Raw genomic sequence first — 144,179 nt, 5'->3', positions numbered from 1 at the left:
GGAAGAGTTGGATACAGCGCCAGATGATGGCGCTTCTATGAAAGCGCCATTTTCTGGGGTGGCTGCGGACTGCAATTTGCAGCAGAGGCGCCCAGAAACCTCGGGCTAACCTGTGCTACGGATTCCAATCCCCAGCTGCCTAGTTGTACCTGGCTGGACACAAAAATGGGGCGAAGCCCACGTCATTTGTTTTTTAATTATTTCATGAAATAAGTGAAATAATTAAAAAAAACGGGCTTCCCTATATTTTTGGTTCCCAGCCGGGTACAAATAGGCAACTGGGGGTTGGAGGCAGCCCGTGGCTGCCTGCTGTACCTGGCTAGCATACAAAAATATGGCGAAGCCCACGTCATTTTTTTGGTGGGCAAAAAACATCTGCATACAGTCCTGGATGGAGTATGCTGAGCCTTGTAGTTCTGCAGCTGCTGTCTGCTCTTCTCCATGCAGACAGACAGCAGCTGCAGAACTACAAAGCTCAGCATACTCCATCCAGGACTGTATGCAGAAGTTTTTTGCCCCCTGAAAAAATTATGTGGGCTTCGCCATATTTTTGTATGTGAGCCAGGTACAGCAGGCAGGTACGGCTGCCCCCAACCCCCAGTTGCCTATTTGTACCCGGCTGGGAACCAAAAATAAAGGGAAGCCCTTTTTTTATTATTTCATGAATTTCATGAAATAATTAGAAAACAAATGACGTAGGCTTCGCCCCATTTTTGTGTCCAGCCAGGTACAACTATGCAGCTGGGTATTGGAATCCGCAGCACAGGTTGGCCTGAGCTTTCTGGGCCCCCATGCTGCGAGTTGCAGTCCGCAGCCGCCTCAGAAAATGGCACTTTCATAGAAGCGCCATCTTCTGGCGCTGTATCCAACTCTTCCAGCACCTGCCTGTTATACCTGGCTAGCATACAAAAATATGGCGAAGCTCACGTCCTTTTTTTGTAGTTTTTTGGCAAAAAAAATAAAAAATGCTTCCCTGGATTTTCCATTGCCAGTGAAGGTAACACCAAGCAGTGGGGGTTAGCAGCCAGTAGCTGCTTGGATTACCCTTAGCTAGCAATACAAAAAATGCAGCGGGAGCCCATATATATTTTTTTTAATTATTTATTTAAATAATTAAAAACAAAATGGGCTTCCCTGTATTTTGATTGCTGGACATCACAGTACTGTAAAAATAAATCTTTAAAAAAATGACGTAGCGCTCCGTGGTATTTTTGATTTTCAGCGCAGATAAAGCAGACAGCTATGGGTTGCCACCCCCATCTGCCTGCCGTTACCTTGGTTGGCAATCAAAATACAGGGAAGCCCATTAATTTTTTCTATTTAAAAAATAGTTAAACAAAAATGATGTTGGGTCCCCCCATTTTTGATAGCCAGCTAGGGTAAAGCAGATGGCTGTAGCCTGAAAACCACAGCTGGCAGCTTTACCGTGGTTGGGGATCCAATGTGGAGGTCCCCTCAGGCTCTTCTTTATAATTATTTTATAAATATTAATAATTACACAAAAAAAGTAGGGTCCCGCCCAAATTGGATCACCAGCCAAGGTAAAGCGGACAGCTGTGGTCTGGTATTCTCAGGGTGGGAAGGTCCATAGTTATTGGGCCTTCACAGCCTAAAAATAGCAGGCCGCAGGCACCCCAGACGTGGCGCATCCACTAGATGCGCCAATCCTGGCGCTTCACCCCAGCTCATCCCGTGCCCTGGTGCAGTGGCAAACGGGGTAATAAATCGAGTTGATACTAGCTGTAAAGTCACCTGAGATCAAGCCCAGCAGTTTGTGATGTCATAGCGTCTATTAGATACCCAACATCATAAACTGTCAGTACTAACTAAAAAAAATCGACAAAAGAAATTTATTTGAAAAAACAGTCCCCAAAACATTCCCTCTTTCACCAATTTATTGTAAGAAAAAAAATAAAGGGGTCCCACGACGACTCTGCACCGTCTATAATATGGGGGGTTACACTCAGGGAACGTATCCCCAATTTTCTAGGAGTGCAGACCCTTCATGTGAGGAGTGTGGGTGCAATGAATCTGCACTCACTCTCCCCGAGTCCACAGCAGCAGAGTCCATGTAGTAATGGTTGCTACCAAAGCTGCAATGCCCTGCTCATGAGGTAAGGGCATGCCTAATCAGGAGAACTATTCTACATTTCCAAATATTGGTATTTGCTGATATTATTGCTATTCCACCTACTATATATTGGGATAGGATCTTGGAGATGGAATACCCCTTTAAGTCCAGTTATCCAGCTGAATGAATACTTAACAACAGAGCTCGCTATTTAGATGTGTTTTCTTGTGGCGTATAACGGACTCTCATGTTTGGTAGTCGTTCAGCAGGGAAACTATAAAAGCAAATCCCTCCATTTGGAAATGTAGTATATAGCTCTCCTGATCAATTATGTTCCTTACCTCATGAGCATGGCATTGCAGTAATAATAATAATTTATTCATTTATATAGCGTTATTAATTCCATAGCACTGTATGTCTTTGGAGTGTGGGAGGAAACCGGAGTACCTGGAGGAAACCCACGCAAACACGGGGATAACATACAAACTCCTTGCAGATGGTGTCCTTGGTGGGAATTGAACCCAGGACCTCAGTGCTGCAAGACTGCAGTGCTAACCACTGAGCCACCGTGCCGCCCATTTAGCTTACAGATGCATAACCACCACTCACTGTGTCTGAACACAGGAAGCTGAGCTGACAGCCGCTCTGTGCATGCGGCAGCATCTATTGTGAAGGAGAGGGCTGTGGGGGTATCGACGCTGCACAGGTACCGTGGGACACCGGGGAACACCGGTGGGTTTATAGGGGGTGACCTGGCAGGGCCTGGGGAGGAGTTTTCTGTCGCATGTGTCATGGCACATGCGACAGAAATCAGAGGAGTAGGGTGAATGCGGCCAGCACGCTGCTGTGCGCGCGGCCATCTTGGATTTCTGGAAGGGCATCGGGGGGGCACTTTGGCGACACCGGGGGACCGGAGGGGACCGGGGAGGAGATTTATCATGTTTGTTCATGCCAGATGGGAGATAAATAATTTTTTACCGACACTGTCATTTACTGTAACGTGATCATCGGTATACGGTGTATATCTGTGATCACGTGAGCGGGGACCGGAAAAACCGTCCTGAATCATGATCTCCAGGGTCTCAGCTAGCCCTGAAACCCCAGAGATTTTCTGACGCTGCGGGGCGTTATTCACTTATTTCTGCCTACTGTCTATAAACGGCAGATCAGAATAAGGCTACATTAACACGACCGATCCATTTTTGTGGTCTGCAAAAAACAGTCCATTTTTTTTCACGGGTGCATCCGTGTGGCATCCGTTTCCGTTCCGTAGATGGTCCATATGTCATCTGTTTGTCATCCGTGTGCCTTCCGTTTTTTTTGTGTACTGCAAAAAAACTGGAGGGAAAATACATAAATTTACCCAGGATCCATAGCTTCAACCTACATGAGACAGTCACATGTTCACTCCAGTGCCATTTTCTACTGCTTTTCACAGCGTAGAGCGCTCTGGTGATTTTCTTGTGCTTGTACACTTCATATCAGTCTTTTCTGTCATTATAATGGCAGAAAGACACATAATGTCCCACTCTCCTGCATTTTGTAATTTTGCACCCTTTGGTGCCGTTCACGTGGCACTAAGGGGTGCTTAGCTTTGTATTTAGCCAAAAAAATGAAAAAAAAAAATGACGTGGGGTTTCCCCTATTTTTGTAGCCAGATAGGGTAAAGCAGATGCCTGCAGACCACAGCTGGCAGCCTACCTTGGCTGGTAATCCAAAATTGAGGGCACCCCACGCTGTTATTTTAAATTAAATAAATAATTTAAAAAAAAAAAAACACGTAGGGGTCCCCCCAAAATTGGATCACCAGCCAAGGTAAAGCAGACAGCTGGGGTCTGATATTCTCAGACTAGGGAGATCCATGGTTATTGGACTCTCCCCAGCCTAAAAATAGCAGGCCGCAGCCGCCCCAGAAGTGGTGCATCCATGCCAATCCTGGTGCTTCACCCCAGCTCATCCCGTGCCCTGGTGCGGTGGCAAACGGAGTAATATATGGGGTTAATACCAGATGTGTAATGTCACCTGGCATCAAGCCCTGGGGTTGGTGAGGTCAGGCGTCTATCAGATACCCGACATCACCAACCCACTCAGTAATAAAAAAAAAATAGACAAACACATTTTTATTTGAAAAAACACTCCCCAATGCATTCCCTCTTTAACCAATTTATTAGAAAGAAAAACAAATCCAGGTCTGGTGTAATCCAAGGGGTTGCCATGACGATCCACACTGTCCCAGTCAATGAAGAGCAGGATGTTCCCCATTGGCTGGGAGAGCAGTGCAGTGACCTGAGCTAACATCAATGGGTCAGCCCAGGTCACTGCAGGGGATGACAAGTGCTGCTGTCAGCGAGGTACATTACCTGCGCTGATCTCCTGCATTGCTGACAGCACCTGCCACTGAGTTCAATGACCTTCATAGCCAAGTATCACGAGAGGCCCGTGACGTCACCGCTAGTCAGTCTCGGGTCAGAAGCGAGAGAAGGTGATGTGACAAGCCGCGGCCATGGAGGACAGTGACAGCGCTGAGGTCGGGACTTCATCACCGCAGGAAAGTCGAGCGGGACCATGTGTGCAGAGTGCCAGGTGGGCGGAGCCTAGTGGGGTAATGTGTGCAGAGTGCCAGGTGGGCGGAGCCTAGCGGGGTAGTGTGTGCAGAGTGCCAGGTGGGCGGAGCATAGCGTGACCATGTGTGCAGAGTGCTAGGTGGGCGGAGCCTAGTGGGGTAATGTGTGCAGAGTGCCAGGTGGGCGGAGCCTAGCGGGACCATGTGTGCAGAGTGCCAGGTGGGCAGAGCTTAGCGGGGTAATGTGTGCAGAGTGCCAGGTGGGCGGAGCCTAGCGAGCACCATGTGTCCAGAGTGCCAGGTGGGCGGAGCCTAGTGTGGTAATGTGTGCAGAGTGCCAGGTGGGCGGAGCCTAGCGGGACCATGTGTGCAGAGTGCCAGGTGGGCGGAGCCTAGTGGGGTAATGTGTGCAGAGTGCCAGGTGGGCGTAGCCTAGTGGGACCATGTGTGCAGAGTGTCAGGTGGGCGGAGCCTAGCGGGACCATGTGTGCAGAGTGTCAGGTGGGCAGAGCCTAGCGGGACCATGTGTGCAGAGTGTCAGGTGGGCAGAGCCTAGCGGGACCATGTGTGCAGAGTGCCAGGTGGGTGGAGCCTAGCGGGACCATGTGTGCAGAGTGCCAGGTGGGTGGAGCCTAGCGGGGTAATGTGTGCAGAGTGCCAGGTGGGTGGAGCCTAGCGGGACCATGTGTGCAGAGTGCCAGGTGGGCGGAGCCTAGCGGGACCATGTGTGCAGTGCCAGGTGTGCGGAGCCTAGAGGACCATGTGTGCAGAGTGTCATGTGGGCAGAGCCTAGCGGGACCATGTGTGCAGAGTGCCAGGTAGGCGGAGCCATGTGTGCTGGCGGTGGAGTGCGAAGTGGGTGGAGCCTAGCGGGGTCATGTGGCGCTGAGGACGTCAGTGTCGTGGACTGCATGGCTGGGGACAGGTGAGTGTGAATGTGTGTGTATGTATGTGTACATGCCGCGTGCAGGAGGGGGAGGAGCGAGCTGAGCGGGGAAGTGTCGGCTTCCTGCACACGTAACTAGGATAATTATCGGGTTACTAACCAAAGCGCTTTGCTTGGATACCCGATGTTTATCTTGGTTACCAGCTTCTGGCAGGCTGCCAGCGATGGCTCCTGCACACTGTAGCTGTAAAAAGCCCTGCTTTGTGCTGCTAGAACCGTTCTAGAACGTAACTAGAACTATCGAACTTTAGCAAAAAGCTCGAGTTCTAGTTCGATCTAGAACAACCCCCAAAATCACTCGAACCGCGAACTGGAGAACCGCGATCCGCGCTCAACTCTAATGAGGACCCTTGACGTTGGGTTGCGAGAATCTGTATTTTGGCCAATATACGAATATATATATACGTATATATATATATATATATATATATATAATATGCAAAAAGGAAGGGAGCCAGCACTGCCTATGAGTGGCATGCAACAATGAGAAAGTAAAAAGTGTAAAATTCACAAATTCATTCCTACTGTGACAGTTCAATGAGATTTTTGGCAAATAATTGATCAATGATTTGAGCCCCCCTGCCCCGTCACGGCAAATCTCTATAAGGGGTTTCCCTACACTATATTTATAATTTATATACGTACCCTAAGGTCTCGTGTAATGCGCAGGACCATGTATGAACATCACCTACCTGAGAAGTGTCAGAACCGCTCCCATGCTGCAAGGGCTGACAACCGGGTAAAAGGGCAGTCCAGGTGCCAGCGCATGTGGCAGGACCACACTCACCAGCACAATATCAGAACTGACCCCCACAGTGCCAGACCAGCAAACATGGATGAAGGGTGGAACAGCCCCAGGCAGGTGGTGCTTAAGTAATAAATGCCTATGGAACAGGAGGCGGTGGCTGTGTGTGAACAGGAACCAACATAAATTTTGATGGTAACAGAAGGAATTTGCAAACCACACTGGGTGTGCACGGCAAGGTGGCGGTCAACCACCGACCATCTAAACGCATTATTACTTAAGCACCACCTGCCTGGGGTTGTTCCGCCCTTCATCCATGTTTGCTGGTCTGGCACTGTGGGGGTCAGTTCTGACATTGTGCTGGTGTGTGTGGTTTAGCCACATGCGCTGGCACCCGGACTACCCTTTTACTCGCAGTTCTTCTTTGTTTGATGGCTTGTGACTATCCATCTTCCTCTTGATTACATTCAAGAGGTCTTCAATGGCGCATTGTCTTGCTGGAAAAATGAGTCCTCAGAGTTGGGGAACACTGCCTGAGTAGAAAGAAGCAACTGTTTTTCCAGAATAACCTTGTATGCAGCGCTATTCATACGTCCTTCGCAAAGTTTAATCTGCCCAATTCCAGCCTTGCTGAAGCGTCCCCAGATCATCACCGATTCTCCACCAAATTTCACAGTGGCTGCCTCTCCAGGTCTCTGTCTTACCTTTAGATGACCAGGTGTTGGGCAAAGCTGAAAATTAGGCTCATCAGAAAAGATTACCTTACTCCAGTCCTCTATGGTCCAATTTCTATGGTCTTTGGCAAACTTCCCCCTGGCTCTCCCTTGCTTCTCATTGCTTCTCATTGATGAAAGGTTTTTTTCTAGCTTTACATGACTTGAGCCCTAACCTCTAGGAGTCTGTTATGAACTGTTTGCCATTCCCTTTGTAGGTCACTTGATGAGTAACATTCGAATAAGATGACGGTCATCCCAGTCAGTGCAGAGTTGCTTTCGTCCTCTGCCGGTCTGTAGCTTTGTTGTTTCCAATGTCTGCTGCTTTACCTCATTGTAATGGACTCCCGTCTTAGAATTTTTTAGGATGGAGGCAACATGACGCTCACTGTATCCCTCTGCTAGTAAGCCAGAATTGATCCCTTCTTTTCCTCACTCAAAACTTTTCTTTTCAACTCCTGTGGCATGGTTAAAAGTTATTTTTTCATTTCTATTGCTTTTGGGATATTACTAGCACTTATTTTGCCATCCGGCTTGTCCTATTGCAAAAGGAATGTGAAGACCACAGTAGTGTTTTTTATACTTTCCCTTATTAGATAAGATTTGGTTCAGGTGATCACCTAATCAGAAGCACATTAAGTAGAATGATGTGTACTCTGGCTGGTATTCAACTGACACTGAAATGGAATGGCTGTCAGACACGTAGAGAAGCTGATTTTTTTATAACTGTGCAGTGATCTCTTAATTTTTGCCAGAGCTGTAAATGTATACATATATACATATATATACTGTGTGTGTGTGTGTGTGTGTGTGTGTGTGTGTGTGTGTGTGTGTGTGTGTGTGCGTGTGTGTGTGTATATATATATATATACATATATATATATATATATATATATATATATATATATATAATGTGTATATACTGTGTGTGTATATACTGTGTGTGTGTGTATATATATGTATATATATACACACAGTATATACTGTATACTGTATATACTGTATACACAGTATACTGTGTGTGTGTGTGTATATATATTGTGAGGCAGTGAAAGGGGTAATATTCGAAGACCACTATGTGTCCCCCAAAATGTGTCTGGAACCGTCTGAGTTTGCTGTAGCTATTACAGGGAGTATAGCACAAAGGGTAACAGGGAGACAGATCCCTCCTCCCAGTCCAGGTTTTATAGCAATCCTCATGTCCAGCATTTTGGTTTAAATCTTGCAGAGCACATCAGGGTGTGTCTCAGTTGAGAGCCAGGCTTGTGGAAGCAAACACATGCTGTGTGAGCTGAGCTGGCTCTGTGTGGAGTGAACACAGGCCAGGAGTGTGAGCCTAGGAGAACCTAAACAGATCCCTGCGGTTAACGGGGTCCTAAGGTAAAAAGACTTTTGATACAAAGGATTTGTCTATATGCACCGGCTGTGATCCGGAAGAGACTTTATTTGACTGTGGGAAATTGGATCTATTTATGCTGCAACAATAAATAGACTGTGGTGTAAACACGCTGCTGCCTCAGTGCCTCATGTTTTCGCCCAAGCAACGCTGCTACCGCACAATATATATATATATATATATATATACAGTTAGGTCCAGAAATATTTGGACAGTGACACAAGTTTTGTTATTTTAGCTGTTTACAAAAACATGTTCAGAAATACAATTATATATATAATATGGGCTGAAAGTGCACACTCCCAGCTCCAATATGAGTTTTCACATCCAAATCAGAGAAAGGGTTTAGGAATCATAGCTCTGTAATGCATAGCCTCCTCTTTTTCAAGGGACCAAAAGTAATTGGACAAGGGACTCTAAGGGCTGCAATTAACTCTGAAGGCATCTCCCTCATTAACCTGTAATCAATGAAGTAGTTAAAAGGTCTGGGGTTGACTACAGGTGTGTGGTTTTGCATTTGGAAGTTGTTGCTGTGACCAGACAACATGCGGTCTAAGGAACTCTCAATTGAGGTGAAGCAGAACATCCTGAGGCTGAAAAAAAAGAAAAAAATCCATCAGAGAGATAGCAGACATGCTTGGAGTAGCAAAATCAACAGTCGGGTACATTCTGAGAAAAAAGGAATTGACTGGTGAGCTTGGGAACTCAAAAAGGCCTGGGCGTCCACGGATGACAACAGTGGTGGATGATCGCCGCATACTTTCTTTGGTGAAGAAGAACCCGTTCACAACATCAACTGAAGTCCAGAACACTCTCAGTGAAGTAGGTGTATCTGTCTCTAAGTCAACAGTAAAGCGAAGACTCCATGAAAGTAAATACAAAGGGTTCACATCTAGATGCAAACCATTCATCAATTCCAAAAATAGACAGGCCAGAGTTAAATTTGCTGAAAAACACCTCATGATGCCAGCTCAGTTCTGGAAAATTATTCTATGGACAGATGAGACAAAGATCAACCTGTACCAGAATGATGGGAAGAAAAAAGTTTGGAGAAGAAAGGGAACGGCACATAACCCAAGGCACACCACATCCTCTGTAAAACATGATGGCATGGGCATGCATGGCTTTCAATGGCACTGGGTCACTTGTGTTTATTGATGACATAACAGCAGACAAGAGTAGCCGGATGAATTCTGAAGTGTACCGGGATATACTTTCAGCCCAGATTCAGCCAAATGCCGCAAAGTTGATCGGACGGCGCTTTATAGTACAGATGGACAATGACCCCAAGCATACAGCCAAAGCTACCCAGGAGTTCATGAGTGCAAAAAAGTGGAACATTCTGCAATGGCCAAGTCAATCACCAGATCTTAACCCAATTGAGCATGCATTTCACTTGCTCAAATCCAGACTTAAGACAGAAAGACCCACAAACAAGCAAGACCTGAAGGCTGCGGCTGTAAAGGCCTGGCAAAGCATTAAGAAGGAGGAAACCCAGCGTTTGGTGATGTCCATGGGTTCCAGACTTAAGGCAGTGATTGCCTCCAAAGGATTCGCAACAAAATATTGAAAATAAAAATATTTTGTTTGGGTTTGGTTTATTTGTCCAATTACTTTTGACCTCCTAAAATGTGGAGTGTTTGTAAAGAAATGTGTACAATTCCTACAATTTCTATCAGATATTTTTGTTCAAACCTTCAAATTAAACGTTACAATCGGCACTTGAATTCTGTTGTAGAGATTTCATTTCAAATCCAATGTGGTGGCATGCAGAGCCCAACTCGCGAAAATTGTGTCACTGTCCAAATATTTCTGGACCTAACTGTATATATATATATATATATATATATATATATATATATGTATATATATATATATATATATATATATATATATATATACACACAGTATAAGTATATGTATATTTATATATGTGTATATATATATATATATATATATATATATATATACACACACAGTATATGTATGTATATATTATATATATATATATATATATATACTGTGTGTATATAATATATACATACATATACTGTGTGTGTATATATATATATATATACATACATATACTGTGTGTGTGTGTATATATATATATATATATATATATATATATACATATATAAATATACATATACTTATGCTGTGTGTATATTATATATATATATATATATATATATATATATATATATATAATGTATATGTCTATATATATATATATATATATATATATATAATGATATGTAGCTCTGGGAAAAATTAAGCGAGCACTGCGCAGTTTTAAAAAAATCAGCTTCTCCAGATGTCTGACAGCTATTCCATTCGGGTGTCATTTGAATTCCAGCCAGAGTACACCTCATTCTATATACCATGTTTTTCCACAAATAAGCCCTCCTCCAAAAATAAGCCCTAGCAGGGATTTTCAGCATTTTCGGAGCAAGGCTTAAATATAAGCCCTCCCCGGAAAATAAGCCCTAGTCACTGATCAATAATGAAGTGTCCGTACAGCTAAAAAAGTTACAGATGCTGCAGATCACTTCATTATAGACAGTGGGCACCCCGTAATCATACTCCCCAGATGCCGAGCAGAAAACCTGCAGTGATCGCACACCCACGCACATCAGATCTCACACATACACAATCAGATCTCACACACAAACATCGGATCACACACATAAACATTGGATCGCACACACAATCAGATCACACACACAATCAGATCGCACACACAAACATCGGATCACACACAAAAACATCGAATCACACACACATCGGATCGCACACATACTCACCACATCCAGTGACACTAATTTCTGAGAATCCTGAGAGGTTGTGAAGTGGAGCGCAAGGACCTACCGAAACAGGACCTGTGGACAAACATGACTTCCTCCCATCATTCCCTACAGCCGGAAGCGCTGGATGTGATGTGTGTTGTGTGTGTGTGTGCTCTGTGATCTGCTGTGTGTGAATGTGTCAGCCAGAAGCAGGGGAGTATGGTGTGCAGCACCCACCGGAGATCACAGTAGAACCTGGGAGCCATGCAGACGTCCGGGTCTGATAAGTGTCTCCTGAGAAGTTGGGGGTCTGCTTTTTTGGGAGTAAACTTGCAACCAAACCATGTTTCTCCAAGAATAACACCTCCTCCAAATATAAGCCTTAGTGCTTTTTTGGGGAGGCAAAAAAAAATACAAGACAATGTCTTATTTTTGGAAAAACACAGTATATATATATATATACAGTTAGGTCCAGAAATATTTGGACAGTGACACAAGTTTTGTTATTTTAGCTGTTTACAAAAACATGTTCAGAAATACAATTATATATATAATATGGGCTGAAAGTGCACACTCCCAGCTGCAATATGAGAGTTTTCACATCCAAATCGGAGAAAGGGTTTAGGAATCATAGCTCTGTAATGCATAGCCTTCTCTTTTTAAAGGGACCAAAAGTAATTGGACAAGGGACTCTAAGGGCTGCAATTAACTCTGAAGGCATCTCCCTCGTTAACCTGTAATCAATGAAGTAGTTAAAAGGTCTGGGGTTGATTACAGGTGTGTGGTTATGCATTTGGAAGCTGTTGCTGTGACCAGACAACATGCGGTCTAAGGAACTTGCAATTGAGGTGAAGCAGAACATCCTGAGGCTGAAAAAAAAGAAAAAATCCATCAGAGAGATAGCAGACATGCTTGGAGTAGCAAAATCAACAGTCGGGTACATTCTGAGAAAAAAGGAATTGACTGGTGAGCTTGGGAACTCAAAAAGGCCTGGGCGTCCACGGATGACAACAGTGGTGGATGATCGCCGCATACTTTCTTTGGTGAAGAAGAACCCGTTCACAACATCAACTGAAGTCCAGAACACTCTCAGTGAAGTAGGTGTATCTGTCTCTAAGTCAACAGTAAAGAGAAGACTCCATGAAAGTAAATACAAAGGGTTCACATCTAGATGCAAACCATTCATCAATTCCAAAAATAGACAGGCCAGAGTTAAATTTGCTGAAAAACACCTCATGAAGCCAGCTCAGTTCTGGAAAAGTATTCTATGGACAGATGAGACAAAGATCAACCTGTACCAGAATGATGGGAAGAAAAAAGTTTGGAGAAGAAAGGGAACGGCTCATGATCCAAGGCACACTACATCCTCTGTAAAACATGGTGGAGGCAACGTGATGGCATGGGCATGCATGGCTTTCAATGGCACTGGGTCACTTGTGTTTATTGATGACATAACAGCAGACAAGAGTAGCCGGATGAATTCTGAAGTGTACCGGGATATACTTTCAGCCCAGATTCAGCCAAATGCCGCAAAGTTGATCGGATGGCACTTCATAGTACAGATGGACAATGACCCCAAGCATACAGCCAAAGCTACCCAGGAGTTCATGAGTGCAAAAAAGTGGAACATTCTGCAATGGCCAAGTCAATCACCAGATCTTAACCCAATTGAGCATGCATTTCACTTGCTCAAATCCAGACTTAAGACGGAAAGACCCACAAACAAGCAAGACCTGAAGGCTGCGGCTGTAAAGGCCTGGCAAAGCATTAAGAAGGAGGAAACCCAGCGTTTGGTGATGTCCATGGGTTCCAGACTTAAGGCAGTGATTGCCTCCAAAGGATTCGCAACAAAATATTGAAAATAAAAATATTTTGTTTGGGTTTGGTTTATTTGTCCAATTACTTTTGACCTCCTAAAATGTGGAGTGTTTGTAAAGAAATGTGTACAATTCCTACAATTTCTATCAGATATTTTTGTTCAAACCTTCAAATTAAACGTTACAATCTGCACTTGAATTCTGTTGTAGAGGTTTCATTTCAAATCCAATGAGGTGGCATGCAGAGCCCAGCTCGCGAAAATTGTCACTGTCCAAATATTTCTGGACCTAACTGTATATATATATATATATATATATATATATATATATATATAATACAGTAAGAGAGGAGAAGGAAAAACAATCAGGCGTCCAGTGTGTGAAAAGGTTTTTATTCATCAGGGCAAATGTGGCACCCTGGACAAGCCAGGTCGTCACAGGTACTACACCAACACACCCCACACCCCGGCTAGGCACACCGAAGCCAAACATAAATCCTTGTTGCCTTCCTCCAGGGGCTGATGTCCACACCAGGGGGTGGGCCAGGTGGTTGGTCCCGCGCCCACCAAGGAGTTCACAGTCCTGGAGGCGGGAAAAGTTAGCAGAATGGTTTAGAGAGTGAAGTGGTAGCAGAGGAGACTGACTGTGTCCGGGTGTGTGGCCCTGGCACCCAGCAAGGTTGGCAGACGGTGGTGACCGTCTGCAGGAGAGGCTGATTGGAGTGATTTGTACGGACCGGGGACAGGCGGTGGCCCGCCGGTACCGGATCGGGGAGTGAAGAGAAGCCAGCACCATTCGGCAGGGCCTACGGACCCTGACCAGGCTAGGAGTCGCCATAAAACCGGTCAAATCCGTTAGCGAAGGGAACCTCCGGGGTTTACCAGCAGTCAAGACCCGATTGAAGGCAACAGCTCACACCGTAGAGGGAAACACAGTCACCGCCAAGGCTACAGTTCCCAGGGCCAGAGCCTGCGGGCAAAAGGGGCTCCCTCAGCATCCATCCAAGCTGGGGAGCGGGTTACCGGTGGGAAGCCATTGGAACCGTAAACACAACACAGGTGCAGGGAAAGGCAGTCACCATCAACCTACCGGGAGGAGAGCAACCGCAGCCGCCTGTGGGACCCGTCCATCCAGCCGTTTGTTTGACCGGAGACTCTGTGTGAATTACTGGCTGAGTGAGTACCACCGTGCCGTGCAGCACAGCGCTACCCCCGCGACCCTGCACCTCACCAGGCCCCGTAACCCGCCTGGCATCCCTAAAACCCTCAATGGGCCCCGGGACAAGCAATCCCCCTACCCACGGAGGGGAGAACCAACATCCAAGCTGCTCCCTGTCATCGCTCCCGGGATCCCCGTCCAGAGCAGCGGTGGTGTCACAACTTCACCACAACCATGGGTGGCATCACGGACAATATCCCCAAACCACACACCAACCCCCCTTTTCACTCATGGGTGAGGAACGCCGCTCGAGTCCCCGGGATCCGGCCCACCGCTCGAGCCACCACCGAGCAGCAGCAGCACAGCCGGACTTGAGCAGTGGGTGATCGCAGCGTCCCCTCCTCCGCCCACGACACAAAGAGTGGACATACAGATAAAAGAATTTAAAAACAACAACCAGGAAGAGCCGGCAGTGTGACAATCAGAAATATAAATATAAATGCCTGACTGATACAAACAACATATATATACAATCACAATTTACCAATTGGTATATACAAGACTCAAGGTGGACATCAGTGAATTGATGGTATGGAAAAGCAGATGAAGGGTACATGATCCAGCATGGCTGCATAGATTAAGCTACTGAATATTATACTTATAATTGTACTTATAAATAATTATACTTATAAATCCAAAGTTACTATATACACTAATTGTTGGACTTACTATATTTTCTGTAATTGTAGCCAATCATGCAGCAATAGAAGGGTCTAAGCCCACACATATATTATATCCACTATTTCTTTAGTAACCAATGTGACTGGTATATCAATAATGGTTCTAGCAGAGTCAGGCACAAAACCACGTGGAACGATTAATATAGTCTGCTACATAAAAAGTGCAGAAAGGTCACCCTAAATTGATTTGGAGCAAGAGAGATTTCATATTTACCATAAGGTACCGATCAATGTAGCAATTAGCCCACTCCATAGTACCAGAAAAAGGTGAACTAGTGCATGGGCACTGTCAGATAGAATACTTACCACGTGTTGGCAAAAATTAGGAGGCAAACCACCGAAAATTCCGCCTACCCGACTGCCATTTCAGCAACCACCTTCGTCAGGGGGGGTGGAGTTATGCTACATAGCCGGCTCTAATAAAGGGGGCACACTCCAATCACCATCCGGCATCACCACACGTGACGCATGCAATGCCGCGTTAACCCGCAACGCCCGCCGAACACCGCGTCAAGAGCGGGTGACGTCAGATCACAGCACGCGATCCGACAGCACCTGCCCATATAGACACAGCAATCCAGAGGACGCCGCGTGCAAGGAGGAACGCATGCGTACAGATGATCCGCATGGAGATTGTGAGTTGCATGCAGAATATGTATGGAACCAGGAAAGTGTTGTAAAGAATATAAGTAAAAAAGCTACGGAGGGGCATATAAGCATGTGCTCATATATACAGTCATATGAAAAAGTTTGGGCACCCCTATTAATGTTAACCTTTTCTTTTATAACAATTTGGGTTTTTGCAGCAGCTATTTCAGTTTCATATATCTAATAACTGATGGACTGAGTAATATTTCTGAATTGAAATGAGGTTTATTTTACCAACAGAAAATGTGCAATCTGCATTTTAACTAAATTTGACAGGTGCATAAGTATGGGCACCTCAACATAAAAGTGACATTAATATTTTGTAGATCCTCATTTTGCAAAAATCACAGCCTCTAGTCGCTTTCTGTAGCTTTTAATGAGTTCCTGGATCCTGGATGAAAGTATTTTTGACCATTCCTGTTTACAAAACAATCCCAGTTCAGTTAAGTTTGATGGTCACCGAGCATGGACAGCCCGCTTCAAATCATCCCACAGATGTTCAATGATATTCAGGTCTGGGGACTGGGATGGCCATTCCAGAACATTGGAATTGTTCCTCTGCATGAATGCCTGAGTGAATTTGGAGCGGTGTTTTGGATCATTGTCTTGCTGAAATATCCATCCCCTGCGGAACTTCAACTTCGTCACTGATTCTTGCACATTATTGTCAAGAATCTGCTGATACTGAGTTGAATCCATGCGACCATCAACTTTAACAAGATTCCCGGTGTCGGCATTGGCCATACAGACCCAAAGCATGATGGAACCTCCACCAATTTTTATTGTGGGTAGAAAGTGCTTTTCTTGGAATGCCGTTTTTTTTTTTACTCCATGCATAACGCCTTTTTGTATGACCAAACAACTCCAATCTTTGTTTCATTAGTCCACAGGACCTTCTTCCAAAATGTATCTGGCTTGTCCAAATGTGCCTTTGCATACCTCAGGCGACTCTGTTTGTGGCGTGCTTGCAGAAATGGCATCTTTCGCATCACTCTATACAGCTTCTCCTTGTGCAAAGTGCGCTGTATTGTTGACCGATGCACAGTGACACCATCTGCAGCAAGATGATGCTGCAGGTCTTTGGAGGTGGTCTGTGGATTGTCCTTGACTGTTCTCACCATTCTTCTTCTCTGCCTTTCTGATATTTTTCTTGGCCTGCCACTTCTGGGCTTAACAAGAACTGTACCTGTGTCCTTCCATTTCCTTACTATGTTCCTCACAGTGGAAACTGACAGTTTTAATCTCTGAGACAACTTTTTGTATCCTTCCCCTGAACAACTGTGTTGAATAATCTTTGTTTTCAGATCATTTGAGAGTTGTTTTGAGGAGCCCATGATGCCACTCTTCATAGGAGATTCAAATAGGAGAACAACTTGCAAGTGGCCACCTTAAATACCTTTTCTCATGATTGGATAAACCTGCCTATGAAGTTAAAAGCTCAATGAGGTTACAAAACCAATTTAGTGCTTCAGTAAGTCAGTAAAAAGTAGTTAGGAGTGTTCAAAATAAGAAATTGATAAGGGTGCCCATACTTATGCACCTGTCAAATTTAGTTTAAATGCAGATTGCACATTTTCTGTTAGTACAATAAACCTCATTTCAATTCAGAAATATTACTGAGTCCATCAGTTATTAGATATATGAAACTGAAATAGCTGTTGCAAAAACCCAAATTGTTATAAAGAAAAAAGGTGGGAGACCATCATGGTGTCTGATACTTATATAGAGCGACTCAATGTCTCCAGTTACAAGGATGGTATTATCCCCAATGCAAAGGCCATCAACTTTCTTGAGGTCCCCAGTGTCTTTAAAAAAAGAGGGTAAACACTCAACAAGTGGTTGAAGATGATGGTCAATCCACTTGTTGACGTTCTCTAAATAGTTACCACAACCCGATATTATCGGCCTCCCAGGAGGATTCTCCATATTTTTGTGTACCTTCGACAGAAGATATAGGGTAGCGATGGTCAGTTCCAATACTTGCAATGCCGTAGCTAATTCTTTGGTGATAACATTGTCATCAATAGCCGCCCCAATAATATCTGCTAGTTGTTTCTTAAAAGACAGTAGGGGATAAAACGTCATTTTTTTTATAACAGATCTGATCGTGTAATTGACGAAAAGCCTCCCTTTCAAACAGTGGGGTCGGCCAGATGACAATATTACCACCTTTGTCAGCTGGTTTGATTATGTCTGGCATCTGTTGGATTTCCTTAAGCTGGGTTTACACACTGCAACATCGCAAACGACATCGCTGTAACGTCACCGGTTTTGTGACGTTACAGCGACCTCCCCAGCGACATTGCAGTGTGTGAAACCTATCAGCGACCTGGTCCCTGCTGTGAAGTTGTGATCGCTACAAATCGTTCAGGACCATTCCTAGGTCCTTTGTTTCCCGCTGTGCAGCATGCATCGCTAGCAAGTTTCAGTGTGTAAAGGGGACTTTACAGCGACTCTGCGGCTCTGTCTGTGTAGCGTCCTGATTAGCGGTCACCGGTGAAGGATTCACCGGTGACCGCTAATCCCCCGAGTGACTGAAGTGTCCCCCCCTCTCTCATACTCACCGATCCCCGATCACCGGCGCTGCACGGCGTTCACTCTGCTCCAGCGGCTTTTCCTTTTTTGAAAAAGCCGGCCGCTCATTAAACAATCTCGTATTCCCTGCTTTTCCCCGCCCACCGGCAAATGTGATTGGTTGCAGTGAGACACGCCCACACGCTGAGTGACAGGTGTCTCACTGCACCCAATCACAGCAGCCGGTGGGCGTGTCTATACTGTGCAGTAAAATAAATAAATAATTAAAAAATCCGGCGTGAGGTCCCCCCCAATTTTAATACCAGCCAGATAAAGCCATACGGCTAAAGGCTGGTATTCTCAGGATGGGGAGCTCCACGTTATGGGGAGCCCCCCAGCCTAACAATATCAGCCAGCAGCCGCCCAGAATTGCCGCATACATTAGATGCGACAGTTCTGGGACTGTACCGGCTCTTCCCGATTTGCCCTGGTGCGTTGGCAAATCGGGGTAATAAGGAGTTATTGGCAGCCCATAGCTGCCAATAAGTCCTAGATTAATCATGTCAGGCGTCTCCCCGAGATACCTTCCATGATTAATCTGTAAATTAGTTAAAAAACACACACCCGAAAAATCCTTTATTAGAAATAAAAAACACTAACAAATTCCCTCATTACCAATTTATTACCCACAACAAAGCCCTCCTTGTCCGGCGTAATCCACGGTCCTCCAGCGTCGCATCCAGCTCTGCTGCATGCAGGTGACAGGAGCAGCAGAAGACACAGCCGCTCCTGTCACCTGCATGCAGCTAATGAAGACAGCCGTGTGATCGGCTGAGCTGTCACTGAGGTTACCTGGATCCAGCGGTGGATGCAGCGGTGGCCGCGGGTAACCTCAGTGACAGTTCAGCTGATCGCGCTACTCACCGCCGCTCCGGTCACCTCCACGCAGCAAATGAGGTGAGTAGCGCGATCAGCTGAGCTGTCACTGAGGTTACCCGCGGCCACCGCTGAATCCACCGCTGGATCCAGGTAACCTCAGTGACAGCTCAGCCGATCACACGGCTCTCTTCATTAGCTGCGTGCAGGTGACAGGAGCGGCTGTGTCTTCTGCTGCTCCTGTCACCTGCATGCAGCAGAGCTGGATGCGACGCTGGAGGACCGTGGAGTACGCCGGACAAGGAGGGCTTTGTTGTGGGTAATAAATTGGTAATGAGGGAATGTGTTTGTGTTTTTAATTTCTAATAAAGGATTTTTTCGGGTGTGTGTGTTTATTTACTGTCACTTACAGATTAATCATGGAAGGAATCTCGGGGGGACGCCTGACATGATTAATCTAGGACTTATTGGAAGCTATTGGCTGCCAATAACTCCTTATTACCCCGATTTGCCAATGCACCAGGGCAAATCGGGAAGAGCCGGGTACAGTCCCAGAACTGTCGCATCTAATGTATGCGGCAATTCTGGGCGGCTGCTGACTGATATTGTTAGGCTGGGGGGCTCCCCATAACGTGGGGCTCCCCATCCTGAGAATACCAGCCTGCAGCCGTATGGCTTTATCTGGCTGGTATTAAAATAGGGGGAACCGCACGCCGGATTTTTTAATTATTTATTTATTTATTTTACTGCACAGTATAGACACGCCTGTGAAGATGTAATTTACCCTCTCACTGTATATGCTGTACAGATTCCTATTTCAAGCTGGGTTCATTGTCTTATTTGAACTACTTCTGTGTACATTTCTATTGTTGTAGGTAATCACCCCCCTAAAATGCAAGGTTTTATCCTCTTGAGGCACTTCCATCCCTGGGAGTAGGGGGAGGTGGGCCTAGAGTCCAACTAGTGTAAACTCTGCTTACCTGGGAGATTCAGGCAGAGTGAGCTGAAACTTGAAGGGAGCAGGAGCTCCAGCCTGTGTGGCTGTGGACACGGACGGAGCTAGGCCTGTGTGGCGGCCCGTGGGATTGTGTGGAACTCTTTGGACTACTGTAAGGACGATTGCTTTGTAATCCGGTCCGAGGATTGTCGGGAAGGGCCTCCGAATCTGTTTTACGTGGACTTATCGTGTGCTGTTCTTGCATTCCTGTTAATAAACCTGTTGGATCGTCCCTCGGCCTCGTCCATCCTTTGCTCTGTTGTACACCCCCGTCACAAACTGGTTGGCAGCGGCGGGATCAGAGCAGAAGAAATGGAGGACAACAGCCAATCGACGTCTGAAACCAGAACCTCAGGATACAGGAACTGGACTGTGGCGAGTCTACAAACAAAGGCCCGTGAATTAGGTGTCGGCTACAAAGGACTCTCTAAGGAGCAACTAATTGAGGCATTGGAACACGCTTGCCTGCAAGATGGCACCGAGGAACAATTTCCACAGCAAGGGGAGCAAAGACGGGAGCCGGAGGTGAATACCCAAAAAAGTCAATGGGTTGTGTGGTACAAGGAAAAGATGGCACTGTTTGGAGATGAGGCCACCATAGAAGATAAGAGGGAGGCCATGCGTGGAGCTGAAGAGAAGGAGCGCAGGATGGAGGAGATGGCATTGCTGGATAAGCAGCTCGCTGTGGAAGCCGCGAGAGGTTCCAGACAGACTGTAACCCCAGCACCCATCATGAGGGAACTTCCCAGAGTGTCCCGCAAAGACTTCAAGCAGTTTAATGAGGCTGCTGGTGACATTGAGGGCTTCTTCCAGGACTTTGAGCATCAGTGTCGATTAATGGAATACGCCGGGGAGAGGAAGTAACAGAGCGCAGGTGTTATGTTTGTAGGCATCCCGGGCATTTGCAGGCCTCATGCCCAGCCAGGCCATGGAGGAATCATCCTCAAACCCCTACAGCACCTTCAGGTGGGAGCCGGCCTCCAAGTTCCCCTACCCCTTACCCAAGAGGACGCCTTGGATGGAGGGAGACCCAGCTCAGATGCTATCAATGTGGACAGCCAGGGCATCGGCAAGTCTCCTGCCCAGCTGTTCAAATGAGGACTGATCCTGCGCCCAATCGGATTGTTAATTATTTACAGCCCAGCGCCATGGAGGAAGATGTGGCACCGCTATGTGAGGACTGGCCTAGTGACTCAGCCCATGTTGCACCACCAGGAGTTTACGGGGTGCGACCTGCAGTTATGACGACTTCTGCTCATCGAGGTAAGCACTTGCAGGAGGTTGTGCTGGATGGACAGAGACTTGTTGGATTTTGTGACTCGGGTGCTTTCCTCACACTGGCTGATCCCCGAGTGGTTCGGCCTGAGGCAATCCATAGAGGACCTGGGATTGTCATTGAACTGGCTGGTGGACAATGGAGGACTATTCCCACAGCCACTGTGGATCTGAGCTTTGGTTTTGGGGTCAGGCGATGTGTGGTTGGGGTGATGGGTGGTCTGCCTGCAGCTGTTCTCCTGGGCAATGATGTGGGAGAGCTACGATGCCAATTCGTGGCTGCATGAAGCCCCATGTAAGTAACGCTCTGCCTGTGTGTACTTAACCAGTGACCTGTAGAGGTCCCTAGTACGTACACAAGTTGGGAGGGGGAGGGATTGTGAAGATGTAATTTACCCTCTCACTGTATATGCTGTACAGATTCCTATTTCAAGCTGGGTTCATTGTCTTATTTGAACTACTTCTGTGTACATTTCTATTGTTGTAGGTAATCACCCCCCTAAAATGCAAGGTTATATCCTCTTGAGGCACTTCCATCCCTGGGAGTAGGGGGAGGTGGGCCTAGAGTCCAACTAGTGTAAACTCTGCTTACCTGGGAGATTCAGGCAGAGTGAGCTGAAACTTGAAGGGAGCAGGAGCTCCAGCCTGTGTGGCTGTGGACACGGACGGAGCTAGGCCTGTGTGGCGGCCCGTGGGATTGTGTGGAACTCTTTGGACTACTGTAAGGACGATTGCTTTGTAATCCGGTCCGAGGATTGTCGGGAAGGGCCCCCGAATCTGTTTTACGTGGACTTATCGTGTGCTGTTCTTGCATTCCTGTTAATAAACCTGTTGGATCGTCCCTCGGCCTCGTCCATCCTTTGCTCTGTTGTACACCCCCGTCACAACGCCCACCGGCTGCTGTGATTGGGTGCAGTGACACAGCTGTCACTCAGCGTGTGGGCGTGTCTCACTGCAACCAATCACATTTGCCGGTGGGCGGGGAAAGCAGGGAATACGAGATTGTTTAATGAGCGGCCGGCTTTTTCAAAAAAGGAAAAGCCGCCGGAGCAGTGTGAACGCCGTGCAGCGCCGGTGATCGGGGATCGGTGAGTATGAGAGAGGGGGGGAAATCCCCAGCAAATGAGGTGAGTAACGCGATCAGCTGAACTGTCACTGAGGTTACCCGCGGCCACTGCTGCATCCACCGCTGGATCCAGGTAACCTCAGTGACAGCTCAGCCGATCACACGGCTCTCTTCATTAGCTGCGTGTAGGTGACAGGAGCGGCTGTGTCTTCTGCTGCTCCTGTCACCTGCATGCAGCAGAGCTGGATGCGACGCTGGAGGACCGTGGATTACACCGGACAAGGAGGGCTTTGTTGTGGGTAATAAATTGGTAATGAGGGAATTTGTTAGTGTTTTTTATTTCTAATAAAGGATTTTTCGGGTGTGTGTTTTTTAACTGTAATTTACAGATTAATCATGGAAGGTATCTCGGGGTGACGCCTGACATGATTAATCTTGGACTTATTGGCAGCTATGGGCTGCCAATAACTCCTTATTAGAGTTGAGCGCGGTTCGAGGTTCGAGGTTCTCCAGTTCTAGGCTCGAGTGATTTTGGGGGCTGTTCGAGATCGAACTAGAACTCGAGCTTTTTGCAAAAGCTTGATAGTTCTAGATACGTTCGAGAACGGTTCTAGCAGCAAAAAGCAGGGCTTTTTACAGCTACAGTGTGCAGGAGCCATCGCTGGCAGCTTGCCAGAAGCTGGTAACCAAGATAAACATCGGGTATCCAACCAAAGCGCTTTGGTTAGTAACCCGATGTTTATCCTAGTTACGTGCAGGAAGCCCACACTTCCCCGCTCAGCTCGCTCCACCACCTCCTGCCCGTGGCATGTATTGTGTACACACACACACCACACTTCCCCGCTCAGCTCGCTCCGCCCCCTCCTGCCCGCGGCATGTATTGTGTACACACACACACACACACACACAGTCCCGCTCGGCTTACCTGCGGTGATGAAGTCCCGCCATCCCGACCTCAGCGCTGTCAATGTCCTCCATGGCCGCCGCTTGTCACATCACCTTCTCTGGCTTCCGACCCGAGACTGACTAGCGGTGACGTCACGGGCCTCTCGCGATACTTGGTGTGAAGGCGGCGGTCATTGAACTCAGTGACAGGGGCTGTCAGTGTGCTGGAGATCAGCGCAAGTAATGTACCTCGCTGACAGCAGCACTTGTCATGCCCTGCAGTGACCTGGGCTGACCCATTGATGTTAGCTCAGGTCACTGCACTGCTCTCCCAGCCAATGGGGAACATCCTGCTCTTCATTGACTGGGACAGTGTGGATCGTCATGCCAACCCCTTGGATTACACCAGACCTGGATTTGTTTTCATTCTAATAAATTGGTTAAAGAGGGAATGTTTTGGGGAGTGTTTTTTCAAATAAAAATGTGTTTGTCGTCTATTTTTTTTTATTACTGACTGGGTTGGTGATGTCGGGTATCTGATAGACGCCTGACCTCACCAACCCCAGGGCTTGATGCCAGGTGACATTACACATCTGGTATTAACCCCATATATTACCCCGTTTGCCACCGCACCAGGGCGCGGGATGAGCTGGGGCGAAGCACCAGGATTGGCGCATCTAATGGATGCGCCACTTCTGGGGCGGCTGCGGAATGCTATTTTTAGGCTGGGGAGAGTCCAATAACCATGGACCTCCCTAGTCTGAGAATATCAGGCCCCAGCTGTCTGCTTTACCTTGGCTGGTGATCCAATTTTGGGGACCCCTACGTGTTTTTTTAATTATTTATTCAATTTAAAATAACAGCGTGGGGTGCCCTCAGTTTTGGATTACCAGCCAAGGTGAGGTTGCCAGCTGTGGTCTGCAGGCTGCAGCCGTCTGCTTTACCCTAGCTGGCTACAAAACTAGGGGGAACCCTACGTCATTTTTTTTCATTTTTTTGGCTAAATACAAAGCTAAGCACCCCTTAGTGCCACATGAAAGGCACCAAAGGGTGCTCCAATTTTTCTCCACTTTTTCTCCATTTTTTCTCCACTTTTTCTACATTTTTTCTCCACTTTTTCTACATTTTTTTCTCCATTTTTTCTCCACTTTTTCTCCACTTTTTCTCCATTTTTTTCTCCACTTTGTCTCCCCTTTTTCTCCACTTTTTCTCCATTTTTTCTCCATTTTTTCTCCATTTTTTTCTCCACTTTTTCTCCACTTTTTCTCCATTTTTTTCTCCACTTTTTTCTCCACTTTTTCTCCACCTTTTCTCCACTTTTTCTCCACTTTTTCTCCACTTTTTCTCCACTTTTTCTCCACTTTTTCTCCATTTTTTTTCTCCACTTTTTCTCCACTTTTTTTCCATTTTTTTCTCCATTTTTTTCTCCACTTTTTCTCCACCTTTTCTCCACTTTTTCTCCACTTTTTCTCCACTTTTTCTCCACTTTTTCTCCACTTTTTCTCCATTTTTTTTCTCCATTTTTTTCTCCACTTTTTCTCCGTTCTTTTTCTATGGTCGGTCTACCCATTAGCTCTGCCATGCATACTGTAGCTCTACACCTACTGCACATGTTACTTTATGATTGACATCTCTTTCGTACCAGAGCTGTCTAAGCCTACTCTGACCCCATATTTGTCATTACTATATTGTCCTTGTACTGTATTATGACATTTGTATCATGTTTCATTTCTTGCTGTGTTGCAATTTTTTTGCTGCATCCCAATTGTACCATAACATTGTTCGAGTTTATGTTATTGTTCTCTCACTCTTATGTGTTACTGATTATTGTCATTTTTCATGATTACATGCAGATAAGTCCAATCTGACGAAGGCTCAGGCCGAAACGTCATTTGTAACTTGTTTTGGACAAAAACATATATGCTTATGAAAAAATTTTTTTTCTTAATACGGACCAATAAAGAGTGATTTTGCATTACTATCCGTTGTGACTTACTGACTTAGTCTGGGAGATTTAGAGTACCGAGGTTACTCACTAATTTTATCTATTATTACCTCTGAGCACCTATATACCAGTGAGCAGAGCTTCCTCTACAGTTGTTCTCCTGATTAGGCATGCCCTTACCTCATGAGCAGGGCATTGCAGCTTTGGTAGCAACCATTACGACATGGACTCTGCTGCTGTGGACCCGAGAAGAGTGAGTGCAGATTCATTGCACCTACACTCCTCACATGAAGGGTCCGCACTCCTAGAAAATGGGGGATACGTTCCCTGAGTGTCTCCCCCCCATATTCTAGACGGTCCAGAGTCGTCGTGGGACCCCTTTATTTTTTTTCTTACAATAAATTGGTGAAAGAGGAAATGTTTTGGGGACTGTTTTTTCAAATAAATTTCTTTTGTCGATTTTTTTTTTTTTTTTTGTTAGTACTGACAGTTTATGATGTTGAGTATCTAATAGACGCCATGACATCACAAGCTGCTGGGCTTGATCTCAGGTTACTTTACAGCTAGTATCAACCTGATTTATTACCCCGTTTGCCACTGCACCAGGGCACGGGATGAGCTGGGGTGAAGCGCCAGGATTGGCGCATCTAGTGGATGCGCCATGTCTGGGGTGCCTGCGGCCTGCTATTTTTAGGCTGTGAAGGCCCAATAACTATGGACCTTCCCACCCTGAGAATACCAGACCACAGCTGTCCGCTTTACCTTGGCTGGTGATCCAATTTGGGGGGGACCCTACTTTTATTGTGTAATTATTAATATTTATAAAATAATTATAAAAAAGAGCCTGAGGGGACCTCCACATTGGATCCCCAACCACGGTAAAGCTGCCAGCTGTGGTTTTCAGGCTACAGCCGTCTGCTTTACCCTAGCTGGCTATCAAAAATGGGGGGACCCAACGTCATTTTTTTTTTTAACTATTTTTTAAATAGAAAAAATTAATGGGCTTCCCTGTATTTTGATTGCCAACCAAGGTAACGGCAGGCAGATGGGGGTGGCAACCCATAGCTGTCTGCTTTATCTGCGCTGAGAATCAAAAATACCGTGGAGCGCTACGTCATTTTTTTAAAGATTTATTTTTACAGCACTGTGATGTCCAGCAATCAAAATACAGGGAAGCCCATTTTGTTTTTAGTTATTTAAATAAATAATTAAAAAAAATATATATGGGCTCCCGCTGCATTTTTTGTATTGCTAGCTAAGGGTAATCCAAGCAGCTACTGGCTGCTAACCCCCACTGCTTGGTGTTACCTTCACTGGCAATGGAAAATCCAGGGAAGCATTTATTATTTTTTTTTGCCAAAAAACTACAAAAAAAGGACGTGAGCTTCGCCATATTTTTGTATGCTAGCCAGGTCTAGCAGGCAGGTGCTGGAAGAGTTGGATACAGCGCCAGAAGATGGCGCTTCTATGAAAATGCCATTTTCTGAGGCGGCTGCAGACTGCAATTCGCAGCAGTGGGGCCCAGAAAGCTCAGGCCAACCTGTGCTGCGGATTCCAATCCCCAGCTGCCTAGTTGTACCTGGCTGGACACAAAAATGGGGCGAAGCCTACGTCATTTGTTTTCTAATTATTTCATAAAATTCATGAAATAATAAAAAAAGGGCTTCCCTTTATTTTTGGTTCCCAGCCGGGTACAAATAGGCAACTGGGGGTTGGGGGCAGCCGTACCTGCCTGCTGTACCTGGCTAGCATACAAAAATATGGCGAAGCCCACATAATTTTTTCAGGGGGCAAAAAACTTCTGCATACAGTCCTGGATGGAGTATGCTGAGCCTTGTAGTTCTGCAGCTGCTGTCTGTCTGTATGGAGAAGAGCAGACAGCAGCTGCAGAACTACAAGGCTCCGCATACTCCATCCAGGACTGTATGCAGAATTTTTTTGCCCACCAAAAAAATGACGTGGGCTTCGCCATATTTTTGTATGCTAGCCAGGTACAGCAGGCAGCCACGGGCTGCCTCCAACCCCCAGTTGCCTATTTGTACCCGGCTGGGAACCAAAAATATAGGGAAGCCCGTTTTTTTTTTAATTATTTCACTTATTTCATGAAATAATTAAAAAACAAATGACGTGGGCTTCGCCCCATTTTTGTGTCCAGCCGGGTACAACTAGGCAGCTGGGGATTGGAATCCGCAGCACAGGTTAGCCCGAGGTTTCTGGGCGCCTCTGCTGCGGATTTCAGTCCGCAGCCGTCCCAGAAAATGGCGCTCTCATAGAAGCGCCATCATCTGGCGCTGTATCCAACTCTTCCAACAGCCCTGGAGCCGGGTGGCTTGTTGGGTAATCATGAGTTAATACTGGCTTTGTTTTACTACCCAGTATTAAGCCAGAGATTCTTAATGTCAGGCACGTTTGACCCGGCCATTAAGAATCTCCAATAAAGGGTTAAAAAAACACCACACAGAGAAAAAATACTTTAATAGAAATAAATACACAGACACATTAGAGACTCCATCTTTATTACCCCCTGTCAGCCCTCCACGATCCATGATCTTCTATCTTCTTTCTTTCTAGTGTAGTAGTAGTGACGATTGTAGTGAGGATGAGGTGCACCAGCTCATCACTTGGGGCTGGGGAACCTCATCCTCACTACAATCCTCACTACAATCAGGAAGCAGCGTGCAGCCTTCACTCCGTGAGAGATCAGTGCTGCTGGCTGTCAGCGGTAACAGCGGTAACGCTGACAGACGCGTTACCATAGCAACGGTGCTCTCGGAGCCGCGGTTAGCGGTGACGTCACCGCTAACTGCGTTGCTATGGCAACGGTGATCTCCGTTAATGACCGGCTGTGTCAGCCGGTCCCGAACGGAACGGGGAGTCGACCGTGTGCTAGAGCATGTCGCCGGTACACGGCGATACACATATGTGCACCGTGTACCGGAGAGATGCACTCGCAGGTCCTACATGACGCATCATAGTCATGTGACCAGTCTGTAGCCAATGAGATAATAGCCACGTGACTGGTCACATGGCTATTTTGACGTCATGATAGGTCCTGCATCTCTGCTGGCAGTGCCGTCACCGGGAGGATTCAGCGATCATCGGATGGAATAGCGGCAGGAGACAGAGTGCAGAAGGGATCGCGAGGACCGGTAAGTGTTATGGCAATGTTTATTAACTGTTTGTGTACATTTATAATGCATTTTTATGTGTTTGTGATATCCTCCCATTATAGCCTATTGGCTCGAGTTCGGTTCGTCGAACGTTCGACGAACCGAACTCGAACGGGACCCCCGTTCGGCGAACCGACCTCGAGCCGAACCGCGACCGGTTCGCTCATCTCTAGTCATCATCACTTCTAATTTTGACAATACGAGGGTCATGTTGGAGGTAGGGCAGCAAGAAGGCACTCATGTGTCTTGCGCAGCCATGCGGACCAAGTCCACGCTGTGTTTGTGGCATAGAGGTGCTAACCGTTCTTTCTTCCTCTGACATCTCCCCCCAACCTCTTTCAACTGAAATTTGACCAAGGTCTCCCTCATCCGCTGAATCTTCCATGTCCATGGACAGTTCGTCCTCCATTTCTTCATGTTCTCCTGCACCTTCCTCAACATTTCGCCTGCTACCATGCGCCCTTGTTGATCCCTGTCCCCCATGGTCCCATGCCTGCCACGTTGGTGATGATGAACGTCTGGACCTTGGTGATGTTGTTGTGTCTTGCGCATATGAATCCTCCTGTAGTTCCTCCCCTTCCTGTTGTCCCACCCCCTGACTCCGAATAGTGTTTAGCGTGTGCTCCAGCATGTAAATGACTGGAATTGTCATGCTGATAATGGCATTGTCAGCGCTAAACATATTCGTCGCCATGTCGAAACTGTGCAGAAGGGTGCATAGGTCCTTGATCTGAGACCACTTCATCAAGGTGATCTGCCCCACCTCTGCATCTCATTGGCCCCGGCTATACGTCATGACGTATTGCACCAGGGCTCGGCGGTGCTGCCACAGTCGCTGTAACATGTGGAGAGTCGAATTCCAGCGTGTCGCCACATCGCATTTCAGGCGATGAACCGACAGGCCGAAAGACGTCTGGAGCGATGCAAGTCGCTCAGCAGCGGTGGCTGAACGGCGGAAGTGAGCAGACAGTTATCTTGCCCTGTTCAGAAGGCCATCTAGGCCGGGATAGTGTGTTAAAAATTGCTGGACAACAAGGTTCAACACGTGAGCCATACAAGGCATGTGTGTCACCTTGCAGCATTGTCGCACACGGCCTTACCAGGCTGCAGGTTGAGTGGAGACAACCATTTATTAAACTCAATCTCCAGAGCTGCCCACAACTCAGCCGCTGTGTGACTCCTATTTCCAAGACATGTCAAGCTAAAGACCTCCTGATGCCGTTGCGCTCTGCTGCCAGCATAGTAATGAGGGGTGCGTGATTCCTTCTGCGCAGTGAGAACGCTGGTGGCCTGACCAGGCAGGCTTGGGGCAGAGGTGGAGGACCCAGATGAGAAGGAGGAGGCAGAAGCAGTGGCGGAAATTGGACAGACAGAGGATTGACACACAAGTCGTGGGGACGGCAAGACTTGTGCAGCAGACCCTTCACCATCTATCACCATAGTTACCCAGTGCCCAGTCAGTGACATGTAACGTCCCTGTCCATGCTTACTGGTCCAAGTATCGGTGGTGAAATGCACCCGTTCACACACAGAGTTTCTCAAGGAAGCGGTGATGTTGTGTGCGACATGCTGGTGTAGCGCGGGCACACCTTTCTTAGAGAAGTAGTGGCGACTGGGCATCTGGTACTGGGGCACAGCGACAGACATAAGGTCTCTAAAATACTGTGTGTCCACCAGGCGGAAAGGCAGCTTTTCCGTAGCCAAGAGCTTACAGAGGGATAAAGTCAACCTCTTAGCTTTGTCATGGGTCGCAGGAAATGGCCTTTAATTTGTCCACATCTGAGGGACAGAGATCTGGCTGCTGTGTGTAGACGGTGTTGAGTAGGGTGTCCCTGGAAAAATGCAGCTTTGTGAGGAAAGTGCAGGCGTAGACATGATGTTGCCTTCATCCAACGTTGGTGCTATCGATGTCTGAGAGAGCTGTACACACGCACTTGTTTCCCCTTCCAAACCAACTGATGACCTACCAAGCAAACTGCCTGTTGCGGTTACAGTGGTGGAAGTTGTTCGTGGAAAACCAGGTGTGACAGCTGTCCCCACAGTCCTAGAAGATGAAGAGCGCGCGGATGCACTGGAAGGGGCAGGCAGTGGATGGTTCGCTCCGCTAGGCCGCACTGCAGCACGGTGAGCTTCCCACTGGGACATATGATATTTATTCATGTGACTATTCATGGAAGAAGTTGTCAAACTGCTGAGGTTTTGCCCTCTACTAACAGAATCACGACAAATTTTACATATCACATAAATTGGGCGATCTTTTGCTATGTCAAAAAAGGACCAGGTTAGGCAAGGCTTAGAGGGCATGCGACTTGCTGATCCACCCTGACTTGTGTTCAGAGGCAGAGTGGTGGCTGAGGATGCAGTTTTAGACGTGCTACCAGTACTCCGACTCTGTCCAGGAAGGCGCAAGGTAACTTCGTAGTCAGTTGCATCCTCCTCCACTGTCTCTGTTGACCTCCTCGAGGGCCTGACTGTGGGTTGACAGTAGGTGGGATCTAGAACTTCCTCATCAATTGTTGTGTTTGCACTCCCCTCACCCTCAGACCAAGCCTCTTCTTGCCCTGACCGAATATTTAAGTTGTCATCCCAATCTGGTATCTGCGTCTCATCGTCATCAGTATGTTCCTCATTGTCTATTACAACAGGTGTTTCAGTTTGTGAATAAGGGTCAACATTATGCTCAGAAACTTGGTCATCACGGCCTGAATCTGAGTCACAAAGGTTCTGGGCATCACTGCAGACCATTTCCTGGTCTGGACTCACTGTAGCTTGGGAGCAGACCTCTGATTCCCAGGCTATAGTGTGACTGAACAGCTCTGCAGACTCAGCCATTTCAGTTCCACCATACTGTGCAGGGCGGATGGAGACTTCAGAGCTGGGAGAAAGCAAGTGTGATTGGGATGACAACTCAGAGGACTGGTGTTTTTTGGATGCGGTAGTTGAGGTGGAGGAGAGGGCACTTGTTGGACCACTTGACATCCATTCAAGCATTTTCTTTTTTTGGCCATCATCTACCTTTGTTCCAGTTGTTCGTGTCCGTAAAAAAGGGAGCACATCGGATTGTCCACGGTAAGTAGTAGACATCTTACTTTTGCTGGAAGATGGTCTATCTTCAGCAGATGTTAATGGAGCTTTGCCACCTTCCCCACGGACAAACCCTTTTTTTCATTTTCCAACACGCCTCTTCCCCTTTCCACCAGCATCTGTCATTTTGCCACTCATTTTGATTGCGACAAGATTGTGCACTTAAAATGTGGTAGTAAAAATTGAGAGGTGGTGTAGATTGCAGCGGTTGTCTATCTTTATTAACAGCAGAATAAACAACAATAACTATCCCTGACAATGCAACTACTGCCCTTAAACTGGAAGCATAGTTTGCTAGTATAATGCCTTAGTAACAATGAGTTTGAGTGTGCAATGCAGAGGTGCTGCACATAGGTTTGCACCAGTGGGACACTAATGGAAGTCCAACAGCCTCTTTTAGGATGCCACTAAGTTTACTCAGTGTTTGCTAGTATAATGGCTTAGTAACAATGAGTTTGAGTGTGCAATGCAGAGGTGCTGCACATAGGTTTGCACCAATGGGACACTAATGGAAGTCCAACAGCCACTTTTAGGATGCCACTAAGTTTACTCAGTGTTTGCTATTATAATGGCTTAGTAACAATGAGTTTGAGTGTGCAATGCAGAGGTCTGCACATAGGTTTGCACCAGTGGGACACTAATGGAAGTCCAACAGCCACTTTTAGGATGCCACTAAGTTTACTCAGTGTTTGCTAGTATAATGGCTTAGTAACAATGAGTTTGAGTGTGCAATGCAGAGGTGCTGCACATAGGTTTGCACCAGTGGGACACTAATGGAAGTCCAACAGCCACTTTTAGGATGCCACTAAGTTTACTCAGTGTTTGCTAGTATAATGGCTTAATAACAATGAGTTTGAGTGTGCAAAGGGCAGGAGGGTACAGTGGCAGGGTTGTGGGTCTGGGTAGAGGAAAGGAAGCCTCCCTTTCTATCCCTCTTAATGGGGAAATGCAGCGAGGAAATCCCTGACCTTAGCTACACAGACACTGTCATCTTATGTAGCTGTTAAAATCTGTTTTCACGGACCTGACTGTCACCTATGGCTCTGACCCTGCCGGTATTAGCCCTTACAAGGACTAATAGAAACTTCTATCCCTATTCTGTATAACGCTGTGTATAGAGCGTACACAGCAGTATCGGAGGCAGGAGCTACGCCAGCGGTGACTGACACCAAGACGCAGAAGGCAGATAATGGCGTGCTGGAGGAAAATGTCCGTTTTTATAATGCATGGATATGTGACATGGACATCCTATCACACATGCCGTTGCTTCTCTGGCTAAAAGTCCACTTAGCTGTGTGTGTGTCTGGGATTGGCTGACATGCTGGCCCGCCCCACTACACGCGCGCGCTTAGGGAAGGAAGACAAGGAAAAAAAAAATGGGGATCGCCATTATCCAAACAGCAGTGATCTGAATGCGCTGTTCCCGCACACTATACGCTGAAATTTCATAATAGTGTGAGTCACAGAGTGACTGGGAGCACAGACATCACGAGAGGGGCTGGGGGCACAGACATCACAAGAAGGGCTGGGGACACAGATATCACAAGAGGGGCTGGGGTCACAGACCTCACAAGAGGTGCTGGAGGCACAGACATCACAAGAGAGGCTGGGGGCACAGACATCACAAGAAGGACTGGGGGCACAGACATCACGGGAGAGACACAGACATCACTGGAAGGACTGGGGGCACGGACAGCACTTTCAGAGCACAGATATTACTACTACGGTAGGGCCACGGACATCACTAAGGCAACACAACACTGGGGGTGATACACTGCATTGGGAGGGCACAGGGCACGGGGAGGCTGCACAGCACTGGGGGGGGCTGCACACAACACTTGCAGAGCCTTGACATCACTGGGGGGACACAAACCTGGGGTGATACACAACATGGGTGGGGGGGGACACAGCACTGGGGGGTGGTGCACAGAACTGAAGAGCCACAAAGCGCTGAACGGGCCACAGAGCGCAAAGAGGGCAGGCGCCGGACACTCAGCGCAGGAAGGCAGAGGGGCTGTCACACACAGAACTGCAGCCCCCTGGAATCTGCCCGGGGGCCACATAAAAGGTTCCCCACCCCTGAGCTAGAGCCTCTGCTCATTTACATAGGTTACACGGAAGTAATAAAACATATTTTTATACATTCATATTACACACTATTACAACACGGGGATGGATAAGGAGGGGTTACTAGGCCACACATCACCTTGCTACTAGGTTAGAACATATAAATTACCTGACAGGTTCCCTTTAAAAGTCAACTTTTGCCATTTTTATGCCAGTTTTAGCCATTTTTTGCAAAAATGTGCAGCGGAGGCAGGACATAGTGCGGAAAAGCCCGCCCAGAAAATTCTTAAATATTTATGCATAGTGGCATAAATTATACCAGAAATGTAATCCACCATCTGATGGAGTAATGTTTCTTGCAGTGATGCAAGGCACTTTTATGATGTACTGTACCTATTTCCCTAATTCATTAAGAATCGTGCACAGCTTGATGAATTTGGTGTATCTTTCTCCATCACTGCCTTCTTTCAGACTGGAATCCAAAACGCCATTGTTAATTATTAGGGCCCTTATTGTTTATTGACATTTTTGTGAACTTTCCTTTCATATACTTGCCTATCAGCTGAAATTATTATGTAAGTTAGTACCTATGCGGGATTTACTGGCTAATGAATTTTTGGGGTGTTTGCTCATTAACTGCTTTTTAGCTCAGCTCCATTAGAGCTGAATTGTGATCTGTGACTCCAACCTAGGTAGAGTAATTACAGGGGGTCCATGGTAGTCTGAGAAACTCTACTACTGTAGCTCTGCCTCCACAAATTATCAGCTTTATATCAGCAGGTTTCCACTAGCATTCCAGTAATTCAGCACAAGAGCAAAATAATGATTAAATATAGACTACCAAAACTACTATGCCAGAAAAGAGATTATATGTTGTGATTGACCGAATATATTCAGCACTCTTTGTTACTCTGACGAATATTAAGGTTTTCGGGATATTCATTATTTGTTGAGTATTTTGCTATTCAAGTAAAGAGTTTCAAGTAGTCCGCTCTCCTGATGTACAGCCACTAAACATGTGTGGATTGCCTACCAATCACAGTAATGCCGTAGCCATCTTTGCTACTAGCATTAATCTGATTGCCAGGCGCAATGAAAAAAAAAAGACTTGCGGTCCCCCTGCTATTTGTGATAACCAGCGCAGGTAAAGTAGACAGCTGTGGGCTGCAGCCCCCAGCTGTGTACTTTATTTTGGCTGATTATCAAAAATAGAGGCTTCCCCAGTACATTATTATTATTATTATTATTATTATTTAAATAAATAATAAAAAATGACAGATAAACCAGACAGCTGGGGACTGGTATTCTCAGGCTCAAAAGGTCTATAGCTATTGGGCCCTCCCAGACTAAAAATAGCAGCCCATAGCTGCCCCACAATTGGCTTCTTCACTAGATGCCCCAATTGTGGCTCTTTACCCGGCTGTAACACCTGCCTGGATCCACAGACTCAGACGGGCTGTAATGGACAGGATCGAGGGAAGCCACTCACCAAGCAGGATCCCCAGAACCCTGAAACTCTTTAACCCCTATTCAGGCATTTGGAATTACACAGGGCCCTGGAGTTCCCTACCTGTGGAAGGCAGCAGTGCAAGAGAATAGTCGACAGGCAGGGTCAAAGCAGGAATTGCAGAACAGGGATAGAATCGGTAGGCAAGGATGTAATCAGAAACAAGCAGAGGTCAAAACCGGATCAGGCAGCGAGGTACAAAAACAGCAGGCAGGAGAGGTAGTCAGAACACAAACAAAAGTCAGAACACCAGAATCACAAAACAAAACAGGAGCCAGAATATCAGAACTATCTCTGGCAGAGGTCAGAAGACAGGAGGGGAATTAAGAAGGGTGTGGTGTTTTCCCATTGGCTGTAGCTGAATGATGGCAACTTCAGCTGGAAGACACACACCACCTATAGTCAGCCAGTGGTACTGCAGATCCCAAGATAACCCAGCCCAGTGGATGACCAGAGCCTGCGCCCGCCGATGCCGCCGGCATCGACTCCTCTCCCATTACCAGCACCATCCATGGCAGGAACACGGCGTCGCCTGACAATCGGAGTAGAAGTCGTTGGAGCGGACTCCGGTGGTGACGTAACACCGGCTCATCCCAATTTGTCAGGTGTGGTGGTGTGGTGTGTAAAGTACTGTTTACCCCCTGTCTGATTTCTAATTCTTTTGCATGTTTGTCAATCTTAAATGTTTCAGATCACCATGCATATTTAACCCCATAGCGACGGCCTAACGTCTCAAGACTTATTCTGTTCCGACGTCTTGGGACGTCAGGCCGGAAAAAGCTTGTAGCGCCCCCCAGTGACGAAAAATCTCAGGGGTTTCAGCTACCGGAGGTAGCTGAGACCCCCAAGATTAGGAATCGGGGTTTTTTTTTTGGACCCCGATAATGTGATCGCCGGTATACACCGTATACCGACGTACACATAAAAAAAAAAAATGGCAAATAATACTGATTTCTTTCTCATCGGACATGATCAAACATGTCCGATGAGAAAGAAATATAATCCTTTAGTGCCCCCAAAGCCCCCGGTACCGGAGAAATCAACCCTCACCCCCCCCCACCCCCCACGGACATCCAAAATGGTGCCGCCGTGCGCCGAAAACTGCCGCCGCCGGCTCTGCATTCATTTCCCTCCGATCTGAAATGATCAAACATTTCAGATCGGAGGGAAATGTCCTCCCCCTGACCCCTCCTCTGGTCCACCGGAGCCCTCTGGTCACCGGAGCCCCCTCCGGTTCTCCAGAGCCACCCCCCCTCCCCCCTCCAGAGCGTGGAAGATGGCGGCGCGCAGCGCACAGCGCGCGGCCGCATTCATCCTGCTCTTTCTGCCGCATGTGACACGTCACATGCGGCAGAAAGGTGTCCCCAGGTCCTGCCGTCACCCCCCGTCACTCCCCCCCGCCCCAGCCCCCGCCCCCGGTCTTACTTTACCTGGCGGCTGTTTCTGCTCCGTCCCCGCGATCACTCCCTCTGGAAAGCTGGCGGCGCATGCGCAGACAGCGGCTGTCAGCTGGATCCCTGCAAGCAGGGACGCTGACGTCGCTGCTGCACAGGCTGCTCCACTGTGGACCGGGGGAGAGTGAGTGCAGTAATCTGCAGCCACACTCCTCACATGGAGAGACTGCTGTTCCAGAAAATGGGGGTACGTTCTGTGAGCGTACCCCTCATATTCTGGAATGAGGTTACTGCAGGTCACTCTGCCCTAGGTTGGACCGGGGCAGTGTGAGTGCAGTATTCTCAGATTACTGCACCCACACTGCTCATGAAGAGCTTGCTCTTCCAGAAAATGGGGGATATGTTCCCTGAACGTGCCCCCCATATTCTAGAAGGTCCAGAGTCGCCGAGGGACCTCCAAAATGGATTACAGCAACCAAAATTTATTTATTTTCAATAAATTGGTGAAAAAGGAATGTTTCGGGGAGTTTTTTTTTCAAATAAATTTTTTTTTTTGTCTTTATTTTTTTCTATTACTGACTGGGTTAGTGATGTCTGGTATCTGTTTAGATGCCGTGACATCACTAACCCCAGGGCTTGATGCCAGGTGACATTACAGCTGGTATCAACCCCGTATATTACCCCGTTTGCCACCGCACCAGGGCGCGGGATGAGCTGGAGCGAAGCGCCAGGATTGGCGCATCTAATGGATGCGCCACTTCTGGGGCGGCTGCGGCCTGCTATTTTTAGGCTGGGAAGAGTCCAATAACCATGGCTCTTCCCACCCTGAGAATACCAGACCCCAGCTGTCCGCTTCACCTTGTCTGGTGATCTAATTTGGGGGGGACCCCACGTTTGTTTTTTTTTTTGTTTTTTAAAAAAACGCCTGGGGAGCCCTCCAAATTGATCACCAGCCAAGGTGAAGCTGTCAGCTGTGGTTTGCAGGCTACAGCTGTCTGCTTTACCCTAGCTGGCTATCAAAAATAGGGACCCCACGTCGTTTATTTTAATTATTAATTTTTTGGGGGGCTAAATACAAGGCTAGGCACCCTTTAGTGCCACATGAAAGGCACTAAAGGGCGCCAGCTTAGAATATGCAGGGGGTGGGACATTATATATGTTTGACATCTATCCATTCATCCATTGTAGCATTTTACGCTGTGTGCCCACAATCAGGGTTTGCAGCGTTTTGGGCGCAGAGTGTTTTCCCTGCATCCATAGCGCTGCATTGTGCAGTAGAAGCACAGTGGAAGGATTTTTAGAAATCCTATGCCCAATGTGCTTCTTTTCTCCACAGCATAAACCGACCTGTGGTGCAGCTTCCCGAGCCTCCGCATGTCAATTTATGCTGCGGAGACAAGAGTGTTGTCTGCAGGTAGCATAGAGCTCCACAGCAGCCTGAACCCAAATCGTGGGCATGGGCAGCTGCGTTCTCCCGTGGACAACACTCACATCTCTGCAGGAAGGCTGACACTGTGTACTAGACGCCGTGTCGCTGAATCATGGCCACATAGCCTAAAAGCGAGAAATTTGTTGCTACAGCAACATTTTTGTGAAGTACCTGGGGATTCAAAATGCTTACTATACTCCTGAATAAAATCCAGTTTCCAAAATGGGGTCACTTGTGGGGGGTTTCTGCTGTATAGGTACCCAAGGGGCCCTGCTAATGTGACATGGTGCCAGCAATTTATTTCAACTTTTCCAGAATTCAAATGGTGCTCCTTCCATTCCAAGCCCTCCCATTTATCCAAACAGAGGTTTTTGGCCACATGTGGGGTATCCCTGTGCTCATAAGACATTGGATAACAACCTGTGGGGTCCATGGTTTGTTGTTGCCTCTTGAAAAAGTAAGAAATATGATGCTAAAGCAACATTTTTGTGAAAAAAATGAAAATTTTCAATATGGCAACCTAAGCTTATCAAATTCTGTGAAGTACTCTTGAATTCAAACTGCTCAATATACACCTAGATAAAAGCCTTGAGGTGTCTTGTTTCCAGAATGGGGTCACTTGTGGGAAACCTCCACTGTTTGGCACCTTACAAAATGCAACATAGCGTCCGCTAATGATTCCAGCCAATTGTGCAGTCAAATGGCGCTCCTTCCCTTCCGAGCCCTGCTGTGCACCCAAACAGTTGATTTTCATCACACATAAGGTATCAGCATACTCAGGAGAAATTGCACAATACATTTTATGCTGAATTTTTTCCTTTTACACTTGTAAAAAAAAAGCTACCTGGTTGAAGTAACAATTTTGTGGTAAAAATGTATTTTTTTTTTTTTCACAGCTCAACATTATAAACTTCTGTGAAGCACCTGAGGGTTCAGGGTACTCACCAAACATCTAGATAAATTCCTTCAGGGGTCTATTTTCCAAAATGTGGCCACATGTTTAGGAGCTTCACTGTATAGACACCTCAGGGGCTCTCCTAATGCAACATAGTGTCCGCTATTGATTCCAGACAATTTTGCAGTCGAATGGCGCTCCTTCCCTTCCGAGCCCTGTCATGCGCCCAAACAGTTGATTTCCACCACATATAAGGTATCGCCAAACTCAGGAGAAATTGCACAATAAATTTCATGGTGATTTTTTCCTGTTACCCTTGTGAAAAAAAAGCTACCTGGTTGAAATAACAATTTTGTGGTAAAATTTTATTTTTTTATTTTCATGGCTCAACGTTATAAAATTCTGTGACGCACCTGGGGGTTCAGGGTACTCACCAAACATCTAGATAAATTCCTTGAGGGGCCTAGTTTCCAAAATGGGGTCACTTGTGCGGTGTTTCTGCTGTTTAGGTACCTTAGGGGACCTCCAAATGCGACATGGTGCCCGCAATCTTTTTCAGCCAAATTTCCTTTCCAAAATTCAAATATTGCTCCTTTCGTTCCAAGCCCTCCCATTTGTCCAAACAAAGGTTTCAGACCACATGTGAGGTACCACCGCGCTCATAAAAAAGTGGGTAACAAACCTTGAGGTCAAATTTTTGGAATTACCTCTTGAAAAAGTGAGAAAATTGATGCTAAAGCAACATTTTTGAGAAAATTATTAAAATTTTCAATATGACAACGTAACGTTAACAAAATCTGTGAAGTACCTGTGGATCTAAAATGCTCACTATACCCCTAGATAGAAGCCTTGAGGGGTCTAGTTTCCAAAATAGCATCATTTGTGAGGGGTTTCTTCTGTTTAGGTACCTTAGCGGACCTGTAAATGCAACATGGTGCCCGCAATCTATTTCAGCCAAATTTGCTTTCCAAAATTCAAATATTTCTCCTTCTGTTCCGAGCCCTCCCATTTGTCCAAACAGAGGTTTCTGACCACATGTGGGGTATCGGCGCGCTCATAAGAAAGTGGGGAACAAGTTTTTTGGTCCATTTTGTTGTGTTATTTCTTCTAAAAGTGAATAAATTTGGGTTAGAGCAACATTTTTAGGTAAAATTTAATTTTTGCTTTTTTTCATTCCACATTGCTTTTGTTCATGTGAAGCACCTGAAGGGTTAATAAACTTCTTGAATGTGGTTTTGAGTACTTTGGGGGGTGCAGTTTTTAGAATGGTGTCACTTTTGGGTATTTTCTGTCATCTAGGCCTATTGAAGTCACTTCAAATGTGATGTGGTCCCTAATAAAATGGTTTTGTAAATTTTGATGTAAAAATGAGAAATCGCTGATAAACTTTGAACTCTTCTAACTTCCTAACAAAAAAAAATTTTGTTTCCAAAATTGTGCTGATGTAACGTAGACATGTGGGAAATGTTATTTATTAACTATTTTGTGTCACAGAAATCTCTGGTTTAACGGTATAAAAATTCAAAAGTTGAAAATTGCTAAATTTTCAAAATTTTTGCCAAAATTCAATTTTTTTCATAAATAAATGCAAAAAATATTGTCCTAAATTTGGTACCAACATGAATTCCAATATGTGACGAAAAAACAATCTCAAAATCAGCAGGATCCGTTGAAGCGTTCCAGAGTTATAACCTCATGAAGTGACACTGGTCAGAAGTGCAAAATTTGGTCTGGTCATTAAGGTGAAAATTAGCTCCGTCACTAAGGGGTTAAATATTAAACAAACATAATACAAGTAAACACAAAATGCAGTTTATAAATGAAGGTCTTTATTGTTAAGAGAAAAAGAAATTCAAACCTACAGGGCCCTGTGTGAACAAGTGTTTGCTCTCTAAGCCTATTAACTGGTTGGGCCACCCTTAGCATCAACAACTGCAATCAAACGTTTTTAATAACTGGCAATGAGTTGTTTACAACACTCTTGAGGAATTTTGTCCCACTCATCTTTGCAGAATTGTAATTCAGCCACATTGGGGGATTCCAAGCATGAACTGCCTTTTAAAGTCATACCACAGCATCTCAATGTGATTAAGGTCAGAAATTTTGAGTAGGCCATTTTGTTTTTCCTAAGCCATTCACAGGTGGACTTGCTGGTGTGTTTTAAATCATTGTCCTGCTGTATAACCGAAGAGTGCTAGACCTCAGAATTCACGATTCTATTTACCAGAGCAAGTCTTCCAGATCTTGAAGCAGCAAAACAGCCCTAGACCATTACACTACCACCACCTTATTTTACTGTTGGTATGATGTTCCTTTTCTGAAATGTTCTGTTACTTCTATGGCAAATGTAATGAGATATAAACCTTGCAAAAAGTTCAACTTTTGTTTTGTTAGTCCACAGAGTATTGTCCCAAAAGTCTTGGGGATCATCAAGATGTTTTCTGGCAACACATAGATAAGCCTTTATTTTCTTTTTGCTCAGCAGTGGTTTTCATCTTGGAACTCTGCCATGCAGGCCATTTTTGCCCAGTCAATTTCTTATGCAGGAGTCATGAAAACTGACTTTTGGATGTTATTGTGGGGTCTTTTGTGACCTAGAGTCGTTACTGCACTTTTAGGGTAATTTTTGCCACTCCTGGGAAGGTTCACCACTGTTCAATGTTTTTGCCATTTGTGGATAATGGCTCTCACTGTGGTTTGCTGGAGTCCCAAAGCTTTAGGCTTTAGAACCTTTTCCAGACTGACAGATCTCAGTTACTTTGTTTCTCATTTGTTCCTGAATTTATTTGGATTGCAGAATGATGTCTAGCTTTTGATAAGTATTCAAAACCACATTCATAATATTTCTTAACCCTTCTAGAGTTTCACAAGAAATAACACAGTGGAATGAACAATTACATTTTGTCACTAAATGTTACTTTAGCCTAAAATGTTTCATTTTCATAAGGATAACAGTCATAAATGTAGCTCACAGTTGTAATATTTCCCCTAAATATGATGATACCCCATATTTGGTCAGAAAGTAATGGTTGGGTACACAGCAGAGTTTGACTGGCTAGGAGCACTTCTTGCCTTTTGTAGCTCAATTTTGGCTGGAATAGATTGAGGATCCATTTCACATTTCAAGAGCCATTGACATTCCAAAACAGCAAAACACCCACAATTGATGACAGTTTAGAAATACACCTCTGTGTTTCAGTAACCATTTTGGAATCACAAGTGCTCTCAAAAGCTTATAACATGGAACGCAAAAATGAAAAGATTTGTTTTTTTCCATTAAGATGTTGCTTCCACCCAAAAAATTTGTTCACAATGGTAAAAAAGAGAAAATGGGCCATATACTTTGTTGTGCAATTTCTCTGAGTACGCCAATCCCCCTTGTCTCATCAGAATCTGTTGTTTGAATACATGGCAGCGCCCTTAAGGATAAGTGAGTAATTTAACTTTTGAATAGCAATTTTGGCTGGAATACATTGTGTCTGGTACTTTTACAGTTTGGGTTCACACATCCCTACCCCTGAGGTATAAAAAGCAACAGATATCCCCACAAGTGACCCCATTTTGAAACTTCATCCCTTCATGGAAATCCATCTAGTGGTGTAGGGAACATCTTGAATCCACAAGTGTTTCATAGAATTTTATAACAATTGGTGGTTACAATGAAATATGATCTTTTTTTCCATTAAAATGCTGCTTTAGCAATAAGCTTTCATTTTCACATGGGATAATTGGAGAACATAAACCCCATAGTTTATAAAATAAGATAGCAAATTTTGTAAAGCAGATTTTGCTATAATGATTAGTGGGTGCCATCCCCTGATTTGTCAGAACAGCTTAACTCCCTGAAAAGTGAACCATTTTAACAAGCTTCATCCCTCAAAGAATTCATCTAGGGCTGCAGCAGTCATGTTATTATTACTTGATTTTACTAGTTGATTTTTCGCATTTGTTTTGCAATTTGTCCTGAATATTACAAAATCCAATGTTTGGGTACACAACAGCGCTCAGGAGGGAAGAACACTGTTTAATGTTTAAAGTAGATTTTCCTTGTAGAGTTTGTGGGTACCATTTGCAGAGCCACTAAAGGTGTTAAAACATCAGAAACACCCCTCAAGTTACCCCATTTTGAAAAGTATACCGCTCTGGGAATTTAGATTTGGTTATATCGACTACTTTGACTTCTGGTGTTTTCCAGATAAAAACATGGTGTTGGTGTTGCAAAGTAAAAATTGCAAATATGCAAGTTTAATGCCAAATAAACTTTGGCTAGCATGTGCTTTTGAAAACACACACCCTTTAAATTTTTAAGTAGGTTCTCACCATTACTGTATTGCCAATCATCTGAACATTGACTGGGGCTACCATTTAGGGGTCCCCTTTAAAGATAGGCTAAAATTTATCCTATGCTTTCGGCTAAGCACTTGTGACGCCCTGGCAAAACCAGCCTTGGCTAGGAGGCAGACGGTGGTCTCCGTCAGCAGGAGACGGGAAGACGGCTCGGTGGAACCGAGGTGGACCGGGCCAGGGTTGTAGCCCGCCGGTACCAACACTGGGAATCAACCCGGAAACCGTAGCACAAAGGGTGGTACTCGGACCCTGAAGCAAGGAACCAGAACCTACTGAAACTGGTTAATCAACTGATTGAGGCCAGGACTAGAGGTCCTGTACCACCCAAAGTCCCTCATAGAAGACAACAGCCACCGATTAGGGATAAGAGGTCACCGCCAAGGCCCATAGATCCCACGGGCCAGCGTCTGCGGGCACGGCTCTTTAGGCCACATCAAGCCAGGAGCGGACTCCTACGTTTCAAACTGGGAAGTCTTTTCTACTTCAACAGTGCAGGAAAAGGATAGAGACCACCAGCCAGGTGGGGGATCCCGAACGCAACCGGCTGCGGCATCGGCCACCACCACTTCGGTTTACCAGAGACTTGTGTGTTTTACTAAAAGTGAGTACACTAGCACCCCCTGCGGTCGTCATTCCCCCTGCACCGGAGCCATCGGGTCCCGGGGCCATTATCCCTGCTCACGGAGGGGTTAACATCTTGCTGCATAACATCTCCTCCGAATGCCCCGAAACAGCAGCGGTGGTGTCCCACCTCGCCACACACCGTGGGTGGCGTCACAAACCTATTACGGCCTAGCCAGTATATCTACGTCTCCAATTTTATTCGGCGTGTCTGCGAGACCCCCGGGTCCGGAGACCCTCGAGCCACCACCCCTGAAGGCCCGGATTCGAGCAGCTGCTGGCACGGGGGCGGCACACACTAACATTGGGGTTTCCATCTAAATCTCCATAATACATGAGTTAGACAGAACCAGTAATTGTATTGAGACAGATAGAAACACTTCAGAATTTTTAGAGGTGCACTAAACTGTGGTCGATCATCCTTATGCCTAACATAACTGGACATACCAGTAAAGAAACTAGATGAAATCCAAATTAACTCATTCTGCCTCTTTACTGTAATTTTTTCCAGAGGGATTTCATCTCAATCATGTTTTATAGAGATTTAGGCGGGCTTTGCACACTACGACATCGCAGGCCGATGCTGCGATGCCGAGTGCGATAGTGCCCGCCCCCGTCGCAGCAGCGATATGTGGTGATAGCTGGCGTAGCGAAAGTTATCGCTACGCCAGCTTCACACACACACTCACCTGCCGTGCGACGTCCCTGTGGCCGGCGACCCGCCTCCTTGTTAAGGGGGCGGGTTGTGCGGCGTCACTGCGACGTCACACGGCAGGCGGCCAATCAGAGCGGAGGGGCGGAGATGAGCAGGATGTAAACATCCTGCCCACCTCCTTCCTTCCGCATATCCTACGGAAGCCGCAGTGAGGCCGGTAGGAGACGTTCCTCGCTCCTGCGACTTCACACACAGCGATGTGTGCTGCCGCAGGAGCGAGGAACAACATCGGACCATTGCGTCAGCGTAATTATGGATTACGCCGACGCTGTACCGATGATACGATTACGACGCTTTTGCGCTCGTTAATCGTATCATCCAGCCTTTACACACTGCGATGTCGCATGCGATGCCGGAAGTGCATCATTTTCAATTTGACCCCACCGACATCGCACCTGCGATGTCGCAGTGTGCAAAGTGCCCCTTAGATATACGTCCAATCGTAAGTGCTCCATGTAGAGCATAGGAAAAATGCAAACCGGTCCTTTCCTCAATTTTTGTGACGCTGAATAAATTAATAAAGTTAAATTCATGAATTGTTTTTATTTCAATTTTTTTTTACACCATTTATCATGCAGTATAAGTGATAAGACAATTTCATGCTTTATGTCAGTACTATTACATAGGTACCAGATTTATACGTTTTTTTTTGTTTTGCTTTTCACATAGTAAAAACATTTTTCCACAAAACATTGCTTTTTTGCAACGCTATGTTTTGAGAGCTATAACATGTTTATTATTCCACTAACAAAGCTGTATGGGGGGACTTGTTTTTTTGCAGAATGAAATGAAGTATTTATTTATACCACTTTGGAGTTCATAATATTTAATAATTGCTTTCTATTCCAATTTTTGGGAGCCCGAATGAACAAAAGATAACCATTGAAAAATTGTTTTTATTTATCTACCTTTTTACTGGCTAATATTTTTGGGGTGTATGTCAGCAGTGTAATGTTAGCTTGCATCCAGCACTGATGTAAGTAATGGACAGGCATTTATCAGATACACCCATTACTAACCCAGTAATCCATAAAAAAAACAAAGACACAGGAAAAAATAGTTTATTTGAATAAAGACTCCCCCCACACTATCCCTCATTTGCCAATCAAAAATGTTCCAACAAAGTTCTCATCAGAGCCGCTGCCTCAATGCTGCACTCAGCAAGACCCAGTAACTCTGATGAGCGTTGTCGTTACTACCCGGCGCCTGTGAGTAGCTGTACTTAACTGCTAATCACAGTCGCCAGAGCTGCATTTGAGGAATGTGGACTACGACATAGGAGCTTTGTGGGAACATTTTTGATAATAAATTGGGGTGCAAAGGATATTGTGGGGGAGTCTTTATTCAAATAAACTATTTTTTCCTGTGCGTGTGTAGTTTTATTTTTATTACCGGCTTAATAATGGGGGTATCTGATAGATATCTCTCCATTACTAACCCCTGGGCTTGATGACAGCTGACATTACACTGCTGATGTCAACCCCCTAAAAATATTACCCCGATTACCATGGTGTAGTGACAATCAAGAAATGCCAGGCAAAGCACCAGAATTGGCGCATCTAATGGATGTGTCAATTGTGGGGTGGCTGCGGTTGTTTTTTTAGGCTGGTAAGAGAGAAATAACCATTGACTTTCCCAGCCAGATAATTTCAGCCCCCAGCTGTCTGCTTTACCTTGGCTGGTTATCAAAAATGGTAGGGACCCCACTTTATTTTTTTAATTATTTATTTAGTTTCCAGCAGCGACTTGGGAATCAGAGCTGTGTCCAGGTGTCTTCCCCATGCTATTCCCATCCTATTTTAGAGCTGTTTCCATTCAGTTTAGAAATGTTTCTGTCCCCTGTACTTCCTGGGAGGTTATTCTGGAATAATGCTTGACTTTCCCATTGACTTCCATTATGATTGTTACTAGAGTCAAGCTTGTCTGAGTGTCCAACCTGCTCGATTCTAGTACCAAGCACTAGAGCATTTTAGTGCTCGCTCCTCACTAGAGATGAGCAAACCGGTCGTGGTTCAGCTCGAGTTCGGTTCGCCGAACGGAGGTCTCGTTCGAGTTCGGTTCGGCGAACCGCTCAAACCGCATAGGAAACAACGGGAGGCAATCACAAACACATAAAAACACCTAGAAAACATCAAAAGTGTCCAAAAGGTGACAAACAACTCACAACACAACACAAACACATAGGAAAGTGACAAGAACAAATTCTCATGCTTAAACAAAAGAGTGTTACAAGGAAAAGAGGATGAGACACAGATATAGGCATGGCATGCCCTTCTAAAATCATGTAAAACACCGCAAGGTGACTCCAAGCGGAGTCTCCCTTTTTTCCAAAAATTGGGCCACACAGACACCCACCCCTTCAGTGGCAGCACTTGTGCCCCAGTTGTACACTTCACAGGTAAATTTGCATCAAGCACATTCAAAATTACGCCATCCTTAACCGTTCCCAGGATGACCCCGGGGTAGGTAGCAAAGTCTTTCCTGATCCCAGCTCTGTTCATCTTGGATCATTTTTAAAAACACTTTAAGCAAGGGTTACTCCAAGCGGAGTTTCCCTTTTTTCCAAAAATTGGGCGACACAGACACCCACCCCTTCAGTGGCAGCACTTGTGCACCAGTTGTACACTTCACAGGTAGATTTGCATCAAGCACATTCAAAAATACACCATACTTAACCGTCCCCAGGATGACCCCGGGGTAGGTAGCAAAGTCTTTGCTGAACCATGAATTGTTCATCTTGGCTCCTTTTAAAAAACACAGCAAGCAAGGGTTACTCCAAGCGGAGTCTCCCTTTTTTCCAAAAATTTGGCCACACAGACACCCACCCCTTCAGTGGCAGCACTTGTGCCCCAGTTGTACACTTCACAGGTAGATTTGCATCAAGCACATTCCAAATCCACAAGCATTTACTCTCCCCAGGATGACACAGGGGTAGTAAATTCCTTGTGGATCCATGACTTGTATATTTTGATGAACGTTAGTCTGTCCACATTGTCACTGGACAGACGCGTGCGCTTATCTGTCAGCACACACCCATCAGCACTGAACACACGTTCAGAGACAACGCTGGCAGCTGGACACGACAAAATCTCAAAGGCGTAAGTTGAGAGCTCTGGCCATTTTTCAAGATTTGAAGCCCAAAATGAGCAAGGCTCCATTTGCAAAGTCATGGCATCGATGTTCATTTGGAGATACTCCTGTATCATCCTCTCCAGCTGTTGACTATGTGTCAGACTTGTTGTCTCTGGTGGCCTTGCAAAGGATGGTCTAAAAAAATTATGAAAAGATTCAATAAAATTGCTGTTACCAGCACCAGATACGGTGCTGCTGGTACGGGTAGACTGCTAAAGATGACGAGACCGTCCCATGTTTCTCAAGTTACAACTGGGAGATTCACTCCCTGCACCACGGTTGTTTGGTGGAAAAGCCGAGTTAAGATCGAGTAACAGCTTTTGCTGATACTCCTGCATACGTGCGTCCCTTTCTATGGTTGGAATTATGTCACAAAATTTGGACTTGTACCAGGGATCTAATAGTGTGGCAAACCAGTACTCATCATCACTTCTAATTTTGACAATACGAGGGTCATGTTGGAGGTAGTGCAGCAAGAAGGCGCTCATGTGTCTTGCGCAGCCATTCGCACCAAGTCCACGCTGTGTTTGTGGCATAGAGGTGCTAACCATTCTTTCTTCCTCTGACATCTCCCCCCAAACTCTTTCAACTGAAATTTAACCAAGGTCTCCCTCATCTGCTGAGTCTTCCATGTCCATGGACAGTTCGTCCTCCATTTCTTCATGTTCTACTGCACCTTCCTCAACATTTCGCCTGCTACCATGCACCCTTGTTGATCCCTGTCCCCCATGGTCCCATCCCTGCCGCCTTGGTGATGATGAACGTCTGGACCTTGGTGATGTTGTTGTCCCTTGCGCATATGAATCCTCCTGTACTTCCTCCCCTTCCTGTTGTCCCACTCCCTGACTCCGAATAGTGTTTAGCGTGTGCTCCAGCATGTAAATGACTGGAATTGTCATGCTGATAATGGCATTGAAAGCGCTAAACATATTCGTCGCCATGTCGAAACTGAGCAGAAGGGTGCATAGGTTCTTGATCTGAGACCACTCCATCAGGGTGATCTACCCCACCTCTGCATCTCGTTGGCCCAGGCTATACGTCATGACGTATTGCACCAGGGCTTGACGGTGCTGCCACAGTCGCTGTAACATGTAGAGAATCGAATTCCAGCGTGTCGGCACATTGCATTTCAGGCGATGAACCGGCAGGCCGAAATACTTCTGGAGCGATGCAAGTCGCTCAGCTGCGGTGGTTGAATGGCGGAAGTGAGCAGACAGTTTTCGTGCCCTGTTCAGAAGGCCATCTAGGCCGGGATAGTGTGTTAAAAATTGCTGGACAACAAGGTTCAACACGTGAGCCATACAAGGCATGTGTGTCACCTTGCCCAGGCGAAGGGCCGCACCCAGGTTTGCAGCATTGTCGCACACGGCCTTAGGCTAAGTTCACATTTCCGTTGATTTGTATCAGTCACATGCGTCGCTTGACGCATGTGACTGATGCGCTGTTCAACGCTGTACAACGGATGACAAAGAACAGAATTCTTTGTCGGATTCCGTTGTGTGCGGGGGGCGGAGTTCTGGGGCAGAGCCGAGCGGGGGGCGGGGCCAGGCGCTGAGGATGTCAGTGGAAGTGCTGCGGTCTGCATGGCTGGGGACAGGTGAGTGTATCTGTGAGTGAGTGAGTGTGTGTATGTGCATGTATGTATGTATGTATGTATGTATGTATGTATGTATGTGTGTGCACATGCAAAGTGCGGGAGGGGGCGGAGCCGAGCAGGGGGCGGGGCCAGACGAGGGTGTCAGTGCTTGTCTGCATGGCTGGGGACAGGTGTGTGTGTGTGTGTACATACATGTGCGGAGTGCGGGAGGGGGCGGGGCCGAGCGGGGAATTGTCGGCCTCCCTGCACACGTAACCAGCCTAAATATCGGGTAACAGCAAAGCACCCGATGTTTACCTTGGTTACCCGATATTTACCTTGGTTACGGGCCTACACCGCTTAGCGCTGGCTCCTTGCACCGTAACCAGGGTAAATATCGGGTAACCAACCAAAGCTGGTGACGTGTGCAGGGAGCCAGAGAGCATGCGCAGCGAAATCCGACGGATCTCGCTGCTCAAAAAACGTTACATGCTGCGTTCCTCCCGCCCGGCGGTCAGTCGTTCCACGACTGATCAGTCGGGCGGAGGGTGCAACGCAGCATCATCAGTCACAATCCGCTGCTCATACAAGTCTATGGGAGCAGCGGAATCCGCTAAACGGATTCCGCTGTTTACAAGAGCAGCGGATTGTGACTGATAGATTTTAGCGGAAATGTGAACTTAGCCTTACCAGGCAGCAGGTTGAGTGGAGACAACCATTTACCAAACTCAGTCTCCAGAGCTGCCCACAACTCAGCCGCTGTGTGACTCTTATTTCCAAGACATTTTAAGCTAATGACCGCCTGATGCCGTTGCGCTCTGCTGCCAGCATAGTAATGAGGGGTGCGTGATTCCTTCTGCGCAGTTAGAACGCTGGTGGCCTGACCAGGCAGGCTTGGGGCGGAGGTGGAGGACCCAGACGAGGTGGAGGAGGCAGAAGCAGTGGAGGAACTTGGACAGACAGAGGATTTACACACAAGTCGTGGGGACAGCAAGAGTTGTGCAGCAGACCCTTCACCATCTATCACCATAGTTACCCAGGGCCCAGTCAGCGACATGTAACGTCCCTGTCCATGCTTACTGGTCCAAGTATCGGTGGTGAAATGCACTCGTTCACACACAGAGTTTCTCAAGGAAGCGGTGATGTTGTGTGCGATATGCTGGTGTAGCGCAGGCACACCTTTCTTAGAGAAGTAGTGGCGACTGGGTATCTGGTACTGGGGCACAGCGACAGACATAAGGTCTCTAAAATCCTGTGTGTCCACCAGGCGGAAAGGCAGCATTTCGGTAGCCAAGAGCTTACAGACGGATAAAGTCAACCTCTTAGCTTTGTCATGGGTCGCAGGAAATGGCCTTTTATTTGTCCACATCTGAGGGACAGAGATCTGGCTGCTTTGTGTAGACGGTGGTGAATAGGGTGTCCCTGAAAAAATGCAGGTTTGTGAGGAAAGTGCAGGCATAGACATGATGTTGCCTTCATCCAACGTTGATGCTATCGATGTCTGAGAGAGCTGTACACACGCACTTGTTAACCCTTCCATACCAAATGATGACCTACCAAGCAAACTGCCTGTTGCGGTTACTGTGGTGGAAGTTGTGCGTGGAAAACCAGGTGTGACAGCTGTCCCCACAGTCCTAGAAGTTGAAGAGCGCGCAGATGCACTGGAAGGGGCAGGCAGTGGATGGTCCGTTCCGCTAGGCCGCATTGCAGCACGGTGAGCTTCCCACTGGGACATATGATATTTATTCATGTGACGATTCATGGAAGAAGTTGTCAAACTGCTGAGGTTTTGCCCTCTACTAACAGAATCCCAACAAATTTTCCATATCACATGATTTGGGCGATCTGTTGCTATGTCAAAAAAGGACCAGGCTAGGCAAGGCTTAGAGGGCATGCGACCTGCTGAGCCACCCCGACTAGTGCTCAGAGGCAGAGTGGTGGCTGAGGATGCAGTTGTAGACGTGCTACCAGTACTCCTCCTCTGTCCAGGTAGGCGCAAGGTAACTTCGTCATCAGTAGCATCCTCCTCCACCGCCTCTGTTGACTTCTTCGAGTGCCTGACTGTTGGTTGACAGTAGGTGGGATCTAGAAGTTCCTCATCAAGCGTTGTGTTTGCACTCCCCTCCCCCTCAGACCGAGCATCTTCCTGCCCTGAACGAATATTTAAGTTGTCATCCCAATCTGGTATCTGCGTCTCATCATCATCAGTATGTTCCTCATTGTCTATTACAACAGGTGTTTCAGTTTTTGAATAATGGTCAACATTATGCTCATAAACTTGGTCATCACGGCCTAAATCTGAGTTACAAAGCTTCTGGGCATCATTGCAGACCATTTCTTGGTCTGTACTCACTGTAGCTCGGGAGCAGACCTCTGATTCCCAGGCTATAGTGTGACTGAACAGCTCTGCAGACTCAGCCATCTCTGTTCCACCATACTGTGCAGGGCGGATGGAGACTTCAGAGCTGGGAGAAAGCAAGTGTGAATGGTCTTTTTTGGATGCGGTAGTTGAGGTGGCAGAGAGGGCACTTGTTGGACCACTTGAGATCCATTCAAGCATTTTCTTTTTTTGGCCATCATCTACCTTTGTTCCAGCTGTTTGTGTCCGTAAAAAAGGGAGCACATCGGATTGTCCATGGTAAGTAGTAGAAATCTTACTTTTGCTGGAAGATGGTCTTTCTTCAGCAGATGTTAATAGAGCTTTGCCACCTTCCCCACGGACAAACCCTTTTTCCCCTTTCCACCAGCATCTGTCATTTTGCCACTCATTTTGATTGCGACAAGATTGTGCACTTAAAATGTGGTAGTAAAAATTGAGAGGTGGTGTAGATTGCAGCAATGGTCTAGCTTTGTTCACAGCAGAATAAACAACAATAACTATCCCTGACAATGCAACTACGGCCCTTAAACTGGCAGCACAGTTTGCTATTAGAATGGCTTAGTAACAATGAGCTTGAGTGTGCAATGCAAAGGTGCTGCAAATAGCTTTGCACCAGTGGGACAATAATGAAGTCCTACAGCCACTTTTAGGATGCCACTAAGTTTCCTCAGTGTTTGCTAGTATAATGGCTTAGTAACAATGAGCTTGAGTGTGCAATGCAGAGGTGCTGCAAATAGATTTGCACTAGTGGGACACTAATGGAAGTCCAACAGCCACTTTTAGGATGCCACTAAATGAGCTTGAGTGTGCAAAGGGCAGGAGGGTACAGTGGCTGGGTTGTGGGTCAGTGTAGAGGAAAGGAAGCCTCACTTTCTATCCCTCCTAATGGTGAAATTCAGCAAGGAACTCCCTGACCTTAGCTACACAGACGCTCTTATCTGTAGCTGTTAAAACCTCTTTCCACGGACCTGACTGTCACCTATGGCTCTGAGCCTGCTGTTATTAGCCCTTACAAGGGCTGAAAGAAACTTCTATCCCTATTCTGTATAGCGCTGTGTGTAGAGCGTACACAGCAGTATCGGAGACAGGAGCTGCACCTGCGGTGACTGACACCCAGACGCATAAGGCAGATAATGGCGTCCAGATGGGCAGATGCCCGTATTTATAATGCAGGGACATGTGACATGGACATTCTATCACACATGCCGTTGCTTCTCTGGCTAAAAGTCCACTTAGCTGTGTGTGTGCCTGGGATTGGCTGACATGCTGGCCCACCCCACTACACGCGCGCTTAGGGAAGGAAGACAAGGAGAAAAAAAAAATGGCGATCACCATTATCCCAGCAGCAGTGATCTGAATGCGCAGTCCCCGTACACTATACGCTGAAATTTCATACCAGTGTGAGTCACAGAGTGACTTACACTATTACAGCGAAAAGCCAGCTAGTAATTAGCTTGGCTTTTTGCTGCTAGAACCTTTCCCGAACATAACTAGAACTATCGAGCTTTTAGCAAAAAGCTCGAGTTCTAGTTCGATCTAGAACAGCCCCCAAAATCACTCGAACCGCGAACTGGAGAACCACGAACCACGTACCGCGCTCAACTCTACTCCTCACTATCAAAAAGTAGTTACCAGAGCAAGCTATGGTCACAGCTGTTACATGTAGAGGCTGGCTCTGTGTGACTCTTGCAACTTTAAGGTATGGTGCAGGAGAAGCTCTTCAGCCAACTCCATAAACCAACACTATTTTGTCACACAACACTGGCAGATAGGTGATACGATGACTGGAGACCACTGGCAGACAGGTAACAGGATGACTGGAGACTGCTGACAGACAATTAGAAGAGTTACTGACCCCAGGCATAAGGCAGATGACTCTCAGGAGTAGCAGGGAAGTCTGAAAACCTCAGAAACCGCACAATACCTGAAGGCAGACACAAGACAGAAGGTAAAAGCACGCAAGGCAGGTCACTGACAGGATTCCAGAGTTCATAGAAGCCACAATGCAGCAACAAACAAACTCAGCTCAGTCATTCAGTGTTCAACTAACAGAATTAGTCTCCATCAGTGCCAGGGCATAGGTGTATAACATGTCAGTTTACTTGCAAAGCCTAATGTGAAGCGGAGCCCAAGGGCAGGAGAGTAACAGAATCACATACCATGCACACACTGCACCCATTTAATCACATACACTACACATACTACACCCATGCAAACACATATTGTTCAGAAACTGCACCCATTTAGTTCTATTCCACGCAGAAGCTGTCTCGCAGTTTGCTAATTTTTTTGTGTTATGTATATGAGACAGTTTTCTGTCAAAGTCCTTCCAGATAATACTTTCTACTGCTGCTGACTATTCAAATTTTTTGTTAGCAACCCTAAGTTGAAAATAAATAAAAATGCTGAATAACTAGTAATACTAAAATGCTTTTCCCTACAAAGTGCCGCCCCCTTCTTCCTGCCACCTTAGGTATGTGCCCTTATGTGCCTCGTTAGAAATGCAGAAATGACTGCAATATGGATAATAGGGAAATAGACATAAGCAAAGTTCAGTTTTTATTTTGTTATTTTTTTCCTTTATATTTTGCATATTTATCTTTAGTATAGTTTTCAAACCAAAGTTGTGAAGTTATTTAGCTATTTTATGATGTAAGATATGCTTAAAAATTAATGATATTTAACAATATAGCATAGTGATGGCAGGGCATTGTAATAACACAGGTATACTATAAACAATATAGTACAGACTCTTACCTAATTTTGCCTTTTATGTTGTACATATGGTACACTTTAGTATACACGTAATTGCTTTTGTTCATGGCAGCACATACTATGACAGATGCTCTTCCTGCTGTGCTTGGAAAATGAAGGGATATTTTTAGTTTATTTATGTATTTTTATGCACAAACCATTTTTCCTATTATGCAGCTACTGAAGATTTCTCTCTAATTTATAATTTTAGTCTCACGCTTTTTCATCCTTTGTGTATCTCTGTGCATGTGTTTACAGTGAAGTCTATTTGTCCTGGGACCTTATTTCAATTATCAAAACAGAATGCAGGCAGAGTACTTCATCATCTTTTTTTTCTCTGTAAATTACACAATCTGTTTCTTCTATGTTGCAAACAAAGACAGCTATTTAATAACTAGCTTTCCATATGAAAACAGAGTATTGACAGAGTCTAGAATGGATTGCTCAAATTGTAAAACTGACATGTACAAATGAGAAAATTAAGGCAGCAGTGGGGAAGTCTCAGCAAGTTAACTATTTTACTGCTCTACATGGATGCAATTGATAGTCAACAATTTAGTAAAAGAGTATACAATTTTTACAATCAGATTAAACAAATCATTACATTATTAATAAATCCCTAAACATGGATCTACTTATTAAAGGGAACCTTTCACTAGATTCATGCAGCCTGAACCAGAAGTTGTCTACATGAATGCTGGCAGATATAGTTATTCTGGAATACCATGTGTCATGAACTGGGCTGGGGAAGTCACTCAGGCGTCCCTCTGTTTGGTCCCAACTCTGTCAATCTGTGGCGAAACCACACCTCGCAGCCCCAACCTGACATCTCTAATACGTCGGGGCCACGCGAGATGACCTCATCACATCTGCCAAAATGCGACATTCCGCACCCCCAAGGGGTACGTAAGGTCCGCTTGGCACAATACAGCAATGACACCTTCTATCCCTGTGGGCACAGGGAGGCATGGGGAGTGGAACTGAATAGGCCACACAACCTCCGGTGCGGACCCAGCTTTCCCACAACCCCGACAGGCAGACGGGAACTTTTCACTAGCCCCAGTGGACAGAATTCTGCAGGTCCGGTACAGTGCAGTAGACTGCCACCAGTTCCTCGTTAGATATAGGCCTGATCTGTTAGCAGGACTATATCAGGCCAGAAACCAGCCCAGGTAGTGTGTAAAACTAAACCGAGCTCACAGATAGGGAATTTGGAATTGAGATAAAAGAAACAGCCCAAGATTAAATTATATATTTAATCGCCTTAAGAGCACACTAGATAATACACTATATACAAGATAGGATTTACAGAATATATATGTCAGAAGTACAGTTACAGATAAGACATGATTACAAACAGTTAAACAGATGGATCAATTACTTTGTTTGTTATGAATATGAATGGTAGTTGGCTTGCACAGGGGAGGCGCTGTAGAGCCGCAAGGTGCCTGGGACTTCTCCCATGTGTATTGCACAAGGCCACCCGGAGAAGAACGACAACAAGGTGTCTGCTCTTATTTTTAGGAACCTATGTTTCCCCCATGTCCCATCCCCCTTGTGACCTAAGGCTGGGTTGGCCATGGGTCGGTCTCCTTCCTTCCAGGGAAAATATGGATTTCAGTTTTCCCTCAAAACTCTGCCCCTGAGCGTCCCACACAGAAGATATGAATATTATATGTCCCACCAGGATCTTATCTATCCATAGATAGGAAATATGATATGTCTGTGGGCTACCTTCGGGGAGTTATTATTGAGGGCTCCGCACATCTTACAATTTTGGCAGAAATATGTGGTACGTGCATCATGCTGTCAGGAATCTGAAAATATGCCTATCTTATTTGTGGGATGGACACACTCTCCAATATTGTAACTCTTTCAACGGCTCCATTCCTACTAGCAAATGCTGACGTAATCCTTTGAGGCTCAGTCATAAAATTGCAGTTCTCCTCCTCCATCCTAAGTTGGACAATCCACTCTTCAGGAGGCATGCTGGTTTTCTTGGACTTTATGGAATTTTGACACGTGCACCATAGGCTGATTTCTGACAGAGCTGCAGGGGGTTGGGTGTATGTAACGTGACAGCTGACTGACCTTTGTCATATTCTAATAATATTTCTCAGAATAATCCTAACCCATGGCATTTCAGAGAAAATATAGTTTGAGAGATTGGCCAGAGACTATAGGGAGAGACCTGAGGAGGCGCTATGTAACCTTTGCTGTAGAACTAAATGGGAAACGTGAGCTGCATACCTGAGCCTTTTAATTCAATGCAGCTGATTAATATACAATATTAATAATATTAATTGTATTATTAATTTTAAACAATATTTCACAATGTTTTATAATGCTAAAATAGAATTATGAAATAGTGCTGAAAGGGTTTACCCTTCTTGGTCCTCGGGGCCTAGTTTGTTATAAAAAAGTAAAAGAAAATCATTGGACTCACCATTCTCAGGTCCAGTGCTTAGTCTCTGCTCCATGTGTCAGATATTGACTGCGGCGCCGAAGACACATCAACAGCATGGCAGCCAATCAGTCAGCTCAGTGGCTCTGCCTATATAGACGTAATGCGCCGATCAGAGCCACTGAGATCACTGATTGGCTATTGCTCTGTCAACATGACACCAACACCACGGCCAATAACAGACACTCAGAGACTCAGTGTTGGACCTGGGTATACTGAATAAAATGCCATTAGTTTTGGGGGTTTTTTTGTTTTTTTTTTTACAATTAATTGTGCCTGGGGACCAAGATTTTCTAAAAGACGATAACCCATTTTAGTTTATTTGTAATTTTGGCATATTATAATGTTGAGCCCAATATCTGCTGTCTTTGCTATGCTATTAAAGTGTGACATTGAAAATCAAATATGAAAGAAATTCCCATAAAGAGAATAACTAAAGTACTGGATGAATATGTATTAAGATTTGTTTTCTAGAATTATGTCTACAGTCCCTGACAAAAGTTCTGTCGGTTATCCATGTTATGTAAATAAAAGCTTATAACCTGACTTTAAATTCATCCATTGGTTTCATAAATTACTGTTTTGAAAGCTGAAACCCTCCCAAATTTGGTTTAGGCTTTGAAAATAAAGTTGCTGCAAAGCTGAAATATTGATCATATAATGAACACAGAAAGGTCAGATTTTGGCAAGACAAAAGTTTTGTTGCCTTGTCATATAATGCACCCAATCCTAGTTTACATCCTCACCTGTGCTCACTAAACGATTGGTTAATTAGTGGGTGTGTATAAAAAGAAAACCAGCACCCCAGACCTTCAGTTGAACTGCAACTTGACCTCTGACAACATGCCAAACATCCACCCTGCGACCAAAGCCTTGATTATCAAGAGGATGAAGACCAGATCCACTGCAGAGGTGGCTGGCACCTTTAATGTGTCTCCGTGTCAAGTACAAAGAATTAAAAAAAGATTTGAATAGACTGGAGATGTTTTTGACAAGCCCAGGTCTGGCAGACCCCGCAAGACAACTGCTCAGGAGGAACGTTTGTTAGTTAGAAAATCCAAAGCCAGCCCCTCTCCACTGCAGCAGAGCTCCAACGGGCCTGGTCACCTCAAGTCCCTGTGTCAACTAGAACAGTTTGTCTCGAAATGGCCTTCATGGTCGAATCAGTGCCCAGAAGCCAGCACTATACAAAAGGCAATTAAAAAAACATGTGGCATTTGCCAAGTCCCACAGCCTGCTAAACAGATGGATGCTGGAAAAGTGGCAGAAGCTGGATTTTCCTGATGAATCTTCAGTTGAATTACACCACAGCCGCCGCAAATACTGCAGGAGACCTACTGGATCCTGTATGGATCCAGAAAACAGTTATGTTTGGTGGTGGAAAGATCATGGTCTAGGGTTACATTCAGTATAGGGGTGTGCAAAACATTTGCAAGGTGGAAGGCAATATCAATAGCCTAAAATATCCAGAAGTATTTGCTACCTCTTACATTCCGAATTATAAAAGGGGTCAAATTCTATAGCAGGATGGTGCTCCATCTCATACATCCATCTCTACAACAAAGTTCCTGCTGGCAAAGAAGATCTCGGTTGTCAAGGACTGGCCAGCCCAGTCGCCAGACATGAACATCACTGAGCATGTTTGGGGTAGGATGAAAGAGGAAGCTTGGAACACAAAACCAAATAATCTAGATGAACTCTGGGAGGCATGAAAGACTGCATTCTTTGCTATTCCTGATGACTTCATCAATAAATTGTATGAATCATTGTTGAACCGCATGGATGCAGTCCTTCAAGCTCATGGAAGTCAAACAAAATATTAAATTTGGCTCTAATAGCACCACAACTTCATTCACCAAAGTTATGCAACATTTTTTTGTATTAGAAGTTAATTATTTGTTTGAATTTCACATTACTTTCTGTGGGCGACAAAACATTTGTCTTGCCAAAATCTGACCTTTCTGTGTTCACTAAATGATCAATATCTCAGCTTTGCAGCAACTTTATTTTCATAACCTAAACCAAATTTGGGAGGGTTTCAGCTTTCAAAGGAGTAATTTATAAAACTAATGGATGAATTTAAAGTCAGGTTATAAGCTTTATATACATAACATGGATAAGCGATGGAACGTTTGTCAGGGACTGTATTAAGCTATATGCGCACGTATATATAGACCTGCAGACTATATGCTATAGACCCACAGACCGGATCTGTGATTGGAAGCATCAGACAGGATATCACACAAGCTGGGGGCGCTGTCTGACTGCAACCAATCACAAACGTCGGTGGGCGGGGGAAGCAGTGAATATGCATTAGCCTAATGAGTGGCCCAGGAAGAAGAATGAACGGCTGCGGGAGCAGTGTACAGCCGCGCAGGTGACTCGGTCAGTAAGTTGTGCTTGGTTTAGAATTAACAAACGCGCCGAAAACATGGAAAAAGCGCACTAATAACGCACCATCATACAAGCATTTTTTTACATTTCCTGGCACTCTGGGACAAGGTGCAGTTTTGGTTGTAGTTTGGGTGCAGTTAAAACAACAGCATCCGCATATACCTTTATACATCAAAGTTTTGATAATAATTTGTGAAGAATAAATGTGAGTAAGGATTTATGTCAAGGAATGTATTATCTAAAGAGACTTTTGCATGAAGACATAATATTTTGGATGACCATGTACTGCTTTCATCATTATACAGTTTGAAGCCTAATATAGGTTTGAAAGTGGTTGGATACTAAAGGAACATTCTTCAAAAGGCCTTCAGCTGGTATGTTGACGCACTTACAGTTATATATTATTTTATACATTATTCCAGCTTTTAAATTGAAGGACACATGCTGTAATAACATTAAGCATATACACTTATACAGGAAATCTGCTGCTTTTATTTACGCATGCGTTGCCATATTCAGTCACTATTCAGTGCCTCCACAGAAGGGAAAGGAGTCAGGAACAGCTGAGGAAGTAGTCATGTTGTCTTCTTTCTATCAATGCTGAAATACTTACTTTATGACACCCTTACATGGGACTTTCCTTCAATTTCAGATTAAGAAAACTATGCTGTAAATTGGTCTTTATTGATCTAATAAATCATGCCCTATTATTTGAATAGATTGATAAATCTCTGTGGTTCTAGATATTAATACATACTCTGTGCTTCACTCTACCATCTTCTGGTGTACACATGTGCACTTCATGAATTCCAGTAAATTTACTTCTATTAGCATCATCCTTCCCTTCTCTTACATGTTATTTTTCCTTATATACACTAACACGCAGTGGGTTTTTTTTTATAAGGCTACATTAAGACATCTGTTTTTCACTTACCTGTTCCATAGCTCCCAACCTTTCCAGATCCAGCAGAACTGTCCCTATTTGAGGCCTCAGTTCTAAGTTCCTCTCACTCTCTTTGCCAGCTCCATAGCTTCTCCTCTCTCTGTAATTACATCAAATAAATTAACAATTGTCTTTTCTCACTGAGAATCAAACTTTAAACCTCCCTCTTGGGAGGGAGTAGCTCTAGCGCTGAGTCTCAGCTTACAGTGAGGAATCTAAGAGAATTTTGTATACTTGAGCTGTGTTGTAAGTATTGAACCCAGAAGCAGATTATACAGATACATAGAGTAGCTCTAGCGCGGAGTCTCAGCTTACAGTGAGGAATCTAAGAAAATTTTGTATACTTGAGCTGTGTTGTAAGTATTGAACCCAGAAGCAGATTATACAGATACATAGAGTAGCTCTAGCGCTGAGTCTCAGCTTACAGTGAGGAATCTAAGAGAATTTTGTATACTTGAGCTGTGTTGTAGGTATTGAACCCAGAAGCAGATTGTACAGATACATAGAGTTGCATATGTACATGTGTATTTCTATGTTAGTGTATTGTAGAGATGAAAAAAAAATCTGATTTTTTTTTGTTCCTATAAAATTACTAAAAATTAATGTTAAAAAATTCTAAAACTGTACTTTTGTCTTCTTTTTACTCTCCCCGAGACTTGAACCCATAAACTTTATAGTTAGAAAGAACTAAATCCACAAGTCACAAGCTGTGATGAGAGCATGGGGAGATTGTTCTATCCTTGAAGCTGCAGCGCAGCCTCTGACTCTGCTGGCAGATTATACTGTTACATAGAGATACATCTGCACATAAAAGTGTATTTCTATGTCCCTGTATAGTAGAGGGATAAAGAAAGAAATAGAATTTTTTTTTTTTCCTATAACATTACTAAAAAATTATTAAAATAACAATAGCGACATTTTTAATGTGGTTTTAAAAAAATACACTTCATAGAACATCGAATAACATGGACATATTTGGTGTCTCTGTCATTGTAATGGCGCGAACAACACAACAATTAGATTATTTATTGGTGAGTAATAAATGGTGTAAAAATGTAGTGTGATTGATAATTTTTCTATAGTAAATCCATAATAAATGTACTACAAATGTACCGCTAAGGTTGAGTTAATATGTAGCATAAATTCTGTGTTTTTTCTACTGCTTTGTTTCTGCACATTTTTTGCAGGTGTCTGTACCACACATGCATTAACAATCTGCTCTGATTATAATTGATCTATGGTTATTTTTTTTTAGTTGTGTTGTTTTCATGCTCCACATAAAAGCTTAAAGAAAAAAAAGCTCCAAAACCACACAGTACAACAGCATCTTTAAATACACAAAGGGAGAGAGATTTCATGAAATCACATCCACTTTGCTTGGATATTTAGATTGTGTTCACATGTAGTGTAATGTTTTTCTGTTGCTTTTTTGCATTTAAGGCCAGAGTCACACTTGCGAGTGCCTCGCGTGTAACTCGCGCGAGTCACTCATAGAATCACCTGGCACGGACTCACACTCTCCTGACAGGAGTGGGTTGGTTGCATGTATCTCTATGCAGATGACACGCTCCTGTCCGGAGGGTGTGCATCCGTGACGGGTGATGCAATGAGAGACTCGCGCGAGTTACACGCGAGGCATTCACAAGTGTGACTCCGGCCTTACTATCCAAGCAATGTGAATGTGATTTCTTGGAAACTTCACCCACTATTCAACTAAAGATGTGGCTCAACTGTGCAAGTGTATTGTGTGTAGTTTGATGATACCTGCAGAAAACAAAAAAAAACAACAGTATTTATGTAATATGTGAACATATCATTACAGACACAAAAAAGACAGATATAGTATATAGCACAGTCTACATCAAGGTAAGAAAGTTCTGGCTGCTATGACTATGAATTGATGAACAAAAAAAATAAATCCATAGGTCCCCATTAGAGAGGAGCATGATGCACAGATGACATCACCCCAACCTTAAATAATCAAAAGCCAAGCAGGCAACACCGAAAGGTAAGAGATTCGTGGGCCTCCCATCCAGCCCGTGACTCGGTCCACTCATCTCTAATGCCAGCCGTCCTTGATAAAGCAGGACAGTCCTGGATTTGGATATACGCCCAGCAATCATGGGCATCTGCTTAAAATCCCTCACTGCCTTTGCCCTTCTGACATAACCTCCTGCCAGGGTAGAAAGAAATAGTAAATGAGCATGGCATGGTATGTGGTAGATGTATGGTCAAAATTTACCGTGATGCACAGAGCCCGCCGCAAAATTTGTTCCTCTTTCTGTTCTTCAAAAGTTGGAAGGTATGCTATTCTATCTGTAGTTTTCATGGATAGAACACGTACCCATAATTAAAGCCGGCATCAGTAACCGGTCAAGTGCCAGGGCTGTGAACCACCAGGGGGGCCCACTCACTTTCAACAGTGGTGGTGACCAGTTCTGTGCCTCCAAGGCCTTGTTCTGGGGGCCGCAGTTCACAGGCTAATCAGAAAAAAGACTGACTGGAACACCTATGTGTGTGAATTAGGTACTAGCCTAAAAATACATGACTATAATACAGATAATAAGCTGCAGACTAACCACTTTAAAAATATAAACATGAAAAATGGCAAAGCATTACTGCTATAGGGATACTACGAACAATGAAAAATACATTTAGCTATCTGGAAAAATGAATATATGAAAATGGTATTGCAAAACTGCTATGAATATTTGAAAGTAGTAGAGATATTTAGTAAAGGTATTGATCAATGCAAATGATCACGAAACCAACAACAAGGTAATCTCTAATTTTTCGGGAACCTAACCTTAATGCCTCCATGTATTTTTAGGCTAGCACCTAATTCACACACATAGGTGTTCCAGTTAGACTTTTTTTCTGATTAGCATGTCGTTTCTTCTGAGAACCCAGAACTCCGCCCTATTACCATACTTTATTCATTATCCTATATAGCCAGAAGCCTATCTGCCCATACCTGCAGATTTTTAATAGCACATGGAGACATTAAGGTTAGGTTTTCAATGTTCATAGTATCCCTATAGCAGTAATGCTTTGCCATTTTTCATGTTTATATTTTTATAGTGGTTACTGTGCAGCTTATCTGTATTGCAGTTCACAGGCTGGCAGCCACACTTTCCTGGCTGCTGGTCTTTTAAACTTGCACCCAGCATTCACCGCTGAACGCTGCATGCACGTGTGTTAAAGTTCATCTGTGGGTGGAGATAACACACTATGTGCAGTGCTCCCATCCTACAAATGAAGAGAGAGAGGAGTCGCAGTGCAACACCAGGCAGCGTCATCCAGGCTCAGAGCAGTATGTCCCCCCCCCCCCGCCTCTCCCCTAAACTGTTTGAGCTCCCCAGAACTGTATGGGCCCAACAGAGCTGTATGCCCCCCTCAAGCTCTCTATGGGCCCCCCAAGAGTTGCATGTGTCCCCCCCCCAGAGCTGTATATGCCCCCAAGGCTGTATGTCCTCTCCTTGCACCGGTCAAATTTTGTTTAAATGCGGATTGCACATTTTCTATTAGTACAATAAACCTCATTTCAATCCAGAAATATTACTCAGTCCATAAGTTATTAGATATATGAAACTGAAATAGCTGTTGCAAAAACCCAAATTGTTATAAAGAAAAAAGGTTAACATTAATAGGGGTGCCCAAACTTTTTCATATGACTGTATATACTGTAGCCCCAGACTTTCCTATAATGTATATACTGTAACCCCCAACCTCCTCTGTGATGTATCTACTGTAGGCCCCAACATCTCCTGGGATGTATATATTGTAGACCTCAGCCTCCTCTGTGATGTAGCTACTGTAGCCCCCAGCCCCTTCATATGATGTATATACTGTAGCACCAGCCTCCCCTGTGATGTATATACTGTAGTTCCCAGCCCCTTCTGTGATGTATATTCTGTAGCCCCAGCACCTCCTGTGATGTACATACTGTAGCCCCCAGCACTCCTATGATGTATCTACTGTAGCCCCCAGCCTCTCCTGTGATGTATTATACTGTAGCCCCCAGCCCCTTCTGTGATGTATATACTGTAGCCTCCAGCCCCTCCTGTAATATATATACTGCAGCCCCCAGCATCCCGGTAATGTATATACTTTAGCCTCCAGACCTTTCTGTGATGTATATACTGTGGCTTCCAGTCCTTCCTGTAATGTATATACAGCAGTTGTATAAACAGCAGTCTCATTGTGCAGCCATGTCTTTTAAAGTGATGGCCATCAAGCCACATGCCCAGGAGGAGCTGGATATGGGACAAGCAGGGGAGGTGAGTGAAGCTTGTTGCTGATTTCCCCACTTTAAAAATCTTTCTAATGTATATGTGTGTGCATGTATGATGTGTATATTTGTATGTCAGCATATATGATTGTGTATAGATTTTTGCCTTTTTCTATGTATTTTTTGTGAATTTGTCTTCAAATATGTATATGTACATACGTGTGTACGTATGTACGTGTATGTGCATGTCTGCGTGTGCATGGGGTTCACTGAGACTCTTTCACCTGGGGTCCAGGGGCGTTCAAAGAAATCATGGGGCTCCATAGCAAAAGTCTGAATAGGGCCCCCCACCTGATAAAAAAGTACAATAAAATATTAACATAATAAACAGCGCACGTCTGGGGGGACATATGTGGCGCCCTGGCCTAGCCAGGTCGTCACAGATAACATCCAAACACCCCCCACCCCCATTAGACAGGGACATCAGCCAAACAAAAACCCTTGTTGCCTCCCTCCAGTGTCTGATGTCCACACCAGGTGGGGCAGAGCTAAGTAGTTGGCCCCACCCACCGAGGAGTTCACAGGCCTGGAAGCGGGAAAAGTGACAGAACAGTTTAGGAGTTTGAAGTGAGAGGAGTAAGCACTTGGGTGTCTGGGTTGTGGCCCAGGCACTGACAGCAAAATTGGCAGACGGTGGTGGCCGTCTGCAGGAGTGGTGGAGCAATGCGGAACCGTAGGACCGGGGACATGCGACGGCCCGCCGGTACCGACCGGGGAGCGAAGTGAAGCCAGCACACACAGGCAGGGCCATCGGACCCCGACCAAGATTGGAGCCGCCAACAATAGTCAGATCCGAATGTGACTGGAACCCCAGGGGTTTCACAACATCAAAAGTCCCGATTGAAGGCAACTGCCCACACCGTGAGGGTATACAGCTACCGCCTAAGGCTAGAGACCCAAGGGCCAGCGTCTGCGGGCAAACGGGCTCCTCCGGTACCCATACACCGGGGAGCGGACTACCGTTGGGAATCCATAGTAGTCAGAAAGAGAACATCAAGGTGCAGGGAAAGACAGCCGCCATCACCTGTCCGGGGAGAAGCACTGCAGCCAGCTGCGGGACCCATCCATCCAGCCGTTTGGTTTACCGAGGACTTTGTACCTTTCTTGCTGAGTGAGTACACCCGTGCCATCCGGCACCGCGCCGCGCTGTCCCTGCAACCCTGCACCTCACCAACCCTGCCTCCCCGTCACAACATCACCGGGCCCCGGGACCACCGACCCCTACCCACGGAGGGTGAAAACAACATCTCAGCTGCTCCCTACCATCGCTCCCAGGATCCCCGTCACCAGCAGCGGTGGTGCCCATCTTCACCACGGCCCGTGGGTGGCGTCATGGACTAAATCCCCCAAACCAACCACCCCTTTCACTCACGGGCGAGGAGCGCCGCTCGAGTCCCCGGATCTGGCCCACCGCTCGAGCCACCGAGCAGCCATCGCAGCAGCGCCGAACCCGAGCGTTAGAGAGCGCAGTGCAGGGGCGTCCTCCTCGCCCGCGACACATACAAGTTACTGGAGGGACATATAAGTTACTGAGGGATGGCATACAAGTTACTAGGGGCGTATAAACACATTATGAATTATTCTTTATTCTAGCCAGGCTCTACATCTACCAGTCCAGTAAGCAGACTATTACCGGGCGTGGATTCGTCTGCAGAGCACCAGTCTAGGCAGTGCTGTGCTCCTGTTTTGTGAATGTGTGCGTTGTGTCCATCTGAGTCTCTGCCAGGTGAAGACGCCATGCTGAGCCGCATGTGAGCAGTACAACCACCAATGCTGCCGCCCACCCGCCTGCCTCCAAAGCTCCTCTCTCTGGCTGTACGTCAGCCAGGGGCACAAGCAAGTTGAGCCAGAGAGAGGAGCAACAGAGCAGGAGCAGCTTCTGGGACACTGCAGTGTACACGACGCGGCAAATTTTGGCCTGGGGGGCAAACACAAAGCAGTGGCCCCTGATAAGTGACCTATACTTATTGGTTCTGATTCATTAAAAAGGTGGTCCAAAACTAAATTCTACTTTACCTCTTACCTGTTATAATCCAATCTTTTTTCTAATATACGTTAATGAAAAATTCCCTCACTACTCTGCTTTATTGTTTTACTACTTCCTCTCTGATGACACTTTATTTGAAACTCCCTAATGCCCCCTGGGATACTCAAATGTCATTAAGGGGCAGAGACTCTGGTTAATCTGCAGCCTCTGCCCTCTTGCTGAAACAAAGCATCATCAGTGACTTAGATGTCAGGGGCCGGGCTAATCCGTGTTTTACTTTGCATGCACCAGCTGTCAATTTCAACAGATGCTCAGTAGAATCTTGTCACTGTGCACTATTCTCAGTGCAAAATGAAAGTGCACTCCTTCGCCAGCTCTGTTCAGAAGTGACGTCACTTGCAGGAATGGCGCTTGTCTCTGCTTGTTCGTTCTTTACTTACCATGAACACTGACATTGCGGTCTGCTGAAAGCTTCTCACTTGTCGGTTTAGGGTATATGGTATGCACTCTGCCAGAGTGGGGGGGATTGAGGTGCTAGTGAGGGGACCGAGGTCCAGACTACAGTATATAAGAAACACTGCACTCTCATAGAGATAGGAAAGGAAAAAATATCAACAGATTTGTTTCTTTGCCAAAAACTTTTTTTCAAATTTTATTTGTAAAAAGACTGAGTGAAAGGGGACGTTTCGGCCCAAATGTAGGCCTTCTTCACGCCAATTTACACTGGAAAGAGGTGAAAATAAACAATAATCAATATTTTACATTATGATACAATATCAACATATAAACAAAAAACATACATATATACATATAAGGGGTTTAGGTTTCATGTCAACATTGAACATATGTGAAAGACAGTAACACATACCAGCAGTTTGTCATGGAGGTAGTCTCACAGAAAAAATTGAGAACAGCAACAATATGGTATGTATGAAAGATATAACATACCTCAGTTGGTTAAAAAATGATTTCTCAGGTTCTGTATGTGCAGAGAAAGAGAGGGGGGGGGCGTTTGTTCTAGAGGAACACCACTTAAATTTTTTTCTTTTTTATTGATAGTCACAGTGGACAAGTCCTATGGAAAAGGAGTATAAGTAAGAAGTGGTGTATGTATGTACATTTATAGTACAGCGCTATGGAAGTATTTTTACCTTGTTAGTATTTATGTAAAATTTCTCAAAGCAAGTAATCTGGGGCTGTTTTACACGGGTTACCATGAATATTTTTACTTGTGGTCCCTTAATAGAATTGAGAGTCTAAGGTTAGAAATATAGGAAATTCTGTCACTGAGTATTCACATAGTTTAAATGTATGTCAAAGATACCTTGAATGTTAGTATGGTCAATTCTGCAGGTGCTGGGGTATTATAGAAGTCCATGCAGGTTGTATCATCAAAGATAATCATAAAATATGAGTTCTACAAATAAAAGAGGGATAGGAATGACCATAGGTGGCTTATGACTATGTGGTAAGATTCTAGATGGCCTAGAGAGTAAAATACCTTGTTAGTGTTTTCATGGAATTCTACTGTGTCCTCGCTTGTGAACACCAAAAGCAGTTTTATGGCTTACAGACCCTTAGGAGTTAAAGGTAAGTGATCAGATGATCTGGGGATTATGTCTGTATATACCTCTCCCCACTGTGTCATATAGTGTTGTTACCTTGGGACTGTGGTGCACAACTAGAGTCACTTGTTGTAAAGGGTTATAAATACCACTATGGAACTTGCTATCTTCTGAAATAATGACAGTCACAGTTACAGTGGGTAGAATTCATGTTAAATTAAGGATAAACTCTCATGGAGTACTACATATTACCTGTACATTCTTTATTCAGTATAAGTGCATGGAAGTGGATAGTGGATTCCTCTAGAATAGAAGGAGGTAATATATGGTTACAAGGTGTAAGCAGAGGGATAATTTGCAGGGAGGATATAGTTTGTGACATACCTGATCGGCCGTCTTCCCAGACTGTGGCTAAATGCGGTGTGTCACCCGGTTTGCAGGCTATTTAGCACTGCAACCCGGAAGTAACGTAAGACGCCCGCGCATGTGCAGTAGCGATCTGCGCCTGTCTTAGGGAATGTAAGGTACCGTTCAGTGTGTGATAGAGGCGCCCGCGCATGCGCAGTGAGTGATTCTCTATACTTAGGCGAAAAACAGTTCTGGGAGGACGTACATTGTGGTTGTGAATGGTTGCCTGTGTTGCTGTTATACAGAGAGTAGCAGAGCGGTCAGATAGACTCAGGGAAGGAATAGGAGACGTTCATAAGGAGTTCTAGGAGATATATAGAGAGATTAGAAACATTCTTTTGAGAGATCATAACAGTAGTATAAGGTTGATATAGTACCTGTATACCTTGTAAAGCTGTAGGGGAAAAAAGCGCAATAGGGTCTTACCCGGTATGAGGGTAGAGAGATAGAAAGAGACACACTCACCTGGTAGGGTTGTGCCAGTCACAACACCCTATGGTCGCATGTGAGTGATTATAGTGGTTTAGCAGCGGCCCCGGGGAGCAGTTAATAAATAAATCAAATGGAATGAAACCGGTTTAAATGCCGCGCTAGAAACCACAGATGCTGTAGATAAAAAGATTTTCTTTATTTCATAATTCTACGCGTTTCAAAGGCATCTCCGCCTCCTTCTTCAGGAACAAAAATCATAATACAAATATGGCCAACAGAACCTATATATAGGGAAACAGGTAGCCATGTATGCACTCAGAAAGTGAACAGCCCATATGACTCAGAGCCGATGACTCAGAGCCACATGGAGAAGGGAAAAAAAAAAAAAAAGACACAATGAATCATCAAGAATGAACAGAAAGAAATCCTCTGTGAGAAAACATAAATATTTCCAAGGAGAACAATAAATAAACCAGTGAATTAAAAGATGAAAAAACATAAAATTTATTAAAGGGGAATGAATGTCTCGTTAGTGTTTTTGCACGTATAAAAAGACATGTCTAAATGTCAAAGGATCAGAAACGTTTATTTCTTTGGGACTTTAAAATTATTGTAGATACATATATATATATACATACACATATACATACATATACACATATATATATATATATACATATATATATATATACACATACATATATCTCACTAGATGGTGTCTTTAATAATAAGGGGTCGCTGGACTATTGATAGAAAAATTACTAGCACAAGAAACACACTTCGCTGTACAGTGGTTCCACAAGAAGAGGAAAAAGCTGCCAATGCGCATGCGTGGGAAAGGTGACAAGAGTTTAATAGACCCGAAGGTAATGAAAGTTCACAACCGTGGGAAAATATCTCCATACGCCTGCGCTAAGGAGGCAGAGAAAAAGGAGCGGTTACCTGCAAAGAGAAAGAGACTGCTAAGGCGCGTGCGTGATGAAAACTAGATACTGAAAGGTAGCAAAAGTTCATACCCGTGGGAACTAACCTTAGTGCGCCTACGTTAAGCAGTCAAAAAGGGAACTGCTTTATTTTGGTGATAAAACATGAGAAATAAATGTGAAAAATATATATAAGACTGTATAAAAAATGTGTGTAAGAAACGGGGGCTGGAGGAATTCAAGGGATCAATAAAAACGCGGTAGAAGCATATGTTAAAAATATTAAAAACATTTACCCATAAATATATGTAGGGCTACCATAGGAGATATTATATTATAAATAATAATAAAATATTAATAATAATGCTAATATAACAACACATGAATAGAATGAAAAGAATGGAGGGGAGAATATAAAAATATATCAATAAATATAAATATATGCATAAAAATATTATTTAGCAGTAGTCGGAATATTATTATAGGGAACCAGGAACAAATGGGATTGATAAACTGAGAGCAGCAGGAGATAAAAAATAAATAAATATAAATATATACATAAAAATATTTAGCAGTAGTCAGAATATTATTATAGGGAACCAGGAACAATTGGGATTGATATACTGAGAGCGGCAGGAGATGAAAACCAAATCAATAAAACAAATCAGTGACCTCATTCAGACCTAGAGGTTTCAGTGTATTTAGTTTATGGATCCAGAAAGTTTCCTTTCTGCTTAGGGTCTCCATTCTATTGGGGGCATCGATGGCTACCTGTTCTATAGGTGTAATGTTAAAAACCATCTCTTTATTATGCTTCAAAGCACAATGTTTAGAGAGACCGTTTAACATATAGCCTATTTTCACATTGTGCCTATGGGAATTCAGTCTGTTATGGAGGGATTGGCTAGTCCTCCCTACGTACTGCTTGCCACATACACAGTCCACCAGGTATATTACAAAGTCTGACTGGCATGTGAGCCGGCTTTTTATGGGGAAATTCTCTGAACCCCCCTGGGAGCAAAAGGTGGTCCTTTTATGACAAATGCTCTTACAGCACAGGCAGTTTTTAGATCCACATTTATAAGAGCCAGTTGCATAACCTATGCCCTTCTTCTTAGCCTGGGGTGCCCTCAATCTACTGGGGGCTAAAATATTTTTAATAGTCGGTGCCCTCCTAAAGGTGATCCCAGGGCGACTGGGTAGCGTGCCTTTGAGTATGGGGTCCCTTAATAAAATCCCCCAATGTCTAGAGAAAATATTCCTAATGATATTGTTATCACTGCTATATGTAGTGATGAAATTGATGGAAAAATCATTTTTTCTCTCAGCAACATCAATCCTTTCAGTATCCATAGGGGATGGAGCTTTTTTCGGCTTTAACAAATCTGTTTGCTTCAATTTGACTGTTTCCTGATAGGCCTTCTTCATCAATGATTTAGGGTAGTCCTTTTCTATAAAGCGATCCCTCAGTATCCCAACCTGTTCTCTAAAATCAGCATCCAGGGAGCAATTCCTCCTGATGCGCTTATACTGATTAATGGGGATGTTATGTAACCACTTAACATAATGTTCACTCTGGTTGTGGATATAACTATTAGCGTCCACCCTCTTAAAGAATGTTTTCGTGAGGATTTCGTGATCTTTATGAAATATAGTGAGATCTAGAAAATGTATCTCATTTTTATGTATAGTAGGTGCAAATTTCAGACCCCAATCATTATTATTTAAGTTGTCAAGGAAGGATTTTAAATCAGCATGGTCACTGTCCCAAATAAGGAACAAATCATCAATGAACCTCTTATAAATTATGATACCACTGTCATAAAGCCCATTTTCTATGTATAGTAGCTCAAAAACCCCCATGAATAAATTTGCATACGAGCATACAGCCTTAGAGCCCATAGCTGTGCCAAGGCGCTGATGATACAACCTGCCATCAAATGTAAAATAATTATTATTGAGGATAAAGCTCATTCCCTCCAACAGGAATTTTTTCTAAGAAAATTTTATTCTGCTATCACTTTCCAGAAAGTGTGATAAGCAGAACAACCCTAAGTGATGGTGGCTATTTGAATATAGGGACGCTAGATCTATAGTGAGGAAAGTGTAGGAGTCTTTCCATGGAATATTTTTTATAAAATCAATAAGATGGGCTGAATCCCTGAGGTGGCTTTTAAGTGCAAAAACATGTGGTTGCATTAGTTGGTCTATGTAGTGGGCCAAGTTAGCTGTCAGGGAGTCTATACCCTGGGGGGTTTGCCAAATCCTTATGTATCTTTGGCAGGTGGTAAAAAAAATGCCATGTTTGGGTCCTTGACTTGTAAGAATTTCTTTTCAGATGGAGTTAAAATATTCAGGTCTATTGCTTTTTGTATTAAAATTTTATAAGTTAAAACAGCTGATTCATAATCTTTTTTGCCTGCCACCTCATAGTACACCGGGTCAGATAATATTCTGTACGCCTCTCTTAGATAATCAACCCTATTTTGTATGACAATCCCCCCCCCTTGTCAGCTGCCCGTATAATGATATTAGAATTCTCCCTGAGGTTTTTTAGTGCTCTTCTTTCGCTATTTGTGAGGTTATGATTCAATCTCCTGCTGCTGCTCATGACCTCCTTTAGGTCTGTTAAAATTAGATCGCTAAAAGTTTTGATAAAATGCCCCTTACTCTCTGTGGGATAAAATCTAGATTTTGGTCTAACATTAGTATGACAAAAGGGAGTGGCTTCCTTTGTTGAGGTTAGGGCAACATCTCCTTTTAGTAGGAAATGCCTCTTCAAGGTGAGCTTCCTGATATAACGCTGAACATCCAAAAATGTATCAAATTCCCTAGATCTATTTTTTTTCCCCTCCTCCATGTGGCTCTGAGTCATCGGCTCTAAGTCATATGGGCTGTTCACTTTCTGAGTGCATACATGGCTACCTGTTTCCCTATATATAGGTTCTGTTGGCCATATTTGTATTATGATTTTTGTTCCTGAAGAAGGAGGCGGAGATGCCTTTGAAACGCGTAGAATTATGAAATAAAGAAAATCTTTTTAACTACAGCATCTGTGGTTTCTAGCGCGGCATTTAAACCAGTTTCATTCCATTTGATTTATTTATAGTACCTGTATAGGCATAGGGTTATATATATGAGAATAAAGCATAAGTGGTAGAACACATATCCTCATTGTTTAATGACAATACATTATAATATCTAGTTAGTCTTATGTGACTTTAATATTTATAAGAGGATATGACCTAGAAAAAAAGTTTGGTTAATGAAAACACAGTAAGGGTCCCAATATGCTAAACAGGAACATGACTATATCGATTAGACTATATAGAGGGTGTCGATTTATACATTACCAACTACCAGTGGGTGCACGATGGAAGAAGAAAAGGTGAAGTTGATATTTCTTAGGTTTTCTGGAAAGAATATCAAAATATGGTTAGTATAGTCCTAAGTACAACCTGTGAACTCGGGTAAAAATTATATTTATGTTAATGGCCAATCCATTTCTCTATTTAAACCTTTTGGTGTCAGAGTTTGCAATTTATGAATCCAAAAACGTTTCCATTTTTTTAGGAGCTCTATGTGGTTACCTCCACGTCTAGGTCTATGTACCTTCTCGATGACCTGATAGCGTAATTGCGCTACATTGTGCTTAGCCTAATGGAAATGATGGGGGATGGGGAGCCATAGTTTCTCGCATCTAATGGTAGATTTATGGCTTGCTATTCTATCACCCACATGTTGAATAGTCTCTCCTACATACAGAAGGTCACAAGGGCATTTGATTATATATATAACAAAGTTACTCTCACATGTGAAATATTCCTTGATTCGAAAACTTTTCCCCGATCTGGGGTGTGTAAAATGGTCACCCTTTATCACGTTAGAGCATGAAGGGCAACTGAGGCAGGGGAAAGTACCAGTGCATCTTGGTGCTAGAAGTGTTTGTGTGATACTCTTGTCGCTACCAATATCTGCCTTAACTAAAGAGTCTTTGATGTTTTGGGGTCTTCTTTTGCACATCAGTGGGGGAGTAGAAATGACCCTACCTCTGGATACGCTTTCTTGAGTAGTGGCCAATGGCGGTTAATTATATTGTAAATTTTTGGCATGGAAGGATGGTGAGTATGTACAAATGGTATCCTATCTAATGTTGTTTTGTCTTTTTCTGAGGGAATGGATGTTAATGCCTTTTCTTTCTCGGTTTTTAGTAAGGTTTCTGGGTAGTCTTGTTCAAGGAACCTTTGTGTCATCTCATCTAGTCTCAGATTTCTAGTGGTTTCGTCTGAGACTATTCTGGTAATCCTTTTAAATTGTGACCTAGGTAAACTGTTCCTAGTGGATTTTGGATGACAGCTAGTGTATAATAGCATGCAGTTACGGTCAGTAGGTTTCCGATAGAGGTCAGAAGATAGTTTACCTGTTGCATCTTTTTTTATGTATGTGTCGAGAAAATTAATTTCACTCTGGTGTTGATTGAGTGTGAATTTCAATTCCGGCCATACACTATTAATGTGACTGTCAAACGCCAAGAGGCTAGTAACATCCCCTTGCCAGATACAGAATATGTCATCGATATATCTGACCCATGTAAGGGTCAGTTCGTCGAGGGTAAGAGTATATGAACCGATTCTCAAAATAGTCCATAAACAAGTTTGCGTAGGCCGGGGCTACATTCGAGCCCATAGCGGTCCCGTGTCGCTGAATGTAGAAATCGTCCTTAAAAAGAAAATAATTCTCATTTAGGACTATTTCGAGTAGGCCCATCGTAAAGTCAATTGAATCCTGACTCAAACTATTTTTGTCCAGTGCCAGTTTAGTTGCTCTAGTGCCCTTATCATGTGAGATCGACGTATATAAGCTACTTACATCCCATGTACTTAAGAAACAAGATAGGACACCAAGGACCACCTTATACATCATAAGATATCATATGGTCACCCTCACAAGGCATATAGAAGACTAAGAGAACAAAGAGGGAATAGATGACCAATATCAGGGGTTTGAAAAGAAGTCAATTCAAACAGGATCAGTTCAAGTATACAAATCCAATCTTTATTACATATAAAAAGACAAGTTTAAAAACTTAGACAATGATCCAGAATAATAAATTACAGTTATAGACAGGAGTATAGAGAAGAAGTTCAGAGGAAAAGGCTGTTCAAGTCTGCGCCATTACCATGGGAAATCAAAAGTTCAGCCACAGCATGTGAAACTAACTGTTACAGTCCAAGTGGACAAACACATGCTGATTACTGGCAAAGACATAGTTACTTACCCATGATGCAGGCTACCCAGAACAACAGCCACCGCACCCCAACGCGTTTCGAAGTCTTTTTCAAGGGACTGCGACATGGTGTGTGGTCAGGGGGATCTATTTATATATGCCCAAAGAAGATGATAGGCCCAGCGTTTAATCAGGACGCATGCAGGGGCGGAAATCCGTCCAGGACGTCCTCATCGGGCCGCTCCCGGAAGTGACGCGGGCGTGACAGTGTCGTCACACTGCGCCCGCCTCATCCCGTTACGGAGGCCGTCTTACAGGAGGTTCGGGAGGGGACCGCACCGCGCATGCGTGCCACACGCGCGGCCATCTTTAATGTGGGCAATACAGAGGGCAAAGTTACGTCTGGAAACAAGAAGTTCGGAGGGGAGCCATACCACGCATGCGTGCAGCAGGTGCAGCCATCTCAGATAAGGGCACTGAAAAGGGCAGAATCGCGTCTAGCACCGCACAGAAAAAATGTTTTTTAATATATCACGCAAGTGGTAGGGGCAGGTATGGAGAACACTACCAAATAACAAGGATGTGTGCTGGAAGATGCAGAGACAAGATCTATATTCCCATCAAACTATACATAGTAGAGGGGAGCGAGGCAAAATTACAACCTCTGCTCCTACCAACACTGCAACAAACATACCCTTCATATCAGAATGGATGTGTATCATAGGGTATATCACCCAGGGTTTGCATCCAATCTATGTGTCAGTTACATAAAAGGAGGGAGAGAGAAAACAGGATAAAGTGATCCTACCGAACACATCCCACCTCAACCGTATCACATATTAATGCACCAAGATAAGAAACAAAACAAGGGGGGAGTCCAGCGTGACGGGACCCACGGCTCTAGTCCAAAAAATATATGGACAGAGTCGGAGGGCACAACAGGCCCGACTTCAATCAATAAACCCATCAGAATCCGTCTAAAATATATAAGAAGCATAGTGCATTAATTTTCCTAAAGATAGAAACTGATATTACCACATCCAATTATGATATTTTGTTAACAGTAGCTACATATAGAGACAGAGAATAAAAAAACAAATAAAAAAACAAATAAAAAAGATGGGTCCTGTGTGAAGAAAGCCCCGATCCACCTCCTATGTGGGAGCAGGATCGAAGGCCCACGGCAGGCAGGATCCAAGGTAACCAACACAATATATAGACAAGAGCATAGAAATAGATATTACTTCACAAAACATCCAATAAACAATTTGTCATCATTTATTCTGACGTAGAGTCCCCATATTTCATGCTTGAAGTCCGAACCGAACATCATATGTCCCCGACAGATGTAGCGAAAAGGCCAGAGGATATGAAGATCCCACTTGATCATAGATGAAAAAGGATACACTAACATTGAATAGAGAATAAAACCAAAATTAAAAACCCATACAGAAAACACACCATTAAAAGAACAGAGGAGAAAAGGTTATCAGCGCTAATACTCTTGTATGGAATTTATAGAAAAGGTGCAAAAGACAAATGCTCGTTGAGGCCACATGGTGCCATAGTTCCCAATGTGACGATCCAGCGGCATTCAAGTTTGGCCAATGCTTTCTTATAATTACCACCTCTTATTCCAAGTTGAAGCTTATCAATCCCCCGCACTTTCAAAGAAGCGGGGTTGCAAGCATGATGTAACTTAAAGTGTCGGGGGATGGTCTTGAGGGACCCGAGATCAGACACCTCCCTTGCAGCAACGATATCCCTGACATGTTCTCGCACCCGGACGCGGAATTGTCTGGATGTTAGTCCGACATAAGTCAGACCGCAACCGCATCCGGCCGCGTAGATCACGTACTCGGTGCTGCAATTAATGAAGTGCCTGATCTCAAATCTCCTCCTCCCATCTGCCGACAAAAAAGTTTTGGTCCTTTCAATGTTGCGGCATGATAGGCATGTCCCACAAGGGAAACATCCCCATCTTGGTGGTCCGACATTGAAAGGAAAAGAGGTTTTGGGGGCATAGTGGCTATGCACCAGATAGTCTTTTAAGTTCCGATTTTTCCGGGCTGTCAAAGCCGGGAAATTGGGAAGTACCGATCTTAATGACGGTTCGGTTTTCAAAATCGACCAATGTTTACCCAAAATTCTTCTAATGTCCTCCCATTGGTTATTATAAGTTGAGATGAACCGAATATTGGTGTCTTGTTGTTTTGTACTCTTTTTGCAAGAGAGAAGTTGATCTCTAGATGTAGTTTTAGCTCTACCATAGCCTCGTTTGATATCCCTAAGACTGTATCCCCTATCTCTAAAGCGATTTTTTAGATCCAGGGCTTGCTGTTCGAACAATTGATCTGATGAACAGACCCTCCGTGCACGTAAAAATTGCCCTGTCGGTATTGCCCTGATAGTAGATGGCAAATGTGCTGATGATGCGTGCAGGAGACTATTTACAGAGGTCTCTTTCCTAAAGATAGTAGTCTGGACTGTGCGATCGGGCAAGACCGTCACCCTAATATCCAAGAAATCCACTTCTACTGGGTCACACTTAAAGGTAAGTCTGAGATTTAAATCATTGCAATTCAGTGATGTAATGAATTCCTGTAGTTCAAGGTCAGTTCCCCTCCAGAAGATAAGAATGTCGTCGATATATCTATGCCAGCACTGCACTGGGGAAGCGGCGCAGGCCCCGTCACCGAGAACCTCCCTCTCCCATGCACCCAAAAAGAGGTTCGCGTATGACGGGGCGCACGCCACGCCCATTGCAGTGCCGCGCTTCTGGAGGAAGAACCGATCCTTGAACACAAAGAAATTGTGGGTAAGAATAAACTCCAACAATTCCAGGATCAAGTTCTGCATTTCGACATCCCAATTGCTCATCCGTAGGAAGCATCTCACAGCGGCCAAACCATCGCAGTGTCGGATACAGGAGTACAGGGTCTCCACATCAACTGTCACCAGCAACACACCACTATCCAAAGAGATACCATCAATCCTCCTCAGGACGTCCGAGGTGTCCCTGACAAAGGAGGGCAGCGTTTCAACTAATGGATGTAAATAGTAATCAATAAATTTACAGATACTATCGCATAGCCCTCCGATGCCAGAGACAATCGGACGCCCCGGAGGACAGGTAGGATTTTTATGTATCTTTGGTAATAGATAGAAAGTGGGCGTTACTGGGAATTTGGTGTGGAGACCCTCATATACTTTTTTGGTGATCACACCGCGTAGGAAGGCCGCCTCAAGAATGACTTCCAGTTCAGATTCAAACCTTTTCGTGGGATTTCCAGATAGGGGAGTATAGGTGTCATGGTCTCTTAACTGCCTGAAGGCCTCACGTTCATACATGTCCGTGGGCCAAATTACCACATTACCCCCCTTGTCCGCAGGTTTAATTACAATTCCCTCTAATGATTTTAACTCATCAATAGCTTTTTTATGCCTTAGGGGGAGATTATGACCACCTGTTGATCTCTTGAGATTACGGAGATCTTCCAAGACTAGTTTGATAAAAATATCAACCTGCGGACAAAGGGAGGAAGGCGGAAAGGCAGTGGAGCGTGGACAAATCGAGGTGGGAAATTTACCTGATGGGGTGTCAGCTGATTCCCTCTCAAGTTCCTTCAAGATTTTTAAAACTTCCAGGTCTTCAGGTGTTAGACCTTGGGTATCCACGTCATCTTTATTTGTTTTTTATTTGTTTTTTTATTCTCTGTCTCTATATGTAGCTACTGTTAACAAAATATCATAATTGGATGTGGTAATATCAGTTTCTATCTTTAGGAAAATTAATGCACTATGCTTCTTATATATTTTAGACGGATTCTGATGGGTTTATTGATTGAAGTCGGGCCTGTTGTGCCCTCCGACTCTGTCCATATATTTTTTGGACTGGAGCCGTGGGTCCCGTCACGCTGGACTCCCCCCTTGTTTTGTTTCTTATCTTGGTGCATTAATATGTGATACGGTTGAGGTGGGATGTGTTCGGTAGGATCACTTTATCCTGTTTTCTCTCTCCCTCCTTTTATGTAACTGACACATAGATTGGATGCAAACCCTGGGTGATATACCCTATGATACACATCCATTCTGATATGAAGGGTATGTTTGTTGCAGTGTTGGTAGGAGCAGAGGTTGTAATTTTGCCTCGCTCCCCTCTACTATGTATAGTTTGATGGGAATATAGATCTTGTCTCTGCATCTTCCAGCACACATCCTTGTTATTTGGTAGTGTTCTCCATACCTGCCCCTACCACTTGCGTGATATATTAAAAAACATTTTTTCTGTGCGGTGCTAGACGCGATTCTGCCCTTTTCAGTGCCCTTATCTGAGATGGCTGCACCTGCTGCACGCATGCGTGGTATGGCTCCCCTCCGAACTTCTTGTTTCCAGACGTAACTTTGCCCTCTGTATTGCCCACATTAAAGATGGCCGCGCGTGTGGCACGCATGCGCGGTGCGGTCCCCTCCCGAACCTCCTGTAAGACGGCCTCCGTAACGGGATGAGGCGGGCGCAGTGTGACGACACTGTCACGCCCGCGTCACTTCCGGGAGCGGCCCGATGAGGACGTCCTGGACGGATTTCCGCCCCTGCATGCGTCCTGATTAAACGCTGGGCCTATCATCTTCTTTGGGCATATATAAATAGATCCCCCTGACCACACACCATGTCGCAGTCCCTTGAAAAAGACTTCGAAACGCGTTGGGGTGCGGTGGCTGTTGTTCTGGGTAGCCTGCATCATGGGTAAGTAACTATGTCTTTGCCAGTAATCAGCATGTGTTTGTCCACTTGGACTGTAACAGTTAGTTTCACATGCTGTGGCTGAACTTTTGATTTCCCATGGTAATGGCGCAGACTTGAACAGCCTTTTCCTCTGAACTTCTTCTCTATACTCCTGTCTATAACTGTAATTTATTATTCTGGATCATTGTCTAAGTTTTTAAACTTGTCTTTTTATATGTAATAAAGATTGGATTTGTATACTTGAACTGATCCTGTTTGAATTGACTTCTTTTCAAACCCCTGATATTGGTCATCTATTCCCTCTTTGTTCTCTTAGTCTTCTGTATGCCTTGTGAGGGTGACCATATGATATCTTATGATGTATAAGGTGGTCCTTGGTGTCCTATCTTGTTTCTTAATTGTATCTCTGTGTTTATTCACAGCATTCTCCACAGGACACATGGACCACAAAGCGCGCGAAGAAGCGTGGCTAACAAAAATAAATCAGGTTTTTAGTGAGAGTTCAGAGTCTGTTTTTAATGTGGAAACAGAGGAGAATGTAAAAATGGTAGGCAGACTTAAACAATTGCTAAACCAAAAGACAAGACTTTGGTGGAACATGACATTCATGGAGCGATATATTCAGAGAGGCCTTATCCCAAGAGGATTACGGGTACAACTATTCCCCTCCTTTGATATAAAGGAAGATACCTTCAAAAAGGAATGGGAGGAGGCCTCCAATATATGCTCCATGACTTTCATGAAACTCCTAGTTGGCCATAATGCCAGCACACTGAAGGAAGTTGAACTAGAAATTAATACCATTCAAGGGAGACTTGTGGATTGTCTCCCCAAAGAAGAACTAGCATCCCTTAATGCAGATTTGGATAAAGAATTTTCCAAGTGGGAAAAAGAGATCACAGGAACGAAAACAAAGAAATATCAGAGAGACTTATCAGACTATAAAAATGGAACTGTGTATAGATGGAAGAGGACTATAAGGAGGAAAAATAAAAGTATGGGCTCACGATCTGGCTCCTTCTCATCCATGTCCTCTGCTGAAGAGGAGACTCCTACGGGTAGTGGCCTGAATGATCTCTTTGCAGAGAGATTGGGTATTCAGACGAGATCTAAGCATCAGGGGGAAAGGAACTACCAAACAAAGAGAAAACTAACCCCTCCACAATCAAAGGATAAAAAAAGCAAACAGGTACTGGAGGTCATTAATTTATCTAAACATAAATTAACTGAAATTCAGACTGATGTTTTAAGTCTTGGTCTTTCTTTTGCCCCTGATGCCGATTTCGATTTCTTCACAGTAACTAAAGATCTGCAACTATTTGCCAGAAAGCTAATTCTGTGTAAATTGCATTCTAAAGATGACGTGGATACCCAAGGTCTAACACCTGAAGACCTGGAAGTTTTAAAAATCTTGAAGGAACTTGAGAGGGAATCAGCTGACACCCCATCAGGTAAATTTCCCACCTCGATTTGTCCACGCTCCACTGCCTTTCCGCCTTCCTCCCTTTGTCCGCAGGTTGATATTTTTATCAAACTAGTCTTGGAAGATCTCCGTAATCTCAAGAGATCAACAGGTGGTCATAATCTCCCCCTAAGGCATAAAAAAGCTATTGATGAGTTAAAATCATTAGAGGGAATTGTAATTAAACCTGCGGACAAGGGGGGTAATGTGGTAATTTGGCCCACGGACATGTATGAACGTGAGGCCTTCAGGCAGTTAAGAGACCATGACACCTATACTCCCCTATCTGGAAATCCCACGAAAAGGTTTGAATCTGAACTGGAAGTCATTCTTGAGGCGGCCTTCCTACGCGGTGTGATCACCAAAAAAGTATATGAGGGTCTCCACACCAAATTCCCAGTAACGCCCACTTTCTATCTATTACCAAAGATACATAAAAATCCTACCTGTCCTCCGGGGCGTCCGATTGTTTCTGGCATCGGAGGGCTATGCGATAGTATCTGTAAATTTATTGATTACTATTTACATCCATTAGTTGAAACGCTGCCCTCCTTTGTCAGGGACACCTCGGACGTCCTGAGGAGGATTGATGGTATCTCTTTGGATAGTGGTGTGTTGCTGGTGACAGTTGATGTGGAGACCCTGTACTCCTGTATCCGACACTGCGATGGTTTGGCCGCTGTGAGATGCTTCCTACGGATGAGCAATTGGGATGTCGAAATGCAGAACTTGATCCTGGAATTGTTGGAGTTTATTCTTACCCACAATTTCTTTGTGTTCAAGGATCGGTTCTTCCTCCAGAAGCGCGGCACTGCAATGGGCGCGGCGTGCGCCCCGTCATACGCGAACCTCTTTTTGGGTGCATGGGAGAGGGAGGTTCTCGGTGACGGGGCCTGCGCCGCTTCCCCAGTGCAGTGCTGGCATAGATATATCGACGACATTCTTATCTTCTGGAGGGGAACTGACCTTGAACTACAGGAATTCATTACATCACTGAATTGCAATGATTTAAATCTCAGACTTACCTTTAAGTGTGACCCAGTAGAGGTGGATTTCTTGGATATTAGGGTGACGGTCTTGCCCGATCGCACAGTCCAGACTACTATCTTTAGGAAAGAGACCTCTGTAAATAGTCTCCTGCACGCATCATCAGCACATTTGCCATCTACTATCAGGGCAATACCGACAGGGCAATTTTTACGTGCACGGAGGGTCTGTTCATCAGATCAATTGTTCGAACAGCAAGCCCTGGATCTAAAAAATCGCTTTAGAGATAGGGGATACAGTCTTAGGGATATCAAACGAGGCTATGGTAGAGCTAAAACTACATCTAGAGATCAACTTCTCTCTTGCAAAAAGAGTACAAAACAACAAGACACCAATATTCGGTTCATCTCAACTTATAATAACCAATGGGAGGACATTAGAAGAATTTTGGGTAAACATTGGTCGATTTTGAAAACCGAACCGTCATTAAGATCGGTACTTCCCAATTTCCCGGCTTTGACAGCCCGGAAAAATCGGAACTTAAAAGACTATCTGGTGCATAGCCACTATGCCCCCAAAACCTCTTTTCCTTTCAATGTCGGACCACCAAGATGGGGATGTTTCCCTTGTGGGACATGCCTATCATGCCGCAACATTGAAAGGACCAAAACTTTTTTGTCGGCAGATGGGAGGAGGAGATTTGAGATCAGGCACTTCATTAATTGCAGCACCGAGTACGTGATCTACGCGGCCGGATGCGGTTGCGGTCTGACTTATGTCGGACTAACATCCAGACAATTCCGCGTCCGGGTGCGAGAACATGTCAGGGATATCGTTGCTGCAAGGGAGGTGTCTGATCTCGGGTCCCTCAAGACCATCCCCCGACACTTTAAGTTACATCATGCTTGCAACCCCGCTTCTTTGAAAGTGCGGGGGATTGATAAGCTTCAACTTGGAATAAGAGGTGGTAATTATAAGAAAGCATTGGCCAAACTTGAATGCCGCTGGATCGTCACATTGGGAACTATGGCACCATGTGGCCTCAACGAGCATTTGTCTTTTGCACCTTTTCTATAAATTCCATACAAGAGTATTAGCGCTGATAACCTTTTCTCCTCTGTTCTTTTAATGGTGTGTTTTCTGTATGGGTTTTTAATTTTGGTTTTATTCTCTATTCAATGTTAGTGTATCCTTTTTCATCTATGATCAAGTGGGATCTTCATATCCTCTGGCCTTTTCGCTACATCTGTCGGGGACATATGATGTTCGGTTCGGACTTCAAGCATGAAATATGGGGACTCTACGTCAGAATAAATGATGACAAATTGTTTATTGGATGTTTTGTGAAGTAATATCTATTTCTATGCTCTTGTCTATATATTGTGTTGGTTACCTTGGATCCTGCCTGCCGTGGGCCTTCGATCCTGCTCCCACATAGGAGGTGGATCGGGGCTTTCTTCACACAGGACCCATCTTTTTTATTTGTTTTTTTATTTGTTTTTTTATTCTCTGTCTCTATATGTAGCTACTGTTAACAAAATATCATAATTGGATGTGGTAATATCAGTTTCTATCTTTAGGAAAATTAATGCACTATGCTTCTTATATATTTTAGACGGATTCTGATGGGTTTATTGATTGAAGTCGGGCCTGTTGTGCCCTCCGACTCTGTCCATATATTTTTTGGACTAGAGCCGTGGGTCCCGTCACGCTGGACTCCCCCCTTGTTTTGTTTCTTATCTTGGTGCATTAATATGTGATACGGTTGAGGTGGGATGTGTTCGGTAGGATCACTTTATCCTGTTTTCTCTCTCCCTCCTTTTATGTAACTGACACATAGATTGGATGCAAACCCTGGGTGATATACCCTATGATACACATCCATTCTGATATGAAGGGTATGTTTGTTGCAGTGTTGGTAGGAGCAGAGGTTGTAATTTTGCCTCGCTCCCCTCTACTATGTATAGTTTGATGGGAATATAGATCTTGTCTCTGCATCTTCCAGCACACATCCTTGTTATTTGGTAGTGTTCTCCATACCTGCCCCTACCACTTGCGTGATATATTAAAAAACATTTTTTCTGTGCGGTGCTAGACGCGATTCTGCCCTTTTCAGTGCCCTTATCTGAGATGGCTGCACCTGCTGCACGCATGCGTGGTATGGCTCCCCTCCGAACTTCTTGTTTCCAGACGTAACTTTGCCCTCTGTATTGCCCACATTAAAGATGGCCGCGCGTGTGGCACGCATGCGCGGTGCGGTCCCCTCCCGAACCTCCTGTAAGACGGCCTCCGTAACGGGATGAGGCGGGCGCAGTGTGACGACACTGTCACGCCCGCGTCACTTCCGGGAGCGGCCCGATGAGGACGTCCTGGACGGATTTCCGCCCCTGCATGCGTCCTGATTAAACGCTGGGCCTATCATCTTCTTTGGGCATATATAAATAGATCCCCCTGACCACACACCATGTCGCAGTCCCTTGAAAAAGACTTCGAAACGCGTTGGGGTGCGGTGGCTGTTGTTCTGGGTAGCCTGCATCATGGGTAAGTAACTATGTCTTTGCCAGTAATCAGCATGTGTTTGTCCACTTGGACTGTAACAGTTAGTTTCACATGCTGTGGCTGAACTTTTGATTTCCCATGGTAATGGCGCAGACTTGAACAGCCTTTTCCTCTGAACTTCTTCTCTATACTCCTGTCTATAACTGTAATTTATTATTCTGGATCATTGTCTAAGTTTTTAAACTTGTCTTTTTATATGTAATAAAGATTGGATTTGTATACTTGAACTGATCCTGTTTGAATTGACTTCTTTTCAAACCCCTGATATTGGTCATCTATTCCCTCTTTGTTCTCTTAGTCTTTTACATCCCATGTACAAAGAAAACTGTTCGTGGGGGCTTTTTTAAGATCTCGAATTTTTTGTAAGAAGTTGTTAGTGTCCAATATGTAGGATCTGGTATTCTTAGTCAAGGGAGTGAGTACTTTTTCCAAATACATGGACAGAGGTGAAAGGATGGACTCTGTAGATGCCACAATAGGTCGGCCAGGGGGATTGTTGAGTGACTTATGGATTTTGGGCAATGTATAGAAAACGGGTGTTACAGGGTGTGATTTTGTTAGAAAAGTACGAGTTGTCTGGTCAATGGTACCTTTATCTTGGTAAATGGATAGAAAATTCTGAATTCTTTGTTGGATTCTAAAGATTGGGTCCGAGGTGATTTTCAGGTAGGTGGTGGTATCATTGAGTTGACGTCTTATCTCCTGAATGTAGTCTTGTGTGTTTTGAACTACAATGGCACCCCCTTTGTCAACAGCTTTCAAAGTTATCATTTTGTTATTCTTTAGTGAGGTTATAGCTAATTTCTCTAATGCATTGGTGTTATTCTGTGTTGGGTAAAAACCCAGTTCATGTTCGTGTATATTGACTTTTATATCTCGGTCAACCAAGGCTATGAAAGTCTCGACTGCATGATGTGTTTTTGGCGGCATATATTGGCTGGGATTACGTAGACCTAGTGTTTTAATACTAGTCTCGTTGGGAGGTAATTCAGGATTTTGGTTATGTAAGGGATTAATGCCAAAGTGAGTTTTAAGTCTGACTGACCTGTAAAATTTCTGCATGTCACTTTCCAATGTAAAAGCGTCCCATTTGGGTGTAGGGCAGAAAGTGAGGCCTTTGTTAAGTATGGGCAGTTCATTAGGAGCCAGAGTGTAATCAGAGATATTAATGACTAAATTGGGACCCTCACCTGTGATCTCAGTGTCATCCCCCAATCTCCGCCTCCACCTCCTCGACCTCCTCGTTGGTTTGGTTTTCTTTTTCCAAGTCCTAAAAAAGACGTTGAGTTTGGAAGGCTGCCACCGGATTCGCTTCCCGAAGAGGCTGAGTGGTTGTAGACCGGTTGTCTTCTCCATTGTCGTGTATCTGTTTGTCCATCGTTCCATCTATATACTCTGTTATGTAGGTAATCGTCTGTATCTCTTTGGAATTTTTCTCTTTCTCTGCACATACAGAACCTGAGAAATCATTTTTTCACCAACTGAGGTATGTTATATCTTTCATACATACCATATTGTTGCTGTTCTCAATTTTTTCTGTGAGACTACCTCCATGACAAACTGCTGGTATGTGTTACTGTCTTTCACATATGTTCAATGTTGACATGAAACCTAAACCCCTTATATGTATATATGTATGTTTTTTGTATATATGTTGATATTGTATCATAATGTAAAATATTGATTATTGTTTATTTTCACCTCTTTCCAGTGTAAATTGGCGTGAAGAAGGCCTACATTTGGGCCAAAATGTCCCCTTTCACTCAGTCTGTTTACAAATAAAATTTTAAAAAAAAAATTTGACAAAAAAACGAATCTGTTGATATTTTTTTTTTCCTATCTCTATGAGAGTGCAGTGTTTCTTATATACAGCTTCTCACTTGTAATCAGAGGCGGCGAGAGAGTGCACTGCCATTGTCCACTGGGAAGAATTCTACACAGTTACAAGATTCTACTGAGCATCCGTTGTAACTGACAGCCGACATATACTCAATAGAGCAGGGACTAGTTCAGCCCCTGATATGGACGTCACTAATAATATGGACGTCACTAATAACAATTAATTTCAGGGAGGGGGCAGAGGCTGCAACAGTGACTGCAGCCTCTGCCCCCTGATCATGACTTGTTTAAGCCTCCTACCATGCACTGGGATTTTCAAACCAAAGCAGCCAAAGTAACAGTGCCTGACGCTCGCTGAGCACCACAGTGGCTGACGCTCGCTGAGCACCGCAGTGGCTTACACTCGCTGAGCACCGCAGCGCCTGCAAACAGTGGAATGAGCCGCAGCCAACAAACCAAAGAACTCCAGAGTAAACAGTAATAAAAAATAGTCCTAGCAAGTGCCTCACAGTAATTACTGATACATTTACTGCCACCATGAAAATAATTCAATTATACAAATCTATAAATATCTACATTTCTTTTTAGTAATGCATCAGCAATATAGTCATACAATTACCAGATAACACATTCTATATAGTGTTGCTAAACAACACCTACCATATCAAAACCAATAATACTACTATACATTGCACAATAATGCCGCCACACCATGATCAAATATTATGACCACAGAGTCTGAATACAGCTACCATCCAGTTAATAAGCAGACCCCACTGCACCAAGACCAGTGGGTCCACACCACAAATCCTTCCAAAAAATCTGCAGTGTGTGAACTTGTGGTGATTTCTCTTCCGGAGGAAGGAGACGGATGTCTCTGAAACGCGTAGGAACTGTCAAATAAAAAGGAAATCTTTTAATTTACCCGCATCAGTGGTTTGTAGCGCAGCATAAACCCGGTCTTCTCTTCTTACCTGTGTAATACAAAATTCCTCTCCCGGGGCTGCAGCTAAACCACCGGGCACTCACAGGCTATCATAAGGAGTTGTGACTGGCACAACCTCACCAGGTGAGTGCTTCTTTGTCTTGTCTGTCTACCCTCATACCGGGTAAGACCCTATTGCGCTTTTCCCCCCCCTACAGTTTTACAGTACAGGGGTAACATGCAGTGATGTCACAGTACAGGGGTAACATGCAGTGATGTCACAGTACGGGGGTAACATGCAGTGCTGTCACAGTACAGGGGTAACATGCAGTACTGTCACAGTACAGGGGTAACATGCAGTGCTGTCACAGTACAGGGGTAACCTGCAGTGCTATCACAGTGCAGGGGTAACATGCAGTGTTGTCACAGTACAGGGTTAACATGTACTGATGTCACAGTACAGGGGTAACATGCAGTGCTGTCACACTACAGGGATAATATGCAGTGCTGTCACAATACAGGGGTAACATGCAGTGCTGTCACAGTACAGGGGTAACATGCAGTGCTGTCACAGTACAGGGGTAACATGCAGTGATGTCACAGTACAGGGGTAACATGCAGTGATGTCACAGTACAGGGGTAACATGCAGTGAGGTCACAGTACAGGAGTAACATGCAGTGCTGTCACAGTACAGGGGTAACATGCAGTACTGTCACAGTACAGGGGTAACATGCAGTACTGTCACAGTACAGGGGTAACATGCAGTGCTGTCACAGTACAGGGCTAACCTGCAGTGCTATCACAGTGCAGGGGTAACATGCAGTGTTGTCACAGTACAGGGTTAACATGTACTGATGTCACAGTACAGGGGTAACATGCAGTGCTGTCACACTACAGGGATAATATGCAGTGCTGTCACAATACAGGGGTAACATGCAGTGCTGTCACAGTACAGGGGTAACATGCAGTGCTGTCACAGTACAGGGGTAACATGCAGTGATGTCACAGTACAGGGGTAACATGCAGTGATGTCACAGTACAGGGGTAACATGCAGTGAGGTCACAGTACAGGAGTAACATGCAGTGATGTCACAGTACAGGGGTAACATGCAGTGATGTCACAGTACAGGGGTAACATGTAGTGATGTCACAGTACAGGGGTAACATGCAGTGATGTCACAGTACAGGGGTAACATGCAGTGTTGTCACAGTACAGGGGTAACATGTAGTGATTTCACAGTACGGAGATAGTGAACACAGGGATGTCACAGTACAGGGGTAACATACAGTGCTGTCACAGTACAGGGGTAACATGTAGTGATGTCACAGTACAGGGGTAACATGCAGTGATGTCACAGTACGGAGGTATTGAACACAGGGATGTCACAGTACAGGGGTAATGTAGTGATGTCACAGTACAGGGGTAACATGCAGTGATGCCACAGTGCAGAGGTAGTGAACACAGGGATGTCACAGCACAGGGTAGTTTCTGTAGTGTTACAGGCAGACATTTGTACATTATAATTGTTCTGGCATTCTCAGTCTGTGCTTTGGAAGACGAGTTGACAGACAGCTAAACTCTTTCCCATCAATGCATTGACTCGGACGCTGGGGGTCCTTTACAACTTTTATTAATGAGATCAGTGTAAAACTGCAAGAAATAAATGAAAATACTAGGTACAACATAAAACATATCTGAGTTACATAGCATTTCATTTGATACAGGACATGCAGGTTAAATGCACTACATGGCGAATGCATATTAGCTATAATGACAGGATAATACTTGTAGAACAGAGCAACTACATTATAATTTGATGAGCCCTAACCAGGGGATCATAACTCACCGACTGTGCTATGCAGAGGCAAACAAAAGGAGCAGAGATCTGGAGAGATGATCAGCATGCAAATGTCTGTGTCCATGTAACTAAAATGGCTGCTGAAGAAGAAGGGGCAGAGCCCATGCAAGGTCTGATGGATAACTACATAAGCCTTGGTAGGACAATTTTCATTGCACAGTAACCAGTGAAACATTAGATAAACAAGCTGCAGTAAGAAAACCTTGTCAACAGATGGCGCTGTTGGTTATCAGTTCACTGGACAGTATTAATGTCAATACTAAATATTATCTTATTACATAGCATAATAAAATAATTATATGCATTTCTATGAAGGCATGACAATAATGCTCACCTGTTCCTGTGCTGTGAGAGATATTACTGGCTCCCCTCTATACTGCACTTCCTGTGGGTCTGGCTGTGTTCAGATCATGTCCGCTGCTTTTCTTTCTGGTTCTTCTGCTCTCCGCTTCTCTTTGTGTGCTCTGCTCTCTGTTTACTGTGCTGATTCTACTCCTTCTGCCTTGCTGCTCTGCTCTGTTTTCTCTGCTCTCTGCTCATTATGCTCTCTCTGCTTCTGCTCTGTGTTTTTCATCTCTCAATCTCCCGCGCTTTCCTGAACAAGCTCCACCCTCTTTCCTGATTGACTGTCCTCCTCCTGGCATCTCTCACAGAGGCCACGCGGTGTGCAGTGTCTGCATATATCGATGTTGCAGCAGCCTGCAGCTATTTGAACAGTGCGGGCCCCCAGCGGCTACAATCAGCTGCTTGGTGACCTCCCCGGGGCAGCCCGCTGGTGCTGGGAAGTATGAAAGTGAGAAAATACATACAGTGGGCATCGGGGGCCGGGTCCCCTTCACGTCAGGGGCCCCATGGCAGTGGCGTGGTCTGCCTCTATTGACGGTACGCCACTGCCCACAAAAACCTGGAGCTGGCCTTGCTCATAATAGCCTATGGAACTGTTCACTTGTCTGTGTATTTTAGACAGCCTGTGTGAGACATATCTTTTTTTTATCAGTGTCATGGATAAAAATCATCCATACAAGTCTTTGAGGGAAAATCATGGAGAGCACAAGGATGGCTTCTGTGTGGTGTCCACAACTAATATTGCAATGAAAATGAGAAGCTTTGTAATTACTGATGGGAAAATGTAACACTGATGAAACTCAGATTAAAAATTCTGATGACACTCGGACTGTTTGTTTTTTTGTGCATGTGAAAAATCACGAATGTCTGACTGAGGCTGTAATCAGTTGTTTTCTACATGGAAGTCCTGATTCACCAGTCTTTGATCAAATTTATTCAACAGATTTAACTGGTGTGGGACAGTTTCATTGACTTTTTAATGGGATCTGATTGGGTTACATTAACGCTTCTGGAGTTCTGACAGCATAAATTACATTGCATTGTGTACCATTCTTACTGTCAAAACACTCAGAACCTCCAAGTCTTGACAGTAGATTGGAGATGAGCGAACCGGTTGTGGTTCGGCTCGAGTTCGGTTCGTCGAACGGAGGTCTCGTTCGAGTTCAGTTCGTCGAACGTTCGACGAACCGAACTCGAACCGCATAGGAAACAATGGCAGGCAATCACAAACACATAAAAACACCTAGAAAACACCCTCAAAGGTGTCCAAAAGGTGACAAACAACTCACAACACAACACAAACACATGGGAAAGTGACAAGGACATATACTCATGCGAAAACAAAAGAGCAGGACAAGGAAAAAGAGGAGGAGACACAGATATATGAGTATATGCAAGGAAACGTCAATGCCATTACTGTGCAACTTGAGCCCTGCTCATTTTAGGCTTCCAATCTGGATAAATTGCCTGAGTTTGCCACGTACGCCTTGGGGATCTTGTCGTGTCCTGCAGCCAGCGTTCTCTCGGAACCTGTCTTCAGTGCTGCTGGGGGTCTGCTGGCAGATAAGCACACGTGTCTGTCCACTGACAATGTGGACATGGCTCTCAGAGGACTTTTCTTCCCCTGGGTCAGCCAGGGGAGGCGAAAGGCACGCGTAGTTTTGAGAGTACTTCATGCCAAGCATCTTTTTCTTTTTCAAAAGGGGGGTCAACTGATGCCAGTCAAGTGGGGTGTGTGTGGCCCAATTAGTGGCAACGAGGGAGACTGTGGTTGGAGTCCCCTCGCTGTGTTTCTAAAAGAACCAAGATGAACAAGTCATGGCTCTCAGAGGACTTTTCTTCCCCTGGGTCATCCAGGGGAGGTGAAAGGCACGCGTATTTTTGAGAGTGCTTCATGCAAAGCATCTTTTTCTTTTTCAAAAGGGGGGTCAACTGATGCCAGTCAAGTGGGGTGTGTGTGGCCCAATTAGTGGCAACAAGGGAGACTGTGGTTGGAGTCCCCTCGCTGTGTTTGTAAAAGAACCAAGATGAACAAGTCATGGCTCTCAGAGGACTTTTCTTCCCCTGGGTGATTCAGGGGAGGTGAAAGGCACGCGTATTTTTGAGAGTGCTTCATGTCAAACATCTTTTTCTTTTTCAAAAGGGGGGTCAACTGATGCCAGTCAAGTGGGGTGTGTGTGACCCAATTAGTGGCAACGAGGGAGACTGTGGTTGGAGTCCCCTCGCTGTGTTTTACATGATTTTCGAAGGGCTTGACATGCCTAAGAGGTTGAGTTTCATCATCTGAAACTTGTTGGCAACAGAAAGGCTGCCTTTACACCCTTTTGAGACCGAGGATTTTCGAGACCTTATGCCCATTGCAGTGCCCCAAGAGCCGATGGCCAGTCGTCACTCCTCCAAGAAAGGCGTGCCCGCGCTACCACAGCAGGTCGCACATAACCTCACCGATTCCTTGAGAAACTCTGTGTGTGACAGGGTGCATTTCACCACAGATACTTGGACCAGTAAGCATGGACAGGGGAGTTACATGTTGCTGACTGGGCACTGGGTAACTATGGTGAGAGATGGAGAAGGGTTTGCTGTACAAGTCTTGCCGTCCCCACGACTTGTGTGTCAATCCTTCCTCTGTATGTACAAGTTCCTCCACTGCTTCTGCCTCCTCAACCTCGTGTGGGTCCTCCACCTCGGCCCAAACCCTGTGTGGTCAGGCCACCCTTCCTTGTAACTGTGCCCAAGGAATCCCACACACCTCCTTACTATGCTGGCAGCACAGCTCAACAGCATGATGCGGTCGACTCTTTACTTAGAAATGTCTGGGAAATGTGAGTCACACCGCTGAGGAGTTGTGGACGGTAAGCTCTGGAGAGTGAGACCGAGTTTCATCAATGGTTGTCTCCACTCAACCAGCAGCCAGGGAAGGTTGGGTGCGACAATGATGCAAACCAGTCTGCGACCCTTCTTCAGGGCACTGTGACACACATGCCTTGTATGGCTCACGTGTTGAACCTGGTTGTCCAGCAATTTTTAAAACACTATCCCGGCCTACAAGGCCTTATGCAGAGGGCACGGTGTAACGCCTGCCTTGATCGACACACTCAGATGGGCTGTAAAGGATAGACTAGAGGCAAGCCACTCACCAAGCTGGACACCCAGAACCCTGAAACCCTTTAACCCCTATACAGTGATTTGGAATTACACAGGGCCCAAGTTGATCAATACCTGTGGAAGGCTGCAGTTCCAGAGAATAGTAGTCATGCAGGGTCAAAAGCATTAATTGAGGAAGAGGAACAGAATGGGATGGCCAGGACTTAATCAGAAAACAAGCAGAGGTGAAATGCGGATCGGCCAACGAGGTACATAAACAGCAAGCAGGAAAAGTAGTCAGGTAACAAGCACACAAAATCATAAAACTGAACTGGGGGTAACAGTAACAAGAGGTTCATAGCTTTGTCTGGCAGCGGTCTGCAGACAGGAGGGGCCTAAAAAAGGGTGTGGTGTCTTCCCATTGGTTGTAGCTGAATGATGGTACTTCATCTGTGAGATACCCACCACCTACATTCAGCCTGTGGTTCTGTATCTGTCAAGGTAACGCAACCCAGTGGGTGACCATAACCTGCGTCCACCTGCGCCGCTGGCATCGACTCCTTTCCCATCATCAGCACTATGCACGAAAGGAACACGTTGTCACCTGGTGACCAGAGTACAAATTGATTGAGTGGACTACGTTGGTGACTTAACAGCCGTGTGCGGCAATGATGCAAACCTGTCTGCGGCCCTTCGGCAGGGCAAAATGACATACGTGCCTTGTATGTCTCACGTGTTGAATCTGATTCTCCAGCAATTTTTAAAATACCATCCCGGCCTACATGGCCTTGTGCAGCGGGCACGATGCTATGTGCTCACTTTCATCCTTCGCACCCAGCAGCTCAACAACTTTCATCGCTCCTGAAGTCTTAGGGTCTGGCGGTTAAACGCCGGAAATGCAATGTTCCGACACGCAGGAATTGGAATCTGCACATGTTGCAGCGTCTGTGGCAGCACCGCAGACCCCTGCTGAAATACGGTCTGACGTATACCCTCGGCTAACTTGATCCAGAGGTGGTGCAGATCACGCTGCTGGAGTGGTGTCAGATCAAGGACCTATGCACCCTTCTACACAGTTTACAAATGTCGACGAAGATGTTTAGCAATGGTGATGCCATTCTCAGCGTGACAATTCTGGTCATCTACAAGATGGAGCACACTGTAAGCATTATTCGGAGTCAGGTGTTGGTCCAAGAGGAAGGGGAGGAAGTACAGGAGGAGTCATATGCAGAAGGGATAATAAGATCTACAAGGTCCAGACGGTGAGCGACACCTAGGCGGCAGTCATGGTGGGGGAGAGGGATTAACAAGGGCGCATAGTATCAGCAAAAATTGTTGAGGAAGGTGCAGGAGCCCATGAAGAAATGGAGGACGAACTGGCGATGGGCATGGAAGACTCAGCAGATGAGTGAGAGCTTGCTCACATTTCGGTTGTGGGAGGTTGGGGGGAGAGGGCAGAGGAAGGAGGCACGATTCTCACCTCTCTGCCACCAACACACCAAGGACTTGGTCCTCCTGGATGCACAAGACACATGAGCGCCTTCTTGCTGCACTACCTACAACATGACCCTCGGATTGTACGAATTCGAAGTAATGCTAACTACTGGGTTGCCACACTGTTAGATCCCTGGTACAAGACAAAATTTGGTGAAATAATTCCTGCCATAGAAAGGGACGCACGTATACAGGAGTATCTGCAGAAGGTGGTACGAATTCTTAGATCTGCTTTTCCAGTAAACTCCAGTGCTGCACAGAGTGAATCTCAACGCTTTGTCATGGATAGGAGGAAATGGTCTTTTACTTGTCCACATCTGAGGGACCAAGGGCTGGCTGCTGTGCTGAGATGGCATTGAGTACGGTGTCCCTGCAGAGTTGCACTTTTGGTCATATACCACATGAGTTGAAAAAGGACAGATGCTGGTGGAAAGGGGAACAGTTGTGTTGGAAAGGGGAAAAAAGTTTCTGTCCGTGGGTTTGGTGGTTAAGCAAAAGTAACATTTGATGAAGAAACACCATCTGTTATGGTGGGACTGGCAGATTTGGATAAGGTGGTATATACTGTGTTACCGCTATATAACGAAAATTAATAAGAAAAGTCAGCAGTCAATGTCCACCGTGCTCCCAGATGGAAAAGGAGAGGTTGGCAACTGGAAGGTTAGGTGGAGGATACAGATCTGTGTGGCTATGAAACTAATAGTTGCCTGAACCGAGTTAGACGCCACTGGGATCTGGAGACTGGGAGCCCTGTTAGCGTCACAGGGTCCACATGCCCACCCAGCCCAGGAACTCCCTGTTAACATCACAGGGGCAATTGAGTACGCTGACCGTGTGCATTGGGGGCCACACCTGTGGACAGCAGGCGCATCAGCAGCAGCAGGCCTGTTAATGCCACTGGGCTGCACAAGCAGGACTTGTAGTACAGGAGCTGGTCTTAACCGTTCTGCGTTACCAACTGTGGTGGCGGCCTGCATCGACGCCCTATCCCTGCCTACCTCTGGCCTAAAGCCGCAATGGGTTCAACACATGGAGGTGTGCTCTTTCGGAGCATAATAGAAGACTGCGCACCTCCTTGTTGGCTCCAGCCCGTTTTATAACCTGGGTCTGCCCCAAACCAGGGTGGACCACAATGCACCTCCTGAAGACAAAAGCAGAGTGACACGTCATGAGTGGCATAACTAGTGTCCTATTTGGAACCGCAACTTCAATAATGACCTCATGGCTGCCACGACACAAACACCTCACCAGTCATCGTCTGACCATCAATAATGAGGTGACAAGTCATAGGGGCGGGCCTCTGCAAGCCATTTGGGAGTGGCCTGGCAACATCGTCAGGACACCTGATGCCCTGTGGTCTATATGGGCCCCCCACATCAGGGGCAGTGCCAAAGAGTTCATTACCGGACTTAGTCTCTGATGCAGTAAGTGCCTGAGCATGCTCAGTAGCATGAAATACAGTCTCCGAAAAAAGACTATCAGCTTTAGCATGGTGTCTAGGCACAACACAGGACTTAGACCCGGCACGGAGTGCAAGTACCTGTGCAAAGAGGCTTTTCGCACTAAGTGTGGGAGCATGCGCTGTATCCCGAAATGAAGACTTAGCCTCAGGAATGGCACAGTCAGGCTGAGCATACTCACTAGGCGAAACACTGTAGTTAGGCTGCGGCTGGAGTAAATCGGCACACGCATGCGCACTAGCTGCCTCTCCACACTTAGACGTGGAGGAGAAATTGCTCTTCGGGTGTGGACTTGGAGATGCTGTCTATGAACAGAAGGAAAAGATAAAGGAAGCCTCTTTCTATCCCTCCGAATGATCAAATGCAGCAAGGAATTCCCTGAGTTTGCTATAAAATTAGCGTAGCAAAATATGCATGAGGGTGTCATGCAGAGGTGCTGCAAATAGATTTGCACCAGTGGGACACTAATGGAAGTCCAACAGCCAGTTCTTGTATGCCACTAAATGGCAGCATTTTTTGCTATCATTATAGCTTATTAAAAACAGAGCAGGAGGGGTCCTGCAGAGGTGCTAGAAATAGCTTGGCACCAGTGGGACAATAATGAAATACAACAGCCAGTTCTTGTATGCCACTAAATGGCAGCATTTTTTGCTATCATTATAGCTTATTAAAAACAGAGCAGGAGGGTGTCCTGCACAGGTGCTAGAAATAGCTTGGCACCAGTGGGACAATAATGAAATACAACAGCCAGTTCTTGTATGCCACTAAATGGCAGCATTTTTTGCTATCATTATAGCTTATTAAAAACAGAGCAGGAGGGTGTCCTGTACAGGTGCTAGAAACAGCTTGGCACCAATGGGACAATAATGAAATACAACAGCCAGTTCTTGTATGCCACTAAATGGCAGCATTTTTTGCTATCATTATAGCTTATTAAAAACAGAGCAGGAGGGTGTCCTGCACATTTGCTAGAAATAGCTTGGCACCAGTGGGACAATAATGAAATACAACAGTCAGTTCTTGTATGCCACTAAATGGCAGCATTTTTTGCTATCATTATAGCTTATTAAAAACAGAGCAGGAGGGTGTCATGCAGAGGTGCTGCACATAGATTTGCACCAGTGGGGCACTAATGGAAGTCCAACAGCCAGTTCTTGTATGCCACTAAATGGCAGCATTTTTTGCTATCATTATAGCTTATTAAAAACAGAGCAGGAGGGTGTCCTGCACAGGTGCTAGAAATAGCTTGGCACCAGTGGGACAATAATGAAATACAACAGCCAGTTCTTGTATGCCACTAAATGGCAGCATTTTTTGCTATCATTATAGCTTATTAAAAACAGAGCAGGAGGGTGTCATGCAGAGGTGCTGCACATAGATTTGCACCAGTGGGGCACTAATGGAAGTCCAACAGCCAGTTCTTGTATGCCATTAAATGGCAGCATTTTTTGCTATCATTATAGCTTATTAAATACAGAGCAGGAGGGTGTCCTGCACATGTGCTAGAAATAGCTTGGCACCAGTGGGACAATAATGAAATACAACAGCCAGTTCTTGTATGCCACTAAATGGCAGCATTTTTTGCTATCATTATAGCTTATTAAAAACAGAGCAGGAGGGTGTCCTGCACAGGTGCTAGAAATAGCTTGGCACCAGTGGGACAATAATGAAATACAACAGCCAGTTCTTGTATGCCACTAAATGGCAGCATTTTTTGCTATCATTATAGCTTATTAAAAACAGAGCAGGAGGGTGTCATGCAGAGGTGCTGCACATAGATTTGCACCAGTGGGGCACTAATGGAAGTCCAACAGCCAGTTCTTGTATGCCACTAAATGGCAGCATTTTTTGCTATCATTATAGCTTATTAAAAACAGAGCAGGAGGGTGTCCTGCACAGGTGCTAGAAATAGCTTGGCACCAGTGGGACAATAATGAAATACAACAGCCAGTTCTTGTATGCCACTAAATGGCAGCATTTTTTGCTATCATTATAGCTTATTAAAAACAGAGCAGGAGGGTGTCATGCAGAGGTGCTGCACATAGATTTGCACCAGTGGGGCACTAATGGAAGTCCAACAGCCAGTTCTTGTATGCCATTAAATGGCAGCATTTTTTGCTATCATTATAGCTTATTAAATACAGAGCAGGAGGGTGTCCTGCACATGTGCTAGAAATAGCTTGGCACCAGTGGGACAATAATGAAATCCAACAGCCAGTTCTTGTATGCCACTAAATGGCAGCATTTTTTGCTATCATTATAGCTTATTAAAAACAGAGCAGTAGGGTGTCCTGCACATGTGCTAGAAATAGCTTGGCACCAGTGGGACAATAATGAAATACAACAGCCAGTTCTTGAATGCCACTAAATGGCAGCACTTTTTGCTATCATTATAGCTTATTAAAAACAGAGCAGGAGGGTGTCATGCAGAGGTGCTGCACATAGATTTGCACCAGTGGGGCACTAATGGAAGTCCAACAGCCAGTTCTTGTATGCCACTAAATGGCAGCATTTTTTGCTATCATTATAGCTTATTAAAAACAGAGCAGGAGGGTGTCCTGCACAGGTGCTAGAAATAGCTTGGCACCAGTGGGACAATAATGAAATACAACAGCCAGTTCTTGTATGCCACTAAATGGCAGCATTTTTTGCTATCATTATAGCTTATTAAAAACAGAGCAGGAGGGTGTCATGCAGAGGTGCTGCACATAGATTTGCACCAGTGGGGCACTAATGGAATAAAACAGTCACTTCTTGTATGCCACTAAGTTTACTCAATTTTTGGTATTATAATGTCTTAGTAACAATGAGTTTGAGTGTGCAATGCAGGCAGACGTGCTGAAAATATCTTTGCACTAGTGGGACAATACAGAAGTCCAACAGCCACGTTTAGGATGCCACTAAGTTCACTCAGTGTTTGCTAGTATAATGGCTTAGTAACAATGAGTTTGAGTGTGCAATGCAGGCAGACGTGCTGCAAATATCTTTGCACTAGTGGGACAATACAGAAGTCCAACAGCCAGTTCTTGTATGGTACTAAATGGCAGCATTTTTTTGCTATCATTATAGCTTATTAAAAACAGAGCAGGAGGGTGTCATGCAGAGGTGCTGCACATAGATTTGCACCAGTGGGGCACTAATGGAGTACAACAGCCACTTCTTGTATGCCACTAAGTTTACTCAATTTTTGGTATTATAATGTCTTAGTAACAATGAGTTTGAGTGTGCAATGCAGGCAGACGTGCTGCAAATATCTTTGCACTAGTGGGACAATACAGAAGTCCAACAGCCACGTTTAGGATGCCACTAAGTTCACTCAGTGTTTGCTAGTATAATGGCTTAGTAACAATGAGTTTGAGTGTGCAATGCAGGCAGACGTGCTGCAAATATCTTTACACTAGTGGGACAATACAGAAGTCCAACAGCCACGTTTAAGATGCCACTAAGTTCACTCAGTGTTTGCTAGTATAATGGCTTAGTAACAATGAGTTTGAGTGTGCAATGCAGGCAGACGTGCTGCAAATATCTTTGCACTAGTGGGACAATACAGAAGTCCAACAGCCACGTTTAGGATGCCACTAAGTTCACTCAGTGTTTGGTAGTATAATGGCTTAGTAACAATGAGTTTCAGTGTGCAATGCAGGCAGACGTGCTGCAAATATCTTTGCACTAGTGGGACAATACAGAAGTCCAACAGCCACTTTTAGGATGCCACTAAGTTCACTCAGTGTTTGCTAGTATAATAATTTAGTAACAATGAGTTTGAGCGTGCAATGCAGTTAGACGTGCGTCAAATATCTTTGCACTAGTGGGACAATACAGAAGTCCAACAGCCACTTTTAGGATGCCACTAAGTTCACTCAGTGTTTCCTAGTATAATGGCTTAGTAACAATGAGTTTGAGTGTGCAATGCAGGCAGACGTGCTGGAAATATCTTTGCACTAGTGGGACAATACAGAAGTCCATCAGCCACGTTTAGGATGCCACTAAGTTCACTCAGTGTTTGCTAGTATAATGGCTTAGTAACAATGAGTTTGAGTGTGCAATGCAGGTAGATGTGCTGCAAATATCTTTGCACTAGTGGGACAATACAGAGGTCCAACAGCCACGTTTAGGATGCCACTAAGTTCACTCAGTGTTTGCTAGTATAATGGCTTAGTAACAATGAGTTTGAGTGTGCAATGCAGACAGACGTGCTGCAAATATCTTTGCACTAGTGGGACAATACAGATGTCCAACAGCCACGTTTATGATGCCACTAAGTTCACTCAGTGTTTGCTAGTACAATGGCTTAGTAACAATGAGTTTGAGTGTGCAATGCAGGCAGACGTGCTGCAAATATCTTTGCACTAGTGGGACAATAAAGAAGTCCAACAGCCACGTTTAGGATGCCACTAAGTTCACTCAGTGTTTGGTAGTATAATGGCTTAGTAACAATGAGTTTCAGTGTGCAATGCAGGCAGACGTGCAGCAAATATCTTTGCACTAGTGGGACAATACAGAAGTCCAACAGCCACTTTTAGGATGCCACTAAGTTCAGTCAGTGTTTGCTAGTATAATGACTTAGTAACAATGAGTTTGAGCGTGCAATGCAGTTAGACGTGCGTCAAATATCTTTGCACTAGTGGGACAATACAGAAGTCCAACAGCCACTTTTAGGATGCCACTAAGTTCACTCAGTGTTTGCTAGTATAATGGCTTAGTAACAATGAGTTTGAGTGTGCAATGCAGGCAGACGTGCTGGAAATATCTTTGCACTAGTGGGACAATACAGTAGTCCAACAGCCACGTTTAGGATGCCACTAAGTTCACTCAGTGTTTGCTAGTATAATGGCTTAGTAACAATGAGTTTGAGTGTGCAATGCAGGCAGACGTGCTGCAAATATCTTTGCACTAGTGGGACAATACAGAAGTCCAACAGCCACGTTTAGGATGCCACTAAGTTCACTCAGTGCTTGCTAGTATAATGGCTTAGTAACAATGAGTTTGAGTGTGCAATGCAGGCAGACGTGCTGGAAATATCTTTGCACTAGTGGGAAAATACAGAAGTCCAACAGCCACGTTTAGGATGCCACTAAGTTCACTCAGTGTTTGCTAGTATAATGGCTTAGTAACAATGAGTTTGAGTGTGCAATGCAAGCAGACGTGCTGCAAATATCTTTGCACTAGTGGGACAATACAGAAGTCCATCAGCCACTTTTATGATGCCACTAAGTTCACTCAGTGTTTGCTAGTATAATGGATTAGTAACAATGAGTTTGAGTGTGCAATGCAGGTAGATGTGCTGCAAATATCTTTGCACTAGTGGGACAATACAGAGGTCCAACAGCCACGTTTAGGATGCCACTAAGTTCACTCAGTGTTTGCTAGTATAATGGCTTAGTAACAATGAGTTTGAGTGTGCAATGCAGACAGACGTGCTGCAAATATCTTTGCACTAGTGGGACAATACAGATGTCCAACAGCCACGTTTAGGATGCCACTAAGTTCACTCAGTGTTTGCTAGTACAATGGCTTAGTAACAATGAGTTTGAGTGTGCAATGCAGGCAGACGTGCTGCAAATATCTTTGCACTAGTGGGACAATACAGAAGTCCAACAGCCACTTTTAGGATGCCACTAAGTTCAATCAGTGTTTGCTAGTATAATGACTTAGTAACAATGAGTTTGAGCGTGCAATGCAGTTAGACGTGCGTCAAATATCTTTGCACTAGTGGGACAATACAGAAGTCCAACAGCCACTTTTAGGATGCCACTAAGTTCACTCAGTGTTTGCTAGTATAATGGCTTAGTAACAATGAGTTTGAGTGTGCAATGCAGGCAGACGTGCTGGAAATATCTTTGCACTAGTGGGACAATATAGAAGTCCAACAGCCACGTTTAGGATGCCACTAAGTTCACTCAGTGTTTGCTAGTATAATGGCTTAGTAACAATGAGTTTGAGTGTGCAATGCAGGCAGACGTGCTGCAAATATCTTTGCACTAGTGGGACAATACAGAAGTCCAACAGCCACGTTTAGGATGCCACTAAGTTCACTCAGTGTTTGCTAGTATAATGACTTAGTAACAATGAGTTTGAGTGTGCAATGCAGGCAGACGTGCTGCAAATATCTTTGCACTAGTGGGACAATACAGAAGTCCATCAGCCACTTTTATGATGCCACTAAGTTCACTCAGTGTTTGCTAGTATAATGGCTTAGTAACAATGAGTTTGAGTGTGCAATGCAGGTAGATGTGCTGCAAATATCTTTGCACTAGTGGGACAATACAGAAGTCCAACAGCCACGTTTAGGATGCCACTAAGTTCACTCAGTGTTTGCTAGTATAATGGCTTAGTAACAATGAGTTTGAGTGTGCAATGCAGGCAGACGTGCTGCAAATATCTTTGCACTAGTGGGACAATACAGAAGTCCATCAGCCACTTTTATGATGCCACTAAGTTCACTCAGTGTTTGCTAGTATAATGGCTTAGCAACAATGAGTTTGAGTGTGCAATGCAGGTAGATGTGCTGCAAATATCTTTGCACTAGTGGGACAATACAGAAGTCCAACAGCCACGTTTAGGATGCCACTAAGTTCACTCAGTGTTTGCTAGTATAATGGCTTAGTAACAATGAGTTTGAGTGTGCAATGCAGACAGACGTGCTGCAAATATCTTTGCACTAGTGGGACAATACAGATGTCCAACAGCCACGTTTAGGATGCCACTAAGTTCACTCAGTGTTTGCTATTATAATGGCTTAGTAACAATGAGTTTGACTGTGCAATGCAGGAAGACATGTTGCAAATATCTTTGCACTAGTGGGACAATACAGAAGTCCAACAGCCACGTTTAGGATGCCACTAAGTTCACTCAGTGTTTGCTAGTATAATGGCTTAGTAACAATGAGTTTGAGTGTGCAATGCAGGCAGACGTGCTGCAAATATCTTTGCACTAGTGGGACAATACAGAAGTCCAACAGCCACTTTTAGGATGCCACTAAGTTCACTCAGTGTTTGCTAGTATAATGGCTTAGTAACAATGAGTTTGAGTGTGCAATGCAGGCAGACGTGCTGTAAATATCTTTGCACTAGTGGGACAATACAGAAGTCCAACAGCCACGTTTAGGATGCCACTAAGTTCACTCAGTGTTTGCTAGTATAATGGCTTAGTAACAATGAGTTTGAGTGTGCAATGCAGGCAGACGTGCTGCAAATATCTTTGCACTAGTGGGACAATACAGATGTCCAACAGCCACGTTTAGGATGCCACTAAGTTCACTCAGTGTTTGCTAGTATAATGGCTTAGTAACAATGAGTTTGACTGTGCAATGCAGGAAGACATCCTGCAAATATCTTTGCACTAGTGGGACAATACAGAAGTCCAACAGCCACGTTTAGGATGCCACTAAGTTCACTCAGTGTTTGCTAGTATAATGGCTTAGTAACAATGAGTTTGAGTGTGCAATGCAGGCAGACGTGCTGCAAATATCTTTGCACTAGTGGGACAATACAGAAGTCCAACAGCCACGTTTAGGATGCCACTAAGTTCACTCAGTGTTTGCTAGTATAATGGCTTAGTAACAATGAGTTTCAGTGTGCAATGCAGGCAGACGGGCTGCAAATATCTTTGCACTAGTGGGACAATACAGAAGTCCAACAGCCACTTTTAGGATGCCACTAAGTTCACTCAGTGTTTGCTAGTATAATGACTTAGTAACAATGAGTTTGAGCGTGCAATGCAGTTAGACGTGCGTCAAATATCTTTGCACTAGTGGGACAATACAGAAGTCCAACAGCCACTTTTAGGATGCCACTAAGTTCACTCAGTGTTTGCTAGTATAATGGCTTAGTAACAATGAGTTTGAGTGTGCAATGCAGGCAGACGTGCTGGAAATATCTTTGCACTAGTGGGACAATACAGAAGTCCAACAGCCACATTTAGGATGCCACTAAGTTCACTCAGTGTTTGCTAGTATAATGGCTTAGTAACAATGAGTTTGAGTGTGCAATGCAGGCAGACGTGCTGCAAATATCTTTGCACTAGTGGGACAATACAGAAGTCCAACAGCCACGTTTAGGATGCCACTAAGTTCACTCATTGTTACTAAGCCATTATACTAGCAAACACTGAGTGAACTTAGTGGCATCCTAAACGTGGCTGTTGGACTTCTGTATTGTCCCACTAGTGCAAAGATATTTGCAGCACGTCTGCCTGCATTGCACACTCAAACTCATTGTTACTAAGCCATTATACTAGCAAACACTGAGTGAACTTAGTGGCATCCTAAATGTGGCTGTTGGACTTCTGTATTGTCCCACTAGTGCAAAGATATTTCCAGCACGTCTGCCTGCATTGCACACTCAAACTCATTGTTACTAAGCCATTATACTAGCAAACACTGAGTGAACTTAGTGGCATCCTAAAAGTGGCTGTTGGACTTCTGTATTGTCCCACTAGTGCAAAGATATTTGACGCACGTCTAACTGCATTGCACGCTCAAACTCATTGTTACTAAGTCATTATACTAGCAAACACTGAGTGAACTTAGTGGCATCCTAAAAGTGGCTGTTGGACTTCTGTATTGTCCCACTAGTGCAAAGATATTTGCAGCCCGTCTGCCTGCATTGCACACTGAAACTCATTGTTACTAAGCCATTATACTAGCAAACACTGAGTGAACTTAGTGGCATCCTAAACGTGGCTGTTGGACTTCTGTATTGTCCCACTAGTGCAAAGATATTTGCAGCACGTCTGCCTGCATTGCACACTCAAACTCATTGTTACTAAGCCATTATACTAGCAAACACTGAGTTTGAGTGTGCAATGCAGGCAGACGTGCTGCAAATATCTTTGCACTAGTGGGACAATACAGAAGTCCATCAGCCACTTTTATGATGCCACTAAGTTCACTCAGTGTTTGCTAGTATAATGGCTTAGTAACAATGAGTTTGAGTGTGCAATGCAGGTAGATGTGCTGCAAATATCTTTGCACTAGTGGGACAATACAGAAGTCCAACAGCCACGTTTAGGATGCCACTAAGTTCACTCAGTGTTTGCTAGTATAATGGCTTAGTAACAATGAGTTTGAGTGTGCAATGCAGACAGACGTGCTGCAAATATCTTTGCACTAGTGGGACAATACAGATGTCCAACAGCCACGTTTAGGATGCCACTAAGTTCACTCAGTGTTTGCTATTATAATGGCTTAGTAACAATGAGTTTGACTGTGCAATGCAGGAAGACATGCTGCAAATATCTTTGCACTAGTGGGACAATACAGAAGTCCAACAGCCACGTTTAGGATGCCACTAAGTTCACTCAGTGTTTGCTAGTATAATGGCTTAGTAACAATGAGTTTGAGTGTGCAATGCAGGCAGACGTGCTGCAAATATCTTTGCACTAGTGGGACAATACAGAAGTCCAACAGCCACTTTTAGGATGCCACTAAGTACACTCAGTGTTTGCTAGTATAATGGCTTAGTAACAATGAGTTTGAGTGTGCAATGCAGGCAGACGTGCTGTAAATATCTTTGCACTAGTGGGACAATACAGAAGTCCAACAGCCACTTTTATGATGCCACTAAGTTCACCCAGTGTTTGTTAGTATAATGGCTTAGTAACATTGAGTTTGAGTGTGCAATGCAGGTAGACGTGCTGCAAATATCTTTGCAATAGTGGGACAATACAGAAGTCCAACAGCCACGTTTAGGATGCCACTAAGTTCACTCAGTGTTTGCTAGTATAATGGCTTAGTAACAATGAGTTTGAGTGTGCAATGCAGGCAGACGTGCTGCAAATATCTTTGCACTAGTGGGACAATACAGATGTCCAACAGCCACGTTTAGGATGCCACTAAGTTCACTCAGTGTTTGCTAGTATAATGGCTTAGTAACAATGAGTTTGACTGTGCAATGCAGGAAGACATGCTGCAAATATCTTTGCACTAGTGGGACAATACAGAAGTCCAACAGCCACGTTTAGGATGCCACTAAGTTCACTCAGTGTTTGCTAGTATAATGGCTTAGTAACAATGAGTTTGAGTGTGCAATGCAGGCAGACGTGCTGCAAATATCTTTGCACTAGTGGGACAATACAGATGTCCAACAGCCACGTTTAGGATGCCACTAAGTTCACTCAGTGTTTGCTAGTATAATGGCTTAGTAACAATGAGTTTGACTGTGCAATGCAGGAAGACGTGCTGCAAATATCTTTGCACTAGTGGGACAATACAGAAGTCCAACAGCCACGTTTAGGATGCCACTAAGTTTACTCAGTGTTTGCTAGTATAATGGCTTAGTAACAATGAGTTTGAGTGTGCAAAGGGCAGGAGGGTACAGTGGCAGGGTTTTGGGTCTCTGGGTAGACTAAAGGAAGCCTGCCTTTCTATCCCTCCTAATGGGGAAATGCAGCGAGGAAATCCCTGACCTTAGCTACACAGACGCTGTCATCTTGTGTAGCTGTTAAACTCTGTTTTCACGGACCTGTCACCTATGGCTCTGACCCTGTCGGTATTAGCCCTTAAAAGGACTGATAGAAAGTGCTATCCCTATTCTGTACAGCGCTGTGTATAGAGCGTACACAGCAGTATCGGAGATAGGCGCTGCGCCAGCGGTGACTGACACCAAGGACGCAGAAGAGATAATGGCGTCCGGACGGGCAGATACCCGTTGTTATAATGCAGGGACATGTGACATGGACATCCTATCACACATGCCGTTGCTTCTCTGGCTAAAATTACACTTAGCTGTGTGTGTGTCTGGGATTGGCTGACATGCTGGCCCGCCATACTACACGCGCGCGCTTAGGGAAGGAAGACAAGGAAAAAAAAAAATGGCGATCGCCATTATCCATACAGCAGTGATCTGAATGCGCTGTTCCCGCACACTATACACTGAAATTTCATAATAGTGTGAGTCACAGAGTGACTTACACTATTACAGCGGAAAGCCAGCTAGTAATTAGCTGGTCTTTTTGCTTCTAGAACCGTTCTCGAACGTATCTAGAACTATCGAGCTTTAGCAAAATGCTCGAGTTCTAGTTCTATCTAGAACAGCCCCCAAAATCACTCGAGCCGCGAACTGGAGAACCTCGAACCGCGCTCAACTCTACAGTAGATCATGACACACATGAATCGTTTATGTACAGAACAGAGATTCCCAAACATGAATCTCTTGTCAAAAAACTTCCCAGCAAACAATTAAAATTGCAACTTTAGCTACAAGATCTCCCAACATAACATCTGCAAAGCCTTTGGACTCCTGTTACACAATGTAATTCAATTCCTTTGTTACAGAAGCTTTTCCTTCATCAATACAATATAAAGAAGCACCCATCAAATACTGACACCCATAGCATGAGCAATTTAGCCATACCATCAAATAGTAAAGGTAAATTTAGGGTATGTGCGCTCGCTGCGTTTTTGGTTTGACAACAAAACTGCACCCTGTGGCAGACTTTGACAACTGTAAACACTGCGTTTTACAGAAAAAAAAAAAACGGGGTAAAAATGCATGCGTTTTTACAGCATTTTTGCCACTTTTTACCGTCTTTTTGTTAATGTGTTTTTTTAAAGGAGAAAAAAGATATGATAGGATAGGATATTTGATAGATAGCTAGAATAGACAATAGATAGAAAATTAGATAGAATTAACATATAGAATAGATAGAAAGAAAGAGCATATAGAAGAGATAAAAATAATAAAGAACAGATAGAATTGAAAGAAGTAACAGAAAAGCTGCATAGCGGGATAGCTAGCTTGGCCAGCTGTTTTTTGGGGTTTTTTTTAAATTTGAGTAAAAAAATAATTTTGGGTCCCCACTGTTTTTATATACAGCACAGGATCAGCAGCAGCTTCCTCATCTGTGCGTTGTACCTTTGCTGGTTATGAAAACTAGAGAGGATCCCACACTTTTTTTTATTTGTTTTATTTGAAAAAAAAAATGACATGGGGTCTCCTCCACTTTTTCTAAAACCAGCCAAGGTACAGCAAACAACTGGGGGTTGATATTATTAGGGAGGCAAGGGCCATCATTATTTGGCACTTTCCAGCCAAACAATAGCAGCTCACAGCCGCCCCAGAAGTGGCGCATCCATAAGATGTGCCAAGTCTGGCGTTGGGCTTGGCTCTTTACGTTGTCCTGGTGCGGTGCAATTGGGATAATAAAGAGTTAATAACAACCCACAGCTGCTGCTAAGCCCTGGATTACTAATCTGTAAGTGAAACTAAAATAAACACAAACACCCAAAAAATCCTTTATTTGAAATAAAAGACAAAAAAGCCACCCTCTTTCACCACTTTATTAACCCCTCAAACACCTCTCTAGGTCCGACGTAATCCACACGAGGTCACACGATGTTTTCAGCACTGCTACACATGACGCTCACAGCGAACGCCATAGCACATGAATGCCCGCAGCAACTGAGGTGAGTCGCGCTACCAGAGGTGATGTAACGCAAGTTAGCCACAGCCAAAGCTGGAGTACTCCACCTGTGACAACAAATAACCCAAGTGACGAAAGTGAGCCGCGCTATCAGCGGTTACATAGTTACATAGTTACTAAGGTTGAAAAAAGACTTAGGTCCATCTAGTTCAACCTTCCTCCACCAGTTCTACATTTGGTCACTAAGTCATTTATAACCAACAATGTTGTGTGTACTGAGGAAATCATCCAGCCCTTTTTTGAAAGCTGTTATAGTATCTGCCATTACTACCTCTTGTGGTAGGGCATTCCACAATCTGACTGCTCTAACTGTAAAGAACCCTTTCCTATTTAGCTGTCGGAATCGCTTTTCTTCCACTCGCAGCGAATGCCCCCTGGTCCTTAGTATTGTCTTCGGAAGAAATAAGTCATGTGCCAGTCCTTTATATTGACCACACATGTATTTATACATATAAATGAGATCTCCTCCGAGACGTCTTTTTTCTAAGCTAAACATATCTAACTTTTTCAACCTGTCATCATATGGGAGGCCTTCCATTCCTTGTAGTAGTCTAGTTGCCTGCCTTTGAACTGACTCTAACTTCTGAATGTCCTTTTTAAAATGTGGAGCCGAAAACTGAATCCCATATTCCAGATGTGGCCTTACAAGTGATTTATAGAGGGGTAACAATACGTTGGGATCACGGGATCTAATCTCTCTTTTTATACACCCTAGAATCTTGTTTGCTTTTGCAGCTGCTGCTTGACATTGAGTGCTGCTGCTCAGCTTATTTGTAATGAGAATACCCAAGTCCTTCTCCTGTTCTGCAGTCCCGAGTTTACTTCCATTTAATGTATATGCAGTTATAGGATTACTCCGTCCTAGGTGCATTACTTTACATTTATCAACATTAAATCTCATTTGCCAAGTATCTGCCCATTCTGACATCTTATCCAGATCTTTTTGTAATATTATACTATCAAGGTCAGTTTTTAATATCCTACATAGTTTGGTGTCATCAGCAAAGACTGACACTTACTATCAATCCCATCCACAAGGTCATTAATAAAGAGATTAAAAAGAATTGGTCCTAGCACAGATCCCTGCGGCACCCCACTGCTGACTATAGCCCATTTAGAGAATGTTCCATTTATGACTACTCTTTGTTTCCTATCTTTTAGCCAATTCCTTACCCAGTTGCATATAGTTTCCCCTAGTCCTTGCTTCTGGAGCTTTAGTATAAGGCTATTATGTGGTACAGTATCAAATGCCTTTGCAAAGTCCAAATAAATCACATCAGCTGCATTACCAATATCCAGGTTTGCACTTACCCCCTCATAGAACCCCAACAGGTTGGTTAGACACGATTTATCTTTCATGAATCCATGCTGTCTGTCAGTTATTATATTATTTTCTGCAACATATTTTTGCATGTCATCCCTTAAAATGCCCTCAAAAACTTTGCATACTACTGATGTCAGGCTTAGTGGACGGTAGTTGCCTGGATCTACCCTCTTACCTTTCTTAAATATCGGTACCACATCAGCAATCCTCCAATCCTGAGGCACCAACCCTGTTACAAGCGAGTCTAAAAAGATAAGATACAGCGGTCTGTCAATTACGGAGCTCAATTCCCTTAATATTCGAGGATGAATGCCATCTGGCCCTGGGGATTTGTCAATGTTTAATTTATTCAGACGTAGGCGTACTTCTTCTTGTGTTAAATTAATTATATCGGGTGGTGAACTTTGATTTTTCACTTGCTGAATGATGCCTGCTACAGTCAGTTCCTTGGTGAACACAGAAGAGAAATGCCTATTTAATATCTCAGTCTTTTGTTTGTCCTCTATAACTATCTTGTTATTATATTTTAAGGGGCCAATACTATCCTTTGTTTTCCTTTTGGCATTAATGTATTTATAAAAGATTTTGAGATTTATTTTAATGTCATTGGCGATTTTTGTCACTCAGGTGATTTCCGGTCACAACTGGAGTCCTTTACCTGTGACTGCAACTCAGGCAGCAACTGAAGTGAGACGCAAGTGGAGAACTCACCTGAGTGACGTCACCGCTGATCATTCGGCTCATGTCAGTCGCAGTCTGATTTGCATTCACAGCTGTGGCTGTGGCTAACCTGAATGATGTTACCGCTGATAGCACAACACACTTCAGTTTTCTTAATAATAATATTTATTCACTTACATAGCACTATTGATTCCCCAGTGCTTTACATACATTGGCAACACTGTCCCCATTGGGGCTCACAATTTAAATTCCCTATCTGTATGTCTTTGGAGTGTGGGAGGAAACCAGAGTAACTGGAGGAAGCCCATGCAAATATGGGGAGAACATACAAACTTCTTGCAAATGTTGTCCTTTGTGGGATTTGAGCCCAGGACCTCAGCACTAGCAAGGCTGCAGTGCTAACCCCTTAACCCCTTATTACCCCGATTGCCACCACACCAGGGTAATCAGAAAAGCGGGGTAAAGTCCCGGTACTGTCACATCTAATGGATGTGACAATTCCGGGCGGCTGTTAGCTGATATTTTTAGGCTGGGGGACTTCAAATAACGAGGGTCTCCCCAGCTTGAGAACACCAACCCTCAGCTGTGAGACTTTATCTTGCCTGGGTATCAAAATTGGGGGGGACCTCATGCCGTGTTTTTTTAATTATTTATTTATTTTACTGTACGATAAAGACCCGGTCACCGGCAGCTGTGATTGAATGTAGACAGCTGTCACTCAGGGTGGGGTCAACCAATCACAGACAGGGGAAGCAGTGAATATGTATGAGCATAATGAGTGGGTAGAGAAGATGAATGAGAGGCTGCAGGAACAATGTGACAGCCGTGCTGGTGATCGGTGAGTATGAAGCGAAGAGAGAGAGAGAGACAGAATGAGAGATTTTCACTACTGCAATTTTTTTTATCCTGAACAAAGTGGGTGACCAGCATTATTTGTGACAACGCAGGTACATCGCATACAAAAGGCAACCCATTTGGTACCATGTATTTTGCCATCCATTTTTCATCTCCTCATTGAATTCTATGGGTGACAAAACGTGACAAAAACGCAAAAAGAATTAACATGCTGCTTTTTTTGTCAAAGATTTTGACAAATATTTGACGAATAAAGCGTTGACAAAAATACTGCAACGTCCAGATGGAAATTCTGATTTATCATAGACTTTGCTAGGGAAGCAAAAGCATGCAGTTTGTCATTGACACAGTGCAGATTAAAACACATCACAAAATGTGGAAAAAAAAACCAAACGCAACGTGCGCACATACACTTAAGGGTACTTTACATGCTGCGATATCGGTATCGATATCGGTATCGATATCGCTAGCGAGCGTACCCGCCCCTGTCGGTTGTGCATCACGGGCAAATCGCTTCCCGTGGCGCACAACATCACTTACACCCATCACACGGACTTACCTTCCCTGCGACATTGCCCTGGCAGGTAATCCGCCTCCTTTCTAAGGGGGCGGTTTGTGCGGTGTCACAGCGACGTCACACGGCAGCCATCCAATAGCAGAGGAGGGGCGGAGATGAGCGGCCGGAACATGCCGCCCACCTTCTTCTTTCCTCATTGCCGGTGGACGCAGGTAAGGAAATGTTCGTCGTTCCTCTGGTGTCACACATAGCGATGTGTGATGCCACAGAAATGAGGAACAACCAGTGGCAAGCCCCACCAACGATATTTGGTAAAGGAGCGACGTTTCAACGATCCACGATTTTTTACTTTTTTGCAATCGTTGAACGTCGCTCCTTGGTGTCACACGCTGCGATGTCACTAATGACGCCAGATGTGTGTCACAAACACCATGACCTCGACGATATATCGTTAGCGATGTCGCAGCATGTAAATGGCCCTTTAATCTTATTCACACCTGATTGTGGGTTCTCCAAAGACATGGAATGATCTTCCAGGAATAGTGCACAAGGAATTAATTCAGGCCAGAAGTACGCTATCATGCATGATCCACTGTGAATTTTAGTAGACTTGGAATCCTCATTTATTGGATAAACAGCCTTCTACAGTGATCTATATAAATTCTCAGCAGACCCAGAATTCTCTGATAACATCCTTTTGGCCAACATGACAAGGTTTTCTGCACCATTAGTATTGGGAATGTGCTTGGTAGGTAATGATGTTTTGAAACGTGAACAGATTTATAATAAACAAGCATTTTCTGTACAGTGTTTTGTACGTAATAACTGCCAAAATAGTGCAGAAACTAAGTGCAGAAGCTGAAGCCAGCTGTAATTGTGCAAATAAGTTAAAGTAGAAGATAAACTACATGCAATGAGTTTCATAATTTCTAAATGAAAATATATGACTGCGCTTAGAGCCCATTTATCATTAGTAGTGCAAGATGTTTAGCCTCCCAAAACCATAATCAATTCTAAATACTGTACAGAAGAAGCCTGCTGTGTGTTAAAAAAACTGATCTGTTGCCAGTCTCATTCATGCTACATACAGAAGCTCTGAAACCTCTTCACCGACATATTTACGGTGAAAGTTTTAAAACCATAAATAGCCTACGTACATAATGATAGTAAACTCTATTTGCTATCTGTTCTGTGACAATAATTTCAATAAAGTAGTTTGTAAAAAAAAAAAAGGAAAAAATATGCAAACTGCGCTACTTTTCAGCAACAGACCTATATAGAGAAGACAGAGTAAAAAAAACATCAATAACCAATTTAATATGCAGTGGCTGCCTATGCAGGTAAAATTCTGGTAATATAATTCAGTTATCTCAAAGAAAGTCCAATGTTACGAGTATCTGAAGTCCCAGTGTATTAACAGTAATGGGGTCCACTGGTTGACTAGTCTGTGTGCAGACACTGAGGCGTATGTGATTGCTGCACAAGCACCCCAGCTGGTGGCAGTAAAACAAACTAAACCTAATCAACAGAGCAAAATACTCATACTGTGTGATATCACCCGCTACTTGCTCAAAAAGGGAGTAGTTCATCCAATGTAATTCAAAGGAATCGTCCTTCTTCATAAGGGACTGTAACTCCTAAGGACTCGATTAACTTATATAGATAAGTGTTGGTCCAAGTAATTGTGATACCTGTACTGCTCCATATTAGATCCATCACTGTTTCATCTATACAACAAACTAGTGAACTGTAAGGGAGCTGTTATCATTGATTCCAAAAGATGTGGTGTGCTCGGTGCCAGGGATTATTTAAAATCACCAGACATGACCACTCCCGTTACAGCTGATGGGCTCTCACACACCCCAGCTGTAGCAGCAAAACACGTAGAGGTTGTGCGGTTGGAGACCTGTGTGAGAACACTTGCCACGGTTACGGAGGAGGAAGAAGCAGCAGACATGGTTGATTGGGTTGGGGCTGGTAGTTTTGTTAGGCCTGCTAGGCCGCATTTTAGAACAGTGAAATTCCCAGTATAACGTGTGTTGGTTATGCATGTGCCAGTTCATTCATTTAGTAGTCAAATTATTGGAATTTCTGCCTTTACTGAGTCGCTTTTTACAAAGTTGTCAGAGAACATAAGTTGAATCATCCTTTGCGGTCTCAAAAAATGCATAGGCTAGGAAACAATTGCTGCCCAGGCGAACTGCATACACGTGACTGCTGCTGACCACATCCAGAGTTGTAGCTGAGGAAGCAGTAGCCTCCTCATCTTCCTCCTCCACCATCTCCGCTGAGCTACTCAGCTACGTACCTCTGGGTTCACACCAAGTGTTGTCTAGAACCTCATCGTCATCCACTCTGTTGTTCCATTCCTCGCCCTGACAGTCACCCTCTTTCTCTTCCTGCCCTGAGAGCACAGTACAGTATACGGGCCCCCCTGGTTTCTGAGTCTCATCATGATCACCTGCACCCCGGGGTTTGACGTTTGGGGACGAGGGTCAGGATACTGCTAAGAACTTACTTTGTCCTGGCCAGAATCCAACTGACAAACATTTTGGGCATTGGTGCAGATGCTTTCCTCCTCTTGAGTCTGTGAATCTTTGGAGCAGATCTCTGATGTCCATGGAATAGAAGGTGTGAAAAGCTCTGCAGAATTGCCCATCTGTGGTTTCTCACAGTCAGTTGAATGGTTGATTAGTTGTGACACAGGGGAGAATAAGGGTAATTGGGTGGCATCTCATAATAATACTGTGTGTTATTTTGAGGTGGAGAAAGAGGGGGAGAGGCCACTTGATGCAGCGCTTGCCATCCACTATAGCACATGCTCTTCCTGGCCCTCCTCTACCAGTCATATAGATATGTGGCTGCCAAAATAAGTCGAGTAGCCTGTCCAGTAACAGAATTTGTCAGTTGTCTTTGGATAGGACGAGCCGGTGTTTGTTCAATAGAGCTTTCAGTGACATTAGCACCTACCCCACATACACCTCGAACACCCCTCCTATTCTCGCTTCCACCATGACCTTGGGATTTCCCACTCATGTTTGATTTAACCATCCCCTCGTTAAGCCAGCTGTTTCACAACTCTAGACCCACACCTGTCACCTGTCATTAAATTAACAAATCAGTATTTATTTGCGGAGATAGCAATTTGTGGCTGCACCACACAAGTAGCAATCACTATTTAGATGATGGAATGGCAATTTTTGGTTGGACCACAGAAGTAAAAATCAATATTTAGATGATTAAATGGCAGTTTTTGGCTGGACCACAAAAGTAGAAATCACTATTTAGATGATGAAATGGCAATTTTAGTCTATACCACAGAAGAAGCAATAAGGATTTAGATGATGAAATGTGATTTTGTGGATGAACTACAGAAGAAACAATCACTATTTATATGCTCAAATGTCGATTTAGGGAGGCTGCAGGACCACATATTTAGCTATCAGAATATAGACACTGAAAAATAAAATCGCTGGCAGGACCATAGAAATAACAATCAGGATTTAGATCCTAAAATGTTGATTGGTGCCAAGGGCACAGAGTTAGCATGAACTTGTATTTATTTGTATTTATCTGTATTTATATGCAGCAGTAGCACTGTGCCCTATCTGTAGCAGTCTTAAAATGGCACTGATGATGCATATCCGCTTTTTATATGCAGAGGGATATAAACAGCCAATAAAACAAGCCCTTGTGTCTAAACATTGTGGATGGTTTCTGGGCCCTGATTAGCTCCAGTAACATCCACACATTAAGAAAAAAACCTCTCTCCACCCTCTCCCCTCATCAAATACCTCCCCCAGCTCATCATACAGCACCAAAATGATAATAAGGTAGAAGAAAAGCGTTAGTGCAACTGTGAACAGTTACCGAACAAAGCCGAACATTGCTGATTTTTGAGAAAAGTGCTTCGGCTTGAGAACATGAATCCGAATGGGCAAGGCTCGTGCCGAATTTGAGATTGGTGCACCATTTTTGAACAAGTTCTCTCATCTCTAGAAGTTAGCACCTCTTAAATGTTCTGCTGCTATCTCTTTCTCTCAATCTGCAAAGAGCATGTCCTACATCTGTACCTCATTTGTCATATTGGTGGCACGTACCGGAGAGCAATCTGCTTTCAAATTAATTCACTCATTTCAGACAGTGTTCACCTCGTTCTCAGTCTGCAATAGTGATCCTATATAAATGTACTCCGGCACACTAGTGAAAACATGAAAAAGAATCCAGTATGGTGCTCAAAAAAATTATTTTATTTTTTGTGTGTTCATATACTGTCCAACGTTTTCTTCAAGGACTATGTACAACAAGAATGACTTTCAAATTAGCACCCAAAGCGGATCAGGTAAGTACAGTAATTCTTGCATCCACATTAGAGTTGAGCGCGGTTCGCGGTTCGAGGTTCTCCAGTTCTAGGCTCGAGTGATTTTGGGGCCTGTTCTAGATCGAACAAGAACTCGAGCTTTTTGCAAAAGCTCGATAGTTCCAGAAACGTTCGAGAACGGTTCTAGCAGCAAAAAACCAGCTAATTCCTAGCTGGCTTTCCGCTGTAATAGTGTAAGTCACTCTGTGACTCACACTATTATGAAATTTCAGTGTATAGTGTGCGGGAACAGCGCCTTCAGATCACAGCTGTTTGTATAATGGCGATCGCCTTTTTTTTTTTTTTTTCCTTGTCTTCCTTCCCTAAGCGCGCGCGTGTAGTGGGGAGGGCCATTATGGCAGCCAATCCCAGACACACACACAGCTAAGTGGACTTTTAGCCAGAGAAGCAACGGCATGTGTGATAGGGGAGGTGTTGGAAGCTCAAGGGGACGCCCCAGCCTCTTGCCTTTCATTGAAGCTGTTTGTGTCACCCAATTTATGATTAATCAAGTTTTACTGAATTTTCACATATCAAAACTGAACAAAAATATGGAAGGGGAAAAGAAAAGGCAGGGGAAAAAGCATCAAGAATAGAACCTTGTGGGGAGTAGAGTTGAGCGCGGTTCGCGGTTCGAGGTTCTCCAGTTCTAGGCTCGAGTGATTTTGGGGCCTGTTCTAGATCGAACAAGAACTCGAGCTTTTTGCAAAAGCTCGATAGTTCCAGAAACGTTCGAGAACGGTTCTAGCAGCAAAAAACCAGCTAATTCCTAGCTGGCTTTCCGCTGTAATAGTGTAAGTCACTCTGTGACTCACACTATTATGAAATTTCAGTGTATAGTGTGCGGGAACAGCGCCTTCAGATCACTGCTGTTTGTATAATGGCGATCGCCTTTTTTTTTTTTTTTTCCTTGTCTTCCTTCCCTAAGCGCGCGCGTGTAGTGGGGAGGGCCATTATGGCAGCCAATCCCAGACACACACACAGCTAAGTGGACTTTTAGCCAGAGAAGCAACGGCATGTGTGATAGGATGTCCATGTCACATGTCCCTGCATTATAAAAATGGACATTTTCCTCCAGCACGCCATTATCTGCCTTCTGCGTCCTTGGTGTCAGACATCACTGGCGCAGCTCCGTCCTGAGTCCTATCGCCGATACAGCTGTATGCGCTCCATACACAGCGCTGGACAGCTTAGGGAGAGCACTTTCTATCAGTCCTTTTAAGGGCTCGTACCGTCAGGGTAAGAGCCATAGGTGACAGGTCCTGAAAACAGAGACAGCGTCTGTGTAGCTAAGGTCAGAGATTTCCTCGCTGCATTTCCCCATTAGGAGGGAATAGAAAGACAGGCTTCCATTCCTCTACCCAGAGCCCCACAATCCTGGCACTGTACCCTCCTGTCCTCTGCACACTCCAACTCATTATAACTAAGCCATTATACTAGCAAACACTGAGTGTACCTAGTGGCATCCTAAACGTGGCTATTGGACTTCTGTATAGTCCCAGTAGTGCAAAGATATTTGCAGCACGTCTGCCTGCATTGCACACTCAAACTCATTATAACTAAGCCATTATACTAGCAAACACTGAGTGTACCTAGTGGCATCCTAAACGTGGCTGTTGGACTTCTGTATTGTCAAAGTAGTGCACAGATATTTGCAGCACGTCTGCCTGCATTGCACACTCAAACTCATTGTTACTAAGCCATTATACTAGCAAACACTCAGTGAACCTAGTGGCATCCTAAACGTGGCTATTAGACTTCTGTATAGTCCCACTAGTGCAAAGATATTTGCAGCACGTCTGCCTGCATTGCACACTCAAACTCATTGTTACTAAGCCATTATACTAGCAAACACGGAGTGAACCTAGTGGCATCCTAAACGTGGCTAATGGACTTTTGTATAGTCCCAGTAGTGCAAAGATATTTGCAGCACGTCTGCCTGCATTGCACACTCAAACTCATTATAACTAAGCCATTATACTAGCAAACACTGAGTGTACCTAGTGGCATCCTAAACGTGGCTGTTGGACTTCTGTATCCTCCCAGTAGTGCACAAATATTTGCAGCACGTCTGCCTGCATTGCACACTCAAACTCATTGTTACTAAGCCAATATACTAGCAAACACTCAGTGAACCTAGTGGCATCCTAAACGTGGCTATTGGACTTCTGTATAGTCCCAGTAGTGCACAGATATTTACAGCACGTCTGCCTGCATTGCACACTCAAACTCATTGTTACTAAGCCATTATACTAGCAAACACTGAGTGAACTTAGTGTCATCCTAAACGTGGCTGTTGGACTTCTGTATAGTCCCAGTAGTGCACAGATATTTGCAGCACGTCTGCCTGCATTGCACACTCAAACTCATTGTTACTAAGCCATTATACTAGCAAACACTCAGTGAACCTAGTGGCATCCTAAACGTGGCTATTGGACTTCTGTATAGTCCCAGTAGTGCACAGATATTTACAGCACGTCTGCCTGCATTGCACACTCAAACTCATTGTTACTAAGCCATTATACTAGCAAACACTGAGTGAACTTAGTGTCATCCTAAACGTGGCTGTTGGACTTCTGTATAGTCCCAGTAGTGCACAGATATTTGCAGCACGTCTGCCTGCATTGCACACTCAAACTCATTGTTACTAAGCCATTATACTAGCAAACACTCAGTGAACCTAGTGGCATCCTAAACGTGGCTATTGGACTTCTGTATAGTCCCACTAGTGCAAAGATATTTGCAGCACGTCTGCCTGCATTGCACACTCAAACTCATTGTTACTAAGCCATTATACTAGCAAACACTGAGTGAACTTAGTGTCATCCTAAACGTGGCTGTTGGACTTCTGTATAGTCCCAGTAGTGCAAAGATATTTGCAGCACGTCTGCCTGCATTGCACACTCAAACTCATTGTTACTAAGCCATTATACTAGCAAACACTGAGTGTACCTAGTGGCATCCTAAACGTGGCTATTGGACTTTTGTATAGTCCCAGTAGTGCACAGATATTTGCAGCACGTCTGCCTGCATTGCACACTCAAACTCATTGTTACTAAGACATTATACTAGCAAACACTGAGTGAACTTAGTGTCATCCTAAACGTGGCTGTTGGACTTCTGTATAGTCCCAGTAGTGCACAGATATTTGCAGCACGTCTGCCTGCATTGCACACTCAAACTCATTATAACTAAGCCATTATACTAGCAAACACTGAGTGTACCTAGTGCCATACTAAACGTGGCTGTTGGACTTCTGTATAGTCCCAGTAGTGCACAGATATTTGCAGCACGTCTGCCTGCATTGCACACTCAAACTCATTGTTACTAAGCCATTATACTAGCAAACACTGAGTGAACTTAGTGTCATCCTAAACGTGGCTGTTGGACTTCTGTATAGTCCCAGTAGTGCACAGATATTTGCAGCACGTCTGCCTGCATTGCACACTCAAACTCATTGTTACTAAGCCATTATACTAGCAAACACTGAGTGAACTTAGTGTCATCCTAAACGTGGCTGTTGGACTTTTGTATAGTCCCAGTAGTGCACAGAAATTTGCAGCACGTCTGCCTTCATTGCACACACAAACTCATTGTTACTAAGCCATTATACTAGCAAACACTGAGTGAACTTAGTGTCATCCTAAACGTGGCTGTTGGACTTCTGTATAGTCCCAGTAGTGCAAAGATATTTGCAGCACGTCTGCCTGCATTGCACACTCAAACTCATTGTTACTAAGCCATTATACTAGCAAACACTGAGTGTACCTAGTGGCATCCTAAACGTGGCTGTTGGACTTCTGTATAGTCCCAGTAGTGCACAGATATTTGCAGCACGTCTGCCTGCATTGCACACTCAAACTTATTGTTACTAAGCCATTATACTAGCAAACACTGAGTGAACTTAGTGTCATCCTAAACGTGGCTGTTAGACTTCTGTATAGTCCCAGTAGTGCACAGATATTTGCAGCACATCTGCCTGCATTGCACACTCAAACTCATTGTTACTAAGCCATTATACTAGCAAACACTGAGTGAACTTAGTGTCATCCTAAACGTGGCTGTTGGACTTCTGTATAGTCCCAGTAGTGCACAGATATTTGCAGCACGTCTGCCTGCATTGCACACTCAAACTCATTATAACTAAGCTATTATACTAGCAAACACTGAGTGTACCTAGTGGCATCCTAAACGTGGCTGTTGGACTTCTGTATCCTCCCAGTAGTGCACAAATATTTGCAGCACATCTGCCTGCATTGCACACTCAAACTCATTGTTACTAAGCCATTATACTAGCAAACACTCAGTGAACCTAGTGGCATCCTAAACGTGGCTATTGGACTTCTGTATAGTCCCACTAGTGCAAAGATATTTGCAGCACATCTGCCTGCATTGCACACTCAAACTCATTGTTACTAAGCCATTATACTAGCAAACACTGAGTGAACTTAGTGTCATCCTAAACGTGGCTGTTGGACTTCTGTATAGTCCCAGTAGTGCACAGATATTTGCAGCACGTCTGCCTGCATTGCACACTCAAACTCATTATAACTAAGCCATTATACTAGCAAACACTGAGTGTACCTAGTGCCATACTAAACGTGGCTGTTGGACTTCTGTATAGTCCCAGTAGTGCACAGATATTTGCAGCACGTCTGCCTGCATTGCACACTCAAACTCATTGTTACTAAGCCATTATACTAGCAAACACTGAGTGAACTTAGTGTCATCCTAAACGTGGCTGTTGGACTTCTGTATAGTCCCAGTAGTGCACAGATATTTGCAGCACGTCTGCCTGCATTGCACACTCAAACTCATTGTTACTAAGCCATTATACTAGCAAACACTGAGTGAACTTAGTGTCATCCTAAACGTGGCTGTTGGACTTCTGTATAGTCCCAGTAGTGCACAGATATTTGCAGCACGTCTGCCTGCATTGCACACTCAAACTCATTATAACTAAGCCATTATACTAGCAAACACTGAGTGTACCTAGTGCCATACTAAACGTGGCTGTTGGACTTCTGTATAGTCCCAGTAGTGCACAGATATTTGCAGCACGTCTGCCTGCATTGCACACTCAAACTCATTGTTACTAAGCCATTATACTAGCAAACACTGAGTGAACTTAGTGTAATCCTAAACGTGGCTGTTGGACTTCTGTATAGTCCCAGTAGTGCAAAGATATTTGCAGCACGTCTGCCTGCATTGCACACTCAAACTCATTGTTACTAAGCCATTATACTGGCAAACACTGAGTGTTCCTAGTGGCATCCTAAACGTGGCTATTGGACATTTGTATAGTCCCAGTAGTGCACAGATATTTGCAGCACGTCTGCCTGCATTGCACACTCAAACTCATTGTTACTAAGCCATTATACTAGCAAACACTGAGTGAACTTAGTGTCATCCTAAACGTGGCTGTTGGACTTCTGTATAGTCCCAGTAGTGCACAGATATTTGCAGCACGTCTGCCTGCATTGCACACTCAAACTCATTGTTACTAAGCCATTATACTGGCAAACACTGAGTGAACCTAGTGGCATACTAAACATGGCTATTGGACTTCTGCATAGTCCCAAAGATATTTGCAGCACGTCTGCCTTCATTGCACACTAAAACTCATTGTTACTTACTAAGACGTTATAATACCAAAAATTGAGTAAACGTAGTGGCATCATAGAACTGGCTGTTGTATTCCATTAGTGCCCCACTGGTGGCAAGCTATTTCTAGCACCTGTGCAGGACACCCTCCTGCTCTGTTTTTAATAAGCTATAATGATAGCAAAAAATACTGCCATTTAGTGGCATCATAGAACTGGCTGTTGTATTCCATTAGTGCCCCACTGGTGGCAAGCTATTTCTAGCACCTGTGCAGGACACCCTCCTGCTCTGTTTTTAATAAGCTATAATGATAGCAAAAAATACTGCCATTTAGTGGCATCATAGAACTGGCTGTTGTATTCCATTAGTGCCCCACTGGTGGCAAGCTATTTCTAGCACCTGTGCAGGACACCCTCCTGCTCTGTTTTTAATAAGCTATAATGATTACAAAAAATACTGCCATTTAGTGGCATCATAGAACTGGCTGTTGTATTCCATTAGTGCCCCACTGGCGGCAAGCTATTTCTAGCACCTGTGCAGGACACCCTCCTGCTCTGTTTTTAATAAGCTATAATGATAGCAAAAAATACTACCATTTAGTGGCATCATAGAACTGGCTGTTGTATTCCATTAGTGCCCCACTGGTGGCAAGCTATTTCTAGCACCTGTGCAGGACACCCTCCTGCTCTGTTTTTAATAAGCTATAATGATAGCAAAAAATACTGCCATTTAGTGGCATCATAGAACTGGCTGTTGTATTCCATTAGTGCCCCACTGGTGGCAAGCTATTTCTAGCACCTGTGCGGGACACCCTCCTGCTCTGTTTTTAATAACCTATAATGATAGCAAAAAATACTGCCATTTAGTGGCATCATAGAACTGGCTGTTGTATTCCATTGGTGCCCCACTGGTGGCAAGCTATTTCTAGCACCTGTGCAGGACACCCTCCTGCTCTGTTTTTAATAAGCTATAATGATAGCAAAAAATACTGCCATTTAGTGGCATCATAGAACTGGCTGTTGTATTCCATTAGTGCCCCACTGGTGGCAAGCTGTTTCAAGCCCCTGTGCAGGACACCCTCCTGCTCTGTTTTTAATAAGCTATAATGATAGCAAAAAATACTGCCATTTAGTGGCATCATAGAACTGGCTGTTGTATTCCATTAGTGCCCCACTGGTGGCAAGCTATTTCTAGCACCTGTGCAGGACACCCTCCTGCTCTGTTTTTAATAAGCTATAATGATAGCAAAAAATACTGCCATTTAGTGGCATCATAGAACTGGCTGTTGTATTCCATTAGTGCCCCACTGGTGGCAAGCTATTTCTAGCACCTGTGCAGGACACCCTCCTGCTCTGTTTTTAATAAGCTATAATGATAGCAAAAAATACTGCCATTTAGTGGCATCATAGAACTGGCTGTTGTATTCCATTAGTGCCCCACTGGTGGCAAGCTATTTCTAGCACCTGTGCAGGACACCCTCCTGCTCTGTTTTTAATAAGCTATAATGATAGCAAAAAATACTGCCATTTAGTGGCATCATAGAACTGGCTGTTGTATTCCATTAGTGCCCCACTGGTGGCAAGCTATTTCTAGCACCTGTGCAGGACACCCTCCTGCTCTGTTTTTAATAAGCTATAATGATAGCAAAAAATACTGCCATTTAGTGGCATCATAGAACTGGCTGTTGTATTCCATTAGTGCCCCACTGGTGGCAAGCTATTTCTAGCACCTGTGCGGGACACCCTCCTGCTCTGTTTTTAATAAGCTATAATGATAGCAAAAAATACTGCCATTTAGTGGCATCATAGAACTGGCTGTTGTATTCCATTAGTGCCCCACTGGTGGCAAGCTATTTCTAGCACCTGTGCGGGACACCCTCCTGCTCTGTTTTTAATAACCTATAATGATAGCAAAAAATACTGCCATTTAGTGGCATCATAGAACTGGCTGTTGTATTCCATTGGTGCCCCACTGGTGGCAAGCTATTTCTAGCACCTGTGCAGGACACCCTCCTGCTCTGTTTTTAATAAGCTATAATGATAGCAAAAAATACTGCCATTTAGTGGCATCATAGAACTGGCTGTTGTATTCCATTAGTGCCCCACTGGTGGCAAGCTATTTCTAGCACCTGTGCAGGACACCCTCCTGCTCTGTTTTTAATAAGCTATAATGATAGCAAAAAATACTGCCATTTAGTGGCATCATAGAACTGGCTGTTGTATTCCATTAGTGCCCCACTGGTGGCAAGCTATTTCTAGCACCTGTGCAGGACACCCTCCTGCTCTGTTTTTAATAAGCTATAATGATAGCAAAAAATACTGCCATTTAGTGGCATCATAGAACTGGCTGTTGTATTCCATTAGTGCCCCACTGGTGGCAAGCTATTTCTAGCACCTGTGCAGGACACCCTCCTGCTCTGTTTTTAATAAGCTATAATGATAGCAAAAAATACTGCCATTTAGTGGCATCATAGAACTGGCTGTTGTATTCCATTAGTGCCCCACTGGTGGCAAGCTATTTCTAGCACCTGTGCAGGACACCCTCCTGCTCTGTTTTTAATAAGCTATAATGATAGCAAAAAATACTGCCATTTAGTGGCATCATAGAACTGGCTGTTGTATTCCATTAGTGCCCCACTGGTGGCAAGCTATTTCTAGCACCTGTGCAGGACACCCTCCTGCTCTGTTTTTAATAAGCTATAATGATAGCAAAAAATACTGCCATTTAGTGGCATACAAAAAGTGGCTGTTGGACTCCTTTATTGTGCCACTTGTGCCAAGCAATCTCAAGCACCTCTGCATTCTACCCTCATGCACATTTAGCTATGCTAATTTTATAGCAAACTCAGGGAATTCCTTGCTGCATTTGATCATTAGGAGGGATAGAAAGTTAGGCTTCTTTTACTGTCCTGGTTCCCACAGAACACGGCCACTGTACCCATCTGTCCACTTTTGCCACGCTATTTAATTTGCCCAAAGAGCTGACTCTTTTTCAGCCATCATAAAATTGTCTGGAATACTAAGTTAGTGTTCCTTTGCTGCCAAGCAAGGTACAACACATGTGCATTCTACTCTCCTTTCCATTTCTGGAATGCAATTATTAACTGCAGGTAGTCCAGCCAATCTGTGGCGAAGGTGCAGGCGTGGATATAATGTAGCCTGCATCCAATGATGGTTCTCTCGATGTCTGACAGCTCAACAATACCTTCTGTTTCCACTTACAAAACAAGTGATGACCTGCCAATCACACTCTCTGTTGCGGGTAAAGGAGTGGGAGTTCAGTGTGAAAAACCATGTGTGACTGCTGTCCCCACAGTCACAGAGGATGAAGAGCACACAGATGCACTTGATGGGGCAGGCGGTGGTTGCACAGGCACGCTAGGCCGCATTGTAGCACAGTGAAATTCACATTGCGACTTATGCTTCATTTTAAGTTGTGTACAGGGTGGGCTACCCAGTATGTAGCAAAACCAGGCAACAGGAAAAGGACTCTAGGCAGTTGGGTTGATAAATTATTGTTTAACTTTACCAAAACAAACAATAAGAACCATGCATACAATTTAAATAATTGAACAATCTAGTCTGTTGTTTACTACCTGCTAATCCCTCTGTGTAGCAGTAATTGTGTGTTTGTGCGTGTGTGTGTGTGTGTGTGTGTGTTTGAACACGACTTACCAGTGGCGCATCACAAGAGCTTCCAAGTTATCTACCTAAACATAGTCAAAACACATTACCCCCCCTGAATACCCTTGTTAGCTGAAGCCTCACAGATAATGCAGATGATAACAGTGTGAATGCAAACCACACAGCTCTGCAACACAGTCATGGAAATCTTGAAAAGCAACAGTCAATGCAAACATGTGTTGCTATCCCTCTATGATTTAAACTGTACGTGACAATTTGACAGTGCAGAGGCAGCAAGTCTTATTGTCTATATAGTTGGCCTACCCAGAACAGATATGTGTTTTGCTAATAAAACAAAGTGTTGCGTGCCCGCATTATTGTCTGGGCACAGCCTACCGTACCCGGGTACTGTGATGTCCAGTTTCCAGAAATACAGACTTTACGCTCCTCTTACGGTAAACAGTATAGACAGTACTGTAAGAATGTTGGTCTGTGGCACAGGATGTTGCTCACTGGCATTACGGGTTTCATCATCAAAGTACAACATGACTCCCCTCACAATTGAACGAAGTGTTTTTCCGCGGTGGCTCCTTGCTGTAACACACACCTTTAGCTTTTCCTTCTGTTCATAGACAGCATCTCCAAGTCCACATCCGAAGAGCAATTTGATATTGCTATAGTGACCAAACCAAGGCAGATCCAAAAAAACAGCAGCCCCTTGTGTGTAGTCTGCAACAATGCATTCAATGGCAAATAAGCATGTTGCATTGACAGTGGCTAAAGCTGAGCAATACACCTTCACGCTATCAATTCATATTCATGTGACACTTCATGGAGGAACTACTCAAAGGTGTGAGTTTTTGCCTTCTACTTACAGATTGTTGACAAATCTTACAGATTCCATGACTTGGGTGATCCTTTGCGATGTCCAAAAATTCACAGGCTAGGCAAGGCTTACAGCCCATGCGACCTGCATAGCCAACACGACTTCTGCTCAGAGTCAAAGTTGTGGTCCAGGATTCAGTTGTTGACATGCTTCCAGTACTTTGTGTCTGGCCAGGAAGACGCAACGTAACCTCGTCGTCAGTAGCATCCTCCTCCACCTCCTCTGCTGACCTCATCGACTGGCTGACTTTGGTTTGACAGTAAGTGTGGTCTCCAACCTCATCAATAACCCTGTGTGTTTTCATTCCCCTCGTCCTGAGTCCTCCGAGAAAACCTCTTCCTGCCCTGACCGAATAGTAAAGTTGTCATTCCAATCAGGTATCTGTGCTCCTCATCATGTTCCCCATTGTCTCCACCAGGAGGATTAACTTTTTGGAAATAAGGGTGTAGATTAGGCTCAGCACCTTCTTCATCGGGGCCTGGATCCCAGTCACAAAGCTTTTGGCCATCTGCGCAGATCGTTTCCCCTGTCTCATGGAACTCGCTACCTGAACACGTCAGATTATCTGCTACACCCGCAAGCTTCAAACTGAATGTGAAAACTCATCTGTTCAGAAATTACTATAACCTTCAATGACACCACCACCATACGTACTTGACGCTCAACCTACACCACTCCTACTGTCTCCTCCCAAAAATCCTTTAGAATGTAATCCCGCAAGGGCAGGGCCCTCTTCCCTCTGTACCAGTCTGTCTATAGTTACTTGTATATGTATTCTGTATGTAACCCCCTTCTCATGTACAGCACCATGGAATCAATGGTGCTCTATAAATCAATAATAATAAAAATAATAATAACTTCCTTGTCTGTACTCATTGCAGCTTTGGAGCAGACCTCTGATTCCCAGGCTATAGTGCGACTGAACAGCTATGTAAACTCAACCATCTCTGTTACCCCATACTCAGTAGGGCTGGTGGAAACTTGAGAGCTGTTAGGAAGCAAGTGCGATTGGATTGACACCACAGAGGAATGGAGTATTTGGGATCTTGAAATTGGGGTGGAGGAGAGGCCACTTTATGGAGCACTTCAGATCCATTGAAGCAGCTGCTGTTTTGGCCTCATCTACATTTGTTAGCGATGGTTGTGTCCGTGAAAAAAAGGATCATATCAGATTATCCATGGGAAGAAGTACACCTGTTCTTTTGGATGGTATTTGTTGTTACAAAACCTGTAACCTGAAGCCTGCTGCGGTTTCATTTGCGCCCAGGCATCAGCTGCCATTTAGGGCTGGGCCTAGGGTTGTCCAGCTGGCTGCATTCTCCTCCACGTATAAGTGTGGAGAGGCAGCTAGTGCGCATGCGTGTGCCGATTTACCCCAGCCGCAGCCTAACTACAGTGTTTCGCCTAGTGAGTATGCTCAGCCTGACTGTGCCATTGCTGAGGCTGTCTTCATTTCGGGATACAGCGCATGCTCCCACACTTAGTGCAAAAAGCCTCTTTGCACAGGTACTTGCACTCAGTGCCGGGTCTAGGTCTTGTGTTGTGCCTAGACACCATAAAGCTGATAGTCTTTTTTCAGACACTGTATTTCATGCTACTGAGCATGCTCAGGCACTTACTGCATCAGAGACTATGTCCGGTAATGAACTCTTTGGCCCTGCCCCTGATGTGGGGGTCCCATATAGACCACAGGGCATCAGGTGTCCTGACAATGTGGCCAGGCCACTCCCAAATGGCTTGCAGAGGCCCGCCCCTATGACTTGTCACCGCATTATTGATGGTCAGACGATGACTGGTGAGGTGTCTGGGTCATGGCAGCCATGAGGTCATCATTGAAGTTGCGGTTCCAAATAAGACGCTAGTTATGCCACCCATGACGTGTCACTCTGCTTTTGTCTCCAGGAGGTGCATTGTGGTTCACCCTGGTTTGGGGCGGACCCAGGTTATAAAAGGGGCTGGAGCCAACAAGGAGGTGCGCAGTCTTCTATTATGCTCCGATAGAGCACACCTCCATGTGTTGAACCCATTGCGGCTTTAGGCCAGAGGTAGGCAGGAATAGGGTGTCGATGCAGGCCACCACCACAGTTGGTAACGCAGAATGGTTAAGACCAGCTCCTGTCCTACCAGTCCTGCTTGTGCAGCCCAGTGGCATTAACAGGCCTGCTGCTGCTGATGCACCTGCTGTCCACAGGTGTGGCCCCTACGCACACGGTCAGCGTACTCAATGGCCCCTGTGTTGTTAACAGGGAGTTCCTGGGCTGGGTGGGCATGTGGACCCTGTGACGCTAACAGGGCTCCCAGACTCCAGATCCGAATGGCGTCTAACTCGGTTCAGGCTACTATTAGTTTCATAGCCACACAGCTCTGTATCTTCCACCAAACCTTCCAGTTGCCAACCTCTCCTTTTCCATCTGGGAGCACGGTGGACACTGACTGCTGATGGGGATATATACCTTTCTCTTTCTTTTCTTAATAATTTTCGGTATATAGCGGTAACATAGTATATACCACCTTATCCAAATCTGCCAGTCCCACTGTAACAGATGGTGTTTCTTCAGCAAATGTTACTGTTGCTTAACCACGAAATCCACGGACAAAAACTTTTTTCCCCTTTCCAACACACCTGTTCCCCTTTCCACCAGCATCTGTCCTTTTTCAACTCATTTTGTATATGACCAAAAGTGCAACTCTGCAGGGACACCGTACTCAATGCCATCTCAGCACAGCAGCCAGCCCTCGGTCCCTCAGATGTGGACAAGTAAAAGACCATTTCCTCCTATCCATGACAAAGCGTTGAGATTCACTCTGTGCAGCACTGGTGTTTAGTGGAAAAGCAGATCTAAGATTGCGTACCACCTTCTGCAGATACTCCTGTATACGTGCGTCCATTTCTATGGCAGGAATTATTTTGCCAAATTTTGTCTTGTACCGGGGATCAAACAGTGTGACAACCCAGTAGTCAGGATTACTTTGAATTCGTACAATCCGAGGGTCATGTTGTAGGTAGTGCAGCAAGAAGGCGCTCATGTGTCTTGTGCATCCAGGAGGACCAAGTCCTTGGTGTGTTGGTGGCAGAGAGGTGAGAATCGTGCCTCCTTCCTCTGCCCTCTCCCCACAACCTCGCACAACCGAAATGTGAGCAATCTCTCACTCATCTGCTGAGTCTTCCATGCCCATCGCCAGTTCGTCCTCCATTTCTTCATGGGCTCCTGCACCTTCCTCAACACTTTTTGATAATACTATGCGCCCTTGTTAATCCCTCTCCCTCACCATGACTGCCGCCTAGGTGCCGCTGACCATCTGGACCTCGTAGATCTTGTTATCCCTTCCGCATATGACTCCTCCTGTACTTCCTCTTCTTCTTGTTACGGGGGGCTGTCTGATAATAACTGAAAGGAGTATCAGACAGTCAGGGTCCACCGTGCAAAGACTTTGCTGCAGACTATGGCAGAGTGCAATACCTCTGTTAACTCACAGAAGGATATAATAAGTAAGTAAAGCAATTCCTCCCTTACTTGGAGGGTGTGTGGAATGATCTCTGTTAATAATCACAGAGACAAAGGCAATGTGTGCGAAATGGCACCTACCTAGGTCCGCTCTTCTAGTGGTGCAAAAGAGACGAACAGCAGCGTAAGCCGCACAAAGCTCCTACCTGCGTTCGCTCCACTAGTGTGCGAGGACACGAACCACTAGATATGGCACCTGCCTAGGTCCGCTCTTCTAGTGGTGCAAAAGAGACGAACAGCAGCGTAAGCCGCACAAAGCTCCTACCTCTGTTCGCTCCCCTAGTGTGCGAGGATACGAACAACTGCCAGACGCAGTATAAGGAACGTTACCCTAGCGGCAACGTCCACCTACGAGTAGAATCACAAGGCCCAGCCAGACCATGTGCCTCAGGCACCTGCCTATGTCCGCTCCCCTAAGAGGTAAGGATACGGACAGCAGCCGAAGCTGTAAGGTATAAGAACGCTACCCTGCCGGTAGCGCTCACCTAGCATAGACAGAGGAATGCCTAGAGGAACGCGCACAGAGCGTCTACTCATATGCATGAACCAAGAGGACTGAGCACCATGCGGCGTGTGTCAGGGTCTTATATAGACTCTGTGCCTCATCCAAGATGGAGGACACCAGAGCCAATCCGCTGCCAGAACGACAGGAGTGACGTCATGCTGGCCTATCACCGAGCAAGACGTCACAAGCACATGACCAGCGACCAATCGGCATAGAAGGTGTCAGAGACATGTGACCTCGTGTCAGCGATGATGTCACCCGCACATGTGCAATGGCTCCAAGATTGGACTTAGTCTCCAGCGCTCGCACATGTGCAGTAGCAAGAAATCTGGACTTAGTCTCCAGCGCTCGCACATGTGCAGTAGCAAGAAATCTGGACTTAGTCTCCAGCGCTCGCACATGTGCAGTAGCAAGAAATCTGGACATAGTCTCCAGTGCTCGCAGCAACCGTAACAGTACCTCCCCCTCAAGGGCCCCCCTCCCGGCGACGCAGGTAATCGGCAACCAAGTCGGGAGCATGGACAGCCTCCTCAGGCTCCCAAGAGCGATGTTCCGGACCATAGCCCTCCCAATCTATCAAGAAGAACCTGCGCCCTCTAACCATCTTAGAACCAACTATGGCTCGTACCTCATAGCTAGAGCGAGAGGAATCAGAGGCAGGAGAGTGCACTTCACGAGCGTGAGGTAAAATAGCCGGCTTTAGCAGTGAGACATGGAATTTGTCATGAATCCTAAGATGGACAGGTAACTTCAATTGATAGACTACAGGATTTACCTGTCGAAGAACCTCATAAGGACCCAGGAAGCGAGGAGCAAATTTGACAGAGCTCACTCTAAGTCTCACGTGTTTTGCAGAGAGCCACACAAAGTCCCCTGGAGAAAAGACAGGAGCCGGGCGACGAAACCGATCGGACACCGTCTTCATACGGTCCTTAGCTGCTTGGATCGACTCTTGAGTCCGATCCCAAACCTCTCTGGCATTAGTTGCCCAGTCGGCCACAAGAGGAGGAGGTGCAGCAGCGGGAAACGGTACTGGTACCCTAGGGTGTTGCCCATTATTGAGTACGAACGGTGTCTGCCCAGTGGCCTCAGCCAGCGAATTGTTAAGGGCAAATTCTGCCCAGGGTAGGAGGGAGGACCAGTTATCGTGGTTCTCAGCAACAAAGTGTCGAAGGTATATAATCATAGATTGATTGGTACGTTCAACCAAACCATTAGTCTCCGGATGGTATGCCGAAGAGAGATTCAACTCAATTTGCAGAAGGCTACAAAGATCTCGCCAGAAACGGGAAGTAAATTGCGGGCCTCTATCACAAATGATACGATCTGGCATCCCGTGAAGCCTAAAGACATGCTTGAGGAATAGTTTGGCTAGTACCCTGGAAGATGGGATTCTCGATAACGGTACGAGATGAACCATCCGGGAGAAATGGTCCGTAATGACCCACACAAATCTATGTCCCTGTGAACATGGAAGATCACCCACAAAGTCCATGCCTACCACCTCCCATGGTCTATCTGGCACTGGTAAAGGATGCAAGAGCCCAGCCGGTCTCTGCCGTAATGGACGGTTGCGAGCACACGAGTAGCAGGAACTGACATATCTCTTGACGTGGCTGGCTAAGTGTGGCCACCAATACCACCTCTCCAGTAACTCTCGTGTCCGCCTAATACCAAAATGCCCACCCACCTTTGAGGTGTGGGCCCATGACAGTATATCATTCTGTCGATCAGGCGGAACAAAGGTCTTGCCCGGTGGGATTTGGTCTAACGTCACAGGGGAGAGCGTATGAAAAACCCTGGAGGGAAGGATAAGACGAGGTTCGTCAATCTCTTCCTGGGTAGAAAGCATAGAGCGAGACAGGGCGTCTGCCTTGTTATTCTTACTCCCAGACAGATAGTTGATGGAGAAGTGAAAGCGGGAGAAAAACAAGGACCAGCGGGCTTGGCGAGGATTCAGACGCTGAGCGGTTTGTAAGTACGTCAGATTCTTATGGTCTGTATAGACCTGGAAAGGATGTTTCGCTCCTTCCAGCAAGTGACGCCACTCCTCCAAGGCTAATCTCAAGGCGAGCAGTTCCCTATCCCCAATGGTATAGTTTCTCTCTGCCGGTGAAAAGGTTTTAGCAAAGAAGAAACACGGCCTTTTTCTACCTGCACCGTTCTTTTGATACAAGACCGCACCAGCACCCACTGAAGAGGCATCAACCTCTAAGAGGAAGGGCTTACTCTCATCGGGTCTTTGAAGAACGGGAGCAGTTGAAAAGTGTCTTTTTACTGCCTCAAAAGCCTGAGATGTCTCAGTAGACCAGGCTTTGGGATTAGCACCTTTCTTAGTCAAGGCCACCAAAGGGGCCACCAAAGTAGAAAAATGGGGTATGAACTGCCTGTAATAATTTATGAATCCTAAGAAGCGTTGCACCGCCTTCAAGGAATGAGGTTCGGACCATTGCAGGACAGCAGAGAGCTTCGCAGGATCCATAGCCAGACCCTCTTGTGAGATAATGTAACCCAAAAAAGGCAATGAGGACTGCTCGAATACACATTTCTCGAGTTTAGCAAACAATGAGTGCTCCCTTAAACGGGAAAGGACACGAACGACATCCTGACGATGAGTCTCCAGATCAGGAGAAAAAATCAGGATGTCGTCCAGATACACCACTACTGAGGATAACAGTAAATCCCTGAACACATCGTTTACGAAGTCCTGAAATACTGCGGGTGCATTACATAACCCAAAAGGCATGACGAGGTATTCATAGTGACCGTCTCGGGTGTTAAAAGCGGTCTTCCATTCGTCACCCTTTCGAATTCGTACCAAGTTATACGCACCCCGCAGATCCAACTTCGTAAAAACTTGAGCTCCTCTCAGTCTGTCAAAGAGCTCCGAAATTAAAGGTAATGGGTATTTGTTCTTTATTGTGATTGCGTTGAGACCCCTGTAATCTATGCAGGGACGCAAATCACCCTCTTTCTTCCGAACAAAGAAAAACCCAGCTCCCGCGGGAGAGACAGACTTACGAATGAACCCCTTCTCTAAGCTCTCTCTTATATAGGTCGACATGGCCTCCGACTCAGGTATCGACAGGGGGTAAACCCTGCCTTTAGGTGGAACCGAACCTGGGATAAGGTCTATGGCACAGTCATACGGCCTATGGGGTGGAAGAACCTCAGCACCCTGTTTGGAGAACACGTCAGCGAAATCCAAATAGGGTGTAGGTATGGGAGAGAGATCAGTTGATGCAACCGCAAGGACCTTAGGTGGTAAGGGAAGACATCGGGACTGACATTTCGAACCCCAACTAATAATGCTGTCAGACTCCCAGTCAATGTGAGGAGCATGAGTCCGAAGCCATGGAAGACCCAGAAGGACGTCGTCTATACCCTCAGGCAAAACAAGAAAAGAAATCTCCTCTATGTGACCCTGAGACAGGGAAAGGCGCAAGGGAACTGTCCTCAATGTAATGGAGTCAGACAACATAGTTCCATTAACAACACGGACAGGAATAGGCGCCTCTAACATGATAGAGGGAATATTGTGTCCCTTTACAAATCCTGAGGACACAAAAATCCCGTCAGCTCCGGAATCCACAAAAGCCATAATAGGCCATGTATTCTCAGATAACGAGAGCTGACCTGGGATACAACACTTAGAGGGTGCAGAAGACGTCTCTAGTAACCCCCCTCTAATGGTTACTAGGCCAGGGAGTTTCCCTGACGACTAGGACACTTGTTGGCATAGTGCCCAGCTTGACGACATACGTAACATATAGGAGGACCAGACTTGCGTAGTCTGGAGGACGTATGACCTAACTCCATAGGAGTGGGAGATGTTTCAGATGCTGAGGAAGATGGTAGTGGACCCTCAACAACTGGAATAGCCCGATGCTTAGGGCGTGAGGAAGAGACCTCGAGTCTACGTTCCTTATGGCGTACATCGATCCTCGTTGCTACTGTGATCAAGTCCTCCAGAGAAGCAGGGACCTCACGAGTAGCAAGGGCATCCTTGACATAGCCTGCCAACCCTCTCCAGAAGATAGGAATCAACACCTTCTCTGGCCAATCTAGTTCTGCCACAGAGTTCTAAAAGCAATGGCATAAGAACTAGTGGATAACGAACCCTGAGATAGATCTAACAGTCTCAGGGCCGCATCATGGGTAACCTGCGGACCCATGAATACCGCCTTAAGAGCATCAAGAAAGTCTTGATGTCTCAGAGTAACCACATCAGAGCGCTCCCATAGGGGAGTCGCCCATTCTAAGGCTTTGTCCTGACGTAAGGAGATGATAAAGCCTACTCTGGACCTCTCCGTAGAGAAGCGAGAAGAGTTGACCTCTAGGTGTATCTGACACTGACTAATGAAACCACGACATGATCTGGCATCGCCAGAATATCTGTTTGGCAGAGCAAGTCGAGGATCATGTGCAGATGTCACCATGGTCTGAGGTTTATCCTCTATACTCTTGAGCCGTGACTCAAGTACTTGTATGTAACGGTGTAACTGCTGATATTCTGCCATAACTGCCAGACCCTTGGCTCAGTCCTAATGTTACGGGGGGCTGTCTGATAATAACTGAAAGGAGTATCAGACAGTCAGGGTCCACCGTGCAAAGACTTTGCTGCAGACTATGGCAGAGTGCAATACCTCTGTTAACTCACAGAAGGATATAATAAGTAAGTAAAGCAATTCCTCCCTTACTTGGAGGGTGTGTGGAATGATCTCTGTTAATAATCACAGAGACAAAGGCAATGTGTGCGAAATGGCACCTACCTAGGTCCGCTCTTCTAGTGGTGCAAAAGAGACGAACAGCAGCGTAAGCCGCACAAAGCTCCTACCTGCGTTCGCTCCACTAGTGTGCGAGGACACGAACCACTAGATATGGCACCTGCCTAGGTCCGCTCTTCTAGTGGTGCAAAAGAGACGAACAGCAGCGTAAGCCGCACAAAGCTCCTACCTCTGTTCGCTCCCCTAGTGTGCGAGGATACGAACAACTGCCAGACGCAGTATAAGGAACGTTACCCTAGCGGCAACGTCCACCTACGAGTAGAATCACAAGGCCCAGCCAGACCATGTGCCTCAGGCACCTGCCTATGTCCGCTCCCCTAAGAGGTAAGGATACGGACAGCAGCCGAAGCTGTAAGGTATAAGAACGCTACCCTGCCGGTAGCGCTCACCTAGCATAGACAGAGGAATGCCTAGAGGAACGCGCACAGAGCGTCTACTCATATGCATGAACCAAGAGGACTGAGCACCATGCGGCGTGTGTCAGGGTCTTATATAGACTCTGTGCCTCATCCAAGATGGAGGACACCAGAGCCAATCCGCTGCCAGAACGACAGGAGTGACGTCATGCTGGCCTATCACCGAGCAAGACGTCACAAGCACATGACCAGCGACCAATCGGCATAGAAGGTGTCAGAGACATGTGACCTCGTGTCAGCGATGATGTCACCCGCACATGTGCAATGGCTCCAAGATTGGACTTAGTCTCCAGCGCTCGCACATGTGCAGTAGCAAGAAATCTGGACTTAGTCTCCAGCGCTCGCACATGTGCAGTAGCAAGAAATCTGGACTTAGTCTCCAGCGCTCGCACATGTGCAGTAGCAAGAAATCTGGACATAGTCTCCAGTGCTCGCAGCAACCGTAACACTTCTTCTTGTCCCAACACCTGACTCCGAATAATAATTACAGTGTGCTCCATCATGTAGATGACCAGAATTGTCACGCTGAGAATGGCATCGCCAGTGCTAAACATCTTCGTCGACATTTGTAAACTGTGTAGAAGGGTGCGTAGGTCCTTGATCTGACACCACTCCAGCAGCGTGATCTGCACCACCTGTGGATCAAGTTATCCCAGGCTATATGTCATAACGTATTGCAGCAGGGTTCGGCGGTGCTGCCACAAACACTGCAACATGTGCAGATTAAAATTCCTGCGTGTCGGCACATCGCATTTCAGGCGTTTAACCACCAGACCTAAAGACTTCTGTAGCGACGAAAGTTGTTGAGCTGCTGTGTGCGCACGATGGAAGTGAGCACATAGCGAGCGTGCCCGCTGCACAAGGCCATGTAGGCCGGGATGGTGTTTTAAAAATTGCTGGAGAATTAGGTTCAACACGTGAGCCATACAAGGCACGTGTGTCACATTGCCCTGACGATGGCCCGCAGCCAGGTTTGCATCATTGCCACACACGGCTGTTAAGTCACCAATGGAGTCCGCTCCATCAATTTGTACTCCGGTCGCCAGGTGACAACGTGTTCCTTTCATGCATAGTGCTGATGATGGGAGAGGAGTCGATGCCAGCGGCGCAGGTGGACGCAGGTTATGCTCACCCACTGGGCTGCATTACCTTGACAGATGCAGAATCTCTGGCTGAATGTAGCTGGTGGGTATCTCACAGATGAAGTACCATCATTCAGCTACAACCAATGGGAAGACACCCCACCGTTTTTTATGCCCATCCTGTCTGCAGACTAGAGATGAGCGAACCGGTCGCGGTTCGGCTCGAGGTTGGTTCGCCGAACGGACCTCCCGTTCGAGTTCGGTTCGTCGAACGTTCGACGAACCGAACTCGAACTGCATAGGAAACAATGGCAGGCAATCACAAACACAGAAAAACACCTAGAAAACACCCTCAAAGGTGTCCTAAAGGTGACAAACAACTCAAACACATTGGAAAGTGACAAGGACATATACTCATGCGAAAACAAAACAGCTGGACAAGGAAAAAGAGGAGGACACACAGATATAGGCATGGCACGCCCTTCTAAAATCATGTAAAACACCGCAAGGTGACTCCAAGCGGAGTCTCCCTTTTTTCCAAAAATTGGGCCACACACACACCCACCCCTTCAGTGGTAGCACTTGTGCCCCAGTTGCACACTTCACAGCTAGATTTGCATCAAGCACATTCAAAAATACGCCATAATTAACCGTCCCCAGGATGACACCAGGGTAGGTAGCTAAGTCTTTCCTGATCCCAGCTCTGTGCAGCTTGGATCATTTATAAAAAACACAGCAATCAAGGGTTACTCCAAGCGGAGTCTCCCTTTTTTCCAAAAATTGGGCCCCACACACACCCACCCCTTCAGTGGCAGCAGTTGTGCCCTAGTTGTACACTTCACAGCTACATTTGCATCAAGCACATTAAAAAATACGCCATTCTTATCTGTCCCCAGGATGACACCGGGGTAGGTAGCAAAGTCTTTCCTGATCCCAGCTCTGTTCATCTTGGCTTCTTTTAAAAACAATGTAAGCAAGGGTTACTCCAAGCGGAGTCTCCCTTTTTTCCAAAAATTGGGCCCCACACACACCCACCCCTTCAGTGGCAGCAGTTGTGCCCTAGTTGTACACTTCACAGCTAGATTTGCATCAAGCACATTCAAAAATACGTCATTCTTATCCGTCCCCAGGATGACACCGGGGTAGGTAGCAAAGTCTTTCCTGATCCCAGCTCTGTTCATCTTGGCTTCTTTTAAAAACACATCAAGCAAGGGTTACTCCAAGCGGAGTCTCCCTTTTTTCCAAAAATTGGGCCCCACACACACCCACCCCTTCAGTGGCAGCAGTTGTGCCCTAGTTGTACACTTCACAGCTACATTTGCATCAAGCACATTCAAAAATACGCCATTCTTATCCGTCCCCAGGATGACACCGGGGTAGGTAGCAAAGTCTTTGCTGACCCATGACTTGTTCATCTTGGCTTCTTTTAAAAACAATGTAAGCAAGGGTTACTCCAAGCGGAGTCTCCCTTTTTTCCAAAAATTGGGCCCCACACACACCCACCCCTTCAGTGGCAGCAGTTGTGCCCTAGTTGTACACTTCACAGCTAGATTTGCATCAAGCACATTCAAAAATACGTCATTCTTATCCGTCCCCAGGATGACACCGGGGTAGGTAGCAAAGTCTTTCCTGATCCCAGCTCTGTTCATCTTGGCTTCTTTTAAAAACACATCAAGCAAGGGTTACTCCAAGCGGAGTCTCCCTTTTTTCCAAAAATTGGGCCCCACACACACCCACCCCTTCAGTGGCAGCAGTTGTGCCCTAGTTGTACACTTCACAGCTACATTTGCATCAAGCACATTCAAAAATACGCCATTCTTATCCGTCCCCAGGATGACACCGGGGTAGGTAGCAAAGTCTTTCCTGATCCCAGCTCTGTTCATCTTGGCTTCTTTTAAAAACACATCAAGCAAGGGTTACTCCAAGCGGAGTCTCCCTTTTTTCCAAAAATTGGGCCCCACACACACCCACCCCTTCAGTGGCAGCAGTTGTGCCCTAGTTGTACACTTCACAGCTACATTTGCATCAAGCACATTCAAAAATACGCCATTCTTATCCGTCCCCAGGATGACACCGGGGTAGGTAGCAAAGTCTTTCCTGATCCCAGCTCTGTTCATCTTGGCTTCTTTTAAAAACACAGCAAGCAAGGGTTACTCCAAGTGGAGTCTCCCTTTTTTTCCAAAAATTGGGCCCCACACACCCACCCATTCAGTGGCAGCAGTTGTGCCCCAGTTGTACACTTCACAGCTAGATTTGCATCAAGCACATTCAAAAATACGTCATTCTTATCCGTCCCCAGGATGACACCGGGGTAGGTAGCAAAGTCTTTCCTGATCCCAGCTCTGTTCATCTTGGCTTCTTTTAAAAACACATCAAGCAAGGGTTACTCCAAGCGGAGTCTCCCTTTTTTTCCAAAAATTGGGCCCCACACACCCACCCTTTCAGTGGCAGCAGTTGTGCCCTAGTTGTACACTTCACAGCTACATTTGCATCAAGCACATTCAAAAATACGCCATTCTTATCCATCCCCAGGATGACACCGGGGTAGGTAGCAAAGTCTTTGCTGACCCATGACTTGTTCATCTTGGCTTCTTTTAAAAACAATGTAAGCAAGGGTTACTCCAAGCGGAGTCTCCCTTTTTTCCAAAAATTGGGCCCCACACACACCCACCCCTTCAGTGGCAGCAGTTGTGCCCTAGTTGTACACTTCACAGCTACATTTGCATCAAGCACATTCAAAAATACGCCATTCTTATCCGTCCCCAGGATGACACCGGGGTAGGTAGCAAAGTCTTTCCTGATCCCAGCTCTGTTCATCTTGGCTTCTTTTAAAAACACAGCAAGCAAGGGTTACTCCAAGCGGAGTCTCCCTTTTTTTCCAAAAATTGGGCCCCACACACCCACCCATTCAGTGGCAGCAGTTGTGCCCCAGTTGTACACTTCACAGCTAGATTTGCATCAAGCACATTCAAAAATACGTCATTCTTATCCGTCCCCAGGATGACACCGGGGTAGGTAGAAAAGTCTTTCCTGATCCCAGCTCTGTTCATCTTGGCTTCTTTTAAAAACACATCAAGCAAGGGTTACTCCAAGCGGAGTCTCCCTTTTTTCCAAAAATTGGGCCCCACACACACCCACCCCTTCAGTGGCAGCAGTTGTGCCCTAGTTGTACACTTCACAGCTACATTTGCATCAAGCACATTCAAAAATACGCCATTCTTATCCATCCCCAGGATGACACCGGGGTAGGTAGCAAAGTCTTTGCTGACCCATGACTTGTTCATCTTGGCTTCTTTTAAAAACAATGTAAGCAAGGGTTACTCCAAGCGGAGTCTCCCTTTTTTCCAAAAATTGGGCCCCACACACACCCACCCCTTCAGTGGCAGCAGTTGTGCCCTAGTTGTACACTTCACAGCTACATTTGCATCAAGCACATTCAAAAATACGCCATTCTTATCCATCCCCAGGATGACACCGGGGTAGGTAGCAAAGTCTTTGCTGACCCATGACTTGTTCATCTTGGCTTCTTTTAAAAACAATGTAAGCAAGGGTTACTCCAAGCGGAGTCTCCCTTTTTTCCAAAAATTGGGCCCCACACACACCCACCCCTTCAGTGGCAGCAGTTGTGCCCTAGTTGTACACTTCACAGCTACATTTGCATCAAGCACATTCAAAAATACGCCATTCTTATCCGTCCCCAGGATGACACCGGGGTAGGTAGCAAAGTCTTTCCTGATCCCAGCTCTGTTCATCTTGGCTTCTTTTAAAAACACATCAAGCAAGGGTTACTCCAAGCGGAGTCTCCCTTTTTTCCAAAAATTGGGCCCCACACACACCCACCCCTTCAGTGGCAGCAGTTGTGCCCTAGTTGTAAACTTCACAGCTAGATTTGCATCAAGCACATTCAAAAATACGTCATTCTTATCCGTCCCCAGGATGACACCGGGGTAGGTAGCAAAGTCTTTCCTGATCCCAGCTCTGTTCATCTTGGCTTCTTTTAAAAACACATCAAGCAAGGGTTACTCCAAGCGGAGTCTCCCTTTTTTCCAAAAATTGGGCCCCACACACACCCACCCCTTCAGTGGCAGCAGTTGTGCCCTAGTTGTACACTTCACAGCTACATTTGCATCAAGCACATTCAAAAATACGCCATTCTTATCCATCCCCAGGATGACACCGGGGTAGGTAGCAAAGTCTTTGCTGACCCATGACTTGTTCATCTTGGCTTCTTTTAAAAACAATGTAAGCAAGGGTTACTCCAAGCGGAGTCTCCCTTTTTTCCAAAAATTGGGCCCCACACACACCCACCCCTTCAGTGGCAGCAGTTGTGCCCTAGTTGTACACTTCACAGCTACATTTGCATCAAGCACATTCAAAAATACGCCATTCTTATCCGTCCCCAGGATGACACCGGGGTAGGTAGCAAAGTCTTTCCTGATCCCAGCTCTGTTCATCTTGGCTTCTTTTAAAAACACAGCAAGCAAGGGTTACTCCAAGCGGAGTCTCCCTTTTTTTCCAAAAATTGGGCCCCACACACCCACCCATTCAGTGGCAGCAGTTGTGCCCCAGTTGTACACTTCACAGCTAGATTTGCATCAAGCACATTCAAAAATACGTCATTCTTATCCGTCCCCAGGATGACACCGGGGTAGGTAGCAAAGTCTTTCCTGATCCCAGCTCTGTTCATCTTGGCTTCTTTTAAAAACACATCAAGCAAGGGTTACTCCAAGCGGAGTCTCCCTTTTTTCCAAAAATTGGGCCCCACACACACCCACCCCTTCAGTGGCAGCAGTTGTGCCCTAGTTGTACACTTCACAGCTACATTTGCATCAAGCACATTCAAAAATACGCCATTCTTATCCATCCCCAGGATGACACCGGGGTAGGTAGCAAAGTCTTTGCTGACCCATGACTTGTTCATCTTGGCTTCTTTTAAAAACAATGTAAGCAAGGGTTACTCCAAGCGGAGTCTCCCTTTTTTCCAAAAATTGGGCCCCACACACACCCACCCCTTCAGTGGCAGCAGTTGTGCCCTAGTTGTACACTTCACAGCTACATTTGCATCAAGCACATTCAAAAATACGCCATTCTTATCCGTCCCCAGGATGACACCGGGGTAGGTAGCAAAGTCTTTCCTGATCCCAGCTCTGTTCATCTTGGCTTCTTTTAAAAACACATCAAGCAAGGGTTACTCCAAGCGGAGTCTCCCTTTTTTCCAAAAATTGGGCCCCACACACCCACCCATTCAGTGGCAGCAGTTGTGCCCCAGTTGTACACTTCACAGCTAGATTTGCATCAAGCACATTCAAAAATACGCCATAATTAACCGTCCCCAGGATGACACCAGGGTAGGTAGCAAAGTCTTTCCTGATCCCAGCTCTGTTCATCTTGGCTTCTTTTAAAAACAATGTAAGCAAGGGTTACTCCAAGCGGAGTCTCCCTTTTTTTCCAAAAATTGGGCCCCACACACCCACCCATTCAGTGGCAGCACTTGTGCCCTAGTTGCAAACAGGATGTTTTGATTTGCATCAAGCACATTCCAAATCAACAAGCATTTACTCTCCCCAGGATGACACAGGGGTAGTAAATTCCTTCTGGATCCATGACTTGTTCATTTTGATGAACGTCAGTCTGTCCACATTGTCACTGGATGGGGGATGATCAAAAAGAAATCGGGTTAAATGCTGCGCTAAAAACCACAATCCAAAGATATATCGTGAATTCCTTTTCTTTATTTTCACAGGTCACCTGTGAAAATAAAGATTCCATAAAATTGCTGTTACCGGCACCAGATACGGTCCTACTGGTACGGGTAGACTGTTGAAGATGACGAGACCGTCCCATGTTTGTCAAGTTACAACTGGGAGATTCACTCCCTGCACCTGCACGGTTGTTTGGTGGAAAAGCCGAGCTAAGATCTAGTAACAGCTTCTGCTGATACTCCTGCATACGTGCGTCCCTTTCTATGGCTGGAATTATGTCACAAAATTTGGACTTGTACCGGGGATCTAATAGTGTGGCAATCCAGTAGTCATCATCACTTCTAATTTTGACAATACGACTGTCATGTTGGAGGTAGTGCAACAAAAAGGCACTCATGTGTCTTGCGCAGCCATGCGGACCAAGTCCACGCTGTGTTTGTGGCATAGAGGTGCTACCCGTTCTTTCTTCCTCTGACATCTGACCCCAACCTCTTTCAACTGAAATTTGACCAAGGTCTCCCTCATCCGCTGAGTCTTCCATGTCCATGGACAGTTCGTCCTCCATTTCTTCATGTTCTCCTGCACCTTGCTCAACATTTCGCCTGCTACTATGCGCCCTTGTCGATCCCTGTCCCCCTTGGTCCCATGCCTGCTGCGTTGGTGATGATGAACGTCTGGACCTTGGTGATGTTGTTGTCCCTTGCGCATATGAATCCTCCTGTAGTTCCTCCCCTTCATGTTGTCCCACCCCCTGACTCCGAATAGTGTTTAGCGTGTGCTCCAGCATGTAAATGACTGGAATCGTCATGCTGATAATGGCATTGTCAGCGCTAAACATATTCGTCGCCATGTCGAAACTGTGCAGAAGGGTGCATAGGTCCTTGATCTGAGACCACTCCATCAGGGTGATCTGCCCCACCTCTGCATCTCGTTGGCCCAGGCTATACGTCATGACGTATTGCACAAGGGCTCTGCGGTGCTGCCACAGTCGCTGTAACATGTGGAGAGTTGAATTCCAGCGTGTCGCCACATCGCATTTCAGGCGATGAACCGGCAGGCCGAAAGACTTCTGGAGCGATGCAAGTCGCTCAGCTGCGGCGCTTGAACGGCGGAAGTGAGCAGACAGTTTTCGTGCCCTGTTCAGAAGGCCATCTAGGCCGGGATAGTGTGTTAAAAATTGCTGCACGACAAGGTTCAACACGTGAGCCATACAAGGTACGTGTGTCACCTTGCCCAGGCGAAGGGCCGCACCCAGGTTTGCAGCATTGTCGCACACGGCCTTACCAGGCTGCAGGTTGAGTGGAGACAACCATTTATTAAACTCGGACCGCAGAGCTGACCACAACTCCTCAGCTGTGTGACTCTTATTACCAAGACATGTCAAGCTAAAGACCGCCTGATGCCGTTGCGCTCTGCTGCCAGCATAGTAATGAGGGGTGCGTGATTCCTTCTGCGCAGTGAGAACGCTGGTGGCCTGACCAGGCAGGCTTGGGGCGGAGGTGGAGGACCCAGATGAGGTGGAGGATGCAGAAGCAGTGTCGGAACTTGGACAGACAGAGGATTGACACACAAGTCATGGGGACGGCAAGACTTGTGCAGCAGACCCTTCACCATCTATCACCATAGTTACCCAGTGCCCAGTCAGCGACATGTAACGTCCCTGTCCATGCTTACTGGTCCAAGTATCGGTGGTGAAATGCACCCGTTCACACACAGAGTTTCTCAAGGAAGCGGTGATGTTGTGTGCGACATGCTGGTGTAGCGCGGGCACACCTTTCTTAGAGAAGTAGTGGCGACTAGGCATCTGGTACTGGGGCACAGCGACAGACATAAGGTCTCTAAAATCCTGTGTGTCCACTAGGCGGAAAGGCAGCATTTCGGTAGCCAACAGCTTACAGAGGGATAGAGTCAACCTCTTAGCTTTGTCATGGGTCGGAGGAAGTGGCCTTTTATTTGACCACATCTGAGGGACAGAGATCTGGCTGCTGTGTGTAGACGGTGTTGAGTAGGGTGTCCCTGGAAAAATGCAGGTTTGTGAGGAAAGTGCAGGCGGAGACATGATGTTGCCTTCATCCAACGTTGGTGCTATCGATGTCTGAGAGAGCTGTACACACTCACTTGTTTCCCCTTCCAAACCACCTGACGACCTTACAAGCAAACTGCCTGTTGCGGTTACAGTGGTGGAAGTTTTGCGTGGAAAAACCAGGTGTGACAGCTGTCCCCACAGTCCTAGAAGATGAAGAGCGCGCGGATGCACTGGAAGGGGCGGGCGGTGGATGGTTCGCTCCGCTAGGCCG

The sequence above is a fragment of the Anomaloglossus baeobatrachus genome, chromosome 3, assembly GCF_048569485.1.
Source record: "Anomaloglossus baeobatrachus isolate aAnoBae1 chromosome 3, aAnoBae1.hap1, whole genome shotgun sequence".
In the NCBI taxonomy this organism is placed as follows: Eukaryota; Metazoa; Chordata; class Amphibia; order Anura; family Aromobatidae; genus Anomaloglossus; species Anomaloglossus baeobatrachus.
The sequence above is the reverse complement of the archived record's forward strand: the minus strand, read 5'-3'. Positions refer to the sequence as shown.